Source organism: Periplaneta americana, chromosome 9 (assembly GCF_040183065.1).
Source record: "Periplaneta americana isolate PAMFEO1 chromosome 9, P.americana_PAMFEO1_priV1, whole genome shotgun sequence".
In the NCBI taxonomy this organism is placed as follows: Eukaryota; Metazoa; Arthropoda; class Insecta; order Blattodea; family Blattidae; genus Periplaneta; species Periplaneta americana.
In genome coordinates, this window is record NC_091125.1 from 103,574,075 (window position 1) to 103,718,253 (window position 144,179).

The 144,179-nt window shown below is 35.9% G+C and overlaps 1 protein-coding gene across 1 annotated transcript; it reads left to right on the forward strand.

Moving 5' to 3' along the window:
* The first annotated feature begins 19,307 nt into the window (after positions 1-19,307).
* On the forward strand, positions 19,308-120,218 carry LOC138705606 (uncharacterized). Its single transcript, XM_069834207.1, has 6 exons — positions 19,308-19,550; positions 83,145-83,387; positions 84,892-85,192; positions 88,749-88,964; positions 99,102-99,352; positions 117,088-120,218. Exons 1-5 carry the CDS (start codon positions 19,308-19,310, stop codon positions 99,347-99,349), a joined length of 1,251 nt encoding a protein of 416 aa, XP_069690308.1. The 3' UTR covers positions 99,350-99,352; positions 117,088-120,218.
* Positions 120,219-144,179: the final 23,961 nt, after the last annotated feature.

Genomic DNA, 144,179 nt, shown 5'->3' on the forward strand with positions numbered 1-144,179 from the left:
GGCTGGGAGCTGCATCCGTCCCGGTTGTGAAGACCGTTTCGGTATTGCAGCAACCATTGCCTTGTTTATGCACTCCGTCAGGTCGCTAACTGACCTATCTATCCCTGCCGGAGTGACTTCAGGGGGGAGTGGTGGAAGCGTAGCGGCTACCTGGTCTTGGAAGAACACCCAGTCTGCCGCCTTGTAGTTGAATTTCTCAGCGGTTGGGGAGAGTTCGACTGGGTGCATGATCTCCATTATCACCGGTAGGTGGTCGGACGGAAGATCATCCAGGGTTGTTAGTCTCGCTCTAGTTGTGAGACCTTTCACCAGAGCGATGTCTAATATGTCAGGCAGTTGATTTGCAGCATCCGGTACGTGTGTGGGTTCCCTAGGGGCCATCACAACGTATCCGTTTCCTGTAGAGTTAAGAAAAAGCCTATCGCCCTGCCGATTGGGGCGTTGACAGTTCCAGCTAGCGTGCTTCGCATTGAGGTCGCCGGCGACTACGAATCTATCGGATAGACTTGTCACTATATCTAAATCGCGGTCATGTAGTATGCCCGGAGGACTGTAGGCAGCCATAAGCAGAAAGGGGAGTCTGCCTATGTAGGCTCTAATAGCCACTGCCTCTAATGCCGCTAGCTGGGGAAGGAGATACTCACAGTGCGCGATCGTAGAACGAACGAACACCGCTACATCTCCGCCTCTTCTACCCGCTCTATCTTGTCTATAGACTTTAAACCCCGCGCATCTTAAATTTACTTGGGGTGTCAGGAACGTTTCTGTTATAAATGCTACGTCTATATTATTAGCGTCTAGGAAAGCCCTGAACTCATGTCTATCATGTCTAAGGCCCCTGGCGTTCCATATACACATCCTAGCAACTCCGTCACTTCGTCTGGCCATTGAGAGAAACGAGGGAGGTTAGGAGCTTAAATATCTCCGGGAGGGCAGACATAGGATTCTCCATAAGGAGAACTATCACTCTGGTTAATCCTTCTAGGATTGGGGCGAGCGGGAGGTTAGGGTTTGCTAATTGCAACGCCTCGGCAAAGTGCTGAACTTGGTCCAAGGTCGCGCCTTGACCGGTCGGGCCTTTCGAGGTGCTTGCAATAGCTTCCTGCTGGGCCGGTGGGACAGGGGCGGAGATGGACTCTACCGTGGTAGCCTTGGTGGCTTTTCTGCTGCCCCTGTTGCGCTTAGGGCGCTGAGAAAGGGGTCCTACATTATTGGCAGCAGTTTGGGGGGCTGTCGCTGCCACGGTGGACCACAGAGGCGCGGCAACGGGCACTTCCAAAAGCGAAGGGATGGTCGCCTGCTGCTGCTGCTGTTGGCGGACCGGCCCGAGTTCCGTGCGTCGCTCCGCACGGGGCCCCTGCACAGGGGCGCGAGCCTGTGGCTGCGGCTGCTGTTCTCGGAACAGCTGCTGCTGCCTCGCAGCTCGCTCCACACGCTGCTGCCGGAGCCACTCGTATTGGAGCGTCCGCTGTTCCTCGAGCTCTGCCCTCCTCCGTCGGGCAGCCCTGCTCGTTCCTTCCGTGGCATCTCTAACCTGTAATGCTACGGGACACCCTCCGTAATTGGCGGTGTGAGCGCCAGTACAGAGTGCGCATGTAGCGGGGACATCGTGCGGCTTGCGACAATCTTTAGTCTTATGGGGGCGTGCACAAGCTCGACACATAGGCTGCGCTTTGCAGCTAGCCTGCGTGTGGTAGTACCACTGGCAGTTGCTGCCCTGAGGCGGGCGCTTGCTGGGGACGTAGTCCTCAACTGTTACCCTCATCAGGCAGCACTGACGCAAGGCTCTCATTCTATCCCGGGTTTCGGGGGAATTTTCCACATCGACAATGACCATTGGGAGTTTGGCCTTTGTCCTTCATGAGTGCATCCTCGTCACTCGCCGGACGATTATGCTTTGGAATTCCAGGTCGCCCTGGATGTCCTCCTCATCTGTGTGAATATCTATTCCTCTTAGAACGAATCGCAGAGGCTTGTCGTTCTTGGGGCGCAGCAAGTTGTACGCTACTCCCCGTTCGGTCAGGAACCTGCAAAGATTTGCGTAGTCCCTTTCGCAAACAGTTTTGACGGCCGTCCCGCCGCGCGCCCTGTACGAGCATAAGCCCAACGGTTCGTATTCGGCCTTGAACTCTAAGTTCAGTCGGCCCAGCGAGCCAGTGAAGGCTGGCGTAATAATAACGGGTGGGATATCACCACGTCGCCTAGTGAGGGCAGTCTCAACATCATCTTCCTCGTCCTCACTCTCCGACACGTGAGTACGAGCTGGTGAAGGGGGCGGGGAACTGCCTCATCTACCTCAGGGGCAGCAGCCGTCTCCTGTGGGGCCTCAGGTTCGGCGGGGGGTGCTGCCTCCTCGGTCACGACTTGAAGAGTCGCCGCCTCCAATTGCTCCAAGGTAGAGAGAGCCGATCTCTCTTCCTTGGTGAGCTCACTAGCGGAAGGAATGCCGCCCTGCTCAGTCTTAGCTGAGCCCTTCTTCTTCTTCTTCTTTTTGGCCTTAATGACCTGAAGTGCGCCGGACCCAGATGGAATCGGCGGCACTTCATCAGCCAAGACCGTAACACCACGGCTATTCAGTCCGCTAGGACCGGGCAAGTCAATACGTGTCACCTCAGTGACCTTGGGAGCTACCTTGGGAGGGGTGGGCTTTCTCGGGAGTCCTGAAGGGACTGGGATGGTGGTAGGGGGACGAAGCTCAAGGATCTCCGCAACGGGGACCGGGACAGGCGGCGTCCGTACAGGACCAGCCGATCTCAGGTTCCGACGCCTGGGCGGAGGAGTAATCTGCGCGGGACGCGACACGCGCAAGTAGGAGGTGGTGGGCCCTGTCTGGCTAGTGCAAACTAGCAACCGCTTTACGCCACCTGCAGTATGATGGCTCGGTGCCTTGTTGCTCTTAACTGGAGCCATTCGAATTACAGATTCAATCCTGTCAGGGGGGGAGACCTAAGCGGCACTCTGTCCGCAGTGCAAGAACCTGCTAGGCCCCTTTCCCACTAAGGGTGGAAGCCCAGCAGTTACGCCCGACCGGTCGCCGAAGCCTAGCCCGGTTAGCCGATCGCAACAAGCGTTGCGGAGCCCGCCGGGGACCGTCGGTTTGGTTCGCTAATTTCGTTGGCCCTGATAAGGGCCTGACGAAAATTTGCGTAGCCCTCAGAAGGGCCGGGCAATAGTAGAAGAGTGGAGGGCGGAAAGCAAATTAGCCCGAAGGCTCTGCCTTTGGGCAGTCACTCCGGCACGAAGGCACAGAGTCTCTCCCTAGCAGGAAGCCTGCCTAGGGGCCGAGGACGGCTAGGGGTCTCCTCGAGAGAGGACCCAATCCCCGACCGGGATCCGCCTGGCCTAGGGAAGTTAGTGCGCACAGCCCTCCGTAGGCTGCGCGGCTTTCTTCGCGCTGAGCGCCGGTGCGGCAATGGAACCAATAGGCTGCTCTTTAAGAAGTGCCGATTACGTAGGTGTCCGCCGCCTGGCCGACAGTAGTACGATGCTCGGCGCCTCGAGCCTCCCTGGCCGAGAGCTGCTTGGCTGCTGCGCTCGCTTGCTGCTGTAGCACTGAGGAATCTGGTTGGTTGTCCGCTGTAGCTGCTTTCGCCGGTGCGCCAATCAGAAGGCCTCAGGACACGTCTTGCTCCTTTCACGTCCAAGAAAGAACTCCACATCAAACCCGCCCGCGTAGCACAATTAAACAACACAACCCCGGACGCGGAGCGCGTGGAAAACAGCAAACCCGCCCGCGAAGCACATTCGAGCGCGGACCGAGGCGACAACAGCAAGCCCCCCCCCTCCCGCACTATATATACAACGATGCAGCCAGCGGCCTTCACGTGCTTTGTCATCGAATAACAGATGACGGCGTCTTGCTATTCTAACGGCAAACACCAGCCAACTCCTCCTCGCCCCGTTCCGTGATCAATTGATCAAAGTCAGTCCCCCCCGCGTATGTGGTACCTAAGAGGTTACGTCCAATTTCGGCTTCCCCTTCAAAATTTTCTAGAGCTCCCTCAGGGGAGCAGCGTAACCCGGCGTGAGACTAGTGGCCAACAGGCTTGGAGCTCACATATTTAGTTTTGTACAGCCCCCAACCCATTGCAAGGACGCGTTTTGCGTACCTTTTAAATTTTCCTCCCAATTCTCCTTCGATTTTTCGAATTCGATTTTTCGAAAAAAAAAAAAAAAAAAAAAAAGCGCAGACGGCAATCGGCACACGCAGTAGAACCAGCCGCACCAGCAATAGACACCACTGAAGATGTTCACCGCAGCAGTGAACGAAACGTTTGGTCTCACAACCAACAGACCACGGCCTCATAGCCCGGAAAACTTTTCTACTAGTAACACTAGTAGTAGTAGTAGTAGTAGTAGTAGTAGTAGTAGTAGTAATAGGAGCAATACAAAAGTAGTAGTAGTAGTAGTAGTAGTAGGAGTAGCAGTAGCAATACAATACTAGTAGTAGTAGTAGCAACAGCAGCAGTAGTAGTAGTAGCAGCAGTAGTAGCAATAGTAGTAGTAATAGTAGTAGTAGAAGTAGTAGTACTAGTAGCAGTAGTAGTAGTAGTAGTAGTAGTAGTAGCAGCAGTAGTAGTAGTAGTACTTGTAGAAGTAGTAGTAGTAATAGTAGTAGTAACACTGGTAGAAGTAGTAGTAATAGTAGTAATAATAGCAATACAAAAGTAGTAGTAGTAGTAGTAGTAGTAGTAGTAGTAGTAGTAGTAGTAGGAGTAGCAATGCAATACTAGTAGTAGTAGTAGCAACAGTAGTAGCAGTAGCACTAGTAGTAGTAGTAGTAGTAGTAGTAGTAGTAGCAGTAGTAGTAGTTGTAGTAGCAGCAATAGTAGTTGCATTTTATTTAACAACGTTTTCAACTACAGAATTTATTCATCGCCTAAATTCAACTTCGTCCTGAAATGGTCATCATATTCGTATTATCCTGGACTGCAGTGTCAGGGACAGGGTTCTTTCACTTAACGTAAATCTGTGGCATGGGACCCACAGCTTTACTTCCCTTCCGGAGGATGTAATACTAATGATTTTATTGTCCTTCATATGGATTGCCAACGACATCGTGTGAACTCCCGAATCTTGTTTCCAACGGCTTGCAAAGTAACCACTAGACCACTGCAGACGCCCACTTCTTATAGCCAAGCCATGAATTTGAACTGAACTTCAAGGCAGCGTCAACATGGGACAGAAGTTCATCGTCAGGCAGACTTTCACTCACATCAAAACTCTGTCACTGTGTCCCAGGCATTGTCTGTAATACGATAAGGATAATGCATGCACCAGTCGAGAGAATGATCTGACACAGCTATCTGCACAGATTCTCACACTAGTCTCCATTACAATGCCATTGCATCCGTGAGGTTGTGTAGCGTCGTGATAATTAATGATAGTGAGATGATATATAAGAGAGATGGAGCTGAGAATTCGCTATGAGATTACTTATCTAACATTTTGAGAAAACCTCTAAAAATCGCCGGGTTTGAAGCTACAACTGAACCGCAAATTTAACATAAAACTCTATGCTGGCAATCTTTCTGCGAGTGTCGAAAATTTTAAGCTGCTTGAGATAGAGTAGGGCGAAAGAAAGAAAGAAAGAAAGAAAGAAAGAAAGAAAGAAAGAAAGAAAGAAAGAAAGAAAGAAAGGAAGGAGGAAAGAAAGAGTGAAAAAGGAAGAAAAGAGAAAGAGTGAAAAGGGAAGGAAGAAGAAAAGGAAGAAAGAGTGAACGAAAGAAAAGAAAAAAGTAAAAGGAAAAATAGGAAGAGAAAGAAAGCGTGAAAAAAGGAAGGAAGAAAAAAGAAAGAGTGAAAAAGAAGGAAGAAGAAAGGAAAGGAAGAGTGAAAGAAAGAAAAGAAAGAAAGAAAAAGGAAAGAAAGGAAGAGAAAGAAAGAGTGGAAAAAGGAAGAAAAAAGAAAGAGTGAAAGGAAGGAAGGGAAAAAGCAAGAAGAGTGAAAGAAAGAAAAGAAAGGACGAAAAAGGGAAGAAAGGAAGATAAAGAAAGAGTGAAAAAGAAGGAAGAAAAAAGAGTGAAAGGAAGGAAGAAGAAAGTAAGAAGAGTGAAAGAAAGAAAAGAAAGGACGAAAAAGGGAAGAAAGGAAGATAAACAAAAAGAGTGATAAAAGGAAGGAAGAAAGGAAGGAAAAAGAGTGAAAGGAATGAAGGAAGGAAAAAGTAAGAAGAGTGAAAGAAAGAAAAGAAAGGAAGAAAAAGGAAAGAAAGGAACAGAAAGAAAGAGTAAAAAAAGGAAGGAAGGAAGAAAGGAAAAAGAAAGAGTGAAAGGAAGGAAAAAATAAGAAGAGTGAAAGAAAAAAAAGAAAGGAAGGAAGAAAAAGGAGAGAAAGGCAGGGAGAAGTTAATTGCACCGTTTCCGGTAGTTTTCTTGCTTTCGTGCGGAGGTTAGTCTCTGCTTTGAGAAGCTGTAAGATAACATTTTATGAAATCTTGTTTGGAAATTAGGCGTTTTATCCCTTATCAAATTTTATTGCAAGAACAACGTCTATTCAATTGAGTTGATTTAGGATAAATTCCTTACGTTCTTATATTACGAAACATTACAGCAACTTCTCCTTTCCAGTTCCCAACGAAATTATTGAGATCAATTTTTGGTTTACGTACACTCAATGACAGAAGAGACACTTAGGCCTACTCGATGACATTCCTAAGAACGCTATTAAAAATAATATTGATTCTTCTTAAACATTTAAACTGATTCCACTTTATATCCTCACAGTTAGATCTGAAACGAATTTGTTATTTAATATCGTAATATCGCGAAATGTATTAGATATGAACATACCATTAATTAAAATTATTATTATGATGTACCGAAGTACATATGATATTTCCGTGCAGGAATTCTGCGTTACCGTATGATGAAGGATGGATAGAACAGAGAAAAATTCTATCCGGCACCGGGACTCTAATCAGGGTTTTCAGCTCTACGTACTGATGCTTTATCCACTAAGCCACACCGAATTCAGTCCCGATGCCGGATCGAATCCCCTCAGTTTAAGTTCTACCTCTCAATTTTACCTTTGGCGATATATTATGTATCTGACTGCTGGGATAAAATCTCCACTGAAACTGTAAAGACACGCTGGAATAAATTACTTACATATGAAGTCGAAAGGTCGACTTCTGAATAAAGAAATCTTATGTAAAATCCACCAGTCATACTGCAGGCACGATTCTTATCACAGTTGTTTGTAAAATACTATTAATTTTTCTTTAAGAGCAGTGCAAAACCACAGTCTAGTATATACAGTCACGAAGCTTGAGCTGTGAGGGTGCTAGGAACAATAGACTGTGCTGGCACTATTTCGCATTGTCTGTAATTAAGTGATATGAGCGATCCTAGTGGTTGGCAATTACCTATAGATACATATTTACTACGTATTGAGCTTCGTGACTGTATATACTAGACTGTGGTAAAACTATATGAATAAGTAAAATCTTTCAGTCCTAAAAATATTGCAGTTCATGAAAGAAAAAGAAAAGTTATATATTTGATATATGAATATATAATTTGTGATTAGCATTGAAGCAAATCGATGGTATTCAACAGCAACCACGTATATTCGTATAAAAAAATCAATTTTACAGGAGAGCGAAGAAACATTTTAATATCTTGCTGACGAACAAATGTCTGACATAAAAGGGTATTTAATTCTCTTCTTGTGAAGTTGGTACCCATGTCTTGACTTACGATGTGTTTACAGAAGTTTCGGGAAAATTTCTTTATTGGGAATCAAGTGAAATATTATTCTGTTCATTCTTCGACATTCGAGTTGCTGTTGAACACCATCGAAATGTTAGCCTATAACACTGCGTACTTACTTGTGGTACTATCATAATATGATAGTGCACCTGCATCGCAGCAACCCTGGTGAACCGAAAGAGATGGGCTCTTTCTGTGGATTTTATACAGAATTGGAGTTGTACTATATTAAGATCCTCTACTACACAGTGTCATAAAGAGCTATTAATTTTCGATGTCATCAGTTGGTACGCGTCATTAATTATTGGTTATAATTGGACATTACGGTAATCAAAGTTTTAGTCAAGACAAGACAATAGACAGCTAAAGGCAATAGGATCGCGCTTCCTCGTGGTGCACGGGCGTTGTTGAGAGTGACTTGTTTTCTTTCTTCCTTCCTTTCCTCCGCTGGCGCTACTTGACATGCAAGCTCATGGCAGCTCTAAATAACTGCACTTGCCAACCGATCAGTGTGGTGAATGTTTAATGACACCGCAAGAGCAGTGAAATGCAAATGTTTGTTTATATCACACATGAGAGTCGTTCCGCATGAACTTCCTTTTCTATATTCCAGCACATAATAGTGCTGCGGAATAAGTTATGTATCGTGTACAGGAGAAATTGATTTGTTTCCTTTCTTCGCATAATACACCAACCAAGACAGTTCTGAGTTTCCAAGTTTGTATTTATATTCTGAGATGCACTTAACCTTGTGACGTTGATGGACAAAGGATATTTTCTACGTCTTTCTCCTCGCAAGGTATGGGGAAGGTGACTATGGGACTGTCACATAAAAATCAACTTCCATTTTTCTTCCTGTATTCCCCTTACTCTCATTATCTTTCACTCGTTATTCTTGTATTCCCTTTGATTTTCTCTATTCTCCTTGCTCTCTTGTATTTCCTTTCTTCTCCTTGTATTTTCTTTGTATTCCCCTTGTTATCTTTGTATTACTCTTGTTTTCATTGTCTTCCACTTGTTCTCTTTGTATTCCCTTGTTCATTATGTAATATTTTTCTACATGTAGTTCCCTTCTATTCCTCTCTTTGTATTCCCCTTGTTCTCCTTGCATTCCAATCGTTCTCCTTATCTTCCTCCTGTTCCCCTTGTCTAACCCTTGTTCTCCTTGTATTCATCTCATTCTCCATGTATTTCCCTCGTTCTTCTTGTATTCTCCCTCAGTTCTCATTGTATTTCCCTAGATCTCCTTGTATTTCCCCAGTTCTCCTTGTATTTTCCTCTCATTCACCTCGTATTTCTCCTCATTCTCCTCGCATTTCCCCTCTTTCTCCTTGTAATTCACCTCGATGTCTTTGTATTTTTCTCGCTCTCCTAGTATTTCCCTCTTTCTTCTTGTATTTCCCTCGTCTTCCTTGTACTTCCCTCGTTCTCCTTGAATTTCCTTCCTTCTCCTTGTATTCTCCCTCAGTCTCTTTGTATTTCCTCAGTTTTCCTTAAATTTCCCCACTTCTCCTTGTATTTTCCCCTCATTCTCCGTGTAATTCCTATCATTCTCCTTGTATATCCCCCTCTTTCTCTTTGTATTTAATCTCTAAGGGAGCGGATTTTTATGTGCTAAAAAATTTAAATATATTTATTTTTATGTACTAAAAAGTACGAAAATATTTACCAAAATAAAAAAATATATATATTTTTTAATATGACAAAAATACCTTACTTAGCTTGGGAAAAAAATGTTACTAGGTACTCACCAACCACAGTTGAGTGCTAGTAGTTGGCCGAGAATTGCAGTGAACAACAAAGGTCATATCCAAATTCTCCATCACAAATGCATGCCGATTATCTCTGAACAACGACTTGTACTGTGAAAATTATCTTTCCACATAATAGGACGTCAGACGTGCATATTTAAAGAGAGGAATGTCACAAACACAAATACCGTCAATTTCACCTACAGACACACCCTCCAATACTTGAGCAACTTTACACATTTTTTTTATATCCACTGTTTTTCCCAAACACATTCTGGAATGTGTCCCTTAGTAATTGTGCTTCTGAACCTGGTAGCGAGTCTAGTTTAATTTCCACGGCACGTACCTCCCTGTTTCAGACAACAGGTTTTTGGATGTTACGAGTTTCTTTATGGTGTCACACAAAAAGCTTAGATTTGCTAATAGGAAAGCCAAATCGTTTTTTAAATAACCGTCTTTCAGTATATTTTGAAGGATATCGATTGACGCAGCCCGATAACAGGGAATCACAACAAGATATATTGCCTTACTTGATAGGCATGAGCGAGAGGCGAGAGATTTGTTTAAATTAAATAATATTCATACCCGAGCTCTTATCTGTTGTGTTTGACTAACAAAGCGTGGAATGAAATCATCTTCAGCACCAATTATGCGTTGCAAGATCTCTCCTCCTTGTCCATGTTAATTTATTCTCTGGTAATAACATTGATTTGCTGCCTAGCAGTACTCTGAACTTGAGGCGATATTATTACAGAAATGGATCACGGATACACCACACAGCGCTTAGAAACACGAAGCAACCAAGAATTCTTAAAAAAAAAGATAACGTACTTTTGAGTGATATAATTGATTTAGTTTTAAAATATTTAAAATTTCTTGTAAAAAATTATTTAAATAAGAAAACTCCAAGATTTATGTGTTAATAATAGATTTCCTGAAAATATGTATTTACATAATTTTTTTTGTGAAAATATGTGTTTTTACGTGAAATAAAATTCGGGTTTTAAACTTGAAGCTTCATGTTCGGAATTTTTAACTTTGTTAATTGTGTTTTATCCTTCACAAAAATAATATTTAATTACAAAAGAATCCGCTCCTTATTAATCTCGATCTCCTTGTATTTTCCTCATTCTCCTAGTATTTCCCTCTTTTTCCTTGTATTTCCCTCGTCTTCCTTGAATTTCCCTCGTCCTCCTTGCATTCTCCTTGTTCTCCTTTATTTCCCTCGTTTTCTCCATTCAACTCGTTTTTCTTGCATTCTTCTCGTTCTATTTGCATTACCCTTGTTATCTTGCATTCTCCTCTTTCTCTTTGCATTCCTCTCGTTCTCCTTGCATTCCCTTCGTCTTCCTTTAATTCCCTTGAAGAAAACTGAAGAGAAGACTTAGTCGTGCGTACTATATTACATGTTATTGTTGTTTGGGAATGGTGTAGATACAGTACATTGCTGCGAGTTTTCATATTTGTAATTTCATGTTATTGTTGTTTGAGAATGGTGTAGATACAGTACATAGCTGCGAGTTTTCATATTTGTAATTTCATGTTATCGTTGTTTGAGAATGGTATAGATACAGTACATTGCTGCGAGTTTTCATATTTGTAATTTCATGTTATGGTTATTTGGGAATGGTGTAGATACAGTACATTGCTGCGAGTTTTCATATTTGTAATTTCATGTTATTGTTGTTTGAGAATGGTGTAGATACAGTACATTGCTGCGAGTTTTCATATTTGTAATTTCATGTTATTGTTATTTGGGAATGGTGTAGATACAGTACATTGCTGCGAGTTTTCATATTTGTAATTTCATGTTATTGTTGTTTGAGAATGGTGTAGATACAGTACATTGCTGCGAGTTTTCATATTTGTAATTTCATGTTATTGTTATTTGGGAATGGTGTAGATACAGTACATTGCTGCGAGTTTTCATATTTGTAATTTCATGTTATTGTTGTTTGAGAATGGTGTAGATACAGTACATTGCTGCGAGTTTTCATATTTGTAATTTCATGTTATTGTTATTTGGGAATGGTGTAGATACAGTACATTGCTGCGAGTTTTCATATTTGTAATTTCATGTTATTGTTGTTTGAGAATGGTGTAGATACAGTACATTGCTGCGAGTTTTCATATTTGTAATTTCATGTTATGGTTATTTGGGAATGGTGTAGATACAGTACATTGCTGCGAGTTTTCATATTTGTAATTTCATGTTATTGTTGTTTGAGAATGGTGTAGATACAGTACATTGCTGCGAGTTTTCATATTTGTAATTTCATGTTATTGTTATTTGAGAATGGTGTAGATACAGTACATTGCCGCGAGTTTTCATATTTGTAATTTCATGTTATTGTTGTTTGAGAATGGTGTAGATACAGTACATTGCCGCGAGTTTTCATATTTGTAATTTCATGTTATTGTTGTTTGAGAATGGTGTAGATACAGTACATTGCCGCGAGTTTTCATATTTGTAATTTCATGTTATTGTTATTTGAGAATGGTGTAGATACAGTACATTGCTGCGAGTTTTCATATTTGTAATTTCATGTTATTGTTGTTTGAGAATGGTGTAGATACAGTACATTGCTGCGAGTTTTCATATTTGTAATTTCATATTATTGTTATTTGAGAATGGTGTAGATACAGTACATTGCTGCGAGTTTTCATATTTGTAATTTCATGTTATTGTTGTTTGAGAATGGTGTAGATACAGTACATTGCTGCGAGTTTTCATATTTGTAATTTCATGTTATTGTTGTTTGAGAATGGTGTAGATACAGTACATTGCTGCGAGTTTTCATATTTGTAATTTATTAAACAATAAGACACTAAAACCAATCCATCCCAACCTAATAAAATTCTGATTAAATTAGAACTAATAATTAAAAATATTATTGATATTACAAGTATAAGAACCAATAAAATAAAACGATTAATATCTTTTAAGGGTTTTAAGTTAATTTTAAATTAATATCCTTCAAAGGATAAAAAGTGGAACAAAATATCCCACAAGTCACTTCGAACATTAAGCAAGTAGAGATTGATCGAGTATTTTATAACACTCTTCGGAAATATAAAACATGTATTAAAGGAGGAGGAGAACACTTTGAACATGTCTTGCTTATGACACAGTTCAGACGCAATTATAAGAGTATTCAATGTTAAGTTAACTATAAACATTTCTCCGTTATACAAGTGTCAGAAATTGTGGTGAATGTGCGAGGTGTAACAGAAAATTCCTCTGAGCATGCGGTGTAAGGGAAGAATCTATTATAGGGAGGGCATAAATGTTTATCTGAAGACTGAAAAATATAAATAGGTATCTGATCTGAAAGAAAGAAAACTCCAGTGTTAAATGGAAGCGGACAAGAATATCTAATATTGGCAACAATATTAAACACCAAAAACGACTTGAATGTACTGCAACATCTCCTATATTGCTCTCGCTGTTGGACGGCTAGCGGATCAAAGATAACGCACAAATGAATGCAAGGTATTGCTTTCGAGTCATATCGGTTGTTGCCATCACAGTCACATTTTACTCCCAAGAAATACACGTCGTCGTTGTTGTTGTTACATCCCATCATACAGATAACTCTGCCTGGAGCAATAGACCAATTGTTTAAAAAGAAATCGCTTCATCTGTCTATGTCAGTGTCAATAGGGGAAATGGAGGAAAAACATTTAGAATGAACGCGAAAACGAGTCTTTGCAAGAGAGTTTGAGGCTGAGAAAACTGATTATGTAAGCTCCAAGCCTGTTGGCCACTTGTCTCATTCCAAGTTTCGACGTTCCGCTGAAGGAACTTTAAGGATTTTTGAAGGGGAAGCCGAAAATGGACGTAACCTAATAGCTACCGCAGTGTCATCTGATATGTAGAAGCACGCGAAAGACACAAAATCGCAATCGAATTGGAGTTCGTCTACAAAAATAACTTTGATGCATCTTCAGAACAAATTATCACTTCAGGTATATTTTCTCCTGAAATTTTCCCACTTTCAGAATTGTTCCGAAAGAATTCTTCAGTTATTTTAGTCACCATTTTCCTTTATTCATAGTTAGGTTACTTTGCCATTTATAAATAATATACGAGAGAGAGAGAGAGAGGGAGAGAGAGAGTAAAAAAGGAACCTTAATAATCGTTTTATTAATTGAATATTGAATATATAAAGCAATGGAATTAACGTAGTGAAAAATCGGCTTGATTTAATTTCTTGTCCTTAAATACTAATAAAACTACCTATATTCCATTTTCTTTAACAACGAAAGGTTTACCTCCACCTATGAATAATTATCACTTAATAATACATAATATTTCATGTAATGAATTAACAAATAATTATTGTAATTGCCCACATATAACACCTTCCACACAAGTTAAATATTTAGGAATTATTATAGATCAGCATTTATGTTGGGATAAACAAACTGATTTTATGTGTACAAATATAAGGAAGACAATTTATAAATTCGTAATACTTCGAAATTTTATCACTAAAAAGACATTGAGAATAATGTTCTTAGCTTTAGTACAATCATTAATACAATATGGTATAATAAATTGGGGTGGAGTAGCATCATCTGTACTTAATCCATTAATTTTATTACACAGAAGATTGATAAGAATTTGTCTAACCAAAAATATGGATTACCCAACAAATTTAATTTATACAGATTTAAAGTATTAACTATTTATAAATATAGTTTACGAACTTACTACCAAAGAAATCAAATAAAACGTAAATCTAATCGACATGAATATCATACTCGAAGACAAAAGTTTACTTTCCCATTATTTGAGTCTAAATGTTATACAAGTGCAGCTCTTAAACATGGTGCTAGTTTCGGCCCAAGACTTTATAATAAAATTACAAACCATTTTCCAAATTTGGAATATTTTAAAATTGGAGTTTTTAAAAAATAAATTTATAAAATTATTCATGATATATAATGTTAACAAATATGTGTATTTTTTTACCTTTTATTTCTGTCGACTATATTCATGTTTTTATTGAATATCACTGGCTTCTCTCTGATTGTCAATTTATATTAAATGTTTTTTCTCTTTCTTCTCTTTTTTTTTTGCTCTTGTGTGTTATTTATCGATTTTAATTAAGTTAATTACTGTATTTAGTAAACTGTCCTTGTAAATTTTATGTTGTATTATTGGCTAAGACCACACCGTACACGAGCCTGGCTCTTACGGTAGTGGCTAGAAACATTCTTGTGTTATAATTTTAATTTGTACTCTCCAGCTAGTTAAATAAATAAAATTAATTAAATTAATAAGACTACAAACATTTAATCACTTTCAACATAGTGTAACAGGAACACTCGTATTGAACGTAGTGGAACTATGTTGAAAAGTGATAAAGTGTTTGTAGTCTTATTGTACATATTCAATTAATAAAACAATTATTAACGTTACTTTTTGACTCTCTCTTGTATTACGAAACAGCTACAGTATATGTATGGCAAACTTGGCGACTGTCTGTTTGCAATTCAGACATCCTACATCTGTAACTCTTTCGAATAAAGCACTCTCACTTATGGTCTTAAATTAATTATCAAATTAAAATAGATGTTACATAATTCATTTAATTTCTCTATGAACATTCCCCTTTAAATTATTAAGTGACTACAGTTTCGTTACATAATTCATTTAATTTCTATATGAACATTCCCCTTTAAATTATTAAGTGACTACAGTTTCGTTTTTACCATTTCACGGATTGATTACTACGTTCTTGATATTCCTATTGATGGCAACATAAAATTAACCTTTAACATCTAATTAAGAGCGAGAGATATAAAAGTCTGGGCGTCAAATGATTATACGTACAGTGTACATGTATGGGAAGAGAAATTATACATTAGAACTTAAGTTACGTTATTGCTCGTAAGGGTGTTCAGTGACAGAACCTAGAACGATATCACAAACGCGGATTGGAATTTGAGATGCTATTTAATATGGTGGATGGTAACCTTTGCATTAAATGAAACAGGCAATACATCATGAGGAGGGATTTTAAAAATCTAAATAAGTTTTTAACTCTAACATTCACTGTATTAGAGGAAATCGTTATGTTTCTATGAAGCACTTGGCAACATCACGGCTACTCCAGAAAAAGGAGCATATTCTGCGGACCTCTGGAAAAAGAACTAAGGAAGTGCTTTGTGTGGAGTGTGGCATTCTTTAGGGAAGAAACAAGGAAATTACAACGAAGTGAAGAGAAGTGACTAAAAGCATATGTAAGTAGAAGAATGGAACGTGTGAAATGGACAGACAGAATAAGAAATGGAGCTGTGTTGGAAAGAGATGGAATGATGCCGAAACTGATCAGGAAGAGAAAGAGAGATTAATTCTACTCCAAGAAACAATTCGGTTTCTCGTCTTATTTTCATGTTCAGCGTTTTATATACATAAAAGAATTAACATCTTGTTGTGCATTTAATAATAATAATAATAATAATAATAATAATAATAATAATAATAATAATAATAATAATAATAATTTAATCTAAAATAATTACTGTTGTGACTATATTGCTAAGGACAATATCATGCTCTTGGAATGCCATTTGCAAGGACAATTTCTCTGTGATATTTATTTTTAATAAACAAACTGTTGATTATTCATATATCAAAATTCATCAGCAGAGAAACTGCATTACATTTAAACTTCTTTTTTTATTTCTCTAGAAAATAGGAAAATAATTATTTAATTTTGTACAAAACGGTCAACTTTACTTGATATTTTATGAAAATCTTCTTATAATACTTTTAACGACAAATATTTATTTAAGAAATTACCAAAAGCTGGAAGACAAGTATGTATTTCTTAATTATTTTATATGTGTCCCTAATTTTTAGTATGCAATATACCTATAGAAATTTATATTTACAAATTGTTTATGAATTAATAATTAACATCCGTCTGTAAGTACGTCTGTCAGTGAGTCCATTTGTCTGCTTGCGAGTCTAGTCTTCTATCTGTCCGCCTCTTCTCCTTCTGGCCAGTATCTGTTTCTCTCTTTCTACTTATCTAGTCACCATAGATAAAGGATGGACAACTTCTAAATTTTGAAGAGCTATTTTCCTAAATGTATTTCACTCTGGGAGTGCTAAGTAAAATGCCGATTTTTTAATTTGAATTTTCATCTCTTATCCATTTATGCATTTATTAGTGACAAGTTGAGAATAAGATATTTTAAATGTAATAAATAAAACACAAGCTATAATATCGCTATAATTATTCAGATTTAAGGAGAGACGTAGGCAAAAATGTAGTCAATCGCAAAATATGTTACCATTAATGCAGTTTTCATTGTAAACAGTTGCAAATTTGCATTCACATTATAAGTGGTGTGGCCTATATACAGAGTTTTTCAGGTCCCTTTTTCAACATAGGCCTATAGGGTACTTTTGGAGTTATTACATTTTTTTTAAATGTACTTCATAACTCAGTTATACATTTCTTCAAAAGTATTTGGGGTGCAGAAATGCTTCTCTGTCTTTTGTAAAAATTCCTCTCAGATACATATTTAAATGGTTGGATTTTTTTCATTCTGTGCACGTATATTAATATATATTACATATATAGCCATATACAGCCTATATTTAATTTTGACACAAAATGAATCTAGTTATCAAAATAACCTTATATCTTGGTTACATTAACTTGTGTGCGAAATTTCATGACTCTAGTCCAAGTAGTTTTGGAGAAAAATGTAGGCTACCTAAACGTGAAACATTTATCTGTTCGGTTAAATGAATTTAAAGTCTACTATATAATTATGTACCAAACCTTACTTGTATTCGTTGATATTTAAATTTTAAACAGCAATTCTAGGTGGATTTAAGATCTACATTTTCTACCAATAAGTTTCCCACTACATAAAACTCAAGATAAAATATCAATCAACTTTGTTTTGCATATTACTTTGTACAATTCAATGGATTAAGTTTAGATTTCGTCAATTTTTAAATATCTGATGATACCGTATAGGCGAAAACGTTCATACTTATTTAAGATGTAATAGCAAATAATAAAATTTGCAAATAGATAAATCATATTGATTGAGCATTTAAAATAAATTTATCATAGAAACATTTGTACTAGTTTTATGTAATCTACAATATGGAATATTAATTTGTTCACCATTTCCAATTTCATGATCATGTATATTGGCTATTAATGAGCAATTCTCTATATTTTGTCGAGTGTAAAGGGCTAGGTCGTGTATATATATATATATATATATATATATATATATATATATATATATATATATATAAATTTATGACAGTTAATATCTGTGATTGTTTGAAAAGTTGTCGACAATGTTCAAGATAGTTTGATTGACACAGAATTCTAATGGCTTTCTTTTGCCAAATCAAGACACTCCCAATTTTGCTACCATTTCCCCAGAAAATTAAAGCATACCGAATTATCGACTGAAAGAACGAAAAATAGGCACATCTTAAATAATTTTGAGAAACGTAAGTCACTAATTTCTTTAATAACTTTGTGCATATATATTCGATATGTTTTTACCATGTTAAACTGGAGTCTATAAAAAGTCCTAGAAATTTGGTATAGTTTTGTATGTTGTCCTTTTTTATTACATGATTTACGCTAAAAGTTATGTTAATAGTTTTTACTTGCTTAAGCAGAAAACCATTAGATTCAAACCATAAGGCCATCTGTGATAGAATATCATTGGTTAGAGCATGTAATTCATTCAGAGTAGAGCTAGAACATAAGAATTTAATGTCAGCAGCATACATAATTGTTATAGCTTTAATGAATTTAGGAAGGTCATTTATTGCTACTAAGAATAGTAGTGGACCAATTATTGAGCCTTGTGGAACACCATAATCTATACTGGAGAGACGTGACCAATTTTCCCCTATTGAGACTAATTGCCTTCTGCCATGAAGATAGGTTCTAAAAATATTTAGTGTATTCTCTCGAATACCATAAAATTCTAATTTTGATAACATTAAGTTGTGATCAACGAAATCGAAAGTTTTATGGAGATCACAAAACACAGCATTAACCTACTTTCAAAATTTCTTAAAATTTCGGTTATTGAACGCTCAATTGTATCATTTGTTGATTTCCTTTTTCTAAAGCCAACTTGGTTACTACTAAAGAGACTTGAATTTTCAAAGTAGTCATAAAGTTAATTGAAAATTACATATTCAAATATCTTAGATAGCACTGGAATGATAGAGATTGGTCTGTATTTGGACTTGATCTATTGCCTTTTTTATATATTGGGATTACTTTCGAAATTTTTAGTTGATCTGGAGATAGACCTTGTTTTAGACAAATATTGATCATATTGATCATAATTGTAAGAATAGTAGTGGACCAATTATTGAGCCTTGTGGAACACCATAATTTATACTGGAGAGACGTGACCAATTTTCACCTATTGAGACTAATTGCCTTCTGCCATGAAGATAGGTTCTAAAAATATTTAGTGTATTCTCTCGAATACCATAAAATTCTAATTTTGATAAAATTAAGTTGTGATCAACGCAATCGAACGCTTTGGAGATATCTTAGATAAATTGTATTTAGTGACTGTAGCCTGTATAATTTACATACGCTATTTTCAGATTGTCTTTATCATCAGTAAACATACTGTATCTGGTCATCTGCGAAGAGTAGTGTGTTCAGAGGGGGAAAGTTCTTATTCTTTGTAATTATTACATCTCTTCTCGCAACAATCGAAAGTGTTTTGGATTTTCCACTTCCGATAGCGGAAGTTACTGCCCTTTGCCTTGCAATTTTTTTAAGAGGTCACTATACTGGCTATGTATAATTATGTGATGTTTGGAAATCCCGTGTTCGAATCCCGGACCTGCGGAGTGGGGAGCGGCGTCGGGACTCATCTTGAAAGTGAATTAAGGCAGGGGGAGAGAGAGTGGGTGTGGGGAGGGGCACGGGTTGTATATAAGATTGGGGTCGCTGGGCGGCCCGCGGTAGTGAGAGTGAGTGCCAGTGCTCAGTTGCTTGTGAGGTGCTCGACTTGTGCAGCGGACGACGGAACATCTCGCAGCGGCGACATGAAGGTAGGGGTCACGCACCGACAAAACCATTTCTTACAAAAATTAAGTAGAATTAAAATAAATACTTTGTATAAATACAGAAATGCTCGGTGAATTTTTTATTATTATTATTATTATTATTATTATTATTATTATTATTATTATTATTATTATTATTATTATTATTTTAATAATAATAATACTCCATTCCAATTACAGTCAAAATCGGCCCAAAGGTTAATGGGAGGTTAAGACTCCCATCTGTATAGACAGACGGCACTCATAGCAGTAGGGATGTCAGTCTTATATGTCCGCCGCCTTTACCTCCAAGATAATACTCCTGGAATTAATTTCTGTTAGAGATTGAGTAAATCCCAGCGTCACAGTGCAATCAGAAGGGTTACATTGATTGAAAAAAATCCATGATAACACCGGGACTCGAACCCGTGTCCTTCCGAATTATTATTATTATTATTATTATTATTATTATTATTATTATTATTATTATTATTATTATTATTATTAAATCGGCCCAAAGGTTAATGGGAGGTTAAGACTCCCATCTGTATAGACAGACGGCACTCATAGCAGTAGGGATGTCAGTCTTATATGTCCGCCGCCTTTACCTCCAAGATAATACTCCTGGAATTAATTTCTGTTAGAGATTGAGTAAATCCCAGCGTCACAGTGCAATCAGAAGGGTTACATTGATTGAAAAAAATCCATGATAACACCGGGACTCGAACCCGTGTCCTTCCGAATTATTATTATTATTATTATTATTATTATTATTATTATTATTATTATTATTATTATTATTATTATTAGTGGTGGTGGTGGTGGTGGTGATAGTCCTAGCTACAAACCCAGCGAGCCTAGGTTTGATTCCAGGCAGGAAAATGGTGATTCATCTTCTTCACATGCCGTTAGGTAGGTTGTGCTCCTAGGCCTCTGTTTGCCCTGCGTGTGTTAAGCGGTAGTTTTGCATTATGCTACTTCTGAATGTGTGATGGGGATTCACAAGCCTCACGCGATCAGAAACAGGAAGGGCGAAAGATCTACTTCTTCAGGATATAACATTATTATTATTATTATTATTATTATTATTATTATTATTATTATTATTATTATTACCACTATACAACCATCAGTTTCTTGGCCCATTCAGTAGCTCTACTTCTTTGTCATGTTCTCAACATTATTCCAACTTTTTTTTTTTTGGTAGTAGGGCCTATAATTATACAAATAAAGTGATTCGAATTCGTTCTTGGTAAGAGAGTTAACATTTTCTTTTTCCCTCTATAAGAATTAGTTGTACGTGCCTTGTCCTGAATGATTCCTGTCTTGCCTTGGGTAGTAACTGCGTTATGCACACCTCAAGACAGACAGTTCCGCTACTTGTACAGTAGATGTATAATGTTGATTCACAATCTTCACAGAAGCGAGACGGAACGGGACAAATTTCGCAATTCTTGAAGGTAGTCCATTACTATTTTTTTTTTTAGTAGGTTATTTTACGACGCTTTATCAACAGCTTTGGTTATTTAGCGTCTGAATGAGATGAAGGTGATAATGCCGGTGAAATGAGTCCGGGGTCCAACACCATAAGTTACCCAGCATTTGCTCGTATTGGGTTGAGGGAAAACCCCGGAAAAAACCTCAACCAGGTAACTTGTCCCGATCGGGAATCAAACCCGGGCCACCTGGTTTCGCGGCTAGACGTGCTAACCGTTACTCCACAGGCGTGGACCCATTACTATTATTTTTTATGTAATCAACATCATCGTAACCATCACCATCATCATCTGCTTTCAAGAATTGAGAGCAATTGAAGGAGTGAGAATGAGATAGTCCAAAGCCACACTTTTAATAAAAATGTTTTTTTTTTTGTAGAGTTAATTTCTTACACATATGAGAAAGCTACTAGTAAATTATTAAACAAATTACTCAACAAATGACGTAAATATACGCCGAAGAAATTATGATACCGCACCTAATAACATTGAACTCTAAACCTTTAACACGCTCTCCTATGACATTTTGTCTGTGTGGTTTAGGGCTATATCATTCTCACCCCTTCAATTTTCAGTTTAATAGCGAGACTTCTTAGCTATGCTTTCGGTATGGTGAAAAATATTACTGTTATTATTAATCCGATGGTATTTAGGTAAAGGGAGATAGGTCATAAAAATTAACTTTGAGATAAATGAAAATTAAACTTCTAACTCTTACTGCAAATAATTTTCTATATAAATAAAGCATATCAAATGATAGTATTATTTTGTTGTTTGCACACCCACTTGTAGAATTTAATTTGTGTATTCACCTGAGTAACAAAACTTCTTTTGCACAAACAATGACAATTTCCTTTACCCGAACACCATCGACTTATTATCTGCAGCGTTATTAGCTAAAAGTCCAGTGAATTGAGTTTCATTCTATCAGCCTGGTTGGCGCAGTTGGTATAGCGCTGGCTTTCTGCCGGGTTCGATCCCGGGCCAGGTCGATGGCATTTAAGTGTGCTTAATGCGACAGGCTCATGTCAGTAGATTTGCTGGCATGTAAAATAACTCCTGCGGAACAAAATTCCAGCACACCGGCGACGTTGATATAACCTCGGAAGTTGTGAGCGTCGTTAAATAAAACATAACATTTAACATTTAGTTTCATTCTCAGTAAGAAAGTGCAATTTATCCCACACCCGTACTACTTTATTTATGTCAGTACTACTTACCTATGGCTTTTAAGGAACCCGGAGATTCGTTGCCGCCCTCACATAAGCCATCGGTCCCTATCCTGTGCAAGATTTTCTTTGCTGTGTTATACAAGTACTACTTGAGTAAGTAATATGTAACATAGCCTATAGTTTTTTTTATTCTATGAAAGAACTCTGTAACGAAAGTTATAGAGGGTGAAAAAATTAATATTTACATATTTTCAAAAGCAAAGCTCCTTGTCCATAAAGGATATCCCAAGGAGCGTTTTATAAATGACAATATTAACTTACTTTTCCAATTTTGAATTCTTCAGAATTATAAACATAAAAAATTGCATTTTCCCCCCATTTATTAACAATTATTTTGTCAATATTTGCTCAAATTAAAAATTTATGGTTCCAGTGAATTTGTATATAAACAGAGATACTTCAGTGTACCAATTTATAACTATGGAGAAGAAGAGGGCCATGAATTACATAATCATAGAAAATATCTTACCTAATTCTTGGCTCCCTCATTCTCAGTAGTGATATATTGATATGATACTGCCGTGCCCTATAATTTCTGTCACCTGCCTTCCTATGGCGGAGCTGCTTATACTGAGGAATGGAGAGTGTTGGGCCATAAAATTAAATCTCAAAGGGAGGCGGACCTCTATAGCCTCGGTTGCCAACCAAGGAACTTGGAAAGGAATTCCGATCCTTCAGAGTCAGGATTGCGCATCTGGCCCGTTCCTGATTCACGTAGAAAATACTTGTTCATAAGCTCCTTAATAATGTACCACGGTGTGATTTTACTACTGAAGAGGACAGACTTAAGAAGTTGGAATTCTGTACTGGCATTATAAATCCACAAGTAAAACTACCTGTTTTTGTGATTACCATGGCAAACGGCCGCCTCTTAAAGCAATACAAAAGAAACCCCCAAGACAAAGGGCACACAATCATTCATTTCATCTCTTTTAGTGTTCTACCCAAGGGCAGGTCTTTAACTGCAAACTCAGCTTTCTCCAACTTTTCCTATTTTCTGTCTTCCTCTTTGTCTCCTCATATTATCCATATATCTTAATGTCGTCTATCATCTGATATCTTCTTCTGCCCCGAACTCTAATTCCGTTCAACATTCCTACCAGTGCATCCTTCAGTAGGCAGTTTCTTCTCAGCCAGTGACCCAACCAATTCCATTTCCTTTTTCTGATCAATTTCAGCATCATTGTTTCTTAACCCACTCATTCTAGCACAGCTTCATTTCTTATTCTGTCTGTCCACTTCACACGTTCCATTCTTCCCCAAATCCACATTTAAAATGCTTCTATTCGCTTCCCTTCACTTCGTCGTAATGTCCACGTTTCTGCCCCATACAATCCCACACTCCATAAGACGACTTCACTAGTCTCTTCCTTAGTTATTTCTCCAGAGGTCCGCAGAAGATACTCTTTTTTCTATTGAAAGCTTTCTTTTCCATTGCTATTCTCCTTTTGACTTCCTGGCAGCAGCTCATGTTACTGCTTATAGTATACCCCAAGTATTTGAAGCTGTCGACTTGCTCTACTGCCTCATTTAGAATTCCTAAGTTTACCTTGTTTACTTTTCTTCCTATGACCATGGTCTTCGTCTTATTTGCATTTATCTTCCTCCCGTACTGCTCACAGCTGTCATTTAGCTCTTGTAGCATTTTCCTTAGTATCATCTCCTCTTCTGCTAACAAAGCCATATCATCAGCAAATCTTATACAATTTATTCTTCTTCCTCCTACTATCACTATTGAAAATAAATTTCCAGTCTTCCGATGGAATGCGAAAACAGATCCGCTGTGTTTGTAGCTAGATATGTAATCCTTTGAACCATATCTTATTGCTCGAAGAAGACAAATATTTTTCTCAATAATACCTTCTAGATTTCCATTTGAAGTTGTTTCTAATGGTATTCTCTCTCCTTTTTTAAAAATAAGTTTAATCCAATAGTTTTAAATAAAGTAATTTTATACTCCATTAATACGCCACTTGACTCCCACAGCGTTCTGTCATCTGTATCTCACTACTGTTTTTTCACTGCGGGACGTGATAAGACTTTCTACACACCCAACGCCTGGAAGGCCGGTTTCGTTTGACACACAAATATCGTCAACTCGGTGGACCGTGAAACCTTCAGACAAAGCAAGCGTGTAAAAGATGGGTGGAACCTTGACACTGCGGGAGGCGTGCTACTCAGATTGTGGCGTGAGGCACGCGTATTGAGGAACATTTCAACATGCTCTTTGCTGTGTTGTGGGACCCAGCCAGATGTCAGTATCATTCATAAAGTGCCCATTAATAACTCTAATTGTTAGCTACAATGGACGAAATTGTAAATTATGGCCTGCAGCTTCCTCAAAATATTATTTTAATAATAATAATAATAATAATAATAATAATAATAATAATAATAATAATAATAATAATAATAATAAATTCGTTCTTTCATTTGTGAATAATTTTTTTTTCAAAAGGTAGTAGGTGTTTCACTGCAAACGTAGCATTCTCCAAACATTCCTATTTTCTACCTTCCTCTTTGCCTCCGCATACGATCCACATATCTTAATGTTGTCTAGCACCTTATATCGTCTTCAGCCCCGAATTTTTCTCCCGTTCACAATTCCTTCCAGTGGGTCCTTCAGCAGGCAATTTCTTCTTAGCCAGTGACCCAACCAATTCCTTTTTCTCTTTTTGATCAGCTTCAGGATTATTTTTTCTTCAACCACTCTTTCTAGCACAGTTTCATTTCTTATTATGTCTGTCCATTTCACACACTCCATTCTTCTCCATATCCACATTAAAAAAATGTTGGATTTGAAGATTTGATTAAGTGCAAAGAAAGAAATTATGTCACTAACACCAATAAATTATGGAGAAAGTTACACAACAAGTTCTTCACCTGAGATAATTGGGAACATTAAATCCAGACGATTGAGATGAACAGAGCATGTAGCACGTATGGGCGAATCCAGAAATGCATATAGAGTGTTAGTTGGGAGACCGGAGAGAAAAATACCTTTGGGGAGGCCGAGACATAGATGGGAGGATAATATTGAAATGGATTTGAGGGAGGTGGGATACGATGATAGAGACTGGATTAATCTTGCACAGGATAGGGACCGTTGGCAGGCTTATGTGAGGGCGGCAATGAACTTGCGGGTTCCTTAATAGCCATTTGTAAGTAAGTAAGCACCAATAAATTAGTGACAGAAGGGAAAGGGACTGACGTAAATGAAAGGAAGATTGTACGAAGGAGCAACGAAATTATCGAGCAGCTATACAGCAAATGATGGAATTGAGAGAAGGGAGAAATTAAGTGGAAACGAAATAAACTAATAAGGAGGTGTCTGAATTTAAACATAAACTCGCTACTTTAATAATTATAACAATTGAACAATTTTAATCGATTGGAAAAGGATTTCTCAAGCTAATCAGCAATTGTAGGCCTAAACTATTATTGTACTCTTATAAGACCTGCTTATTTCTTTGTACTAAGACGTCCGGGTCCATATTTTCACATGTCTCAGTGTAACAGATCTGGGGCATTTCGTTGACTTTTAATTATACAACTGTAGCTATAGTAGTAGAGCTCGGAACATGACAAGAAGTAGTCCAACTTCGGACCAATGATACAGTACAGCAATGTAAAAAAATACATGGAGCGTCTTATTACATACGGTTGAACTTATTTTCATGTCAATTAAATACGCCATACGATACTCCCTAGGAACTTACAAACTTCAGAGTTCGGAGCAATGTTTGTTAAGTAGAAGCCCGTTACTTTAATATATGTGCCGTCATTTAGTCATCATGTTTCCAATATGCAGTCCACGACAAGTTCACTTACTCTGTTCACTGTAGCATTTACTGAAGTTCATATCTTCTCATTTTCTTAGACATCAACTAAGCTTACATATATAATGTTACGATGTCATAGTCATCATCACCAACTATACTCAGCATCTCTCCTCTTCTCTACTATCTGTATCTCATCTCATCATCATAATCATTATCAGCATCACTATAATCATTATATCGTCGTTGTTCCTGCAATAACTCCTATGTGAAATATTTATCGATTTTCAGATTTTTGCTCTATTATATAGCTTAAATAGTGATACAGCAAATAATCAAATCTCCTTATGTAATTATATTTCTTTGTTTCGAAAATGTAAGAATTCATAGGATGTCATAGGACATTTTCATGCCTGGCATCCAAAGTTTTTCGGAAAAATAGTAGTTTTCAGTGAAATGTGAATTTTCCTACATAATTTTCCTATTTTCCAAAACCCATCTGTTGTCAGTTTCCAGAACTAATTTTATTGAATCACGGCCGACTTGATTGAATTTCAGAACAAAACACACACTACAATAAACAATAGGCTATTACACGAAGGCCATGACCTGCAGGATTGCCGACATATTTAGAGCTCAATTCAATTTGTTATTAAAAACTGGTTCTGCAGTGTATAATTTTCTGAGTACAGCTGTGTATTGGATATTCAAATCTACGAAACTTGAGGTGGTTTGATGACATTATTACCATTAGAAATTAAATATTATTATAGTTAATATCATGATGCGTCTATTCTTCATTAATTGTACATAATATTGATGCTATATTGATGACATGAAACTGAAACGTTCTGAGGTTATGTAAGTAAATGTAGAGAATATCTCAATTTAGATCTTCATTTTTATAATTTACTGAGTGACTGCTATATATAACTACAAAACTTAAGTGATAATATTGTTATTAAAAATCAAATATTTTTATACTTATTAAACCAGTCGGGTTGGGTCTTTTTCATATACTTAATGGCGGTGTAGTGTAGATATTGATATGTGTCATTGTCTTCAGTATTGGCTCTAGAGAGCGCAAAAATTACAGTTCCTAAGGAAAGATAAAAAGGTATTACTTACTGATAAAATAAGAAGCCTAGAAAATTTTGTAGTCTCCAGATCATTTCAGCAAGATCTCTTAGTAGGATAAAATGATTTAACGCTCTACATTTCAAGTTCTACATACAGCAGCTATACGAAAATGCTATTGTTCGAAAGCTTAGCAAACGTAACATTTTTTTAACTTTTGCCTGCAATCCACAATGACCTGAAATAGCTACTGCTATCATCCTGACATTGATACTTGCGTTTTCGCGTTGAAACTCAAAAACTGAAGTTGGATAGGTTCAAGAAAAAGTATTTTGCCTAAAAAAATCCATTCAGAGGGAGTATGTTTCATTATTATGGAATCAAATAACTATCAAAAAGACAAGTATACTTCATAGAAAATAAATCTGAAAAAATTTTTATTTGAACGTCTAACGAACTTAGTTTGCAACAGCATTTGCTGCACAAACCACTAGTCAAAATTTAAAATTGTTAGAGATATTAAACTGATACTAGTGAGCCTTTCACAGTGAGATTCTCGCTACATTACTCGTCAAGCAAGCAACAGCACTATGAAAGTAAACCGTTCAATAGGAAACATATTTTACAGATATTCTCTAGCAAACACAAAAACAAATTTTATAATTGACTGCAAAAAGCAGATAATTTTTACAGATATTCTTCCGCGAACATAAAAATTGTTCATATAACTGTTCACTACACCCGAGGTTCACTAAATTCAAAGTGTGTCTCTTCTAACCTTAAATGACAGGAATGAATGAAATTGTGAATAAGAAAAAAAATACTATACAGTAATTAAAACATTTCATTTTTGTGGCATAGATTACATATATACTGTGTACTGTTACTCACAGTTCATTTACTTAAATTATGTTGTCGACCCACGTCCGCTTGCAAAAGACCACGTTCAATGTCACTTATAATATTCGCTTCATCTTCCAAAGAAAACACTTTACTCTTCGACATTATTATACAGTCCATTCACTGTTCGAACACTATAAACAGACTGATCAGGTAGAAATGACAAACGCTGTTATGTTGTGACTGCATATTTAGCCTCGGAATTTCGACTCACATTCTCTTGCGAAAGAACACGTTCAATATCACTTACAATATTCGCCTTATCTTAATTAATTATGGAGAAATAGTCGAATAGCAATGGAAACGGAAGTATTCGAAAAAAATTGCCTAAATTCCGTTACAAATTTTAAAGTTACATTAAATAATAAATTATAGAATACAACCTTCTGGAACATAGGTAACAGAAATAATAATAATAATAATAATAATAATAATAATAATAATAGTAATAATAATAATAATAATAACAATAATAGACTAATAATTTTATTTCACCAGTCAGAGCTAAGGCCTTCAGGCTTTCGCTTCCACTCAAGTCTACAATTAATATGAATACATAAGTAAAAATAATAATAATAATAATAATAATAATAATAATAATAATGATAATAATAATACTGAATACCTAGGATGTAATGTAAGCTTCTAACAGGGACAGAAAAAAAATTAAAATAGATGAAGCCCACTGGAAAAGAACATGTTAAGTTAATTATTTAAACAAGATTTAACGCATTATGTTGGCTGATTCTGAGCAATAAAGCCCTGAGATATAGAAGCAGAAATAGCTTACGTAAGATAGTGTGTATGGATCAGGATCATATGATAATATATTTGCCATCCTTCCTTACTCGAAAGTGTGCCCACGATGTCTGCGGCAAGCCTCAGACCATCCAGTCTGGCTTCGGGGTGCAAACCTCATCACATCGCGCCAAATGTTGTTACACTTAATGTGGGTTTCTAGTGCGAGAATTACAACCATTGTAGCTGCGGTTGTGTCGCTTCCTTAGGCGCGAAATTGTGGCGTGATGCTTCATTTCGTCTCTCCCAGGAATCTTGTACGCCAACATCATCACATTATGGTACAATGCAGAATTAATGTTCTGATGTATATATATATATATATATATATATATATATATATAAACAATGGTATTGAGACTGGAAAGATGCAATAGTGATGCCAATTTATAAATCAGAGTCTCACTCAGAGACAAAACATTACAGATCAGTCAGCATCACCTCTGCGGTTTGCAAACAGATGGAACACTTGATTTCACATATCTAAGGCAGAATTGGAATGATTCAAATTGGTTACATAATTGTCAGCATGGTTTTCGAGGGGGAGGTTACTCATTTGAGAGTCAATTAGTAACTGTATGTCAGGATATGATGTAGAAGGAGGTTGTGATGATTTAAATCGTCGTTGTTCCTGCAATAACTCCTATGTGCAAAATATAAAATTTCTTCAATAGGAAGAAAAAACACATTTATTCATCCTATGACATATATATATTTTCTTAACTAGCAAAATATTGTTACCAGCTGTTAAAATAGATATACTTACGCATAGTTATGTATATGTTTATATATAAACTAATTCAGCTATCTTACTTTCCTGTGTTAAAACAAAATACTTCCTGTGGACAACGAGGAAAAGAAAATTGATTTTGTTATGATTACAATGTATTTCGAATATTAGTTATGGATGGTATTCTAACATGTTAAAGAGTTGAATTGTTGCGGAACACGTAAAATTTATAACGAGAAAGTATGTATTAACTTCATGACAGCAATTTATTTAATTAAATTCCTAACTACTTTTCCTGAAAAGTTCTCATGTTTGTTTGTACAGATTTATAGCTTGGAAATCACCTCCTTTTAATGGAAGCTGAAATAAACTTTCTTTTACACTAGGTCAGTACCTTCAGCTGCAAAATATTTCAAGGTCTGGTTCTTGTATTTATTGTATATTAAAACACATTAAAACATATTACTTCTAGAGATTTCGGTTTAACACTACATTAGATTAAATCATATTCCCCAATAAAGTCATGTGCATATTCTTTTACTTTGTGGGACTGAGGCTGTTTATTTATACACATTTCAACATAATTATTTTGATAACAGAACGAATATTAAAATGGGTATAGTGTCCATAGCGAATGTATTTTTATCGTTTCATATCTGTTTATACGTTGCATATCTTAAAATGAACGCAGTTTCTCAACTAATCAATTTGCCTTTACCATAATTAGTTGCCTGAAAGAGTAAGATCGTTTCTGTTATAGTTTACGTATGAGTATTAATTAATGGATTACACGTTTTCCATATCTGTAATAAAGACTGTAGTAAAGAACCGTTAAATGTTTCAATATGATAAAAAATGGCATTTAATTTCTGGCTCAACAGTTGTAATTCTACTTAAAAATAAATCTTGTGGCAATTGTATGAGCCAAGGGATAAGTAACAGCAAGAAAACAACATGTATTATGTATTTAAAATATATAAATTATTTCCCTTTCATTTTATGACCGATGATAATTTTCTAGCCCAAAACAACAGAATAACTCTGATCAATGATCGAACAAAGATATAGGTACATATAGACCTGCATTATTAAAATGTTATCATAAAAATAGTTTGAAATATAAAGAAGAGCCACATATTCTTCAGCTGAACCTAAATGCCACATAACCACTCGAATAAATGATAGCCAGAATTACGGACCAAGATTATACAAATCTATATTTATAATAAATCCAGACCTAGGTTATTTATATTTTAATAAATTTTAGAAAAAAATAAATAAGCAAATATTATCTAAGATTCATGTCAATTTTCCCGTTTTTATTTTTTAAATTTATATTAATTTATTTATTTATTTACTTATTTATTTATTAATTAATTTATTTATTTATTTAACCTGGTAGAGATAAGACCATCAGGCCTTCTCTTCCCCCTCTACCAGAGGATTGCAACTACAATATTAAGAATACAATTACAATTATAATTACAATTAATATTAAATTTACAAATACAATAAAAATCAAAGTACTAAAAGATTAACAGACTATTAAAAGCTAGACAGTTCATTGTAAAAATTAAAAAGAGGGAAATTTTTTTTTATTAACTAAGTAAAAGTTAAACCTACTCTACGCAGTAAGAAAATGCTTAATAAGTTTGTTTTTGAACGCTACTAAATTCCGACAGTCTCTGATGTCACTGGGTAGGGTATTCCACAAGCGCGAAAGCGAGATTGTGTATAATGATGAATACGATGATGTCATGTGTTGGTATGGCTAGAATGCGGCTATTTTGCGTGCGTGTGAAGAGATTATGATATGATGACAGATAACTGAAACGAGAGGCAAGGTAGGTAGGTGTAGAGGTGTGAAGGACTTGGAAAAGGAGAACAAGAGAATGAAAATTTCTAAGTTTGTTAAGCCGTAGCCAGTTTAGAGTTTGGAAGGTTGGGGTTATGTGGTCAGCGCGACGGACATCGCAGACGAAGCGAACACAAGAATTATGAACACGTTGTAATTTTTGCGACTGGTTGACATTGAGGTCAGTCAGTAGAAAATCACAATAATCGAAGTGAGGCATTACTAGTGTTTCCACTAGTATTTTCTTGAATGATAGTGGGAGGAATTTTCGGATGCTGTTTAAGGAATGTAGTATTGAAAGCATTTTTTTGGTAATATGGGTTACTTGGTTATTCCAGTTTAAATGCGTATCAAAGTAAACTCCAAGGGCCGTATTCATAGACATTCTTAGCGCGGGCTTCCGGTGGATGATCAGAGTTTTTCGTATTCATAAACCAGTGTTAGCGATAGGATATGATTTGAATTCTGTACAAGTAACCAGTGGATAGCCGGGGCTAGTTTAGCACGCTCGTAGAGCGTGCTGCGAAGTGTCTATGAATAGCACCCCAAGGTTTTTTAACACAGGAAGCAAAAGGGATTATTGTATCGTTTAACTTGACTGAAAGAGCAGAAGTAATGTTGTATAATAGACGTTGATGTCCCACTAGGATTGCTTGTGATTTTCTTGCATTGAGAGTCAAACCAAACTTTCTGGCCAATGCAGATATAGATTCAAGGTCCTCGTTAAGATTGTGTATTGCATCATTGAGTGAGTCATGGGTTGTATGGATATATATTGTAAATCGTCTGCTCTTAGGTGATGATTACAGCGCTGTAGAGTCGAAGGGATGTCATTTAAGTAAATAGTGAATAGTAGTAGTTGTAGTTGTTGTAGTCAGTGGGAAAATCTGGTAGTCCGTGAGTGAATCAGGTAGTCCGTGTGTAAATTAAGTAGTCCGTTTATGAATCATGTAGTATTCCGTGGGTAAACCAGGGAGTTCGTGGAAAAATCAGGTAGTTCGCGAGTGAATCAGGTAGTTCTCGTATGTGAATCTGGTAGTCCGTTTGTCAATCATGTAATAGTCCGTGGGAAAATCAGTAGCCCATGGCGAATCAAGTAGTCTGTGGGTGAATCAGGTAATCCATGGGTGAATGAGGTAGTCCGTGGGTGAATGTGAGTAGACCGTGGGTGATTCAGTTAGTCCGTATATGAATCAGGTAAGCCTGTTCGTTTGTGATTCAGGTAGTTCGTGAGTGAATAGAGTAGTACGTGTGTGAACCAGTTTGTGTGTCAATCAGGTAGTTTTTGTGTAAACCAGGTAGTTCGTGGATGAAGCAAGTAGTATGTTTATGAATCAGGTAGTTCCGTGGGTGAATGGCACGATTCGTGAGTGAATCAAATAGTCCGTGGGCGAATCATAAATAATTCTCTGAGTAAATCGGGAGCTCATGTATGAATCAGGCATCTCGTGGGTGGAAACAATTGCTAAATCAAGGGAAAGTGATTGTGACCTAAAACCACTGACAGGCAAACATTTTGATTGGGGAAGATAAAAAAATATTTTTTTTTCTTTCATCATGTTAATAATGTCAAAAGAAGTGTTTATACAAATTTTGGCCACTCGACCGCAATTACGAGACCGCCCAGAAAGTTATTTTCCTTGGGACTGTTTACAGAGAAAAAGCACAATTATATGGAAATATTTATTTAAACAGATACAGCAATTGTTGCGCTATTTGTCAACATATCCCCCACTGGAAATGAGACATTTTTTGTCATACCATGGCACTAATTTTTGTATCCATGTGTCGTAGAAGTCAGCCGCCGGGGATCGGAACCAGCGTTTTACAGCCGTCTACACCTCTCTCTTTTCCCATGATATGACAAATGTCTCAATTCTCAATTAACTTTTTTATCCGTCCCCCATCAGAATGTCTTCTTGTGAGTAAATTATCGTATCAGAGTGAATTATGGGACAACAAATGACTGTGGCGCCACAAAGTGAACAATAGAGCCAGAGAGTGAATCAGAAATAGGCATTTAATGACGATCTGTTAAAAGCATTCTACTATAGTCATAATGTATATATAATATGCATCTATTTTGAGCATTGTTTTTCCACTTATTTGAGTTTGGAACACCCTAATCTCTAAGGTTAGAAGGAAAGAAATATCTACATTGATTCTTAAAAACAAGCCGAAGAGATAACAAAAAAGAATTGCAGTCAGTGACCGTGCACAAGCACACATCTGTAAGACTTCCTTCCGTTTCATGCGAGTTCCCCTTTCACTGCTGACGAAATTAAGACACAAAAATACCGCTCTATTGTGTTTCGCAAAGAATCGAAACTCTGAAAGGCGAATGTTTTAATACTCAGTCCTGCCAAGCTTCTGAAATGAAAGTTGAGATACCCTCAGGGAAAGTATTCGAACTTTTGTAGTCACTTCACATGAATGCCCCTTCGTATGTTTTTATTTTTCTTTCACTCCTCGTGGGGCATAGGATCCTCTTGGGAGCATGACGCTATGATCACAGCATATTAAAATTTCATAGTGGAGTGTGCCATTAAATAACTATTCTAATCCATTTTAAGGCATAAAGGCTAACGTCGAGTCCGTAATAAAATTGTAATTTGAATGGGTGATAACAGAAAACGTTTTCATTTTTAAGTCACACATATTCATATACACCTGAATTCGACGTACGGTAAGTAAGGATAGATTTTCTGGGTTTTCTTCTCTCGCATAGGGATAATGTTTTGAATCCATTATCCTATATTTATCATTATATGATTGTTTATAATGTGCCGAAAATATGACCAAGGATTGGTAAACCTAATTTTAAAGACTGAGGACATAGAGTTCCAAAGAACCTAATGCCAAAAATTAGCGGGCATGAGCTTCATGATGGTAGTGACGACGACGATGACGATAATGATTACAATAAAGAGGACTACGAAGATAATGATGATAACGATTACGGTTATGACGAACAATGGAGACGTCTATAAGTACGAATAAAGACAAGAACCATAACAACGATAAAGACGACCGCGAAAGTTATAAGACAGCATCTACGAGGACGTCAATGACAAAAAAGAACGACTACTAGAACGAGAATAAGACTAGGACGACAACAACGATTATGACGACGACTACAAGAATAAGAATAACGACGAGGAAGACGACTACAAACTACGATTATAACAACGAGAAAGACAACGGCTACGAGAACGAAAATAACGATGAGGAAGACGACGACTATGACAAGAATAACAACAACGAGGAAGAAAACAGCTACGAGAACGAGAATAACGACAAGGAAGATAACGACTATGACAACAAGAACAACGACGAGAAAGACAACGACTACGGACTACGACAACAAGAAGACAAGGAAGACAACGACTATGATAACGAGAATAATGAGAAGGAAAACAATGACTGCGAGAACGAGAAAAAACGACGAGGAAAACGACTACGATAACGAGAATAACGACAATGAAGATAACAACTACGAACTACAACGAAAATAACGATGAGCAAGACAACGACTACGAGGACGATAATAACGACAAGGAAGACTAAGATAACGAAAATAACAACGATGAAGACAACGACTACGATAACGAGAATAACGACGAAGACGATTACGATAACAAGAATAACGCGACGTAACGAATGAACAAGTATAATGACTAGGAAGGCAACGAATGAATGAGGATAATGACTAAGAAGGGAACGACTGCAATAACGAGAAAGATAACGATGACGAGAACGAGAAAAACGACGAGAAAAATAACGACTATGCCAACGAGAATAAGAACGAGGAACACTATTACGGTAACGAGAATAACAACGAATAAAGACGAGGACGAGAATAACGACGAAAAAAGACGATGACGACAAATAAAGATAACGACGAGAACGAGAATAACGATGAAGTGACAACGACTACGATAACAAGAATAACGAGGAAGACAGCGACTACGACAACGAGAATAACGATGAGAGCGACGACTACATGTACGACTACAATGACTAGAACAACGACGAAGAGAAAACGATGACTTCGAGAACGAGAATAACGACGAGGACGACTACGATAACGAGAATGACGAGTACGACGAATATAACACAAATACAGACGAGGAGGACAACGGCTACAAGAGCGAGAGTAACGACAAGATTACTGTACTACGATAACGAGAATAAAGACGAGGACAATACTAACTACGACAGCCAGAGTAACGACAAGGACGACTACGAGTACGATAACGAGAATAACAAGAAGGATGACTACGATAACGAGAATGAAGACGAAGAACATAACGACTACTGGTCCACCACTGTGTAGTAACGGTTATCACGCCTGATCTTAAAACGAGCGAGCCCGGTTCAAATCCTGCTTGGGACAAGTTATCTGGATGAGGTTTTTCCGGGGTTTTACCTCAACTCATTTAGAGAAAATGCTGGGTAACTTTCGGAGTTGAACCCTGGATTCATTTTACTGAATATATCACCTTCATCCCACTCAGACGCTAAATAACCATAGCAGTTAATAAAGCGTCATAAAATAGCCAATTAAAAAACGACTACGAGAGGGGGAATAACGACGTCAACAATGACTACGAAGACTAAGACTACGATAACGGCAATAACGACAAGGACGACTATGATAACGGGAATAACGACGAGGAAAACAATCATTACAAGAATGAGAATAACGACAAGGACTACGACGACTACGACAATTACTACTATGACGAGAATGACAAAGACAGTAACGAATACCAAAACGACGAGTATAATGTTGAAGAGAAACACAATGACAACGGAAATAACGATGAGGACGACGACAACAACGTCGAGATCAAGAATAACGAAGATAATAGTAGAGACTACGACAACGATAACACTATGACAACGAAAATAAAAATGAAAACGATAACAATCTCAGCGACGACGACTACAACGAATACAAGAATAAGAATAACTACGAGGACGACGGCTCCAAGGACAGTGATGACAATGACTACGAAGGCAATGATGACCACTATATTAATTATTTATTGAATCCGCCGGCGACACAAACGTCGACGTTTGTTCAAGCAGCTCGTTGACCACCTCAATATTTAGATTACTGGTGACAAGATCTACAGATTGCAAAAATGCGTTTAGAAAATAGTTTACCATACTCAATCATCATGACGCCAAATCAAATATGGAACGGATATCAATATCCACAGAGTGTTACGTGACAATCCTGGAGGAAATGGATTACATGCAGAGTGATCGTGATTACGGAAAATTAATCACATTAGTAGGCAGGATTACAGCCGCAACATCGCTCGACCTAGTTAGACCTGTGTGTAATAAATATGTAAAAATCAGAAAGCAATTCGCGTATATGATAAACATTACAATACCACCGAGAAATTGAAAGTATCAGAAGGCAAGAGCGTATTTACCTAACGCGGAAGAAAGCATTATGTTACTCACTATTGTGTAGCATTAGTTCTGCTCCGGCTCCCGACCCCACCCTAATGACGGGTTTGTTCCATCAGGAATCGTTGCGACAAGTGGGGACAGTGGCGGCTCGTGGTAGTTCGATGTCAAGTAATTTGAGGGTAATGAAACAATCTCTGAAGCGAGCTCAGTATAAATTTCATGCGATAAATTTTCCCTAAACTTTTATTACAAACTTGTAGCTTTATCCACTTTTCGTTCTTCTCTATTTTTCCCTTTTACACTATAATGTCATAATTATCGGATTGCGCGCGGTAACACTGCAAGCCGAAAGGTCCCGGGTTCTATTCTCGAAGAGGTCAAGGATTTTCTGCATTGATCTAATTCTTCCGGAGCCATTTCATTGGGGGTAATGGCGACAAGGTACGTAAACCTCTGATCCCTTCTGCTGTAATGCCAATTATCTAGAGAAGGTAGAAGTCTTCAGCTCTCGCTACCCTGTGAGCCTGCATGGCCTCTTATTCAGTTTGATTTATCTTTACCGTAATGAACGACAGAATGGAAAATTTTACACCTTTACGAAAATTTGATTGGATCCAATTTTCCTACTTTTAAAGTATAGAAATATTTGTACTAATGCCGTTATAACAGATTTTCTAATTATCCGAAAACAAAAATAGTCCTGATAAGATTTTATGCACACACGCAAGCACACGCACACGCAAGCACACACACACACACACACACAAAGGAATATGAACCATAAATAATGTCATTAATTTCAACGAGTTATTCTTTGAGATATTTCAAACAAAAAAGTTAAAACAATTTTGATCGTTTTTTATTCCTTTTCGAGATTGTATTGTATTGTATTGTATTTATTAACATTCCATGGTATTCATACATTGCTTACAGCTAGAATATAGAACAAGTCAAAAAACGTAATACTATTATAAAGTCTTAATTTATAGTCACAGTCTAGATGAAATATATACAGACGAGATTTACAATATAGTCTACTAGTACAACACAAAGTTTTAGTATCAATTTCATGAAGTGTTACTGAATGTCATGAATTCACCTACAGAATAGAAGGCGTGAGAAATTAGGTACTTCTTTAATTTGGCCCTAAATAATTTTATGTTTTGAGTTTCATTTTCTATATCGATAGGGAGGCTATTAAACATTTTTACTGCCATATAACGCACTTCTTTTTGATAGCACGATAGACTTGCCGATGGAGTATGAAAGTCATTTTTTGATGTGTATTTATGCTATGAACTGTTGAATTAGTTACAAAGTTTTCACGATTACATAAGAGGAAGATTATTAATGAAAAGATATACTGACAAGCCATGGGCATTATTTGTAGATTTTTGTAAATAGTCCTACACGATTGTTTTATATGAAATATTTCATACTCTGCAGAAGGAAAAGCTGCATTTGTTTGGATCAAATTTCTGCATATATAAAGGAAAAAAGAACTTAAATTCTTTCTGTCATTATTGTTCATTGCTGTTCCCTTCTAACTTTTGGAATAATAACTTAATCGAAAGTAACGTTCAATGAAAAAATTTAGTGCCAATAAAACTTGTAGAAAAAAAAATTATAACCCCATTGTTAAAAGTGCAGCCTTAGAATCTCAGTTGTCAGAGCGCCAATCACGTACCTAAGTTCAAATTCCGGCTATGGCAAAGTTCTATTTATGGCAGGCAAAGCCAAGGTCAGATTTTCCCTCGGTTTTCTCAACTTCATTTCACTAACAAGCTTCACAATTTCCCTTTCATTATAAATTGAGCCGTTCAGAGCAGAAGTGGTGTAAGTCAAAATTGGGTAATGAGGTTTAAAGTAAAAATTCTGTAAAATACAACGCAGAGTAGCAATTAATATGTTCTTCGAGCTATCCACTGACTACTAATAGTTTAAATAAATGGAATATTAATTGTTAATTTGCGCTGTATTTTACAGAATGTTTACTTTAACCCTCATTACCAATTTTTTGACTTGCACCACTTCTGCTCTGAACGGCTCAATTGTTTCCAAAAGAAAGGACACCATTTGTGTTTGTGCAACGTCGAATCGGCAGTCCATCGTTGTGGGTGTTTCTTACGGTAGATGGCAGTGGTAGTGTATTCTAGAGGACTCAAAACTTCAGAGCACCTGGCACCTGACGGGAACATGAAGACTGAGGTGGATCTATGAGTTACAACAGTCCACTATCAGTGGTCACCTCTGACTGAGATTCTGGTTGATATGTACATCTATTATCAGGCAGTACATCTTACTTAACGATGTGTGTCAGAGGAAAAGCAATCGTTTGTATACATCTGAAGTCTGATTAGTGTAACATGTAACTAGTCAGAGATTTATGCAATGGTAGGGGAAAGGAACTCGCCACCCTACCCCATTATCTCCTGGCCCAGTTGCCTCATGAGTGATACCTTGTTGGTGTCACTTGTAGGGTCCAGACCTGTCTTCAAACAGTTGACTAAACAACAACTATCAGTGATATATATTCGGACTTGTTGACTACAGAGTATGCGTAGTGAGGCTGATGGTGGAGTCGACTTAGCCGGATAGCACAATCGGTATGCCTACGCATCTCATTCCATCACAGATGCACAAAAAGATTACTTGAACTGAAGTGTTTAGGGATACTACATATTCCTCCCGACAATTGCCAATATCAATACCGATTTTTATATAACAGATATTTGGCAACTGGATAAGGTTTGGCAATGGAATAGAGGATTAGAGACGAGGTTATAATTATAAGGTAGAAAGTGGTGGTTAAAATAACATTTTAAATATAAACTTTTGACATTGGAAGAGAATATAGACTATGGGCTGAGATTATAAGACAGAAAATTCAAGTTACAAATAATGTTTATACATGGGAAATTTTGACAATAGAAGACAAGATTACATATAAGTTTACAAGGCAGGAAACTGAAGTTAAAAATAATATTTATAAATGGAAGCTTTTTGACAACAGAGGAGATGATAATGAATGAGATAAAAACAGAAATTTGAGGTTAAAAATTATATTTTCAATAGAAATTTTGGTAATAGAAGAGAAGATTAGGGATAAGATTATAATACAGAAAATGTAGGTCAGAATTGTATTTTTGAATAGAAACTTTTGCAATGGAAGACAAGATTAGATGCGAGATTTTAAGACAGAAGATCGAGGTTATAAATAATACCTATAAATACAAATTTTGGTAATAAAAAAATAACTGGAAAAATTCAAATATCTTGGAGCAACAGTAACAAATATAAATGACACTCGGGAGGAAATTAAACGCAGAATAAATATGGGAAATACCTGTTATTATTCGGTCGAGAAGCTTTTGTCATCTAGTCTACTGTCAAAAAATCTGAAAGTTAGAATTTATAAAACAGTTATATTACCGGTTGTTCTGTATGGTTGTGAAACTTGGACTCTCACTTTGAGAGAGGAAGAGAGATTAAGGGTGTTTGAGAATAAAGTTCTTAGGAAAATATTTGGGACTAAGAGGGATGAAGTTACAGGAGAATGGAGAAAGTTACACAACAGAGAATTGCACGCATTATATTCTTCACCTGACAATTAGGAACCTTAAATCCAGACGTTTGAGATGGGCAGGACATGTAGCACGTATGGGCGAATCCAGAAATGAATATAGAGTGGTAGTTGGGAGACCGGAGGGAAAAAGACTTTTGGGGAGGCCGAGACGTAGATGGGATGATAATATTAAAATAGATTTGAGGGAGGTGGGATATGATGGTAGAGAGTGGATTAAACTTGCACAGGATAGGGACAGATGGCGGGCTTATGTAATGGTGGCAATGAACCTGCGGGTTCCTTAAAAACCATTTGTAAGTAAGTAAAAGAAAATAACAGAGATGAGATTATTAGTCAAGAAACTGAGGTGAAAAATAATATTTATAAATAGAAGTTTTAAGCTAGTTTCTAGTCAGTTGCTGACAACTGAAGTAATTACATGATTGTAGTCTACGTGTAGACAAACGTTTATGTCATTTTTATAAAGTATCTGTAAAATAAAACTAAACGTTTTACGTTGACTTCGATTACAGAAATAACTTTATTTTGCAAATCACAATTATTATTTTGATATACGCACGTAATATAACAAATATTGTAACAGAATACAATAGTTGAGCTACTTCAAAGCACTAAGACTCGATTAACCTTTTTAAGTCACGGTTGTTTTAGTTATTATCTACGCCTGTTATCCTGTTATCTCAGGTAATTATTTCTGCTTTGCAGATACCGTCTCTAGGGAAGTTTCCACTTTACAGATCTAATAGAGTCCAACTCGTCTCCTTCGACAAAAGAATTTATTAATCTAATTAATCATAGATATTTCTAATTTCAATTTTGTGTTTCTTAAACCTTACTTAAATGTGTGTATATTTCAGATACATAGATGCGTCAATTAATTTGAATAACAGACCAGAAATATTTTAATTTTGTCTCAAGTAATGAATCATGCGACATTGCATGAAATAAAGAATGAAGGTAATAAAACGCGTATTTCCACATACTATTTACATACGGTACATGTAGTGAAAGTATGCAGAGATGTATATAATCTATTGACCCACTTGTAACAAATATTTACGTCTTATATCATCAATTTCTCCCGATAAACAAAATAATGGAAAGTAGACTACTCTTACCGTAGCAGTCAACCTTGAAACACACGAACGAGTCTTCAAGTACGACGTCTTATTCTATTGTGTCATAACGCATTTTAATTTGAATGAAATTGCGTTACCCCACGAGATACCGTCATACAATACTAGGCATCATACAATACTAGGCAGTGAAATAAATACAAACTCTTTCAGGTTATTTGATTGGCATGTGCAGTACTTCACTGAAAGAAATTATTAATTTACGGAAATATTCCTAAAAACGGAGCCAACAAGGGAATAACTTATTTTAAACTGGAGTGTAAATATTTAATAAACTTTTCGACATAAATTTAACGACGTCTTCTTACTCCTTCTCATGTTTCATCACCTTCTCCTCTTCAAGTAACTCAAATTTTATAATAGTTTTCTAAGAACAACCAATTGAGAAATAATATTCGATAGGAAGGTTAAAGAAAGCTTCAATAAGAAATGACAATCTGAAAAAAAAGTAATTAGAAGAAAGAAAACTTCAACATTCATCAGCAATAATAATAATAATAATAATAATAATAATAATAATAATAATAATAATAATAATTTTAATGAAAAGTAATCTTTTTTTTCTGAGATCAGAGACGATGCATAGTGGCAATTAAGTACATTCTCTAAGAAATATGTTAGTTCTATGGGGTTTTTACAGATCATCAAAATGCATTTTTTACATGTTTTCGAGATTAAAGTCATTTTTAACATATAAATGTAGTTTTACGTTATTTTCTTCACTTCACAGATTTTTATTGGTCTTTTTTTACGTTGTCTGTGGTTAAATTTTATATGTTTACGTATTCTTTTTTAGTTGTAGTAGTCATCAGTATTTTTTTAAGTCAGCATTTTCCTTACAGACCTTGTTTGTTAGTGAGAATATTCTGCTAGGGAAACTAAGCAATTCTAAATTACATGATTTCCTTGGCCGCCTCACCTGTCATACTATTTCAGACGAGTCAGCATTGCGTAAACACTACTTAATAAAATGCTATGAAGACACCATAATCCGACTAAAAGAAAGCGCGATGGCACTGAATATGTCGATAGAGTTAGTCAGGAACGCTGAAAATTGTATACAAAATGTAAAAGGTGAAACTGGGGGCACAGTGAGACAGAATTTTTTAAATATAAAAATAAAGGTCATAAGACAGTGTGACAAACAGCTAGTATTATGGCAGAAGAAGACTTCGAAATTTTTAAAAAGGATTTAACAGGTAGTGACATTGTGCTTTTCATATTTAATATGCTACCATTACATCTGTGGTAGTAGAAAGAATTTTCCCTAAGTACAAAACAGTATTGGCTTACAACCGCCGATCTTTCTCTTCTGATGACTTGAGGGTGACTATGATAGCGTATTGCAATGCTAAATGTGGTGCGTTCAGTTAAAAATATTTTTATATTATTTTAACAGAAGTGACCTAGTGATAATTATTATTTCAGTGAGTAATACAATAATCCCACTACAAAAGTTTGTTTTACAATAAAGTTACTTATGAAGTAAGTAATAATAAATTACACCATAAGCCAAAATTGACAATTTTCAGTAGGTAATTTTTTTACTATTTTAGGTCATTTTAGGAGAATTTTGTAGGCCTAGGTTATTTTTGAAAATTTTTAGGTTATAAACACCCGATCAATAATAATAATAATAATAATAATAATAATAATAATAATAATAATAATAATAATAATAATGGGAAAAATGTTTTTATTCTTTCAATTTTTTGCATTTTTCTTCGCTCTGTTTTCTTTTCTTTTCCTTTTCTCGTATTAGTCTTCTATTCTTATTTACCTTTCCGCTTTAATAACTTCCTCTTATAATTACCATTCTACTCATCCACAGTTTTTCCTTTTCACCTTCTTCTCCTCTTTAACTTCACTCTCTATCCTCCTCAGTTCTTTTGCTCTTCCTCTTCATTTTACTTTCTTTATCCTCCTCATCTCCCATTTGTTCTCTCCTCTTCTTCTTTACTTCATTATCTCCTTTTACATTCCTTATTTTTTCTGTACCCTCTTTATTCCTTTTTTTCTTACCGCCTCGTTTTAATATTGACCTTTCTCGCTCTTCTCCTACTTACCGTTATTCTGTTTTTCCTTTTATTTGTTTCTCTTCTCATCTCCACCCATTTCTGCTCATCACTGTCGCCCTTCTTCTCCTTCTATATATTTATTACTCTCTTACTGTCCTTGTTATCCACATGCTCTCTTTCTCTTTCTCTTTCTCTCCCCTTCCTCAAATCCTCATTTCTGCCTTTCTAATTTTCTACTATATCTTCCTACCGTACTTTCTCTCTCATCATCTTCATCTTCTCATGCTCCTTTCCTCCCGTCTCTTTTCTCTTTTTTCCACAGTTCTTACTCACCTACTCTTTCTCTCTCTTTTCCTAGTTATTTCTCTTTCCTTCTCCATCTTCACTTTTTCCCCTCCTAATGCGGCTTTTCAAGACTCACGGATTTTTAATAACTGCAGAAATTTCCATTTCAATTACACAAAGTATTATGCAGTAGGAATTTGTTAATTCGACATTGGATAATTAGAATATATTTTTACACCCCTTGAAATTATTCATATAAAAATAAATGTTAAGAATTTACATTTAATTCGAATTATCGAAGCGTTACATTTGAAAAATTGCGTTACAGAAGACAGAAATTACTTGAGGTGGTCAAAAGCAAAGGGGTTTAAGTGCACTTAAGTTGTTTTTTAGAAAATGAGGTTGAAAGTACTTAAGCTTTCGTAAATTCCGTGAAATTTTTAATTTCAATTTTAGTGTGTGATGGGCTTAAAAGAAGTATCCCTTTGCAACTAAAATTTTAGATGCTTTAGCTATCCCTCGACGCGCTTAACTCATGTTCTTAGAAATGTCACTTGTACCCATTTGTTTCTGACCCCTTCATTTGATTTCAGCTAAAATAATGTCCAATCTGGAATTCTATAGAGTTCGAAAGCGTTTCATGGAAACATCGGTTATAATGATTTCAAAAATTCAAATTCTATTCTTAAACTTCACAGTGATCGACAGGTGGTGAAAAATAAAAAGGTCTTTGCTATTTTTAATAGGTCTCGTACCATAATCCACCGAAGTTCTCGAGTTAGTTCCCAAGACGCCGGCCTGGATGGTTCAGCGGTAGGGGCACAGCATGTCTCTATCGCTTGGTCCGAAAGGTTGTGGGTTCGAGTCCCGCCATGGGCATGGCTGTTGTGTACGTACTAGTTTAAGAAAGCAGGAAACAGAAAAAGAGAAACGAAAAAAAAGTCGAAATAAAACGAACTTTCGGTGCTCGGGTTGGTTCCCGTTAATTTTGGATTTTGAATTTAATATTATTCGACTTAGTTTCCGTAAGTTTTGAGCCTTGAATTATAGAGCGAGTTCAAACTTATACTGTAATCGATCTATTGCGAAGTTTCCTAGATAGAAACACATCAACAAAATACAGTATTGCCATCTTATATTTCCCCATCTGCAAACAAGGATGAAATAATGCATGGAGTGAAGGGAAATTATTATCACAGTCACGAAGCTTGAGTTGTGGAGGATACTGGGAACAATAGACTGTGCCGGTACTATTTCGCATTGTCTGTTATGAGGCGATAGTAGCGATCCTAGTGGTTAGCAACTGTCTATGTATGCATATTCCCTACCTATTGAGCTTCGTGACTGTATATACTAGACTGTGGTTGTTACGTTCCTCTATTACTTTTTCTTATTACGAAACAAAATGACTGACTCTTATAAAAACGTATTAAATTCAATCAAACAATACATTAACCCTGATATTTTCTACAATATGGACTTTGAAAAGTGATTCATTAAGCAATATTTGAAATGTTACTTCAGATGAAAATATATACAAATCTATAAAACCAAGTACTGTCTAATTCTTTCAGAAAGTGTTAAATTCGTGTGTCTACACCAGTATCTATCATAGATTTCGAGGTTCGATGCAAAGAAAAGAAATTATAAAAATTTATTTTTCGCAAGCCCTAAGAATAATAACAAGTGTGCATAAAAGAAATATTTCTTTTAATTTAGAAGTACTGACCTTGTCTTGTGAGTACATTCTTTCCCTGATGATGGTTTATCTTAAACATAAAGATACATTTAGTACTAATCAGAACATTCACAATTTTAATACAAGCACAAATCAGATTTCCATCTACGATCTGCTAGTCTTAGCTGTTACAAAAGAACAGTATCTGCTACGGTCTTCAGTGTACTTCTTAATTATCTTGAAGCTTTGAAGAACCAAGAGAAATTCTTTAAAACAGAATTTACAAAATGTCTTCATATTCATTCCTTCTACTCAACTGAAGAGTTTATGTTTGTAAATTGAATTAATTCGTTTATGATGTATTATAGTTATTCTTTGTATACTTTTATTTCATTCGCAACTCAAAATCACAATGGTGATGGAAGGAATACGGTACAGTAGTTCATATTAAATCAATCGATAGAAAATTAAAACAAAATGAAATCGTTCACAAAAGTACCGAACCACCATAACCTCAGTGAACTTCCAAGTCATCTGTTCTAATTCACGTTTCATCATCGGTAGCCAAGTTTCACATGTTTATTAATTACACAATAAGTACCAATTTTCCCGATAAATTTTAATAGAATCTCAATGTTATAACATAACTACTGTAAGGTAAGTTTAAAAATGAAATTTGATCATACCTTGAGAATATGCTTGGAAGAACTAGATTGCAGTGCGGCATATATCGAACTAGTAACCTGAAACAAATAAAATATATTGTTTGTCAAACATTTTAAATTAAATATTTAAATAATTTTAAATGACCAATAATCTTTCTTATATTAGGGCAAACTTGGCTAATTTCGTGACACGATTAATTTCGTGATATTTTTATTTAAATTTATCATGGATTTATACCAGGGATAAATGCAATTCTGATGGAATAGTATAAATGGCAGAAGATGCATTGTAACATAGATTTTGTTTATTGCGCACTTTCAGTGACGTGAGCGAATTTTTTGGAAACTGCTCGACGAGTTGTGAGATTTATAGCTTTGAAATTGTGAGTGAACTCACCATCCGATTTTCTTTGTGTTTTGTCCAAATAGTTTTCATTGGTATGTACCGATATTGTATACTTCTTGGTGAAAAATATAAACTTATCAATGCACTGATTATGTAACACAGCCTCATCTTGGGAGGTTATTTTCTTAGCGTTTTTCTCATTCTACGAGGCCATTTTTTTCTCTTAAAATTTTTTCTATGGTATAACAACATTCTCTGGTGGAAGAAATACCAAATGCATGAAACGAAAAATATTTGTGTACGTATTCATAGCATCTTTGATATATTGTGCACGTCATGCAAGTTGCATACAGCAGATAATCGTAGGATCAAATGTAAAAAAAAAATGAAATATAAATGATACGAAAGAGGTAATTGATTGTGTCTAAAACAAAGGAAAGCTGCCTCAAAGAAACCTCGCCTTTTTCTTGGTAAGCTCGACGAGGACCAAAGCAGCAGTCAAGGAGAATGACATTTCCAGTCCCTCAAGTGAGTTAAAAGTGGTAGACAGCGAAACAGTATCATCTTAAGAAGCCAAAGAAGATCTGTGCTTAAAGAAAAGCCGAATGATAAGCTTAATGATTTTTGTGCCGATCAGTGCGTTAGTTGTGATCAACGGTTTCATGATACATATCAATACATTTCAAAAGACAGAACGAATTTTAATTGTTTGAGTTGTAGATACAAATCTGATTGAGAAATTTAAAATTTGACTTAATATGCATAAATATTTTGAAACTCAGGACTATTACTAAAATACCCTTAAAAAGGGAAAACCGTCTTTTAGACTTATCATAAGGTTAACAACGGGATGATTGATATTACCTTACAGCTATTAGTTTTGAGAAGTCTGAGCCAATTGTATAAACTCTAAGTCGTAACTCTAGCTTAATATTACGTTTACGTCTATGTTCTACAACAATGGTGAGCATTCAGACCTCAGCGAAGCATCAAACTTATCCCCTACCTTCCCCTTCCCCCACTCCATGAAAATACTGCGCGTGTTCGTGGCGGATTATACTCGACTGCTGTACTTCGGAGCTTCATTAGTGATACAATGTCTTTCGTAGAATCATATGAATCGAGAGGATATCACACTTACAAGAAAGGCGGTTCTTTCATTTCTCATGTTTAGGATTAGTTACAAATATTCAGGACGCGAACTTAAATATGTACATTCTTAAAATAGATCATCTGTTATACGAGTTCAAAGAACACAGATTCAGTGATTTCAATATTTTTGCCACTCCTTTTCATGTTTAAATTGAAAATGTTATCCCAGAATTGCAGTTAGAGGTACTGATTTGCAGAATGATGGCTTCTTGAAAGCAGAATGTGAAGGTCTACTGGGGGCTAAAATTTTTTAAAAAGATGTCCAGTACTACATATCCACTGCTTAGACAGTTTGCTTCAAAAATAATGAGTACCGTCATTTCCCATAAATATAGTCCTGGACCGTAACTATTGTAGACGATACAACTATTCAAATTTTGTACTCCATAGCGTAGTACCTCGTTTATTTATATTCTTGCTGTATTGTAGTTTGAATTGAAGTCAATGCAGCTATCTACGAACGGTCTATGTTACTTCTACAATGATCTTTGAATGGTTGTATCGTGGACCATAGTTGTGTTCCAGGACCATAGTTATGGGAAATGACAGTATGTATTCATCAACCTACCAACACGAATAGCTGTTTTCTAAAATTAAATTTATAAAGTCCAGCCACAGATCCCGCTTAAGCGATGCTCATCTCCTTGCGCAACTGAAAATAGCATGCACAGATATAAATCCCAGTTTCGAAGAAATTGCTTTGAAAAATGATTAATTAAATATCACGTGAATGGACTATTCTAATTACATATGGTAGGTAGGAGTGTAGTGGCGCAACTGTCTGTAAATCCGTCACTGCACTGTAGAGTGCAACCCTTCCCACAGTATGTAGTTGCCATTTAAATCATGTCTTGTAGATTGCGTTCATTTTGCCCACCAATGTTCTACAAGAAGGCAAGAACATAATATGTAGAGTTACACATGTGCGTTGATGTAAAGTACATTAATTGTTTTATTGTAATTTGGAAATATCGGGATGCATGGTCGTGCACGTGACCAATATCGCAACAGCTTGTTGTAGGAAACACGATATTTAAACTTAAAACTTACTATATTCTAACTTCTCGACTTTTCTTCTTTGACGGACGAATAATTTTTTTTTATCAAGAAGTGATTTTTCATCCAAATTGTTTTTCCATAGCAAAAAGAAAGATATCCCTTTAATTTGAATTTTTTAATTCACTATTAACTCTCAAACATTTATTAGTGCTTTCTGGTTGTGTTAATTACTGCAATGCCGTTACATGTCAACAATGTGACGTTGATTTGTGTATTCTGGTTTCAGCCCAGCGACAGTCCCGATAATATATTCCATTAGGACTGGGTATATTTTTAAAAGGGACTGGGTGATCGACGAACAGTCAAGTACCCGACATTAGTAAGAAACATATTTTTGAAGATTGGTTAATTAATAATCCGGCACACTCGCAATCACTCTCAGATTCATAATAGTTCCAGGACTCTATACCAGGGATACAGAACTGGCGAGAGAGGGGTGGAAAGCATGGGGAAAACGTTGGTTCCCCGCCCACAGTCCACCGGCGTTGAATGACGTATCTGTGGCCCGTACGCAATCACATAAGACAGACACTGAATACAAATCCCCTCCCGTACCAAGTCAATGACGCGGGGATGGAAGGAAGGGGTGAGTGAGGTATCGATGAGTGACGTAGCGCCACAATTTTCGCCCAGTTATTCAAGCCTGCTCTAGACACTCAAAAGGGAAGGGTTTTGGCTCGAACAGGAATTTTTGGTTAAAAATTTGTACAGACGCTTACCTCACAATGGTGATGAAAGCTGTAAAAGCGTTCATTTGTGCAACTCTCCGTTTTGTTGTTATTGGTCAATACACTTCTTTAAAAATGTAGCCTACATGAGGATTCTCTACTAAATGCATGAAACAGCATGGAGCAGAGCAATAAGCACAACACACAGAAGCAAAACCTGAACAATCTTCTGAACCACACTCCAGTGCTGAAAAATCAAATGCTACCTGTCATTTAGCTACAGTAGTATATCTCTAGTATCGTCTCCTCTTCTGCTAAGAACGCAGTGTCTTCAGCAAATCTTACGCACTTTATTCTTCCATCTCCTACTATTAACCCTCCCATGTTCTGAAAACAGTTCTTCACTAGAACCTCGAAGTATATGTTGAACAGGGTAGGTGGTAAAGGGCATCCTTAACATACTTCTCTCTTTATTCCATTTCCTTCTGACATTTCTTCTCCTAGTCTGACTTTGACACGTTGTTTCGTATAAAGGTTACATAATAGATTCCTCTCTTTCCAGGCCACAACTATTTTCTTCAGGATCTCATACGTTTATTTCAATGCATTCTGTCAAAAGCCTTTTCAAGTCATCAAATTAATTACAGCTTTGTTTTTAATCTATATTTCTTTCATTAAAATAAGGGTATGCCTCTCTTCCTCACGAATCTCTTTGTGAATCCTGAGAATGTGCCTGAGTTTATAAGCATAGTAAGTCGTATAAAGTTAAATAACCGAAACCACCTGAGGACGGAGGTGCATTACGTGACTGGAATTCCATTCCATTGAAGCGGCGCAGTCAGTGTGTGCGGCCAGTGGAAAGCAGTATTGTTAAATGTGTCATTAAATTTCACTCGTGTGCAGAGGGCTCGGGATCCTCCTGCAAGCAAATGAAGTCGGGTCCGCTACTACATGCATTTCATTCCCTCTGAGGAGCACAGAAGCTGCGCTCTACTTCACGCTCCTAAGATGACATTATAATTTGTCTACGAATTTAATTTCTTCAAGTTAAACAAGAAGGCTGAATGGTGTGTTAGAAATTAGTGTTTCATCACAGCTTTCTGCTGAAGATGATATTTAAGCAAATTTCTCACAATTCATATAAGCTTATAATTTCATATCAATTTTCTGAAAAAAAAAATAAATAAAAGTCAAATTTGCTTCTTATTCCATTCATTCCCATAAACAATCAGTGTCAGTATTTGCCACACTTTTTTCTGAATGGTACATAAATGTCAAAAGGTAATAGTGGACTGAATTATAATGATGGTAGCAGTAGCAGTAGCAGTAGCAGCAGCAGTAGTAGTAGTAGTAGTAGTAGTAGTAGTAGGAGTGGCAGTAGTAGTAGCAGCAGTGGCAGTAGTAGTATCAGTGGCAGTAGTTGTAGTAGTAGTAGTAGTTGTAAAAGTAGCAGTGGCAGTAGTAGTAGTAGTTGTTGTTGTAGTAGCAGCAGCAGTAGTAGTAGTAGTAGTAGTAGTAGTAGTAGTAGTAGTAGCAGTGGCAGTAGTTGTAGTAGTAGCAGTGGCAGTAGTAGTAGCAGTGGCAGTTGTAGTAGTAGCAGTGGCAGTAGTAGTAATAGTAGTAGTAGTAGTAGCAGTGGCAGTAGTAGTAGCAATGGCAGTAGTTGTAGTAGTGGCAGTAGTAGTATTAGTAGTAGTAGCAGTGGCAGTAGTTTTAGTAGTAGTAGTGGGAGTAGTTGTAGTAGTAGCAGTGGCAGTAGTTGTAGTAGTAGCAGTGGCAGTAGTTGTAGTAGTAGCAGTGGCAGTAGTTGTAGTAGTAGCAGTGGCAGTAGTAGTAATAGTAGTAGCAGCAGTGGCAGTAGTAGTAGTAGTAGCAGTGGCAGTAGTAGTAGCAGTGGCAGTTGTAGTAGTAGTAGTGGCAGTAGTAGTAGCAGTGGCAGTAGTTGTAGTAGTGGCAGTAGTAGTATTAGTAGTAGTAGTAGCAGTGGCAGTAGTAGTAGCAGTGGCAGTAGTTGTAGTAGTTGTTGTAGTAGTAGCAGTGGCAGTAGTTGTAGTAGTAGCAGTGGCAGTAGTTGTAGTAGTAGTAGTAGCAGTTGCAGTAGTAGTAGTAGTTGTAATAGTAGCAGTAACAGTAGTAGTAGTAGTTGTTGTTGTCGTAGTAGCAGTGGCAGTAGTAATAGCAGTGATAGTAGTAATAGTAGTAGTTGTTGTAGTAGTAGCAATGGCAGCAGTAGTAGTAGTAGTAGTAGTAGTAGTAGTAGTGTCAAAATAGACAATCAAATCGTCCTCCTCCTGCGTCAATATAATGTTAACATCTCCGAAGATTGTTCTGAAATACACGATCTGTTCCTTGAAAATACTCGAAATTGCTTGTCGGATATTTTCTTCCAATTTTTGTGTAACTTAAAACTACAAAAACTCGCTGCAATGTGCCACAAATTATTTTAAAACAAAAAATTAATGTTTTGGCCAGAACAAGGTTGTAACCAGCATGTGTATTTTTTTTTCCTTTGTAAATGAAGATTAATACTTTAGAAACCACTTATTTAATTATCATTACTTATTGAAATGTACACACTAGGGTAAAGTTAAGTGTAATAAAATCCCCTAGTTATAAAAAACTGATGCCAACATGTAGAGAACTTCACAAACAACATGGTTCCTTGCTTAACTCAGCACACCAAAATGTTATGGTAACAATCTTATTCTGGCTAGTGACACAATTAGAAAAATTTCCAGAGCAAAGCTGTGCTATGCTGTAAGCTTCTAAACATAAAACTATATCTGCAGCTGCATGGTAAACGGAAGACATGAGTATTGTGGTTTATATTTTAATTTTGTTTTCTTATCAATTGTCCTGCACCGTGGCGTCGTGATCTAAGACATCCTGCCTCGGATTCGCGTTACGGAATGTGCGCTGGTTCGAGTTTTCATGCGGAAAGAAATTTTCTCATGAATTTTCGGTCAATTTATGGGACCGGTGCCCACCCAGCATCGTGATGCACTTGAAAAGCTACGATAGGTGGCTTGAGATCATCGTGCTAATCACACGATACCAACATTCTGATTGGATGATCGTTCACCTCTGCTTCGGTATATGGACGTGAGACCAGCAACCGGCTGGGCGGTCTGGGCCCTTAAAGGCCGTAGCGTGACGGATTATTATTATTATTATTATTATTATTATTATTATTATTAGTTACAGTTTGTATAGGTTTAGATGGAATGAATTCTTAGACCGCGAGTAATGGACTATAAAAAGAGAAGTATGAAATATGGCATCTTAGTCCTCCCAAATGTATTATAGGACACGTCTATAAAAAAATTCAACCAGTGTGGTTGGTTCCTTGGATAATGCAAGTTGTAACCCAAACATATCTAATAAAGTTTAGAAATTGAAAGTTCTAATTAACCTTCAAGTCCTAGTTGAAATCGTCGATGAGTACGATACGCAGATAAATAGTATTATTTGATTCACTGCCAACTCTGTCTTTAAGTTACAGAGCGAATAATAGAAGTAATGAAATAGATTGTGTTCTCCATTTAATTTCCCTTTTGCAATAGAAACAAAACAACAATTACAAAAATCTGAGTTACAGAAACTTCTGAATGTCGGTGCGGAGAGAGTTTATATAATAATAATAATAATAATAATAATAATAATAATAATAATAATAATAATAATTTATTTTAGCTGGCAGAGTTAAGGCCGTAAGGCCTTCTCTTCCACTCAACCAGCAAAAAGTATACATACATATGCATCAACTTACAAAGAATTCAACAATTTTATTTAGAAAAGAGCTACATGTATACAAGAGTTATTTACGAATTAAACAACAAAATACTATGAACTATTAATTAAACACTGAAATACAAACTATGTAGCAGAATTAAGCTAAAATACATATGAGGCGCATCCAGAAAGTAAATTTCCCTATTTAAAAAAAAAAGAACACACACTTTCAGGTAAACATTTATTGGCAACAGATACAGCAATGTTTCAGCTATTTTTAAACATAGCCACCATCAGAATTGAGACACTTGTATCGTGGGATCAACTTTTGTATCCCTCTGTCGTAGAACTCTGCCGCCTGTGAATGGAACCAGCGTGTGACAGACGTCTTCAGCTCTTCGTCGTTGCCAAAACGCTCACCGGAGGACAGGAATTTCTTGAGGAGAGAGAGAGAGAGAGAGAGAGAGAGAGATGTTCGGCCCATTGACCTGACAGAGCTGCCGATGAATTTCAATTGGCGCAATGCTTTGTGCATTAAAGAATTTTATCACCGACCGAACCTTGCAGGCGGCGGGAGAAGGAATAAGAGCTTCCATTTCGGACCACTGCTGCCACGCTACTGGCACCAGGCGGGACCTGTCCGGCTGGCATATGACTGATACGTCATAGATCTGTTACGCATGCGCAATTGACACGGCTAATTACGTTTACTTTCAAGGGGAAAAAATCGGGAAACTTACTTTCTGGATGCGCCTCGTAGAATGTTAATATATTTCAAATAATGTTAGATAATAGAAAGAGATTATTATGAGACAATTTTGAAAATACAGCACTATCAGGATGCATGTCTAAAGGAAGGAGTAACAATGTAGACAGTGATAGTTTAAGTCAGTATGATTTGAGTGAAATGCTAAGAAGGTTATCTTTTAAGCTGTTTTTAAAAGTGTTTATTGTCTTGCAGCCCCTAATACTTTGTGACAGGGAATTCCATTGTCGCGAGGTGGATACTGTAAAAGATGATAAAGAACGAGATGTTCTATGAAAAGGTATACTTAACGCGCCACATATAAGTGATCTGGTATTTACGTCGTGGTTAGAGTATAGATAAGAGAAACGAGACGAAAGGTAATTTGGTGTTGAAGTGTGCAGAATTCGAAAAGCAATGACAAGGAGTGTAAATTTCTACGTTCTTTAAGTCGGAGCCACGAAAGACTTGCGAAGGACGGTGATATGTGATCGTATCGTCGGATGTTGCATACGTAACTGACGCACATATTCTGAACTCGCTGTAACTTGACTGACAGTTCAAAACTTAGGTCACTTAACAAAACGTCACAATAATCGAAATGCGGCATTACTAGGGTTTGTATACTCACTGTATCTTACATAACCTTGTGTCATATTAACTGTGTGTAATCATGATGTAACAGATAATTTTCTTGTCAAATTATATACACGTTGCAATGATTTTAACGCAGTTATATCAAACAGATCATGGAAAAAATGAAAAAAAATCTAAATTATCTACATGTAAAATAATGTTTCCGTTTAAACAGAGAAACAGTAGTTCCAACCTGGCACGGATTGGATTTCAAATGAAAGTGTGAAATATTATGAATGATTACAGTGCACCATTTCACCGATTCATCAAGTGCTTCTACACTTCTATTTAATTCAGAGAAATAATAAGTTAAGTTCTATTATAAATATTCGATTCTCAGACTAGTCTACTATTCATCCTTCCTTTGTACTTCTCTAACCTAACCATGAAAGCAGGGATAATATTATTTCCATGCAGGCCTGTTCTTAACAAAATCATGCTGACTTTATAACTTTGACAACAGATACAATGCAGTCACTGAATTAAACCGCTGTTTCATTTCTCAATCCCAACCACCAAGACATATTCTACGTTGCTGGGTAACTTTCGGTGCTGTACCCCGGACTCATTTCACCGGCATTATTATCTTCATTTCATTCAGACGCTAAATAACCTAGATGTTGATACAGCGTCGTAAAATAACCCAATAAAATAAATATTCTACGTTCATACGCCTGCTTCCGCGACGCAGGCTGCCACCGATTTTGTTTTATTTTATCAACACTGTTAAAGATTTCATTTTGATTTTTATTGTAATTGTAAATTTAATATTAATTGTAATTTTATTCTTCATATTCTAGTTGTAATCCACTGGCAGAGGGGCAGAGAAGGCCTGATGGCCTTATCTCTACCAGGTTAAGGGGTTAGGTACAGCTTACAACAGTACATTTTTTAGAAATATTCAACATTTTTTCCTCCATTACTGTATCCTGTACAATAATGAAAATTGGTATGTATAAAACACTGTTCTTCTGTCTTTCAACTACATTCCTTAATAAATATATATTTTTTTATTTTGTGTTAGAAGAAAATACTGATATTTGACAATTTTTTAAATGAATTTATTTTTTATCAGACAATCTATCAAAGGTAGAGAAGTGATCTTGCATTATATTTTAGATATGATATGCATAAATACACACAAAAAATTTCATCACAGAATGTTGGATAGTTTTTGAGTTATATGGGAAACGCTTCATCACTGCACAGCGAACTGAATTTTGAAAAAAAATGTAAATAGTGTTTTACATATACTAATTTTCATTATTGTACTAGAATAGAGTAATGGAGGAAAAAAAAGTTGAATATTTCCAAACTTTTACTGCTGTAAGCTGCACCTAACCCAATAAATAAATAAATACTACTAAATAAAGACCATTTTAACACAATAAAAGGTAAAGCTAAGAGAGATGACAAGGGCTCAAAATTCCAAGTTCACTGCTACGTCGAGGTTAGATATCTATAACAGAAAAATACTGAGCACACAGTAAAATTCTTCAGCATCCCTTTCACTGTCGAAGCTATTTCAACAGATTTTCTACATTAACCAACGTTCTTCACGCGACAATTATAATAATTTTATAGATAAAGAATAATCTGTTGGTGTTAGCTGAAGCTATATTTATAGCACAGTTACCAAGTATTTTTCGTTCTGTACAGTCATTATTTTATGAAGAAGCTCGATAACGATCCCTCTTACCAATTACAGCATCAGACATTATGCACGCATACATATCACATGCATCCATACTCAGAGAGACAATACGTAACAAATATACAATAAAGAACACACATTTAATTCGTATCCGGTAACATAAATCCTTAATCATTTTCTTTAATCATACCACGATATGTCACATTTTTGTAGCTTGAATTGCTGCCTCTTGGATGAAAGGAAAAACATTCGTTGAAGTCAAATTTTATTTCTCCTGAAAAAAAAACCTTCGTATTGTATGTAAGATCCTAAATGTGTTCTGTAGATCAGGCATCGAGTTCGCTGTTCACGAATTACTTTACTTTCATAAATGGTAGATTTCTAAATGCAGAACTCATGATGATCTATAAACCTTATTATTAAACATGGATATAAAAAGCTCATCCTTCATCGGCTGGTATTTAATATCTCTTTATGGCCACGTGAGAAGACACCATAAACGATGATAAAAACAATAATATACAACTACTTAGAATTAAAACGTCTGAAAAAAGCTAACTTTCTAATGGCTGAATTGAGCTACTTTTGACCGCATACGAGCAACATGCATTGCTCAACAACAGCCTTCAATGCACTGAATGCTTCCGAACCAAAGAACGCGTACTTGTTATAACTACTTCGTTTTGTTCACACTGCTGCTTACTGGAAATTGTCAATTTTAATTTCACATGGAGACGAACTGTGGTTATTTGTATGTACGTATGCTAAGGACGAGTGCGTTGAATGTATGCGCACTACTACCAATTCCTCAATTTGGGACATCTGGCCGATATGTAGACGGCTGACCACTAGGATCCAGAATATAAAGCAAAGGTTAACTTAAAACTAAAGTAAAATTTTATTTGCGAAGAGAATACAAAACAATGATAAACTTAAAATTAAAGTACAATTTGAATTTTTGAAGAAACGTGAGATAAAAGTACTTACTTATTTACTTATGGCTTTTAAGGAACCCGGAGGTTCATTGCCGCCCTTACATAAGCCCGCCATTGGTCCCTATCCTGAGCAAGAATAATCCAGTCTCTACACTCATATCCCCCCTCCATTAAATCTGTTTTAATATTATCCTCCCATCTATGTCTCGGCCTCCCCTAAGATAAAAGTATAATGAAGAATAATTGTAATAATATTATGTAGTGTTATACAAGTGACTGTGTAAAATGGACAATGAACCTCTCAATACCATTAGACAAATTCTGTTAATGTTCTCATTAGAAAATTTAAACGAAAGAAGAATGATTTTGGTTAACATAAATCAAGTTCACCTAGCGTCAAAAAAAGTATAAGGTATATTAATATATAATTGACGTGAACGTGTGTGCGAACATATGTACGCAAGTGTATGATAATTAGTCTGAACACGTGTGCGAATTAGTTTGTGACGTGTGTGTGGAAATACATATATACATATATTAATATGATAATTACTAGTGTGCATGTGTGTGCGAACGTGTGTGCGTCCCCAATTGTGAGTGTGTGAATGTTCTATGCTTATAATATGTGAACTAACGAGTGTAGGCCTACTGCTGTGTGTAAGCGTGTGTGCGAATATGCGTGCCAGCAAGTGGGAATGTACTAGTACAAATACAGTTTTGTGTGAGCGTGTTTACGGATATGTGAGTAAGAACATACAGTATATAATCCCGTACGCGAATGTTTGAATGTGGGAACATAATGTAATCCCGTATGCGAATATTTGAATTTGGGGACATAATGCAATCCCGTATGTGAATGTTTGAATTTGGGGACATAATGCAATCCCGTATGCGAATGTTTGAATTTGGGGACATAATGCAATCCCGTATGCGAATGTTTGAATTTGGGGACATAATGCAATCCCGTATGCGAATGTTTGAATTTGGGGACATAATGCAATCCCGTATGCGAATGTTTGAATTTGGGGACATAATGCAATCCCGTATGTGAATGTTCGAATTTGGGGACATAATGCAATCCCGTATGCGAATGTTTGAATTTGGGGACATAATGCAACCCCGTATGCGAATGTTTGAATTTGGGGACATAATGCAATCCCGTATGCGAATGTTTGAATTTGGGGACATAAATAACCCCGTATGCGAATGTTTGAATTTGGGGACATAATGCAACCCCGTATGCGAATGTTTGAATTTGGGGACATAATGCAACCCCATATGCGAATGTTTGAATTTGGGGACATAATGCAACCCCGTATGCGAATGTTTGAATTTGGGGACATAATGCAATCCCGTATGCGAATGTTTGAATTTGGGGACATAATGCAATCCCGCATGTGAATGTTTGAATTTGGGGACATAATGCAATCCCGTATGTGAATGTTTGAATTTGGGGACATAATGCAATCGCGTATGCGAATGTTTGAATTTGGGGACATAATGCAATCCCGTATGCGAATGTTTGAATTTGGGGACATAATGCAATCCCGTATGCGAATGTTTGAATTTGGGGACATAATGCAATCCCGTATGTGAATGTTTGAATTTGGGGACATAATGTAATCCCGTATGTGAATTTTTTGAATTTGGGAACATAATGTAATCCCGTATGTGAATGTTTGAATTTGGGAACATAATGTAATCCCGTATGCGAATGTTTGAATTTGGGGACATAATGCAATCCCGTATGTGAATGTTTGAATTTGGGGACATAATGCAATCCCGTATGCGAATGTTTGAATTTGGGGACATAATGCAATCCCGTATGCGAATGTTTGAATTTGGGGACATAATGCAATCCCGTATGCGAATGTTTGAATTTGGGGACATAATGCAATCCCGTATGTGAATGTTTGAATTTGGGGACATAATGTAATCCCGTATGTGAATTTTTTGAATTTGGGAACATAATGTAATCCCGTATGTGAATGTTTGAATTTGGGAACATAATGTAATCCCGTATGCGAATGTTTGAATATTAGAACATAATGTAATCCCGTATGCGAATGTTTGAATGTGAGAACATGTGTAATTCTGTATGCAGATAGTATGTGAACATAATGTAAGTCTGTGTTTGAATATAATAATGTGGGAACATATACCGTATAAGCTTGTATGTGAATATGTAAATGGGGAACATATGAAGAGGTTTGTGTTACGGCTTAGCCTGAAGAAATAAATATGTTACATCTCACGTTTTGCATACCTATTAAAAGTCCTGACAGTAAATATAATAGATCTACATTTCTTTATTTATTAAGATTTTAAAATTGCAGATAAATCAATAATAAGGCAAAAATTTAGCACAGAAAATTATACCCAAACGTTACATGCAACGAAATTAAATGAAATTTGATTTCATTAACTTATACGTTCGCAGGGAATCCCTTATTAAAACATTTTAACAAGTGAGATACCGAATAGTTTGTTGTTTAGTCGACTGTTCGAAGACAGGTTTGAACCTCATAAGTGACACCAATAAACATCACTCATGAGGCAAGCAAGTCAGGAGATAATGGGGTAAGATGGCCAGTTCATTTCCCTCTCTATCGCATACATCGCTGTCTAGTTACATATTACACTAATCACACTTAAGATGTATACAAACAATAATAAATTGTTCTTCCTGTGACACATCGTCAGTACATCGTGAGATGTACTGCTTGATAATAGACGTACATATCAGCAGAATCTCAGTCAGAGGTAAATGCGGAATAAGGTTGACTCGATAACTTTCTCTCTTTGAAGGCATTCTTCCCATCTCATCGGTTTCATGTGTTCATGCCCCGATGACGTCTTACTTTCAACATTTCCTGAATGACAACTCCATAACTTGAATGTGGTCGTTAGAATATCGTGCTATTTAAATTATTAATAATAGGCTATCGTTAAATATCTACATATTAGCTCCAGAATTTTATGTAACGGTACATGAAATTGACATTAATAGGAACGTGAAATTAAATAGTAAAATATGTTTAAGATAGTATCACAGCAGGAGGCTAGGAAGAAAACTGCAACACAAATAGGCTTATATAAGAAATGGAGAATCAAAATAAATTATGTGGGAGGTAAATATTTAGCCACAGTTAGTAAAATATTGTTATCAACAGTAATCTCACTAGAGGTTTTGATTTATCTAGAGAAAATCAAAACTCGAGTAGGATTTAATTGACTATTACAAGATTAGAAGTAAGTATATAAATATTAGAAGTAATGAAATACTCCAATACAATAAAATATTAATTGACTTACGAACATACAACTGTCTTCAAATACATTATTGTACCATTACAAATATTACGCTAGATGGCAGTAGTGTGTTATGATTAGCTGTTTTATTGTTATCAGCTGTGCCAACTATGGAATCTTCATTGAACTCTGTGGACGATTACTGGTGAAGAAGGCTTTGTTGATTCAGTTTCATTTGTATTAAAACAGTTGCATTCCACTTCAATTATCCGGATCCCAGTAATCAACGTAACTTGACAGATGATTTTCAATAAATCTTAGTATTAAACAATCTCTGATACGTGACTATTCATAATATCACATAGCAGAAGCTATAACATAACCTAAATAATATAAACAAGTGTTAGAAAAGTTTTAATTGGGGGTGATGGACAAACAAGAAACGTTTTAATTAAGGAAGATAAAATAAAAAATAAACATGAATAATTTTAAAAGGAACAGTTATTGAAAGTACAATTTTTAAATTTGAATGTTTGAGTGGTTAGTGGTTCAGTTGTTATATTGGACGTGTGCGTAAAAGAAGTGGAACTCGTTGATGTACTTATTCAGGATTTCCGAGCTGTGCTCTTCAATTATTCGTAAATAGGATTTCAGGGAAGATGCATAGCTATGACCAGTGATCTTTATTAATTCTTGTTCTTGAATGCCAATGCGAGTCATATTTGAAACTGCTATGCATCGACTGGAGTGGTTTGTAATTTTCTGTTTTTTTTTTTTTTTTTTTTTTTTTTTTTGACGTTCAGATTAGTGCAGTTTGAAATGTTGGCAAACAAAGAAACAAATGCTAAGGTAGTGTTAAAAATAAACAAATGCTAGGGAAGCGATAAAATTAAACAAATGCTAGGGACGCGATAAAATTGTGCGATAAGCAGCTATGATTGGTTGAAAGACGTCCTTTCGTACCGTTTTATTGGTGAAAAGTAGTATGACGTAGTAAAAGTGTAATAGTCAGCATAATTATTTTTTCTCATGGAAATACACCAAGTATTCTTCCACATAAAGTAAGGACTTTTGGTCATGGCGTCAGGGCTCAAACTTGTATTCCCAGCGTGTTAAATCAGGCAAGTTAATCCTATTCCACAAAGCAGTTCTGTATCGCGGTTGTATGAACTTTAAGTAGTTTCTTCAGGAAAATAATATTCTTCGAACCGTGGAATGACTTTAAATGCATTATGTTTATCGGACTCTCACCTGAATACGCTTAAAAATACCTCAGGTCTTAAGAGAGTGATCAGTAGGGGGCGTATGTTGATGACCTAAAAATCTACTTAAAATGATCATTGAAATGCCCTTAACTTAATGGAAAAATGACATAAAATTAAAAGAAAATGACATTTAAATATTACTGTACTCGGACCACAACTTCTTAAAAAATTAGTCACCTTGTATCAATGACTCCCGTGCAAATCTCGGAGAGAAGAGGCAACTTCCTAGAATTTGACTAAGATAAAGAAAAAGAGCATGCAACAAAATGAAGGTTTTAAGGGAAAACTATAGATTTTAATGAGAGTTTACAATGTGTTTCAATCAGGAGTGATCCATGTCAGTGCCTTCATTCTCCGTCTCCTCCTCCTTCCGCTGTTCACTTTTGTTACTAGATCTTCCAGATGAGGGAGTGTGAATGGCAAAAATTGCGGGCGTAGCGTGCATTCTTGCAATCTTTGTGTTAAAAATACTGTCTACAACATTGTAGACATCCCTTCCGAACCATGTTGGGGACACAACGTCCTGTCCAGAACATGGTGAAAGTGTCCCCCCTTCCAAACATAAATTCTAAAGATACCCTCGTACCGACAAAAGAAAATAGCGGTCAAAGCCCTTACTTAAACGAAGCTGTTGTCAAGCATTTTATATTACTTTCGTTGTGTGAAGTGAAGCCTTTAGTGGAATGAGGGATGGACTTTAGAGTCTGTTCCAAACTATAAAACTCACACTTAACTCTTATTCACTTTATTCAGTAGGTAATTACCACTGACCTATTTGCTTAGAAAACGATTTAACAGATCTATCGGTAAAGAAGAAAGTAAAATGCATTACAAATGATCTAAAAGTTCTTAAAAATATAAAAAATGACCAAAAATGTCGAAAAAATATAAAAATGACCTATTAGTTTAAAAACATAAAAAAATCCAATATAAGAAATTAATTTTTTACGTTTAGGCGCCGTCCTAATGTGAAAAACAAGACGATGACTTTTCATCAATATCCGCCCCTTAGTGATCAGTTATAGCTATTTTGGAGTAACTCAACGCACACTCAGAATAATTTAAAATTTATTAAAAAAAAGCATTACTCTAATAAGATTATTAAATATTTCTGACCTCATTACTGTAATAAAGTTATATTCGGTACAGAAATTATAAATAGTCATTGAAACAGTAAGATTGGCACGGCCAATTCAGTTTTATTCTATTATGAAGTTGAAACATGTTCGCTAAACAAAAATGTAGAAATAAATTATTATTAGCTATACAGATAGTTTTTTAAGACACTATGCAATGACTTCACGGTAGGATAAGAAAATAAACAAGAAAAAAAAGTGTGTTTATAAAGATGCTTTATTGGAATTAGAAACAAATTAAGAAGTTACACTTACGCCATGCAGAAGCTGAACAATTATTGTTAAGTTAAAAAATACAACTCACAACTGAAAAAGAAGTGACATCACACAGATAGAAACCTAAAAATTATGACGAACAGAAACTTAAAAGGGGCGAAACTATTAAAAGTTTACAAAGTTCTAGCTGTACCTCTTCTAACTTGCGGATGTAAAAATTTGACGTCAAATCGCTCAAATGTGAAACAGACACAAGTGAAATGGAATTTCTACGTGGTACTTCAGGCTACAGCCCCTTAAATCATCAGAGAGGTGGAGGTATAGGAAAATAATTAGAAATATTTAACTTAAATGACAGAATTAGTACGAAATTGTTATAAGGAATGAATTACAATAGTTACTCAAAAGAGCTGCTACAAAATAATCCCACAGAAAAAAGAAATGTTCGAAATCTCAAGTCACGATTGATGAAAGATACTATTCCTTGAATTCGGACCAATGCTAACCCATGGAGCTGAAGAAGAAGAAGAAGAAGAAGAAGAAGAAGAAGAAGAAGAAGAAGAAATAATTTAAAGAATGAAAAGTGTAGGGATTGAGACAAATGGACAAACAGAGAAAAGTCTTTGGGATAAGAAAATCCCTGTTAACACAATCTCTGCTTAAGGTTCTGACTGATATGTACACCTACGTTCAAAGGTATTCGACCTATGATTTTATGATCGTGTAAGCGAACTTTCCAACCACGGGATAAGTCAAAACCAAAGATATAAAAATTGACAAATTTTTAAAGAGTTCTGCTAGATCTCAATAGGTGACACCAATATTGGAAGCCGTTAAAAAGTGTCAGGGAAAGTGATTATATAGATTAAGCATAACTTATTCTTCTAACAGACAATATGAGCGGCTTCCAGCCAAACTCAGTGTTGTTTTACAATCAGTAGAGTGGGATGAAAAATTGAATTCTATAACACGGGTATATTTATCTATGATTGGTAATAGTGACTATTATCTTCGCCATCTATTCATAGAAGTAATAACTAAAGAATTCACACTTATACCAACAAATTATCGATCACAATCGATTAGTAGAATCAGATATCTTTGAATGTCAGTGTACCCTCATGCTCAAAAATGGTCGGAAAATGTAAACAGATCACTTGCGCTCCAAACCTGCCGTTTGGGACAATACGAGCGCGGTTACGCTGATAAAGTAAATACGATAGTCCCAGTGGCGGACTGTAGGAAAGGAGCTAGTCTTTTCGTATTACCTCTTCTTTACGACAATACAATTAAACCAAGACTAGTTCCTATCCTACAGCCCGGCACTGGATCTGTCGTGTTTACTTATCAGAATAACCTTGTACGGGTTCTGTCCCAAACGGTATGTTTGGAGCGCAAGTGATCTGTTTACATTTTCTGACCATTTCTGAGCATAAGGGTATGTAGGCCTATGTCAGGCAGTACATCTCACTTGACGATATGTGTCAGAGGAAGAACAATATTTTTTGTACACATTTGAAGTCTGATTAGTGAAATATGTTACTAGTCAGTGATTAATACAATGGAGGGAGAAAAGAACTGGCCACCTTACTCCATTATCTCCTGGCTTAGTTGTCTCATGAATGTTACATTATTGGTGTCACTTATGAGGTTGAAACTGTCTTCGGACAGTTGACTAAACAACAACATAATCTTTACCAGGTTTAATGAACTAACTTCAGAATGAAGCAGTAGACATTATTACAAGAATTGTAATACAACACAGTGCAACGTGAAGAAGGCCTATGTCATTATATGTCAGTATTCATAAGATAATTTACAGTCTAAAATATTTATTCCGAATAATGCTTTGAAACTTTCCGGTATAATAGGCCTATATATCTTCATAAAATACAAACAAAAGATATATCTTTGTGGAACAACAATCTATGTGAAGAAGAATAATAATTGTAAAAATGAATTCCAATTATTACGTGTCAAATGTTTTATCAATTGGAATGCTAGTTATCACATGAAGTTAAGAAAATATACTAAGTTAAATAGTTGAACTTAAGTACATTTGTGGAGGTGGAATTATATTTTGAAGCTTAATGAGGTTAAAAAACGTAAAACAAATTTTACAACACATTAGCAATTGCTACAGTATGGTAGCAAAAATTTGCATCCTTCGGAAACTTGTAGACCTACAGAGCATTGGCCAGGAAATAGGTTCCGCTTAGATTAATGCCGTCGGTATTTTACTGTTATAGGTCGAACGCGACTGCCGAGGAAATAGGTTGTCTATTTCCCCTGGAATAATTTGTATGGACAGATAACACAAGCTGAAGGGATGTCATGGTTAGAGCATTAGTATACCGTTGATTTTCATTGAATAAAGTTCAGTTTAATTCGTTGCAATTCAATACACATTAGAAAAGCGAATATTCATTTATGATACGTATATTAGGAAGAAATCGTACAAAAAGTGTCGTGCTATATTTTCAGCAGTCAATAGTTCCAGCACGTATTATGAGGTAAGCCAGTAAATTACATCTATAATGTAAGGCATAAGTCGCAAGTGTACTGCATTGTCAAGAACTAAACTGAACTCCAATGAATGGAAGTCAGCTGTATACCAATTTTCTAATCTTGATATCCCTTCAGCCTGAATTATCTCTCTCAACACAAAACCTTCCCATGCTCGTTCCAGTGGAAATGTACACTCTATCTTCCCTATCGGTCGTATTCGATATATAACACAGAATGGGTAATGGCATTTACCTGAACGAGACCTGTGTCCTGGCGAACGTTCTGTACTTCCTTGTTGGCAGAGATACAACAGATATTACAGACAGGCAAAGAGAATTGTGATTTTATTTATTAAATTATGTAATGAAAATCATTGGATCGGTAATGTAAGAAAAGGAAATTCCACGACTATTAACATTCTGACAAAGAAGAAAAATTTAACTATAGTCACAGTTGTTTCTCAAGGCTTGGGTGTGCATGATACTCAGACGTCTATCAGATTACGTAATAAATAAGAGCATACTTTCAGTGTTTCTAATAAAATGCATTACGATTAAGAAATTTTTGTGGAAAAGCATCCTTGGACGGGCTGAACTTTTATCACTACAGAATGTTCATACTACTCTGTCAGTGTGTCAAGAGATTCTGTTTGCCCCTTGGCTTCCCTTCACTTCTGAGTGCGACCGTCTTCCAGCAAGAATTAATTAATAATCACAAGGCATTTCTTATGTTGTTGCAAGTAAAAGTGGGTGTTGATCATTATCAACTTTCAAGTTGTAACGCCTTATTGAAAGAAGGGGAGAAATAACAAACTAAATTAATCTCTATGCTAGACAAACAAGAATAAATGTGCACTTCAGATAAAATGACGACAATGGAGATAAAATGACAAAGGAAATAAAATGATAACACTGGAGATAAAATGACGATAATGGAGATAAAATGGTGACAATGGAGACAAAATAATGACAATGGAGATAAAATGGTGACAATGGAGATAAAATAATGACAATGGAGAAAAAATAATGACAATGGAGATAAAATGATAATGAAGATAAAAAACAATACAGATAAAATGACGACAATGGAGCTAAAAGGACAATGTAGATAAAATTACGGAAATGAGGATGAAATGAGACGATAACAAATATAAATGGCAACAGTAAGGAGAAAAGAATAATTCTAATAAAATGACAACAATGGGGAAAATTAAAACAATGGAAATAGAATCATGTTAGAGATAGAATTACAATGAAAATAGAATGACGACAATTAATATAAAATTACAACAATGGGGATGAAATGGCAATAACAAAGATAAAATGACAACAGTAAAAATATAACGACGAAGGATATAAAATGACGATGGAAAAAATGACAATGAAAATAGAATGACGACGTTAGAGATAAAAAATGACAATGGAAATAAAATAACAATAATAGGAATAATTTGACGGTAATAGGGATGGAATGACAATAATGGGGATAAAATGACGATAAAAAAGACACAAAGGCAAAAGTAAAATTAAAACGACGACGAAGATAAAATTACAAATGATAAACAACAATGTAGAAAATGACGACAATGTAAATAGAATGACCACATTAAAGATAAAATTGCGACAATAAAGAAAATATGACATTGAAGATAAAACAACAAGAGTGAAGATTAAGTGACAACAGTGGACATAAAGCGACAACAATGGAGATGAAATGGCAATATTGGAGATAACATAAAAGTGGTGACAATATTAGTGACGTCCACGGACTGCATCATCGCAACGTAGACAATTCGAGGAATTTATTAAACGATCCGTTACATATAGATTTGAAAAGTAGACAGATTCAGCAATCAGAGTCTGCAAACCAAGAGAAATCGCAAATATGATTGCAAGTTTTCTGGAACTTAACCACTGACTTCCGACAGGTAAGCAAGGCATGGCAATTAAACTCTGAGGCATGCGTGCAGACTTCCTCATTCGGCCTCCATTTTGACATTTTCTCTTCTATTACCAGCTATCTTCTACGGTAAATTTGAGGAGGAACAGCGTTAGTTATATAAACATGTACGCGAATTTTGTGAACAGTGTATAAAATATAATTTAGTAATCAACTCATTAGATAGCCCTAATTTCTTGTACAGTCGCTTGTAGCATCTTCAGATTAACTTACTGTAAACGAAACTATGTGATATAATTTGAACATAAGTCATATTTTGACGACGGAGTGGTACTAATATTGTCACGAATTAAACTGCGCAGAGAGCCAATAAAAATTTAGAAATCATGTATCAAAACTGAATAGCCTATAATAATGTTGTATTAATAAGTAAGTTTATTATCAACAATTTTTATTGCACTTATAATTCAAAAAAATTTGCTGAAAATATCTTAGTAAATTATTTGATATTCGTAGCATTGGTGTATATCACCTGAAAATGGGTAGGTAATCATTAAAATTTACAGATTTATTTTCACGAAGATAATAGGTTACAAGAGAGATATTAGTAACTCTAATTTAATAGAACAATAGCAGCAATGTACTTGTAAGTTACATGTAACAGTACAATTTTATAATTACCAGACATTTCGGCAACAGTGCTGCCAGATTGTAACTAGGAAATAACAAAAAATATTACAAAAGTAACAAACATGTTTAGGCCTATATATTTTTATTTTATTTATTTTCAAAATTTAAATATTCATGGTATAAACAATTCATTTATGTTTTCTAAATCTTAAGATCGACATTTTATTTTACAACAATGTACAATACATTGTCTTGAAAGTGAAGGATAAAAGCAATATGTCATGCGGAGATGCTGGTGTAATAATCAAAACTGAAGATAATCTGCAAAGAGTGTTGCATATACTTCACAAAAATATGTATGTAGTACAATATATGATATACCTCTGATTGAGTTTCTGGCTAATATGTAGGCCTACATCTATTATCAGGAAGTAAGTCTACATTTCATTTGACGATATGTATCAGAGGATGAAAAATTGTTTGTACACATCTGAAGTCTGGTTAGTGTAATATATTACTAATCAGCGATGTATGCAAAGAAGGGGGAAAGGAACTGGCCACACTATCCCATTATCTCCTGGCTTAGTTGCCTTATGAGTAATTATTTATTGCTATAATTTTAAGTTTCAAACCCGCCTTCGGACAGTTGACTAAACAACAACAAATATATGACAATATTCGTACAGAAAACAAAGTGATTTTTTTTACGTAAGTGGGGCCCGAAGGCAAGCACCGCAGTCTAGAATGGGCATATCCCTTTGAGTCCGGATGGTCTCTTTCTTCTAGATATCGACTCAGCTACATGATGTCAGCCGAAGGTCCAGTGAACTCCCTTTAGAGAACCCTTTCACCCCAGAGAGTATTACGCCTCCTTAAACTGATACCATCTATATGACAGTCACAGTACTACATCTAGTTGCACCATTTTTGGTAAATATTATTGAAATGATGATAGTGAAGACGAAGAAGAACAAGAAGAAGATTAAAATGAAGAGTGACAGTGAAGTGATGAAGGTAAATTGGAGAAACCCGAGATAAACCCGTCCACCATAAATATGATTCCACGTTCTCAGGGATTTGAACCCGGACCGCAGTCATCGTAAACCAGCGCTCTGCTAACCGCGCTACCAAAGAGGCAAACGAAATAAAAATATCTGAAGAATCCCCTCTGGTAACCGAGCTATCAAGTTGACAAACGAAATGAAAATATCTGAAGAACCTATTCGATGTAAACTTCTAATAAACAACACAATATAACAAGTAATGCACTGTAATTGCTGTTACTAAACGGACAGTGTTTATCATCCCTTTCGGAATGATGTGTTTCAAGATATTTGAATTGAAAAGTGGGGATGGACAGGGTGAAGGGGTGGGACAGAAAATTTAATCAGCAGTAGTTTTGAACTTCCCCCCTCGAAAGGTAAATCGACGTGTTTTCCCTCAAAATCGTGTTCACTGCACATACATAATAATTCAAGTTGGGAAGTTTTGAAGTGAACACGATATAAATATAGCGTATGATAAGTTGCATTAAAAATAGAAGATGGATGTGGTTTAAACGTGTAAACAGGATGCATAACATCAGAGTGGCTACGATAGCTATGGTAGGTAAACCAGAAGGACGTCGAATGCCAGGATGATCTTACGAAAGATGAGAAAAATTAAACTCCATAATCGAGAATGCTGGATAATACAAATATTTTAATCGGTTATTTAACAACACTGTATCAACTATCTACTGGGTTATTTATCGTCGATAGAATTTATGACAGTGAGATGGTATTTGGAGAGATGAGACCGAAGATTCGCCTAGAATTGCCTGACAATCGTCTTATAGTTGCAGAAAACCTCGGAAAAAGCCAACCAGACAATAAGTCCAAGCAGGAATCGAACCCACGCCCGATCGCAGCTCAGGATCTGCAGGCAAACACTCTACCGTTTGAGCTAAGTCGGTCGCCCAAATATTACTTATAAATTAAAAATGTGAAGGGTCATCAGAACCGAAGATGGTGAGAAATATATGATATGATATGATATGATATGATATGATATGATATGATATGATATGATATGATATGATATGATATGATATGATATGATATGATATATGATATATGATGTTTTTTTTTTTGGTAGGTTATTTTACGACGCTTTACCACTTAGCGTCTGAATGAGATGAAGGTGATAATGCCGGTGAAATGAGTCCAGGGTCCAACATCGAAAGTTACCCAGCATTTGCTCATATTGGGTTGAGGGAAAACCCCGGAAAAAACCTCAACCAGGTAACTCGCCCCAACCGGGAATCGAACCCGGGCCACCTGGTTTCGCGGCCAGACGCTCTAGCCGTTACTCCACAAGTGTGGACGATACGATGTTATATTTGATATATGATATGATATGATGTAAGGTATATTTATTCATGCATCACATATCTGTAAGGCAGACCTGTTACAATTCTACATTACCCCAGATCTGCCTTACTTTACAATTTTAATCATCTATGCCAAGTCTCACAACTAATAAAAAATAAACAAAAAAACAATAACAACACACACACATACACACACTACAAGATCAATTTAATACACCATTCATTTTAACTTTTTCTTCCCATTTCATCTTCACTATCATTAAAAATTTGCCCAATTTATTTGGCTCTCTTATATTAGTTATATTACATATTTTTATATGCTACATATCTATCTATTCATTCTCAAAAATTTGTTATTTATTCACTTTTTCCCTGTATTATCTGTTTCTTAACATTCTAATAATATATGGAACGAGTCTTCTCCCATGCCGCAAAGGGGGCAGATATCCTTCTCTATGGTACCCCTCCTGTTTTTCAATTTCCATATTCCTAGTAGAAATATATATCATCTAAATTGGTGGTCATCAACTGATTTGCACTGTGCATCTTCCTAGCCTTTGAATTTCCCATAACCTAATGAAAACCGAGGTGTGGATTCGAATAAACTTACACAGTGGTAATCATTAATACAATATAGTGAAGAAGTGCCACCGACAGTGAACATTGAATTTATGATGCGATTTTCCAACATATAGCAACAGGAGATTTGTTCTAATGCATCACTGGGAATATTGTAGAATAAAAGTAGATTCAGAATTTTCTTTGACTAGATATTATAAGATTTCCTTTTGTTAATTGGATATTTTTATGTTCCTGAAAGCTTTTATTAAGTAAATTGCAGTATCATAAAAACAGGATTACCCAAAATTAGGTGAAATAATAACAATAATAATAATAATAATAATAATAATAATAATAATAATAATAATTAGTAAGTAAAAGAACAACGTTAACATATAGTCTATTTCACACCGAATAAATATTGGAAAACGATTTCGAATTTTGAGCTCTTTTGGGCCTCGTATTTCAGATTTATAGCCGTACTGTTATTGTTTCCACAGTGCTATGTAAGTATATGTTTAACTTCACTCTTGAGGCAAAATCATTTCTCTACGTTCCTCGTGAATTTGTGTAACATTCTATTTAATGATCGTTTTAGGCCCCGTTCACACGGTACGGAAATTTCTCGAAACGGGCATTTATTCGAATTCACTTCGTGCGGACAGCAGTGTACACACGGTTCAATTTTTTCCCATATATATATGACTAACTTAAATTTCATTATGCACGGGGAAAAAAATCGAACCGTGTGTACACTGCTGTCCGCAAGAAATCCATTCGAGCAAATGCCCGTTTCGAAAAATTCCCGTACCGTGTGGACGAGCATAACAACATACCAAAAGATGATGAAATTATGAGAAAAAGAAATGAACCCCTGATGCAGTGACAGCGATAGTGTAAAAATCCCTCTTAATAAACTCGCTGTACAGCCATTTTATCCACCACACATCCTCCTTTGAGGATCGAATGACTGCTTCTTTGGCCAGAGGCCGTCAGCTGTGTTGGAAACGGCTGGCTCACTTCCTTATATATATTGTCACTGTCGCAATGGAAGTTGCAGGCCACTTTTCTTTTGTGACATTGTCGGCTTGGAAGATGAGCATTAAATTAGGCACAACATCTAATTTTGAAATCCAGTTCAGCGACTGCTGCTATCTTCTCGTCAGTATACGAGAGGGCGGTGACAATGTTACACAGTTTGACCAAGTGTAAAGTAACTTCTGGAGAACAAGGTGGTAAATTCAGAGGACGCGACATTGTCATAATGAGACCAATTACAGTACGTACCTCTAATACACTCTTTTCATTGCAGGACTCTTACAGTAAGTTCAATACTGATTTTATTGTTCCATTAATTTTTCTTAATTCTTCTTCTCTTCTTACGTACCATTTTTTTTCTTTCTTTAATTACTCTGTCCATTTCACACGCTCCATATCCATATCTACATTTCAAATGCTTCTATTCGCTTCTCTTCACTTCGTCATAATGTCCATGTTTCTGCCCTTACAATGCTACACTCCAGACAAAGCACTTCACTAGTATCTTCCTTAGTTCTTTCTCCAGAGGTCCTTTTTCTATTAAAAGCTTCCTTTGCCATTGCTATTCTCCTTTCAACTTCTTGACAGCAGCTCATGTTACTGCTTATAGTATACCCCAAGTATTTGAATAATAATAATAATAATAATAATAATAATAATAATAATAATAATAATAAAACTGTTATTTTATTGGGTTAAGAAGTGCTTATAATACAGACTTAAGATTATGTGCAGCACACGTTTACCGTTATTAAATGATAAGAAGCGCTTATAATACAAATTCAAGTTATTTGCAGCACACGTTTTCCGTTATTAATTGTTAAGGAGCGCTTATAATACAAAATTAAGATTATGTGCAGCACACTCTTTCCGTTATTAAAAATGTTGAGAAGGCTTATACTACAAATTTAGGATTATGTACAGCACACTTTTTCCGTCATTAACTTCACACTATAATCAAACAAGAACCTAAGATACATACATAATGCCTTTGTTGTTTTGCTGATAGTTAAATTTTGTGTACTTCAATTCAGCGCAGAAAATGCACGTGTTTTAACGGTGCAAAATCTTAGCCTTAACTGTACCACCCCTACTTGCCTGTTAAGTTTTCCAGCGGAGATGTTAGGCAAGAGAGCGGAAGACTATTTCATCAATTTAATTGTTACCCCGTTATTCGTAAATTAAATATATGTTAATTTTAGAAGTGTAACACAATTTTAGCACACGAAATGGATCTAGTTCTCAATGAAATTATGTTCTATGAATTAAATGAAACTAATTAATTCCCAGTTCTCAAGAAAAATACTTATAAATAGTTTGTTGGAACAGCCTCCATATGTTCAATGCCATTTTCTTAAAGTGGAATCCTCTATAGCCATACCAAGACATAAAACATCAACATATTCATCATCATTTACTATCTCGCTATCGCGCTTCTGGAATACCCTACCCAGCGATATCTGAGAGTGTCGGAATTTAACAGTATTAAAAAACAAACTTAGTAAGCACTTTCTTACTGAATAGAGTACAATGTAGTAAACTTAATATTTTAACTTTATTGTAAATGCTTCGAAATTGTTACTATTTTGATTATTTTGAAATTCGTACAATCAGTTTCTGACTTTCAGCTGTTCAGTTATTTCCTTTAATCACTAAATTTATTAGGCAATTCATATATTATTTTATTACTACTTTTTAGTATCTTCTGCGATTTTATTTCTGTACTTGTATTTTTTTTTTTTTGCTCACCTCTTTTTGCATCTGCGCTTTTTTGTATTTGTATTTGTACTTTTATTTCTTTTTTTATTTACTTATCTCTGCATCTCTATTTCTGTATTTGTATTTCTGATGGTGTGGTAGAAAAGGCCTGATGACCTCCAACAGATTACATAAATAAATAAATAAATAAATAAATAAATAAATAAATAAATAAATAAATAAATAAATAAATAAATAAATAATAAATTTGATATAGCCTACTACCACAAGCAATATTGGACCGAATTTCGTTATCTTTTTTTTTTTACCGGGAGGGCACCTTCAAGTGCAAGATTCGAGTACAGCGACCTTTGACACGACGATCGATGCAACGCGGTGTGCGGACGAGAAAGCACAGTGCAAGGTTGAGGTCGCTCCGCGACCCACTTCCGCGAGCTCGACCTAGACCTTCATCCTGTACTTCACACTTTCCTGCCGTGAAAGGATTGAGCTCGCCGACCGGCTCAAGACGCAGCAGCAAGTCCATTCTTTCTCACAAAACTTACTAGGGTTGCTTCAAACAGTATAAACTGGAACGTAAAACAGGAGTGGAAGTTGTCTGAAAGTGAATTGTGCATTGACGTATCTTACATCCATGTTTCTATAACATTAGGATTATCTAATAAGATCTCAGAAACTTCATCTCTCTCCTTTTCTTTATTTATTTATTAATGTTCTATCTCCTCCTTCCATACCAACTTCATGACGTAGGGGAGAATTTATACCTATACCTTATAACTCTCAAGCTTACATTGGGGGTCTCTCTAGTCATGTGGTCAGCACGCCACAGGGCCATCACTAAAACTATATAGTTTATTTATTTAATCTAACAGGATTAAGGCCATAAGGTCTTCTTTTTCATTCTACCAGATAGCACATACAAATACAAAAAATACAAAGACTGAGACAAATAATATCTGTAAACTAAATGAAAGCCCAATAGATGGTCAATAGGATGAAAGAACACTGTAGAGAACTTATTAAGCTAATTCAAAAAATTAGTTAAAATTACAGTAATAGCAACGATGATGATGATTATTATTATTATTATTATTATTATTATTATTATTATTATTATTATTATACTCATGGTTTTTAGAGAACCCGGAGGTTCATTGCCACCCTCACATAAGCACGCCATCGGTCCCTATCCTGAGCAAGATTAATAGTCTCTATCATCATATTCCATCTCCCTCAAATCTATTTTAATATTAGGCTATCCTCCCATCTATGTCTCGGCCTCCCAAAGTAGTAGTAGTAGTAGTAATAATAATAATAATAATAATAATAATAATAATAATAATAATAAATATATAAATATATTACATAATGAGGGTAAAATTGACAACAGCATAGTTACAATATTTATTATACTATATATAATGTTATGGGTTAAGCCGAAGTTGCGCAACCTGACAGGTGTTTTAGAAGCAATTCCATGAACTAGAACGTGATTCTTTAATTCAAAATTGAATTTTGATATTGTCCGACAGTCTCTGACATGGTCAGGGAGAGAATTCCTGAGGCGTGGAATAGATATGCTGAAAGATGATGAGTAGAAGAATGTTCTGTGGAGAGGAATAGAGAGAAGGTACATGTTCCAGGCTCGAGGTAGTGAAAGGTAAACAAAGCGAGATGCTAGGTAAGAGGGGGTGGAGGTGTGGATGATATAGAACAAATTGATTCGGGTCAAATTGATGGGCTATCCACGAAGACAAGGCGGCAGAAAACTCGCCAAGGTGACACGCGGAAACAAGGGTTTAGGTTTATGAAAGCTAAAATTTGGAAAATGCCGAAATTAATGTGCGAGAATTGTAGGTTCGTGATCCATTTCTTTCAGGGCTCTCACCGACATTTGTCTTAGCGTTTTAGGAAAGCCACAGACAAGATTTAGAAGAATATGCATTGTGGATTTTTATTATTTTCTAAAAGAAAAGTGAAAGCAAATAGAATAAAAATGAAATATATTCATTCTTCTAAAATATAAACAACACAGTATAATTATTACTAAATAAAGGTAGGAATTCATACCACAACATGAGGATATTAGATTAGTTGTGCTTAGACTGTCGTTACGTCATGAACGACGTGAAGTCTGAGATATGGCCAGGTTACAACTGAAATGTGTTATATATCGCAGCAACTGAATGGGGATTAGCAATGCGCTCAGGCAATTTGTTTGTTTATATTGCACTGCGATTCGTTGATTGGTTAACCACATAAAGCTACAATCTCACCCTGCTTATACTACGGCAGAGTTTCCTAACATGTACCTGCGTTGATGGCTACGCTCACTTTCTCTTTCAAAAACGAACACTATGCATACCTAACCTTGTAGTCTCTGTGGGTAAATTCCTATCTTTATTAATAAAACAAAATGAAAAATAATTCTAATCATAAACTGACCTTCCTAGCCATAATTATCGAATTCATAAGTTAAAGACACTGTTATCAAACTTCCATATTACAATTCTTATATGAGATAAATACTGAAGATTACGAAAGTGAGCATTTAGATCAGTTTCCAGTATACAAAATAAACTCACCTAAACTCTTCATCATATGCATGGAGAAGAAATTTTAAACCGTATCATTCGCCATATTAATATTATAGTTAGACCTTAAAGCTTCTCTCTTCTTACTAAGAATAACCTTGATGAATCTCTTATTGTTACCAGACACTGCTTATATCTTCACATAAGGCAATAGTATGCATAGCTAACTCTTCGATCAAACAAAGCAAAAATTTTTTATCCTACCCTTCGGAGGGATGTAGGCGCTGCCGCCTCGTACCAACTTTTCTTTCCCGCGCATCAATCTTTGTTACTAAGTTAATTTCTGAAGACAATATGAAGATAAAGGCTCTAATTTAGTAATAATAATAATAATAATAATAATAATAATAATAATAATAATAATAATAATAATAATGACAGTGATAATTACTTGGATGATGATTATTATGTTGGAAACTACTTCACAAGATGGTGATGATGGCGATGGTTGCTCTTCTGAAACATTGTCACTGGCAAGTAGTAATTTCTGATTCACAAAATCTTAAAAATATATCTAAGAAATAAATTCAACGTAAGAAATTATAGGACCGTAGGCATTACTCTTTCTTTACATTCACGACTTTACTAACGTTTCTTGTATACTTCGGTGAAGTAAAGTACACAGACACACCATTTGGGAAATGAGATGTTTGACAAGGTGGAGTAAAAAGATTTCAAGTTCCTCGAAGTTTTCACTTCCCAGCCACCATTCTGTTGTTTGCCCCTCAACTCTCACTTTCTGTCATTTATATGTGCATTGTAATGCTGCTTTGAGTCCGGTCTTGTTCCGACCTAAACGTCTGTTCTGTAGTAAACACATCAGGTTCAACAACAAATTATACTATGTTACTTTTCTTTTGTAATTCAGATTTCGTGTCTGGCCTTAGAGTATTTCGTCGTCGCGCTCGTAAGAAAGGGAAATTGAACACCAATTACTAAGTAGTTTCGGAACTTACCAGACATCTGTTAAAAACAAGAGAGACTACGTACAGCCTGTTGTGTAAGAGAATAAATGTCACCAAGAGTTTAAAATATTTAACTAATTAAAAATAAAATCATAAAAAAGAATTGTACTCAAAGTTGTCTAAAATTTCAGAATGATATAGTTAACAAAATCATAAATAAATTATTAAGTAATTAACTATACAGAGGAGTCAAAAAATGTATTTTAATTATGAAACAGATGCGAGTGTAGAATCACAAATAGATTAGGTATAATTGAAGTTTAAAAAAACATGGTTCAAAAAATGCAAATTTGATATATTAAGCATGTAGTGAGCGTACTGTAGCGGTCATCTACTGAGTTGGTTGTTAGTGGAGAAAATACCATGGTCCTACTCGTATGTTATAGGAGTGGAAATTTTCATTGGTTTTCATAAAACCATAGCCCAAAGACTTTTCTTATGAAACCAGCCATTGTCTGGGACGATGGTAGTACTTACTATTGGTGACTCAGGAGAAGACGAGAGCGGACTGACGAGGAAGGGATGTGAACAGATAACGTACGACAGCAAGTGCAATATTTGTACTGCAGTAAGCGGAAACATTAGGTCTCCTTCTGTTCAACTTAGCTTTAATTTCCATACGCACTGTAACTCATGTTTCCTGCACGAGTAATAACCTGGCTACTGGGATGCTTATCTGAGCAATGTTTATAATAATCAACAGCCATAGTCAAGAAGGTCACATTCTTTCCGCTCGTCTTCTCTTGAGTAACGGACAGTACAAATGTCCCATTCATATCATCTTGAAACATTTATCCATACAATTTTAAACTGCAGTAGATTGGCAGTACTGCTGCTTATGAACGCGAAAAAAGCCGCCTCAGAGAAAGATACTTTAAAACGTGAATTGTTGTATTAGTTATGGAATCACCTTTAGGTGCAGAAGTAAAACTCAATGGAAGAAACGTAAGAAACGAAAGGAGACGAAACATGATATAATAAAGAAAAAGAAAGATTAAAGGAAAAGCACAGTTCAGCCACAACAGAGTATTTTCTCTTAAAACAACCTTCGTTCATAGTTACCTGCATTTACACATGTATTTCTATGAGGCAATTTAAGTTATAAATAGAGCCCGGAATTTTAGGTGCTAAAAGTTAACAATGACACTGAATGTAGATGAATAGATGTGGTGCCCGCGAGGAGAGTTTTAAGCCTAGTTCACAGGAGTCCGATCTGCAATAATGGACTGCAGAGTCACAAGGACTGGGTAATAAATCTTGTAAACCGTGCTCTAATTTGTAAGTGGTAGTTAAGAGGATTAAAGATCTTTAACGGTACCAAAAGAAAAATACTGAATGACAAGAATGACATGTCAAGGAAGTGGTGACATGACTTCTATTTTATAAACTATACCGAGGAACAATATTAACTTTTAGAACCTAAAATTCCGAGCTCTAGTTATAAATGTACTTCAATTTTCTCAAGTTCCTACAACACCTTAAGAAACAGCATGATGAATTTTATACTTGAAGTGTCAACAACATCCATGCCAGATAGTTTTTTTGTTTCTCCTGAAAATTTGTGTTTTTGGACTATGATTGTTTTTCCAAAAAAAAAAAAAAATCCATCAATTCTTCTATCATATCAATCAAGTTTGAGAACTTTCATTGATGATGATGGTGACGATTAGGAAGAGAAACAGAAAAAGAGTATCAGGTGGAGAAGAAAGATGAGTTTCAAGAAGAGGAGAGCAGAGTTAAGATAAGAAAGATTAGGAAGAAGGAAGAGTAAGGACAGGGATCATTACAAGAGGAGAAGAGTCAGGAAAAGAACGATTTGGAAGAGAAGAATCAGAAGTAGCAGTATCTGAAAGAGAAGGAGAGTTAGAAGAAGAAAGATCAGGAAGAGATGAGTCAGAAGAAGGATAATTAGGAAGACGATTAGAGTCAGAAGAGGGTCATTAGAAAGAGAAGAGCCAGAGAAAGAGGGATCAGGAAGATGATTCAGGAGAAAGAGAATAAAATTAAGAAGAGGAGAAGAGGCAGAATAAAAAAAGATCAGGAGAGTCAGGAAAGGAAGGGTCAAAAGGGGAAAGTCAGAAGGAGAAGGATCAGAAAGACGAGGAGAATTAGGAGAGGGTAAATTAGGAAAATAAGCGTCAGTAGAAAGATAATTCGGGATAGGAAAAGAAGAAGAAAGAGGGGACGGAGAATAAGGATCAGGAACAGGAAAGTCAGGAGAGAAGGATCAGTAGGAGTTAGGAGAAAAATCTTTACTGTAGAAGAGTCAGGAGAAGAATGATCTGGTCCACACCTGTGGAGTAACGGTCAGCGCGTCTGGCCGCGAAACCAGGTGGCCCGGGTTCGAATCCCGGTCGGGGCAAGTTACCTGGTTGAGGTTTTTCCGGGGTTTTCCCTCAACCCAATACGAGCAAATGCTGAGTAACTTTCGGTGCTGGACCCCGGACTCATTTCACCGACATTATCACCTTCATTTCATTCAGACGCTAAATAACCTAGATGTTGATACAGCGTCGTAAAATAACCCAATAAAAAAAAGAATGATCTGGAAACGGAGAATCAGAAGATCAGGATTAAAAGGAAAGTTATGACAAAAGGGAGAATAAGGAGAAAAGGATAAAGAGAGTGAAATGGTGGAGAAATCAGGGATGGAGAAAGGGAACTCAGAATAAAAGGAAGACGAAGAAAGGTGGCAGGGACAGGATAGGGGAAAGAATATATGAAAATAAGAAATAGGAGAATGAAGTGGAAAAAGAAAACAAAGACAAATAAATACGTCAATGCTTAAGAAATACTGAATAAAAGTTAGAAAACTAGAAGGAGCCGTAGATGAAATAAGAAGAGCTTTGAGATTACGGGTGCAGTTCTATGAGCTCCAAATAAGGATGAAGTAGATAACGACAGAAAAATCAATTAGAAGACCTACTCTTGAGTGAGTCTATTAGTAACATTTTCTCCCGTTCTAAAAAGCGGAAATCTTAAACACAACACAATGATTCATTTCCAGTCTCTCAGCTAGATCGCGCGAATAAGATAAAGTGAGAAAAAGAACTTGTGTTCCCACAAACTACAATATTCCTCGACATATACGTACAACTGTGGATTTTCCTGAAGCTATGACAGGTTCTGAGGTGAAATTGTTTGTTATCCTCGAGAAAGTGTGTTACTCAAGATATTTCAAAGGATACAGCCGTTTAAATAATTACATTTAATGGACAAATTGTCTCCATGAGTTATGCAAATACAAGTTTCGGTATTCATGAAGTGTCCTTTTACAATTTCCACAATAAGAAGTGCACAAATTTCGTTAGGAGACAGACTGTCGTCGTATCAGTCTTCCCAGTTCCCTTGTTTATTTTGTCACTTGGTAAAACAAAAGAGCAACACCAACACTTCCACATCTGAAACAATCGTGTTAGAAAACAAGTGAAGCTTTATTGTGCATTTATTCGCAATTGTATACTGTCACAATTCACACTGTAGGCCTATACGGATCCTCTTCAGTGCGTGAAAATGAAATGCAAGCTTCCAGCTAATTTCCCTTTTATAGAGATTGTGCGCTCCACATAGCAGTCTTTACAGCTAATAGTTCATCTTAATTGTCACGTGAATTCAACAGTGAATGAAGAAATGTGTAGGTCACATTTGAACATTAAATTATCATAACAATGTCGGAAGAAGTTCAACTTTTATTTTAGCCATATATTGTCCGTAATTAACGTTTTATTGAGTAATTATATATAAAGACTAGTCTCTCACGTAATACTTCACAGTGGGTCACACCTTGATTTGCATATATTGCTTGGATACTAGAGACATCTCCTGTTGTGTACAGGTTCGTGAAATGATACCAATAATTTAGGGAGTCCGGTTCAAAACCTGCTTAATGCAGTTTTTTTATTAAACTGAGTTATACACCAAATCAGGTATTCTGGGACATACTCTGCTGAATGTAGTAACTATATGGGTATCAAAATCTACATTATTTCCATATAAGAAATCGTATAAAAATAAGGCTTCGCTGCAAAACCTGCTTAACGCATGAAGGTAGATGTGATACTCAGTATTAGAATCTACCTAATACAACTTCAAACAAGAATGCATGTTTTAAGGCAGATACTGACACACGTGTTTTCTCTTAGTAATGTAATAATGTTTGCAGACTTCAGCCAGTTTTTCTGCAGTGTTCGTAATCCATGAAGAAAACATATTTTTCTCTAACTGAAGCAAGTATACGAGGGTCACTCTAAAAGTAATGCACAACATTTTTTCATTAATTTTTTTATTTTACACCTTCGCAATTTCTGGAGGTCATAGATACATCCTTCCCGCTTGTATTCAAATTTAATTCAAGGCGTTCCCGTGAGTGGCGCCATGATAGCACTCCTTCAAGAAAGCTGCTGTACTTGACATTCTTCAGAAGCAACGAGCTGTTATCGAGTTCCTGTGCTGCGAGAACGAGACAGTGGGAAACATTCACAAGATGTTGAAAAAGGTGTATGGAGATGTAGCTATCGATCGCAGTACGGTTATTCGGTGGGCAAGCAGATTATCTGGTGAAAGAGGGCACGCCAATATTCGGGATACTCCTCGCAGCGGCAGACCCTGCACTGCACGAAGTTCTGACAATGTGCAGCGCTGACAAACGCATAACAGTGAAAAAATTGTCACTCTAAGTTAGAATAGTAGGAGAAGTGTGTGCAGAATATTGAAACAGTTGGGTTAAAAAAGGTTTGAGGTTGTTGACAGAAACCTACAAAGAAACCGAAAAACAGAGTGCAGCGAACTTTTGAACCGGTATGAGAATGATGAAGATGACTTCCTTGCAAGAATTGTGACAGGAAATGAAACATGTCTCCATCATTTTGAACCGGAGACAAAGAAGCAGACAATGGAGTGACATTATGCAAATTCACCAAAGAAAAAGGAATTCAAAACTGCGCCTTCGGCAGGAAAACTTATGGCTACTGTGTTTTTCGATTCAAAAATAATATTACTTGTGGACATCATGCCACACAGAACCACCATTAATTCCGACGCGTATGTGGCAACTCTCAAGAACATTCAAGCTCGACTGAGTCGTGTTCGACTACATCGGGAGAAGCAGGATGTTCTGTTATTACACGACAATGCACGACGACATGTCAGTCACAAGACCACGGGCCAGATCAGAAAACTTGGATGAACAACACTGAAACACCCGCCTTAAAGCCCTGATCTGGCATCATGCGATTGCCATCTCTTTGTAAACTGAAAGAATCCCTTCGCGGAACGAGGTTTGAAGATGACGACTCCCTTGTGCACGCTGCTAAAGAGTGGTGCTCAAACATGTTGGTCTAGACTTTTACCGTACAGGTATGCAGGCCCTCGTTCTAAGGTGACGTAAGGCAGTTTAAAGGGAAGGGGATTATGTGGAAAAATGGCATTTTCTTTCTAAGGGATATATCTACATTCTATGAAAATAGCAAAGCTGTAGGATAAAAATGTAATTTTTAAATAAATGTTGTGGATTACATTTGAAGTAACCCTCGTCAATTTAATTAAAAACTGCGAAAGTATAAATCATTCCTTATCAGCTTCTCTAATGATCAGAGTAAAATTCAGAATTGTACAGATAGTATTTATCGAGTAAAAGAGTGTTAACATTTAGGGGAAAGTTATTTTTTTTTTCTGAGAAAAATATTCATTTGGAACTAATGTGCTATTAAATTTTTTGTCGTAACACAGTAAAGGTCTATTACGTCCTCTCTGTATAGGCCTATTTAATGTAATTTTAGTTTGTACGTGGTACTTTTCAATTTCTAAGTTGGATATCTGTGATGTTAAGCCACTTGTTTCGCTGGTCTTCTTACAGTGGTGTGTGGTGCTGGTGTGTTTAATGGCAGTTCTAGCGACGTCACAGAGCGCTGCCGTTCCCGAAGAGAAGAAAGCACAAGAAAGAACGACACCACAAGAAGGCGGTGAGCGACTAAAGAGGTCCGGAGACTTACTCGGCTACATCGGTAGCAAGATTTCTTCTAAGATATCAGCTTTCGCTTCCGCCTCAGCAGGATTATCTTCCCTCTCGCAGTCCTCAAAACATGAGTACGGACCTCCGGTAAGTGCATACAGAAGAGCAACTAACTGCCAAATTTTAGATAGGGCCTACAACCGACGTCCTGCAACAACACCTTTTAAGAGGATTGGGTAGTGATGCCTGTGTGATTAAAAAATTTCAGTACAAATGTTTCGTTCAATATTTCTAGGCTTTTAGTGCTCAGAGTGGAATAAAAATTTCCATGCTTATACAATCAATCATTCTGTATTTAGTAGTATAAAATACAACTAATTAGTTTCATATCCAAGTGAAAAATGATAATAATTTTTCCCACTTTACTAAGTGTACCTCATTCTTCAGGTGCACATTACTTGCTACAATCTTCACTCATATACTTCGTATTTTGTAGTTATCTAGTAATGTATATTGTAAATTCTAAAGCAAAATTTAGTTAAATAGTTTATCCCTAGTGAAAAAAAAGAACTTTAACATTTTTTGCAATTTTTTTTCAATGCATATATATATTTTTTTCTTTCGTGTTATGGGTGTGATATTCTTAAACCCGTAGGTCTACTATGTAGAACACAAGCTGCAGAAAACACTGTAAACATGTCATGTAAATTGATTCAGTAGTTTCAGAGAAAAATGCACCGCCAAATTTAAAGAGACCATTTAAAGGACTTATCTGCAGAAATACCCCCTAAATATTTATATTGTTTTAAAGAGCAAGTTTTGTACTTTTTTCAAAACACAAAATAAAAAATCGGATTTTTTACCCCTAAACACTACCTGGTTCCCTTAAAAGAGTTTCAAAATTAATGTAACAATTCAAATTATGCAGTTATAACTACTAAATAAGATTCCTGAACAATGCAACGTAAGTTCAAATTATAAGGATGAAAATTATCCTTTAACTTAGGGCAGTTTTTCTAATTCCAGCAGCTTCTTCTATTAATGTGAAGTGAATGACTACATTATTTATACTCGAATTAATTTCTGGAAATTACTGCTTGGTCGTTACACGGCTTTGCACAGTAAATAAACTACTTTTGTAAAAAAAAATTACAGCCATGTTTATCGGAAGTGGGTCCTTCTCATGTTGAACCTATCTATATTTTATTTATACTGCAGTATAGACTGCGTTATCTCGTGACACCTTTCTGTGCGTAAGGGAAAGAAGAAAGTGGACTAAGAATCTTCCCTCCCTCCCTACGTTCCTACTTGTTGCCAGCGAGCTCGTTTACCCCCACCATAAGGTTCTTACTACTGTATATGCTACGGCGCACACAAGCATTTGGTTTCATGAGATAAGGAATGCCCTATAAAGAATTTAGATGCATTTTATTTACTGTGAAAATGCTGACTGCTAAACCTAAAAATGAACCTAATCTGAAAAAGAAATTTATTTTATGTTGACTCAGATCATTTCAGAAAGAACCGCATTCAATATTCACCACTACTCTAAATTCAAATGATACTGGGTTTATGGCTTTCATTCACAGAAACAATAGCAACTTCCCAAGATGAATCCTGCAATAGTATCATTTCAATGTGATTTTTGCAGACAGAGCAAGCGAAGTCATTTGACTTCTGGACGTTCAAGAAGGCGCTGCTCAACACTTTGCTGTCCGCCGTGAAGGCAATAAAGGGCGGACTCATAGCAATTAAGGGCCAAATTATCAAAGCCAAGGGCCATATTCTGACAACGAAAGGACGAATAATATCGGCGAAGGGTGAAGCAATTTCTAACTTCGGAAAGCACGTGGCCAGTACAGCTCTCAACTTGGACAAACCCAAACATCCGCCTGCGCCCACGCATCCCACGGCCCCATCTGCAGGCTATTCTTCCGGCCCCTCCAGCTCAGGTATAGTATAAAGTAAATGTTACGTAACTTGACTACAGGCACATACTTTTATTTATATTATTTGCACTTTGTCACTACACTTTGTAATGTGATGTATCTAGAGATTTCGGCAAATATAAAAGTTTTCGGCATTCCCAATATAAAAAAGTGATTTCGGTTACGTCGGCTGTCTGTCCGTGTGTAAGAATTTCCTCTCAATCACGCTTGATTGCTCTTTTCACATTCAATATGAGGAAATTTATTCGAAAGTGATTAATATGAACTGTAATACATTTCACTAAAAATTAATAGACCTTTATTTGAAATAAAAAGTAGCAATTAATCCAAAATCGTCCATAAAAAATGTTTTTGTTGTTTCTTGCATATGATGAAAAGATGAATGAAATTAGTTGCTCAGTGTCTCCTAAAATCGTTATGTTTTTGATAATTACGAGTATATGCAAATTTACTTGTACTTTTCTTTGCAAATTTTTGGAAAATTCAATAATTCCAGACCAAGCCAGGTTTTTCACTGCTCTAAGTGAAGAGCATGTCATTATTATATTACAATGCATGGACAGCTATTCTATTGAAATATTTTAAAAATTAAATAGTACATGTATCTACTTAAACTGTAGGGTATACAAATTATAAATTAAGTCAAAAGTGTTCATTTTGATCTTACAGAGAGTGTCTTAAATATATAATACAGATAATAAATGTTCATTTTTTGACCTGAATACGTCTTTGATAGAATCTAATATTTTTGGCGTAACACGAAATTAGACAAGTCTCTGAAAGATTCTAAACATGCCAAAGTGTACGCATACTGGCATTGATCGATTGTTGCATAATCTACTTGCAAGTAAATATCAGTTATCATCAAATAAGAAACTACCATTACCTGCATATAACAGATACTCCAAAGAAAGTTACGACGTCACTTTGGAGGAAGATGCTACCGATGTCTGGTACTGCAACACTGTGCAGAAATACGAAAGGAGTCCATTCAATAACATAAGAAATATTTGACAGATTTTGCAGCTTTTTACACTAATATTAAAATACAGGAATAAAATAGAAAATTATTAAACAAAGATGTATTGGAACAATTATCGAGATTCTCTGAATTCTCTCTTATTTTCTATTTGGACACATAGTGAATGCTTTATTTAAAAGTATCCTTTGAATAATGGTTTAAAAAAATAACTATAAAAGTTAATATAATTTGCAACGCGTGAAATGCATAATAGAAAGTAACTCTCAAAATCGCAGCACTCAAATTGTATTAAATTGTTGTTTTTTTTTTCTTCTTTAATTTTTTTTTAATTTCATACAAATATTTCATTTTGTGTTTTGTTTTATATCTTATTTTATTTTTATTTTGTTTTGTGACACTTCAGTCAAAGTTATCCAGTATCGTACTCCTCAATAGAACTGATACTTTTTCCATCACCCGAATGGTGAACCGCGATCGAATTTCGATTAGTGATTGGATGCAGTAAGGGAAAGTAAAACGAGAAAAGCCACTCTCATTTCTAATGTCTCTAATCAAATCCTGGACGACCTATACATGTTTATCTTTATTTAATTTTTAACAGTAGATTCACATTACAGCTGATTCTCATAGATAACAAAATAATTGTATCTTGACAATCAAGGAATAGTGCAATAAAAGTGGTGGTAAAATTCAAAGTGCTTGATGAAGTTCTAGGTTTTAACTGCGTTACTCTGGAAAAATGTCACTATTGATTCATAGGTTAACTGGGTTTGTACTTCAGCTGATGTAGTGCATATTTAATTTACTGTAAGTTGAAGTTGTTTTCACAATGAGTTACAGACACAATTTCTTCAAGCCTCTTAATATACGACGTAATATTCAACTAGCAGTGTGAGTTTAAAACTCTTTATTCTTTCTTTGAATGTTTAAGAAATATATCTCTTCTCTTCGCCTTTTGCCGATTTCTATGGACGTATAGAGCATGAAACTGTACCGTCTATCTGTTCACTAAGACTTCTACAAGCATGCTAATTTGGTGCAACAGCTATAAAAATATAGGCCTATATTGTTTTGACAATATTTTCATTGCGTCTATCTCTGCCATCATGAACTCCTTAAACTTAACATTTATTGGATCAGGACTAACTTGGTTACTGCTAGATGTTTGTCCAGTAAACTTCAGTTAAACAAAAATAATTGAATTGAAAGTTTTTTCGGCATTAAAGAGAACAGGTTTGCAAATAATTGTTTTAAAACCTAGTTTATTTGTAGATACACAACAATTGCAACTTCTACCTCCTCTGCTCCTGATACTTCTTCCTCCTCTGTGCTCCTATTCCTTCTTCCTCCTCTGCTCCTGATCCTTCTTCCTCCTCTGTGCTCCTATTCCTTCTTCCTTCTCTGCTCCTGATCCTTCTTCCTCCTCTGCTCCTGATCCTTCTTCCTCCTCTGTGCTCCTATTCCTTCTTCCTCCTCTGCTCCTGATCCTTCTTCCTCCTCTGTGCTCCTATTCCTTCTTCCTCCTCTGCTCCTGATCCTTCTTCCTCCTCTGTGCTCCTATTCCTTCTTCCTTCTCTGCTCCTGATTCTTCTTCCTCCTCTGCTTCTGGTCCTTCTTCCTCCTCTGCTACAGATTCTTCTTCCTCCTCTGCTACAGATCTTTCTTCCTCTTCTGTTCCTGGTCATCGTTCCTCCTCTGCTCCTGATCCTTCTTCCTCCTCTGTGCTCCTATTCCTTCTTCCTTCTCTGCTCCTGATCCTTCTTCCTCCTCTGTGCTCCTATTCCTTTTTCCTTCTCTGCTCCTAATCCTTCTTCCTCCTCTGCTTCTGGTCCTTCTTCCTCCTCTGCTACAGATTCTTCTTCCTCCTCTGCTACAGATTCTTCTTCCTCCTCTGCTACAGATTCTTCTTCCTCCTCTGCTACAGATTCTTCCTCCTCTGCTCCTGATCCTTCTGCCTCCCCTGTTCCTGGTCATCGTTCCTCCTCTGCTCCTCGTCCTTCTTCTTTTGCTCCTGATCCTTCTTCCTCGTCTGATCGTGATCCTTCTGCCTCCCCTGCTCCTGGTCCTCCTTCCTCTTCTGCTCCTGATCCTTCTTCCTCCTCTGCACCTGATCCTTCTTCCTCCGCTCCTGATCCTTATTCCTCCCCTGCTCCTGGTTTTCCTTCCCCCCTGCTTCAGGTCCTTCGCTTTTCCCTCAGGTCCTGATCTTTTTTCTTCTTCTGCACCTCATCCTTTTTCTTCTTCTTCTCATTCATCTATTTTCTCCTCCTCTGACCATTTTTCTTCTTTCACTCCTTATTCGCCTTTTCCGTTTAGAGATAATGATTAAAATTATCAGCAAGACTTAATAATGTCTACAGATATCAATATTATCTCATATCAGAACCGTACAGCTAATAAGCACTGTGTCTTAAGCAGAACTTTGCAACTATAATCTATTTTCCGCTTGATTTCTCTTGGCTATACTCAGATCTTGGGTCTTTCATATGCACGCTACCTTGGCACTCTGTGGGCACTTCCTCTGGTTACCAGGGCGCGGGTGCAGCTCCGATTGTAACAGTTCGCTCTGGTTGCCAGGGTTCGGAACCACTGGATCCAGCTTTCCCAGTAGTTCAGGATACGGCGGGCGCCCCCCACACCCAAGCTACGGACCGCCACCACCACCGCCTCCACCTCCACCGCCGCCATCCAGCTACGGCCCACCCAGTGGTCCTGGAGCACTGTACGGCGCACCTTTCAAGCTGACGGCGCGGGGATCTTCCGAAGTGGTGTCCAGCACCAAGAGCCCGTCACGTAAGTAACTACAGTCCATGAGGATTTACTTGTCTAGTCCCTTTTAGAAAGAGAAAGAATACTCACCATCTCTCTCTACCCTCATTTATGGTGACGGCGGTATGGTCGACACTCCTTCCAGCGACCAGGAGTTAGCAGCGGCGGCACTCTCTTCCTCTTCAAATTCTGACTCCTCTCCGCCAGAAAGTTCCTCGTCCGTGTCCGTGTCATCCAAATTTATTACGAATCGATCGCTAATTTCGTCTACTAGTCCGTCCTTCTCCCAATAAAATTGTTCGACTTTTTCCACGTGTTCACAGGCCTTTCTCCAATTATCTTCCGTCACTTTTGCAAGAGCGCTCTCAAACAACAATTTCACATCTTTACTTTTGAACGAAATATTACGCTTCGCAACGTCATTTTTAACCTGCCCCCATATTAATTCGATCGCGTTTAAATCGCAATGGTATGGTGGCTGTCTCACTACAGTATGGGAGTGCATTGTCGCAATTTGGTCGATTTCGTATGTTTTGAAATTATCTTTTTTAGTTTTTACAAGTTCATATAATACAGGTTTCGTGGATCGTAAATCAAATTCAATGTTATTGTTACGAAGCCAGGACTGCATTTCAGATTTCGGTGTTGATGAAATTGGTGCCTTATTGAGTTCTGTTGAATGATAGGGGGCATTGTCCATTACAATGATGCTATTGAGAGGAATGTTTGGTAATAATTGATTAATGAACCAGTTCTTAAATACAGTGCTGTCCATCTCCTCGTGGTAGTCTTTAGTTGATTTAGATTTGAAAGTTAGAAGAGCGTTTGGAATGAAACCTGTCGAACATCCGGCGTGTAAAATAATAAACCGTTGACCTTTTCCTATTGGGGTTTGAAGTGGGAAGTCAATTTCGTGATCATCGCTTTTCCAAACTTTGCTTTTCGTATGGTTCACATTAACCCAAGTTTCGTCTAGATAAACAACGGCGCGTCCAGTGGCGCGTAATTCTTTCATTTTTCTTAAGAATTTAAATCTCTTTAAAATAACATCTGACCTTTCCATTAAAAATTTTCTGCCTTGAGTATTTTTAACATACCTAAATTTAATTTTTTTAAGAATTTCTCTCAAACTCCATATGCTTCCAGTGAATAAGCTTTCCTTAATTAATGCGTCATTTATATCCTTCAAACTAGGCAAAAAATCAGTCCGATACAAAGAATAAATTACTCGTCTTATAGCGGCGGCAGAAAATGAGTCAATTGCAGTTTTCTGAGGGGTCCTGTTTGGGCGTTTCTTTCCTGGAGTTCGCAGAACACTTCCACTTTCTAGTGCCTCCCTTTGTTTTTTTAAAATCCTGCTAACACTACGAGACGATATACCTGTCGCTGCAGCAGTTCTTTCGATAACACTCGACACAGATATTGTTTGCTTTCCGCGTTTCAGTGCCTCATATTCTTCAGTAAAGAATTTGTGTACATTAATAACCATGTTCATACTGTCCGACTTCAAGGCTTTCCCGCGTTTTCCCATATTGCCTACCATGATTATTAAAAACAAGAGCACAACACACATTACAATGTTTAAGATAACAGGGAAACCATGCAATTCCGAAAACATTTTGTTTAAATTGTGAATTATTGTATATTATATTATATTATATTATATTATATTATATTATATTATATTATATTATATTATATTATATTATATTATATTATATTATATTATATTATATTATATTAAATTGACACAACGAGACACACACTTACTTCACTATTCACTAAACACTACTGAATAAATGAACTCGAACAACGCCAAGCCGCCACTGAGAGACCCACTAATTGGATTTGCAAAAGTGTGTTCTAGAAGGGCCAAGGGAGAAGGAGGGAAGGGAATTCCAAGAATTCTACAAAAGAAAACCTTTCCCCCCTTACATCTGTTGACAGTCGATAGACAAGGACCGCAGACAAGGATAGTAGAAATCACGCCAACTTAACCCTCATGCACTGTAGAAAGGGTAAATTCTACTTCTCATTGTGCTGCCAAAGCGTGAAAATTCTCGTGGAACAGTGAGAATGAGATATTTATGGAGGAATAGTGGAGTGGATTGCGGGGAAAATGTAAAAATTCAGAAATCCAAATTTGCAGCCCCTAATTTAGAAGTTCTTAACTCAGATTTCCAACATATGGAAACAGAATAGTAAAGAAGCATCTTAACAATTTGGATTCTTTATACACCAGTAAATTTAATTTTTATGACATAGAGTAAAATACAAAATTCTTATAAATCTCTCATTTTCCTTTCACATAATTCTAAGAATGTAATAACTCTTGCGTTTTAGACTGTATTCGCTTTAAGATCACCTTGCTAATTCAGGTCTCTTCGTCCAGAAATCTGTATTTGATGTTAATGTTATGTTTTATTTAACGACGCTCGCAACTGCAGAGGTTATATCAGCGTCGCCGGATGTGCCGGAATTTTGTCCCGCAGGAGTTCTTTTACATGCCAGTAAATCTACTGACATGAGCCTGTCGCATTTAAGCACACTTAAATGCCATCGACCTAGCCCGGGATCGAACCCGCAACCTTGGGCGTAGAAGGCCAGCGCTATACCAACTCGCCAACCAGGTCGACTCTGTATTTGAAATTGATTTACATATTAGCGTATTTCATGTTTTATGTATTGCACTCACCATTCGTATCTATATTGCGTTATTTTTTTAATTTATGTAAATTTTCTTAATTTCTTGCTTTTAATTTTCATATGAACTGACTTATGTTGTTGTTTTGTACTTCGGGGATTGAACAAGTGCCCTCTTTCCACTTAGACTTATTTATTTCGTTTGAGAAGTATATATTTTATTACCCCTTTCTTCACTCAACCATTCCATGGATTCCTTTTATTTTCCTTTATATTTAAGAATTTAAGTGAGAAAAATACCCTATATTTTCTGTTCTCACCTCATTCACTTTAATCGATCGCACAAAAATTTGAAACTTTTCTTAAAATTCTACATTTCTGAAGTTTCTACTCAAGACAGGCTTTCGCAAATTCCCATGATTTGAAGTGATGTTAAGAAATAAAAGGATTACTCGTATTCAATAAAATTAAATTTCCATATATTCTCCAACTTTTATTTTAATTCTTCCTATTAAATGTGGTTTTAAAAGCTCTATTCCTTTCACGCACATATATTAGGATGTTCTTAGTTATTTCTTTAAAATCTTCTTTTGTTTGCCGTCCTGTATTATGAACATAAGCTTAAGCTTAGAAATTTATATTAATTTAACAGTTATAAAAGTGTTGTTTATTTTAAGGAAAAACACATTCGAAAACAAAATATGTAACTGTAGAGGGAAGAATATTGACGCAGAATTACTGTTCCTTTTGTTATATCATTTCACAGACGAAGATTAGGCCTAATATCTAATATTTAAAATGAAATTAGTAAATGTAGACAAATACGAGTAACTATAACAAAACAGATCCTCAGGTATACGCATAGATTAAATATTAAAATAGTTCTTTTGTCTGTGACCTTCAAAATCTTACAATAAAGCTATCTTTCTAAAATGGTATAGTGAATCGCTTCATAATTTAAAATTTTCGCAATTAATTAATTGTGCGGGTAAAAAAATATTGTATATCCTTGTTTTGATGCCTTTGAGTTCCACCTGGTATGGACGGCCATACCGCTTTCCTTGGGAGCGGTTCCCTTGCACCTTTCATCACTTTCTCGAGCATAGACTGTGCCACTAACACGCGCCTTGATTAGGGATGCAACCTGGGAAGCATCATGTTGAAGCATTCCCTCTCACTGATCAGCGTCTTTCACTTTCGTTCTTAATAAATGGTTCTCTTCGAGTTTTATATACTTTATTAACCCTTCCTGTGTGATTAAAGATTAATTAGAAGAAAGTAGTAACGTTACATGTGAAGTAAATTAATAAAGCTCATATTTTCAGCCCAGGCATCGGTCATTGTTCTGTTTTCTCCGTCAAGTCTTGAAGTCTTAAGGGATATAATACGTAATTATTTTCCTCTGTTTACATGATAAGGATATTTGAATATAAGTATATACTATGGAAGACAGTATTCTAGCCGAGAAATAATTCGTTTTTATTTTCGAGTTATAAGAAGTTTAAAGAGATGCACACAGTTAAAAGATTATGGATCTTTATTTAAAATACAAACCACAAAATGTTTATGCCCCATCCTGTGATACCATGCAAGAGTTTTCGTCATTGTTCCCTATTCAATGGCAAATTTCTACAGTTCTTAATAATTAACAGACTTGTTATGTATCGTCCAAAACAAAATTTCCATCTCAGCTTTAGTTTTCCAGCTTTCCTAGTCCCTTCTGTAGTTGTACTGAATACCTTATTAATCATTCTCTTGTCACTATTTATCCGATAAATATAAACACAAGTCAACATATTATCACTACAACTACAAAAAGCAATCTCACTATTATTCCCATCATAAGAAAAATTAATCACGCATCTGAACTTAAATCGTGAAACTTATGAAGTCACATGCAATTAACAAATTAATTATGAAATGCATTCCGTGCGAATCGCGGAAAACGCAACTCTTTCTTCTCATTTGTGTGGACAGCAAAGAATTACTATGTATTTTAATGATTATTTCGTTTATATGACATCATTCTATTTTCGACCAATGAAGTGTAATGAAATTTTGAATTCCAACCAATCACAGTCACACTTTGCGATAAATTTTGCAGCTAGATTTATCGCTATAAATTTATCGCATGGTCGTTCTTTTGTTTAGTCGTTGTCGCTAACTGTTTCCCCGTAAATTGATGATCATGAATATATTAAGATGCAACTACACGGTTAAACTTTTCTTTCAACTTTAAAGCAATGAATGCAAGATTGATATTTAATATTAATATATTTACGCAGTGAAGACGACGTTCAAAACGGCGCACCATGTAGACACAAAATCTACATGTACATACGTACCTTTTAAACTTGATTCTTTCAATATTCTTCCCAGATTGCACGCATACGCGATTGGAGTATTGAACTGTGTACATGCAGCTTTAGTTCCGTTACACACTACAGCGAGAATACGTTTGTCGAGCTATAAAAAATGCTTTCGTTTAGCACTGATTGTAAGTAACGGTCGAAATAAGACACAGGTGACATTGGTCCTGCTCCCACAGGTAACTTAACCTATAATTGTAGCCTATAAAATTTCTATTTTGTGAAAGAAATGAAACAATTAATAGAAAGTCAGATGTTCAAATTCATGTAACATCATCGCATATCAAACCCTAAGACTTTGCATAGTAATAATAAGGCCTTTGATCAAACTGCCTTCAGTATGGCGTAATAAAATTCGTGTTTTAATTAGGCTTATCTATACAGAGATGGCTTCACTGTGTAGCAACATGTCTCGCTGTGAATACATAAGCATTGGTATATAGCTGTCCCCACTGTTACTGTTAAATTAAATTATGATTTCAGCAGATAATGAAAATGTATTTATGTTACAATAATATGAGAAAAGTGCAGTACACGTAATTAACATTGTTAAACCTGTATTTCGCTTTTCGCAATTGGCATTACTGCATAATAACATCGAATCTCTTTATTGCAGTAATCGATATTCATCTACAAGTATTTCAACTTCACAATGTCTGAATAGGTTAAGTATTCGTTAATATACAATTAACATTTTGTGATCGAATTTTAGGGATATATTATTTACATTTTTATTTTATTCACGAAATAGTCCTAATAAATGTCATTCGCGGTCTGAGATTTCCCTTCTCATGACATTACTACAGATAATCCAAGAGGATAAAGTGTAAACACCATCATTGGTGATATGAAACAAATTGTTACAAACGCGTAAAAAATATAATTATAAAATATTTCACAATTTCATGAGAATGATTTTTGTGTTTAGAAACAGAATTTTACAACTAATTATTTAATAATGATCGAGGTATACATGCAATAGTGGTAAGGATTAATGAAACGGAAACCGAAGTACGGAGAAAATTTGTACATAAAGAACTCGCAAGAACTGTTCGGGATGGAAACCACATTTCGTTAGGTTACAAGAAAACATTCTGATGGGGGCAGATAAAAAAAGTGATTTTCTTTTCGTTCACCATGTTAATAATGTCAAAAGAAGTGCTTATACAAATTTTGGCCAGTCGACCGCAATTACGAGGACCGTAAAAATTATGTTCGCCAGGGGCCGTTAACAGAAAGAAAACAAAATTCCATTGGAAAAATTTATTGGGACAGACACAGCAATTGTTTAGCTATCTTTCAACATATTCCCCACCGGAATTGAGAAATTTGTCATATCATGGGATCGACAGAGAGGTGCAGACGGCTGTCAAACTCTGGTTCCGATTTCAGGCGGCTCACATTTACGACACAAGGATAGAAAAATTGATCCCATGGTATGACGAATGTCTCAATTCCAGTGGGGGATATGTTGACAAATAGCGCAGCAATTGCTGTATCTGTTTCAATAAATCTTTCCATGCAATTGTGTTTTTTCTGTAAACGGTCCCAGGGAAAATCACTTTTTGGACGGCCTCGTAATTGCGGTCGAGTGGCCAAAATTTGTATAAGCACTTTTTTGACATTATTAACATGGTGGAAGAAAAAAAAAACTTTTTTTGTCTGCCCCCATCAGAATGTTTGCTTGTTAGAAGTCGCTTCTTGCTAAGTGATCTATGGTTAGTATCTTAAGTAAATCACTAATACGTCAGTATAATTAATGTAAACTATTCAACAATGTACGTCTTATTCTCTTCGCTAAATATGGTTCACCAATTTATGAAATACTTCCAGTAGCTACGAAGATGACTGCAGTAAGTTGGTATGAAATGATACACGTAACACTGGCGCAATTGAAAATTGTTGCACCACTCGGAACCTGTCAAAGATGTGGACATCGTCCTACGGTACAATCTATTCCATTAATAGCGTCAAGCTTTGAATCTATTCCATTAATGCCGTCAAGCTTTGAAATTTTGTTTACATTCAGTATTTCATCCCCCCTCTCACTGCTATGTTAGTATATATACAAGACACAATGATAGCCATTCCCATCAGTGACGGGCCGCGTCATCTCTGAAATGTTGACATATATTGCAAACGAGTTCTAATTCGTGATGGCGACGCAACTGCTACCCTAGCATGAACACCACTGAAAACCGGAATATACAATAAGGGCGAGTGAAACCGGTAGGGGTAGGGGTAGAAGACGTAGTTTCGTTGTGAATACGACTAAAGAACGTGACGGCATTAATGTAATCCAGTGCATATGTGGCTGTTATAAATTCCCAATGAAGGCAGAGAATTTGGCAATATAAAAATAATTCATTTTTATTTATCGCCCTTATTAAGTAACAGTAACTTCATATTAAAATGGTAGGAGACTCCAAAGTACCTGGAAGAGAATTGTCTCTCAAAATGCAGAGAAACAGCTAGATATCGAAATCTGATTCCAGATAAAAAGTTGTACTAAGATAATGTTCAAACAACATTTACTTGAGTCTCTCTCTCTCTCTCTCTCTCTCTCTCTCTCTCTCTCTCTCTCTCTCTTCTCCATGAACTGAAATCATTTCGGAACACTCTTCGTTATATAAACGATTTCGTCTATTGAAACTTGCAACATTTGTTAAACGCAAACAATAGCGAGTTGCGTAAGTATATACAGCTACAGAACAAATTGAGTCAACATTGTGCTATTTCTAGTGTAAATAATGTTACTACACGCAGCTTGCAACCTAACACAAATGCAGTTCACCGTATCACATCAGTTGATATGCTGCAAGTGAAACTGTACACAGCTTCTCAGTTATTCAAACGGATCCTGCAAGGTCACTTTCTCTACCTTCCAGCAACACAAATTCTGAACCATAAACAGATACATAGACGATTGGAGCATATAGATGTGGACCACTAAGAGAACACTACAGACTCAAATGTATCAGCTGTGACATGTGAGGCACAGAATTCAAATTCCTAGCACAGAAAAAAATATCTTATATTTTTAAATTTATAATTGATATTTAATTTATTCTGTTCCATGGATCTTACACCAATATTACAGCTTTACGATGTAGTGCAAGAAAAAAATTATACAAAAATATAATTATAATAGTACAGAGAAAATAGATTAATTTAGTCTACAATTCATCAGTTGAGTAGAAGATATGAAAATGGAGAAATTTTGTTAATTCTGTTCTAAGCTACTTTTCTTGGCACTGAAACCTTCAAGATAATTTGGCAGTGCATTGAAGACCGTAATACATAGATAGTGAACTTTTTTTATACCAGCGAGACGGTTACTCGCATATTTTTTAGATAAAATAGTGAATGTTCCACGTGAGAATCCCAATTTAACCTCGGAATTAACTGAAGAAATACAAAAATATATGTATAACATCAATTTTTACTGTTAATAACATTTCAATAATTAAAAATATATATTTAAAATGACTATTTCGTTTATATGACGTCATTCCATTTTCGACCAATGAAGTGTAATGAAATTTTAAATTCCAACCAATCATAGACTTTGCGATAGTTTTTGCAGCTAGATTTATCGCTATCAATTTATCGCATGGTCGTTCTTTTGTTTAGTCGTTGTCGCTAACTGTTTCCCCGTAAATTGATGATCATGAATACATTAAGATGCAACTACACGGTTAAACTTTTCTTTCAACTTTAAAGCAATGAATGCAAGATTGATATTTAATATTAATATATTTACGCAGTGAAGACGACGTTCAAAACGGCGCACCATGTAGACACAAAATCTACATGTACATACGTACCTTTTAAACTTGATTCTTTCAATATTCTTCCCAGATTGCACGCATACGCGATTGAAATATTGAACTGTGTACATGCAGCTTTAGTTCCGTTACACACTACAGTGAGAATGCGTTTGTCGAGCTATAAAAAATGCTTTCGTGTAGCACTGATTGTAAGTAACGGTCGAAATAAGGCACTGGTGACATTGGTCCTGCTCCCACAGGTAACAACCTATAATTGTAGCCTATAAAATTTCTATTTTGTGAAAGAAATGAAACTATTAATAGAAAGTCAGATGTCCAAATTTATGTAACATCATCGCATATCAAACCCAAAGACTTTGCATAGTAATAATAAGGCCTTTGATCAAACTGCCTTCCGTATGGCGTAAAAAAATTCGTGTTTTAATTAGGCTTATCTATACAAAGATGGCTTCACCGTGTAGCAACATGTCTCGCTGTGAATACATAAGCATTGGTATATAGCTGTCCCCACTGTTACTGTTAAATTAAATTATCATTTCAGCAGATAATGAACATGTATTTATGTTATAATAACGAGAGAAAAGTGCAGTACATGTAATTAACATTGTTAAACCTGTATTTCGCTTTTCGCAATTGGCATTACTGAATAATAACATCAAATTTCGTAATCGATATTCATCTACGAGTATTTCAACTTCACAATGTCTGAATAGGTTAAGTATTCGTTAATAAACAATTATTAACATTTTGTGATCGAATTTTAGGGATATACTATTTACATTTTTTATTTTATTCACGAAATAGTCCTAATAAATGCCACTCGAGGTCTGAGATTTCCCAGATAAATCCACTCGCTTCGCATATGGATTTATCGGCAAATCTCAGACCTCTCGTGACATTATTACATATAAATTCATTATGTTTCGAATACATTCTCGACCTAAAAAGTGTCACAGTTCATGATACGTAACAACATTAGAATTTACTTATCTGTTTCTTCAAAATGAATTGTAAGGGCTCATTATGCTTGAGGGGTTCACTGGCGATGCTTCTGGCAATCTTGGCAGATGGTGGGCTCGCTTGTTGTTGGGTACCAGTGTTTGTGTTTTGAGGTCCTCTAAAATTATGTATTTGAAAATAGGAAGACGCAATTTGAAATTCAAAAGTGAGTGTGGGGAGGGTGAAGGGGTGGAACAAAAAATTCAATCAGCAATGATTTTGAACTTCCCCTTCGAAAACTAAATCGTGTTTTTCTCAAAATCGTATCCTGTGTACAAATCTAAAATTATTCAAGATGTGAAGTTTTAAATGAACACACGGTATAATCTCACTTGATAATCATATACCGGATGTTGCAGTGCCCGGAGGAGCGCATGCAGGCCTGCTGGTGCTGAAGCCGATCCCTACGGGCTCGAACGGAGGTGCGCGGGCGTCCTTCGGAACAGCGAATCTGCACGACTTTTTCGGGGCGCAGTCGCATCCCGTGGCTGCGATCGTCACAGCGCCTTCCTCTTTTACGTCTAACAGGAGATCGGATCACAGTTCCTTCATAGCGCCGCAGGATGACTACAGCATCATGCCAGCGTTTGGCTCGTATGGCCTGTAGCAGGTGAGTTCCCACCCCAGACTAATACTGTCACAAGTGTTCTGTCTTTAATAAGACTCGTAATAATAACAATAATAATAATAATAATAATAATAATAATAATAATAATAATAATAATAATAATAATAATAATAATATTAGAGTTGGAATAAAATGGATTGGACTTGACAGCAATGGCGTGGGTAGAGAATAACATCCATTTCGATATCTTCATGGAAATCACATTTTCAACATGTCTGAAATGGGGAAAAGGGGTTTTTGACGTTCCTTGTATTATAAGGAAAAATATCATCTAACGTCGATCGAAGTTATTGGATTACTGACTGGGGCTAGAGGAACCATCACAAAAAGATTCGCGCATTTTTGTAAGCAGTTTGGTCTAGGACAAACTCTTGTCACTGAAGTATCTATGTCTGCAGTGAAGGGATCTATAAAAATCCTAAGAAACCATCTGTACAGTTATATAGATTGATCTCTTTGCTATGGCCATCTGCTCACTTAAGTTGGGTCTTGCAACTAGTGCTAATTAGACGACTGTGATCACCCAATAGCTAATAGATACTAGGAAATTTTATGTTTCTTCTGGAATTAATGATGTTTTGTTCAGTCTTTTCCAATTATTTCTAATTGTGCTATTTCTTATTCTTTTTCTTCTCCATTGTTTTATTTTTTTCATTATAACAACAATTTTATGGTAAACTTTGTCTTCTAGGCAGCCTTCACTTGGAGGAAGCTGAATAAAATTTATTCGAAATAAAAAATAACTATGACAAGATAATGTTCATAATCAGCATCTGCGAGTCAAGTGAACCAGTGATAACATACATGAAATGTAATAATTTTTACAATAAAAAGTATTTATTCGAAAAGATAAAACAAATATTTATTCCTACACAAGATGATATTAAAAGTAATATGGTGCTGACTGGAGGCAGGGTTTAAGCCACCGTCGCATTTGTCGCATTTTGCTACTCGACTTCTAAAATGCAACAAACTTTGAAGGGAAATGTGCAAAAATGCAACAACCACATCGGACTTTACAAACGAAGATGGTAATGGAGGAAATGAAATCAGAGATGTGTTTGAATTAATTTGAATTTAAATGAAATGCTAATGGCATTGGCAATGTTCAAAAAGGTATTCAGCAATAGATGTTCAGGAATTGATTACAAAGAGTTGGTGCGATTCATGTAAGTTAAGTGAACAATTTTTTCTAATTGATTTATATAATTTCATTGAGTACTATAAATTGTGAGCGAGGATTTACTTGAATGAATCTTGTAAAAACTGGAATTAGAAACCACCTTTCAGTAAAAGAATTAGCACTCTGCCAACAATAAATCTTGAAGGGCCAACTAATAAAAAATTTCAATGTTTAGAGTGCCCATACAACAACGTATTTTAATGTGATGTAAATTGAGCAGTATGATTCTAAACATACCTACGTCTAATGATTTACTCACAGAAGTATATCTAGAGTGTGATAAGATGGATTGAAAGTAATAAAACTTCAAGAAACAAATTACATAACTGTTTGTTTGTGCACACCTTATTAATTTTATCTTTCTACACAATTATTATTTATAACACTACACAAGTATTTCGCAATTTGCACAAATATAATTTTTCATTTGTGCATTTTGCGACAATTTATTTTCTAGCTCAAACCCTGACTGGAGGTAAATGTAATAAAGAAGATACACATTTATATAATCCTGCATTATGTAATACATTTTTTAAAATTAAAAGAAAAACTGCTGCATTTTGTCTTGTCTCCTAAAAGTGTAGAAGAGATAACATTCTATGAGTAGGAGAGATTATTACACTTGAACAGTTTGCTTTCATAGTAGCCTACTATTGATTGCTTGGTTTAGTATAAGTAGTTGCCATGTTCTTCGTTAATTCGGGATTCACGTTTCAGGCCTGAAAGAGCGATGGAATCTTATGGGAATACGAAAATTATTAGCATGTATTCTTCTGAAAGGAAAATAAAGCAAAGGGTTCCATGTTGTCGATTTACGACATATAAAAGGACCTTGTCTGTGGGAAAATTTTGACCAGCTGTTTATCACTCTGTAATTTCCTTATTAAGTGTACAGATGTTTTTGTAGAGCAACGTCATTGTTGATAATGCGGCGTATCTGCATCCGAACGTTTTCAGGGAACTCAAGGGTCCCTCGCAGATACAGTAGGAAACCGAAAATAGAAAGTTGAACGAAATGGGTCTTGAAAAAGCTCTTTAGGTATTGAAGAACGTCAAAGATCACCAATAAGAATTAGACAAGTTTAGATTTAGAAATGTAAATAATCTATATGGAAGTGAAAATAAATATTTTCGACTTGAATTTGAGTTCGACGACCTGGACAGTGAGGCGTAGAAAGAACTAATAGGCAAAACGTGGTCAGCAAGTTGTGACATGGAAGATCCCTGATACACATGAAGGTTATGTGAGAGTAAATATAATAGAAACTGAATTCTGTACCCAGTGAAACGTCGATAAACTCTAGTCCCGATGTGGGTCAGCCCCGGCACCGTAACTTTCGCTGCCTGAGTTCTTGCCTTGCTTCTCGGCGGTTCTGGATGACAACGCTAAGGTCGACTCACCGGAACATGCGACACCGCACTAAATATACCTAACTTAATTCTCGTAAGTTACATCTCCAGTAGATTCTACGCAATTCAGCACTCAACGGCGACAACCTCATATTGTTATTATTAATTTAATACCACAATCTAGTATGTACAGTCACGAAGCACAATGCGTAGAAAATATGCATCCATGGATAGTTGCTAACCACTAGGATTCATTACAGACAATGCGAAATAGTACCTGTACAGTCTATTCTTCCTAACACCCTCACAACTCAAGCTTCGTGATTGTATATACTGATAATCAGGGAACGGATTTATATGGACTAAAAATATATGAAATATGTAAATATATATGTAGTTATTTTTACCAAAATATGGAATTAAATATGGATTTTTACCAAAATATGGAATTAAATATGGACTTAAAATTATAAAAAAATGACTATGTACGTTAAATATTGGTACATTTTAATCAAACTAAACAAAAAATATAATGGACGTACCTTATCTTCCAATGTAGTTTCAACAAAACACAATTTTTATTGTCTGTTACCATAACAATAGGTTACAAACATTTCTTTCAAGTGCTGAAAAGTGAATCTTCTTCTATTGTCTCTGAGGATAGATTTATACTGACTAAAAGAGCGTTCGACGTCACAAGAAGTAACTGGTACATAATTCAATTTCACAATGTCTGCTGGGGATAAGTCCAAGTTAATCTTCACTGTTGATTCACCACTCATCACAGCAACAACCTTTTGTAGTTCTTCATATCCAGGGTTTTTTGAAAGTACAGTGTCCACCTTAGCTCTTACTGCATCTGCAACTTTACCTCTACCACGATTCAGTTGTTCCACAGTACTATTTATAATTTCAAAACTTTCAGATAGTGAAAGGTGCCTATTTTGGAGACTTTTGAGCGTTTTTATGATGCATGAAAATGTATGCTGAATGTGAGCTAAGTCATTCTTCACACTTATGTCACAGGTAACTGTTTTCGCAGTATCAATTGAGACTGCATCTTCAGAGTCCAATGCAAGGAGAACATTGTTAATAGAGTCTATATGTTCGGCATAATATTCAACTGCTTCTAGCCATGTACCCCATCTAGTTAAAATTGGCTTTGGTGGCAATGGAATTTCAGGGTACATTTCTTTCAACACGTTAACTCTACTGGGAGCTTTGAGAAATACTTTTTTCACTGATGAAATCAACAAATCTACTTTAGGGAAATTGTCTCTGACCACTTCTGCCACACGATGAAATGCATGCGCCACACAAGTAAAATGAGTCAATTTAGGATATACAACAGATAATGCTTGTCCAGCTTTGACCATATAAGGGGCAGCATCGCTAATAAAGAATAACACATTATCGTACATAATACCCTTTGGCCACAGGATACCCATAGCTTCGTTGAACAGTTTAACTATAGTTTTGTTATTGCACTTTTCTAGAACATCACAATGTAAAAGAATTCGTTCAGAATATTGTTCACTTAACAAACCGATAACTACATTACCAACAAGTCTACCTTCTTTGTCGGGAGTCTCATCAATGGAAACCCAAATTGAACTATCTTTAATTTCATCTCTTATCTTCTGTATTGTCTCATCGTAGATGGATGGAGCATACGTCTTCCTAAGTGTTGACTCATCCGGGATTGTATGTTGAGTATATTTTTCAAGGAATTCCCTGAAGACCTTATTCTTTAGTTTGTAGAGAGGAATATCAGCAGAGATGAGAGAACGGCACAGGTCGATGTTAAACTCAGATCTTACATTCGATGTTGTTGGTTGTGTTAAAAACAATTGTCTCTGCTTGGAATTTAGTTGTTTGTTGGCCTGATGTTTACTAGTTGTAATGTGTTGTTGCACCAGGAACTTTTGTGTAGATGATACTGCACACTGACACAAATTACAAAATAATATTTTATTGTCAGTTGATAAACCATCTTCTTTAAATTCTGAAATGTAACTTGTTAGTTTTGATTTTAAATTGACTGAATGACGTACTTTTGGCATATTTACCGTCTTTATAGTATGATTTACAAAACTGAACCTATGTGTACTCTGACTGGCATTTAACTGTTGAGCTGCACAACTGAAGTCTGTTAAAAATTTTAAATTAAATTAATACAGTTTTGTAACTTACTTTCCCATTGTTGATAGGACTGCTAATTTCCAAATAACTCTGATGTTAAAGGGATTACTGAACATGTGTTTAAATCTCTATTGTTGAAATGTATTTTTAAAAGTTAATGGAATTTTGTTTTGTTTTATTGTTAAACCTAATATAATATGGACTGTTTTATATGAAATATGGAAAAATATATGGAAATTAACGAAAATATGTACTAAACTCTAAAATATGGAAAAATATGGAAAATAAAAGTAGGATTTTTCAACCCTACACATTGTGAAACATAAAGATAATGCAAAATATAAATTATATTAGCTTTATAAGTAAATATGTATTTACATATAAATCCTTTCCCTGCTGATAATACTCAAAACAAATTTCGTCACCCTTATCACTATCACAGGCATCGTCATACCATTGTAATTCTACGTTCGCTTTCATTCCGTTATCACCATGCGTCTTCATACCATCACTTAATACTGTTGTCAAGTCACCAAGTATCATCACACCGTCACTTTATTCTGTTGTCATAATATATCATAACATCATCGTTTGCATACCGTTATCATCATTCACCACTATAAAATATGTCATCATGTCAGCACACCAACGACACCATTATGTTATGACCATGTTTCCCCACTGTTTCGTCACTATAACGTTGCCCGTTTCTAACGTCGTCATTGTGTCGCGTTGATTTCATTTCCTTGCCAACATCTTCCATCACTTCATACCGTTGTAACATTGAGTCACCGTACCATCACTTCATTCCGTTGTCATAATTATATCATCATAACATCATCGCCTTCATACCGTTATCATCATTCAGTACTATAAAATCTATTATCATGTCAAAATATCAACGTCACCATTATGTTATCACCATGATTCCTACCGTTTCGTCACTATAACATTGCCCGTGGCTAACGTTGTCATCGTGCCGCATTGATTTCATTTCCTTGCCAACATCTATAGTCACTCCATCACTTCATACCGTTGTAACAATGAGTCAACGTACCATCACTTCATATCGTTGTAACCATGAGTCACCATCACTTCATACCGTTGTAACGATGAGTCACCGTACCATCACTTCATACCGTTGTAACAATGATTCACCGTACCATCACTTCATACCGCTGTAACAATGAATCACCGTACCATCTCTTCATACCGTTGTAACAATGAGTCACCGTACATCACTTCATACCGTTGTAACAATGAGTCACCGTACCATCACTTCATATCGTTGTAACAATGAGTCACCGTACCATCACTTCATACCGTTGTAACAATGAGTCACCGTACCATCACTTCATACCGTTGTAACAATGAGTCACCGTACATCACTTCATACGTCATCACTTTATACCGTTGTAACAATGAGTCACCGTACCATCACTTCATACCGTTGTAACAATGAGTCACCGTACATCACTTCATACCGTTGTAACAATGAGTCACCGTACCATCACTTCATACCGCTGTAACAATGAGTCACCGTACCATTACTTCATACCGTTGTAACAATGAGTCACCGTACCATCACTTCAAACCGTTGTAACAATGAGTCACCGTACCATCACTTCATACCGTTGTAACAATGAGTCACCGTACCATTACTTCATACCGTTGTAACAATGAGTCACCGTACCATCACTTTAAACCGTTGTGACAATGAGTCACCGTACATCACTTCATACGTCATCACTTTATACCGTTGTAACAATGAGTCACCGTACCATCACTTCATATCGTTGTAACAATGAGTCACCGTACTTCATACCGTTGTAACAATGAGTTACTGTTCCATCGCTTTCATAGCGTTGTCATTATGCAGCGTCAATGGTCATACTGTCTACACCATGCGACCATCTTGCAACATTGTAGTCAGAAAGTGAGATGGGCGGTAGTTCAGTAAGGCAGACAGACCTGAGTTCGTTGATCTCTTACATCTCTATTACGAGAAGAAAGAGCAGTGTGTTGACGGCGATGTTGCCAGACTGCTGAAACTTCCAACTCAATTTTACTAATTAACCGTGCATTTAATCACAAATAGTAATATAGGTTTTCTGTACATTTAAGTGTACGCTGTTCTCTCTTTTAATCTGCAGGATTATTTCACTCCCACTCTCTATAGGCCTATTTCTTCTTTAAAATTATGAACAATCGTGTATGTTTTTTCTTTGCAATATAAAAAATTTCCTAAAATAGTGTTTTGCAGATGAATACACTAATTTCTTCCACGAGCTAACTTCACAAGTTTATACATGCCCAGTATCAGTAGGAGTCCTTGCTGTATCGTTTGTTGTTCAAAACGGTGGAGAGCATAGATATGTGTTTACCCCTGCGGTGGCTGAGTGATCAGTCCTCCAGCCTGTTACGCAAGCGACCTGGGTTCGAGTCTCGGTGAGGTCTGGGATTTTTCATTGATAAAGACAAACACGCTTGTGGCGGACAAGGTCGCAGTTATGTCTTTCTGGGGGTTTCCCGTTTTACCCTATATTAGGCAGCTACATCATTCCGTCGCCATTTATCCATTTCGTCATCATTCCATAGCATTCCTCGGAGGTTGCTGGCCTAGTGACGAGAAGGATTGCCTGCTTGAAACCTGGATATGCAGCGAACCTTAGTGTAGTCAGCCGGTGTGGATTGGGAATGCGTCTAGCTTGAAAGTTAACGTAGTAGATCGTAATAGGCCGCAGTGCTGGGCCATGATAATTTCATTCCATTGGTACTGTGTGTTCACTAAACTTGTAGTTCAATGTGACCAAACACTGGGCTCTAATTATTGTGTATTTTAAACCAATGTTACTTAAGACAGAAAGTAAGCTATCATCTAAATTTAATGTGTCATCGCATGTGGTATTGGAGACACGCAGAAGTCTCGTCCCCCTCTGGCTTGTGTCGTGGCGGTCGGCAAAGAACTTTTACGTCCGTTATAACACGCTGACCTCCACACTGCTGTGCTGCCCTTGTTGAAGGAGAAAGAAAGCCGCCCAAGCAGAGCTTTTACTTTCGTTACGTTACACTCTAGTCTAGCAGCTACCTAAGGGGGCGATTTGTGACAGTTGTATTCCTCTTCTACTCCGTGTCAGTTAAAAGTACAAAACTAAACGCAGAGATTTAAAAATGACCGAGAATACAGGTGTTCCAATTGCTTCAGCAACACTCACTTAGAAATATTCGTGCATTCTATAGTTCAGAATTTTAAAAATCCATTTTTGACCGCAAACCTGTGATTTCTTCTTCTTCACTACCCGGAGTAGGCACAATGGCCTATTCCGGCTTCACAGTTGGTCCATCCACCATCCCTTTCGATTTTCCTATATCTCAATTTATTTTTATTAAGTTATTTTACGTCGCTGTATCAACATCTCAGGTTATTTAGCGTCTGAATGAGATGAAGGTGATAATGACGGTGAAATGAGTCCGGGGTCCAGCACCGAGAGTTACCCAACATTTGCTCGTATTGAGTTGAGGGAAAACCCCAGAAAAACCTAAACCAGGTAACTTGCCCCGACCGGGATTCGAACCCGGGCCACCTGGTTTCGCGGCCAGACGCGCTGACCGTTACTCCACAGGTGCGGACTCCTGTATCTCATGTCCCCTCTGCTTTATAAGTGTTGAAAAATTATTTTCGGTGATCTCGTATTTCCCATTCTATTTAAGTGCTGAAATCAATTGTCACGATATTAATTTACTTTGTCATTCAAATTCAAAATCTACAATTGTTTTCTAATATCTTCGTTCCTCATTCGATTCTATCTTGTACATCCATTTCTTCTTCTTAGAAAAACCATTTCAGCATTCTGTATTTTATTCTGAATTTTCTTGGAGTGTACCCATGATTTTGAGCCATAAGGGAAAGAGTAGTTATAGCCATTGTTTTATAAAACTTCTTTCTGGTGTCCTTTCTTGTTTTATGTTTCAAAGTTTTATGCATGGTGCCACAATCATTTGAAATTTTGATACAGTATTTTTTTATTTACATCGTCTTCAGTTTCTTTTTGTTTATTTATATGACAACCTAGATCAGCCCTGGGCACAACGGGGAAGAGAAACGTAACTCAGCAACCCCCGTCCATGTCATTTTCGCTTACACTGCCTTATAAACAAACACACAGTAGGCACTATACATCAGTGTTGGAATTCAGGCGACCAGCGGAAGCCGAAAGTTCGTAAAAGCCTTCTACTATCAGCCACTGAGCCATGCTTAATTTCCTGTGTACACGTCTAAGCCGGAAAGGTGGAGTGGGGAATTAAGGGGAAATCTGTAGTCCTCAATTGAGCTATTAGTGCCCAAGTCTGACCTAGATAATTACAATTGTTTAATTTATTGGCAATATTCACCCTTTAATATGAATCTCATATTATTAATCAGCGATGTATGCAGTGAAGGGAATGCTGCTACTATTACTATAGGCATCCAACAAGGAAAACTTGGTGCGCAGAAACCAGCGAGCATGACTGTCTCACGTAGATGACGTATGCTCCCGTTTCCAGCATGCTCTCAAGCCTGCTGCAGGGGAGTAAGAGGGTATAGTATACGCGCCGCGAGGAGTCCGAGCTGAGTCTAGTTTGTAGGATACCTATAGTACTGTTACTGCTACTATTAGATTATATTATTATTATTATTATTATTATTATTATTATTATTATTATCATCATCATCATTAAATACTTATTTTATTGAAATTCGTGAGAATCAATTAATTTATGTCACTTCCAATTCATAAAACGACAAAAATTTGAAGAACGTGATAACAGATTGACCACGAAGTTCAACTAGAGAGACTAATAAAAACAACAAGGAACTTCGGTTAGAATTATCTGATCGTACATCAAAACTCAGACTTTTTTAATCTAAATTGGTACTGTACTTCAAGATTTTCTGTTGTTTATTTTTAATAATTTTAAACAACAATGTATCAATTTCGAGGTGAAATTGATGATAGATGCCGAGGGTTCACTATGGAATTATTTGACATTCTCCTTACAGTTGGGAAAAACCTCGGAAATAATGTCAACCAGGTAATCAACTCAAGCGGGACTCGAACCCACGCAATCTCGCATCGGCAAACTCTTGTTTTTTAATGGAATAATTCAGCAGTAATGTTCGAGTCCCTTCAATCGCAACACACATTCCCAGCTGTCGAAATAATAGGCATTCCTTATAGAGTCTGTGTACGAGATTAAAATATAGCCTACATATATCTCACTTAAGAAGAACATCTGATTGTACTTGAACCACAACTACTGTACTTCATCAAAACAGATATGAGTGGCCACCAAATGATTCTGACCACTGCCTGAATCGAAATCAACGCGGTAGTCAAGAAACAGAAACTTGTTTTCTAACGCAACAGCATCTGCAAAAGTATTAACCTGCTCAAACATATTCCGTAAAAAGAAGTAACACTGGTTTTCTAATCCTACTAATGGTAAAAGTCACGACATAAACATCTGAGACACGCATGAAATAATGTGCACTTATAAAAGTTGCATAGAAACGAGTTCAGTCCTGAATTTATAATCTAGTTTTCGAAATATAGGCTACACCATTGAGGCAAATATCTCCACTTCTTGTCAGCAATAAACTAAATATAGGCCTACAAGTTTCACACATTACTTGAGTAATAATTATGATCAGACATTAGCAGAGCTACTTATCAAAACTTACGTCTTACCATGTGATACTCCAAACAACTGGTCCAGACATAAAGGGCTCAACAGAGTAGGTAACCCTTTATACAGGCTGATTCACGAGGATTTACCATACTTTACGGAGCTTATTTCCGAAGACATTCTGAGCAAAAAATGTCATATAAACATGGGCCCTATTCTCAGTATTTACAGAGTTACGTTCCGTTATTGGAACGCATTGCTGTGAACGCGTGATCTTTGTCAGCGTGCAGTCAGCAGCCAGCGCCAGCGCTACGGAAATCAAAGATAGCCGTGTGCAGTTACGTAGCGCGACGAGTGCCGTTCACAAGTGTACTCAAGCGACGGCAACATTTTTTAAAATGTGTTGCAACCTCTCCAAGATTGTCAATTAAGATGCAAAGTTGAACTGCAAATAATTAAGTCGGTGGAGTGGTGTGATTTTTAATAATTGTAGTGACAAGTGCGTAAGAATAATGTAATTTTCTAGTTAAAAATAGAAAAGATGTCTGTACGAAGCAACTAAGGAGTTCGCAACATATTTTTAGCTTCATAATGCTTGCCAATTAAAGAAATGATACTTCTAAATGGTTCATTCTCTATTTGTATTATTCTTTTACCTTCAAACTAAAGAAAAACGTATTTTACAAACAACTTTAAAAACTCAACTTTAAATTAGTGTAAAGGCTGGTTCACAATAAACCGGAAACGAGTATCGGAACGGAAACGAAAACGGTAAAATTGTTAAAATGTGTACATTTAAATGTGAGCATTCACAATTAACGAAAAGCTTGCCGGAGCCGGGGATCGGGAACGGAGAGTTGGCCAAGTTTCAACTTTGGCGTTCACGTATCCGATCACAGTCCACTAGATTCATTCTATTGCCATCTAAAAGCTATTTTGTCGTCGTATATTTTGTAGCAAGAAGACCGTGACATAACCTATGCATTATTTTGTTCTGTGCTGTGCATCATGGAGCAAGTTTTATTTGATGAGATTCTAATATTGAGTGTTGAGGAAAATCCTCACGTTTACGATAAGCGGTGCGCCTCATATAAATATGAGAAAATGAAGGAGAATACGTGGCTTTCAATAGCTGCATCTTGGAACACCGATCGTAAGTGAATCATATGTTATTATTGTATTGGTTGTATTACACACTACATATTCATGATTCAATTCAATAACTACTGTTGTGTTCATTTTTGTTCTATTACAAATGTTTCTTCTCTAATTATTTTACGTTATGGTAGACTTAAAATAGGTTGTGATAATAAAGATGCATGGGCATTTTTATAGTACCGTACCTAATGAAATGTTTCAGTTGAAATTTCGAAGTTGGTTAACCTGTGTTTATGATGGCTGCCTTGTACTCATGAGAGAACGCCATTGATCAATTATACACAAATAACATCAGAATGCGTAATATCGACTTTACATATCGTTATAGACATGCATATCGATATGCATAGTCGTCTACATTCTCGGGTTATTGTGAATCAAAAATTTTCATATTCACGTCCTCTGCTTCTCGTTTTCATTCTGGTTCTCGTTTCCGATTTATTGTGAACAAGCCTGAACTCTGAAAATATTGAGAATATGAACTATGTTTATATGACCTTTTTTTGCTCAAAATATCTTCAGAAATAAGCTCCGTAAAGACAGCAAATCCTCGTGAATCACCTGTATAGTTTAGATCAGACATCAGCGCGAGCATTTCTAGCCTTAAAGCGAGGTGCATCAGTTTTGTAAAATCTCAGATTCGCATGTAGGCAGACGCTTAAAAGAAATTCTACATCATTGTTACACCTCGTTTAAAGGATAGAAATGCCCGCGTTGAACATACCCGGTTTAGATTTAGATCATACTAATTGTCCCTGATGATGAAATTTTTATACAGTTCCTAAACGTTGAAGATGTTAAGTTCCAGCAAATTGTGGAATACCCAAAAGTCTAAATCAGAAAAATATAGATAGATCCTATACTTACAAAACGACGAAGATAGCGACGGTGACTTTCTGAAAACATTACAGCTGTAAAAATGCACAGAATTTCTCCTCTGACTGCATGATCGACTAACATTTTCTCGAAAAGAAGCTGAAGGAACATTCCGAAGCTTAGATTTTCAATTTTTACTTTTCTAGTCACATTAAATTACATTCCGCTTCTGAAATCTGTGAATCAAGTCTAGGCATTTGGTTGAAGCCGATGACAAAGCGAATGGGCGGAGCCTATCAGTGACGGAGTGTGTAGCGTGCTGCATCGTCTCACGGCTGCTAAGGGGTTAGATGCACGTGGCTGAAGGTGATAGTTAGGGCGGCATTTTAGACGCTCGTCTTCAAGCAATGCTTTCCCTCCAGAGAGGTCATTGGACTGGCCCTCTCCACTCATCACTTGCGCAAAAGACTTGTTTCTTCTACTTTACAGATTTCTGAAACGGAACTCTATACATAGCCTCAAAAATCAATATGTAACTTACAAAGAAATGAATGGCCCAGAATTCAAACGGCAAGTAGCTATGAGCCTAGATCATATATACCCAGATTGCTCGGCCTTATAGGCTTTGACGGTAACAACTTTTGTCAGGTTTACTATGCTGCCATCTAGTTGTTACATAAGGAGTCACGTCATAACTCCCATTTGCATTGCATTAGCTACTGTACTGCCATCTTGTGTTCATTTACGGCGAACGGGTGGCGATCCTGGCGGTTGTTCTCTTCAAAGTGCTACCGATTTTAACATAGGGATGATCAATCTGTTATATATGTGATCTGGACTATGAGTAGGTACAAAAGAAGAACGAGATACGCGAAATTGGTGTGAATTGTGTTGGAAAGAATAGCAAAATCTACGAGAAATTAAATATAATAAAAACTCGTTAAAGTTGACATATTCAATTTGTCCGAAATCGTACATGGAAAATAAACGGAGAACTAAACAAAATTTTGGAAGATGAAGACTAACCTTGACACGGTAATTTTATGAGTAAAGATTGTTTGTGTACAAAGTTTTGTAAGAACCAGAACATGAAAACAGAATGTGGAATAGAATTTTACTAGTGTCTAATTCAATTAACGTAGTACGTCATACCCGATAGGTTTATTGTATATTATTGTTTTAAATCAAAGAAACCCCATTAATTAAACAGGTCTGAAGCCGTAAAAGCAAGTTCGGAAGATTAAAAGTCATTTTTTTTTTTACTCTAGACTTACGCACATACGAAAAAATTTATATCTTATAATGCTTAATAAAAAATTACGTTCAGAGGTACGCAAGTTATATCTTCTAATCCAAACTATAAAATCTACACTTCTGATTTTCATCAGAGTTAATGTCTGTGTCTATGTTTTCTAAGGGTACAGCGTGCAGTCAATAAATGTATCTCAATCTTCTCCGGGAGCAAGACTATTTTTACATCCTTAGAGAAATTCTTAGATATGGCTGAAATAATTATTCAGTGCCAAGTTCTATCCCAGATCACATATAGATTGCTCATTCATATGTTAAAATCGGTTGCACTTTGAAGAGAACAACCGCCAGGATCGCCACCCGTCCGCCGTAAACGAACACGAGATGGCAGTACAGTCGTTAATGCAATTCAAATGTAAATTATGACGTGACTCCTTATGTACCAACTAGATGGCAGTATAGTAAACCTGACAAAAGTTGTTACCGTCAAAGCCTATAACGCCGAGCAATCTCGGTATATATGATCTAGGGTTCTATCCTTTCAGATATCTTGTTGTTATTCAATTTAATAGAGAACTCAGGTCCACACCTGTGAGAAACGGTCAGCGCGTCTGACCGCGAAACCAGGTGCCCCAGGTTCGAATCTCGGTCGAAACAAGTTACCTGGTTGAGGTTTTTCGGAGTTTTCCCTCAATCCAATAGGAGCAAATGCTGGGTAGCTTTCGGTGCTGGACCCCGGATTCATTTCACCGGCTTATCACCTTGATTTCACTCAGACTCTAAATAACCTGATATGCTGCTATAGCGTCGTAAAATAACCCAATAAAATAAAAAAGATAAAGAACTCAACTTTTATATATTACAATAGGAAGCTAAAAGAGAGCATTTCTTATCCTTCTCCACTTGCTTGCCAACATGTCTATGTAAATTTGTCTGTGTTTTCTACACTCCCATAACAACATTCCGATGTCTACATCAGAAATTGATAGTATAGAGACCCGGAAATCAGAACTAGTTTAGTGCAAGACTAGTGAGAGTAGTCATAGCTATTGCAATAGAAAAATGATTCAACACATGTGAGCGATAAGCTTATTGCTAGAACTGTTACATAACACACTTCGTTACGGAAGTCTGCATTTTAATTAATTCCAACATAAGAATACCTACTACTTGTTACATTTAAAATTATAATGTTAATAAATTACATCTCTTACATATGATGACTATCTTAAATAGCAGATCTACTTACGAGTCGGTGGTTTAGGCCTGTCACCACCACCACTACCACCACCACCACCAGTACTTATTTTAACGATTTATTTTCAATTTTAATTTTATCAACCTTTGTAATTAAATTAATTTTTGTTTGCTAGAGCAGCTATTTTTGCACTTCTCTCTCAGAGTTGCATAGTATGTACTTCTCAAAAACATTAATATTGCAATTCAGTAAAACTTCGTTATTATAAATTTCGTAGCATCACTGGTGCAAGAAATGTTTTCAGTACTAGTGATAGAACAGCAGTACCTTCTTTTCTTCGCCCATAAAATTGAAGTTCTTGGCACTAGGACTTACCGCGCTCGACTTGTGCTCCAAGGCTTCGACGAAGCATGCGTTCGAATCCCGTTTGAACTAATTACATGCCTAGAGTTTAAGATGTTTTTTTTTTCGACCTGTAAGTGAATATAGGATAATCCGATGGTTAATATTCGGACTTCTAGTATGATACAATTTTATTAATCTGTACTCAATCCTGCCGACTCTGAATAACCATGTTGTTGGTATAGCGACGACAATGCTGCTAGTGCGCTCTGATTTCATATAAACAAAACTGAATGTATTTAAACACCTGCGACAATGAAGTCACTTGACACATGTGATATCGAGAGATCGTTTTCGGCATTTAAGCTAATTTTGACAGACAAGGGAAGAAGTTTCACAGTAGAGAACCTGGAAAAATCGTCGATTGTTTACTGCCATAATAATTATGTGAAAGGCAAAGAAGTTTAAAAAGTTGGAAGTTAGAAAGTTAAAACTGTACCATTTAAAATATGTATGTAAAATTAATTAACACATTTATAGAAAAAGAAAGGTTCAATAAGAATGATGGTTACTTTAAATTATTTCTATTTACATCATAGTGTATTATTATAGTAAATAAACCTCTAAAGTGTATTTTTCACTGCATATATTTAAATTTTTAGCGCATATTTCAGCTGTTTTTACTGCATACTTGCATGAAAATTTACATGTGATATAATATGTTTTATAATTAAATAAATTTGAGGAGATCAGAAGCAAAGGGATGACATTTCTAAAAATATGAGTTAAATGCATCCAGGATAGGCTAAAGCATAAAAAATTTTGTTGGAAAAAGGATACATATCTTAACGACATCACATATTAAAATTTAAAATCGAAACTTCACGAAATTTACGAAAGTTTAATCATTTTCAATCACATTTTCTCTGAAGTAACTGAAGTGCACTTATACCCCTTTGCTTCTGACCACCTCATTTATGTACGATAAGTAGAGCCCGGAATTTTAGGTGGTAAAAGTTAAGAATGACACTGAGTTTAGATGAATAGAAATGGTGCCCGTGAGGAGAGTATTAAGCTTAGTTCACAGAGTCCGATATGTAATAATAGACAACAGAGTCAGAAGGACTGAGCAATGGATCTTGTAAACCGTGCGCTAATTTGTAAGTGGGGTTAATAGGATTAGAGACCTTTAACGATACCAAAGGGAAAATACTGAATGACAAGAAATGGCATTTCAAAGAAGTGGAGGTATGGCAATGATCTTGTAAATCGTGTGCTAGTTTGTAAGTAGTGGTTAAGAGGATTAGAGACCTTTAGCGGTACCGAAGGGAAAATACTGAATGACATCTCAAAGAAGTGGGAGCATGGTTATTATATTTATAAACTATAACAAGGAACAATATTAACTTTTAGCACATAAAATTCCGGGCTCTAATGATAAGTTACAGACGGTTTTCAAATAAAGCTTACTGATGTTATCGTCTAGGCAGCTTAGCGAAAATGCAATGACTGGAAATTCAACGTGTTGTTTTAAACAAACTGCACAATCGTATCTTAGAAATTTCTTGACTGCGGTATGTGCCAAAACAAACAGTACTGAAATTATCACTCGGTTACTGCGCATGTTTTCCTAACAAAGATGTACTTACTTAGCTGCCAGAATATTTTGACATGTTTTAGATTCAGTGCTTGGCTTATGGTTTTCACAACAGAGGAAATAGTCTTTATTTTTCAGTATTATTTACGTTCATAGGGACTAAGACGTGCAAATGGTCCAAGTATAAAGCACGCTTCAGACGAATTTCGTGTAATGTTTCACGACCCGTCACCGAGTAACACTGTTATATTACAAGTTGTTGGCATTTTGGGGAACGCATAATCTCCCATGGAACACATTTGCCTTATCCATCGCATTCACCTGACCCTACACCACCCGATCTTACTATGAGGTACGTTAAAGGAGTTTATCTTTATGAAGAATTCACCAACAACACTAGAAAATTATGTAAAATGATAGTGATTTCCTTTCACAAAGTGCAGCAACATCTGTTTGAAAACATGTTTGAGAATCTACTCGGGCATTATTAACGTTGTATAGAAAATAATGGAAAAATTTTGAAGAGCATTGGGGAAAAACGATGAATGTCACATTTCTGTTAAGGATTAGATAATGGTCTAATTGAGTATATAACTGCAAGATGTATTGCTGTTTCTATAGACAATAAAGGAAAGGATTACTGTATTCATGGTGGTAATTCTCCTTTTTATCAGTTTTCATAAGAACAACACTAAATTTCGTAGTGATCCTTTGAATTAGATAATGACATCAACCTTGACAGAATTGTGACATTCGTCTTTCCTGATCACCCTTCATATGTTTTATATTAAAAAAGGCGTCAGTAAACATGGAATTTTTTTTACAAAAAATGCCCATCTTACAGTTAATTAAATCGCTTTATTTAATTAAAGTGAATAGATTATTCGTTACTTAAAAGTACATTATTAATTTTCAGGTTTTTTTGTGCATACGATATATTTTGTGACTCACCAATATTATGAAAACTTCATATAATCTGTGATTAAACTAACAAAATATTTTGTATATTTTAGGTGTTTGGACCAGCCGGTTATCTGCGGTTTCCAGTACCTAGAAAATAGTCATCGTTCACATCAAACACAAAACAAGATTCTACATTGGTTGCTGCATAGAAATATCAAGACATCCTCTAGTGTGCTCACTTAGAGAGAATTCTGCAACATCCTGCTAACTTCAAAATGTTTCATGTTTTGTGTAAGGTGTACAAGATGAACTTGTCAGTGGACTCAAAACTGGTTCCAGATGAGAAAAGACGTTCAGAGAACTTTGTGGAGGGTTTGTTAGTTGTTCCTAAAGTCCATTAGCAGCAAGCAATACTTTCTCGAGTGCCAGTACTTCTCTCAACGGAGATCTCTGAACCCATCTCTACCATCAGAACCTGCCATCCAAGTCACAGGAATTTTCGAGACGCAAGAACAAAATTAGAATGCTAAGAGCAAGATAAGTGAAAGCAAGGAACATGTTCAGAAAGCACTATTTTGTGGAAATGATTTTGGTTCAACTGCTGCCTAAAAGTGAATTGTAAATTATAAAAAGTACATTGAGAATATCTTAACTTTCTAGCTGTAGAGAAATTTTAACTACATAATTATGATGGTTAATTAGTTTTGTTACCAATATTTCCAGATAATGGTAATTAAGACCTCAGCGGACTCTTGTTGATCTGGAAGTGTTGAGCGGTATAAGGAATGTTATCATCATCCCTAGTTTCAGTTATCAGAGATCGGGAACACAATATTAATCGTGTCGGTCACATATGCATAGGACCGCCTTCAACTTTATTTTCCTCCCATAGCAAATCTTCCTTAGAAGTCTATCGTTTTCGACCAGATTTGAACTTAAGGTGTTTGGATCTAGAAGCAGACACATTTACCATTAGACAGTGAGTCTAAATGCAACTTCAAATGCTTGCATGGTAAAACAAAGTACTCAAGTAAATTAAAAGCAAAATTTGAGTACATTTTTTAATTGTATTCATTTCCCTTCCGTTCAATAACATTGCAATAAAAGCAAAATTATCTTAAAATTATCTGAAGTAATAACTTTACCACTGTGATACTTTTATCTTGCACAAATTAATGTAAATAATAAGTATTAATTTATTTAATATGTATATATAAAATATGTTCCATTCTTAATTTATTAACACATCAGTAAGGTTCGGATAAAATAACTGTATCAGGATAGGCATCCTTGGTCCGTGCGTTTTGTTTACAAACATTAACTAGTTGTCCCGTGTCCCCCAGCAGACAGTAGTAACGACTTACACTCAGTTCCTATTGGCTGTACTGTCCATTCACTGATGTTTTTGCTAGGGGTGGGAAGCTATCTTCCCAGAAGGTAGAGTTATAGCTAGTGGAAGGGGATAGTGTTTACTTACTTTGAAGCAAGTCAAAGGCCTATCTTTTACAGCTATACAGCCTATGCTGATACAGCTACTTTATCCAAATCTTACACATTAGTAATAAACCATCATACCATTTAATCCAATATTACTAATTTCTACATGAAAATATATGTTAATTAGGGAAGTTTTTACTAAATTATTATGTCTATATTAACAATTTAATAAAATTTACAAATTATTTTAAGCAGCAGTAGAACAAACAATTCCAGCCTTTAAATTGTGTCAACATTACTGACAAAAGTGTCACCTATCGTCAATGTAAGAAAATCCTGCGTGAAAAGAAATTCTAATATAGTAAGAGTATGTTACAATCAAAATCTTTCTTCAGTCTGCTCAATATTTAGTATAAACCAATAATTATATTTAAATAAATCAAATGTTCTCACAATAGATGAGTGCCAAGATTTCATCGGAGTTTGATATTTAAATTGGCGATTTAAAGTTTGATATTTAAATTGGCAATTTAAAGTTTGATATTAAGTTGACAATTTAAAGTTTGATATTTAAGTTTGCAAAATTTCATTATTTACAATCTAAATTTCACCAAGTACAATAATTTTCACATAAAAGTTTAAAAAAAACCTATTTTATAAACGTTAAACGATAAAAAAAGTTTTCATCATGAATAGTAGTTGTTATCAAATAAAAGTTCAGATATATCGCTACGTGTAAGGTTAACCTTTAAAGTGATTATTAATATAAAATGTTACATTGAGAATATAAATGGGCGCTATAGATTAAAATTAGTAATGAATTATAAAAGTGATATTTGAATTAGAATTCAACGTCTTTCTTGTTGATGAGGCAAGGTCCAATTTGTAATGAAGAGAATTTTTTAAATCTGGTTTGGAAGGAATAGAACTGATTGTATTTTATGAGAATCAAATCTTTTATTGAAGTTGTATTTTGTAACAATATTTATATAGGCCTAACTCCATCTGTAGGTCATTATTTATAAGACTCAATATTTTTGTTGAGTTATGCTCATGCATTTTCGAAACATTCTGTGATAATAAATCTAAAATATACACTAATGAATGCATAATAAATATTTTGTTTCGTTACAACTGTCTTCTACTTATTTAAACAGAAAGTTAGTTAATATAAATTTGAATTTCAAACAAGTTTCTCATAGAACACTAATCACAATGGCCAGATTTGTAATAGATAATTTTAGGCAAATCAATTGGTAAAGGAAACTTTTGAGGGATGAACTTACTTCGTCAGGTGCCCCGTTAATTCTCGGACAGTGAAATATTTACACGTATTTTTCCTGATAAGAAAAGTGCTACTTTGTTTAGCGGTGTGTGAAAGTGAATTAAAAAGCTATTCCCGTCATTACTTCGAACATAATCAAAGCGGTTATTTTAACATTTTTAAACATTTTTAATTCGTTCTATGCCACATTAATTATCTTCTAATATTTTGACAAAAACGAAAGCTACTGTATATAACATACAGGTTTTGTTTTTGTACGTGATATAGCCTTTAAAAAAGCTACTATACTCATAGCAAAGCCACACTTTAAGTTAATTCCTAATAATGACCAAAAGTTTGATAACACCACTATAAGTGTAAATAATTTTGAACTAGCATTACTTTATGGTATGTGACATGAGCATTGCACTGAGAATTTAGCAAACATCAAAATCACTCATTTGTTTTTCACAAGTGACCATACAGAAGCTGTATTATAACTTTTATATAATTTTGAAAATAAAAATATTTTATATTTTATTGTCTTCTTAATGGCATTCATCCTTTTAACGTAAGTATAATTATTTTGAAGCAGTGACGGTTTCTGGCCTGTTTGCAGGCTTACGCAATCTTCATTCTTCTCTCAATAACATTTCCATTAATTTTTTTTTCTCAGTAGCGATTCGATTAACAACATTCGTTTCTATTCAGTTTTGCGAGATGTATCGATTGCTCTGCCACCAGCTGACGATCAAAATGCATTACTCTTTGTTGTACGAGTGCATCTAGCATAGCAATTTCACAAACGGAGCCATTTAGCTGTACATTACGAATAGCGGTGGCGGCCTATGTGCAACCTAATAACAGCTTACACGTACATAGTTATGTTTAAGTCGTAATTCCATAGTAAAAAGGGAACCCCCTTCCTCATATTTCGTTACTTATGTCTTTCAGTCGAGGTTAAGTCTATGTTCCATGGTTTGAAAGCCGTTTTCAGAATAAAAAATGTATAGATATAATTTAACTCCTCCAACTACTTTTAAATTATAACAAGGATCGTCACGCTTTGGAGTAAACAAAAGTGAACCTGTTCCTAAATATTTTTCCTCTACCTCTTTATGAACTTTCTACTGCTTTCCTGAGGTGTCGACCTGATTGGCGCAGTTGGTATAGGCTGGCCTTCAATACGACAGGCTCATATCAGTAGATTTACTAGCACGTAAAAGAACTTATGCGGGACAAAATTCCGACACACCGGCGACGCTGATATAACCTCGACAGTTGCGATCGTCGTTAAATAAAACATAACATTTAACATTTTCCTGAGGTTTTTCACAAATTCTTTTAACTCGTCCTTTAAATTACTACTTCTTTCCATAAATGTTTGGAAAGAAAATCTCTCACAGTAATTGTGAGGTCAATGTTTTCATAGAAAATCTCTCAAACTAACAATTGTTAGACCAGTTTTTAAGAAAATATCCTAAAACAACAATTATATAATTAAGATTTTCACAGAAAATCTCTCAAAGTAAAAAATTGTAAGATCAGTGTTTTCAAAAGAAAATGTCTCAAATTAACAATAAATGTTTCCACCAATGTTTTAAAAAAAAATCTCAAAATAACAATTGTAAGATTAATGTTTTAAAGAACACAGCTATCTCAAAGTAACACTTGTTATATCAATATTAAAAAATTATCTCAAATTAACACTAAATTGTAAGGCCATTGTTTCACATAAATCTATGAAAATAACAATATCTTCAACTAAATCTCTCAAAATAACAATATCATTTCACTGAAACTCAGGATTTCATTGAAACTGATTTCTGCAATGAATAATACTGATACGTAACGTACTGAATACTGAATATAGTCTATATTACAGATATGTACGTAGTTACGAATGAGATTAATTTCAACTAGATGAAATAGGAGAAAGAGAATTTGCCGAAATAGTTGAGCGATAAATTGTAAGGCCATTGTTTCCACATAAATATAAGAAAATAACAATATCTTCAACGAAATCTCTCAAAATAACAATATGATTTCATTGAAACTCAGGATTTCATTGAAACTGATTTCTGCAATGAATAATACTGGTACGTAACGTACTGAATATAGTCTATATTACAGATATGTACGTAGTTTCGAATGAGGTTAATTTCAACTAGATGAAATAGGAGAAAGAGAATTTGCCGAAATAGTTGAGCGATAAATTGTATGGCCATTGTTTCCACATAAATATAAGAAAATAACAATATCTTCAACGAAATCTCTCAAAATAACAATATGATTTCATTGAAACTCAGGATTTCATTGAAACTGATTTCTGCAATGAATAATACTGGTACGTAACGTACTGAATACTGAATATAGTCTATATTACAGATATGTACGTAGTTTCGAATGAGGTTAATTTCAACTAGATGAAATAGGAGAAAGAGAATTTCACGAAATAGTTGAGCGAAACAGCACCTTTAGTCCCCCTTATTTTACTGATCTCGTCACGTTTCCCCTCATTTTTCCTATGACTTTTTTTTTCTAAAAATTCTAAGTCTGATGATAATTTTATATTAGTAATATTTAACAACATTTTCCGTTGCAGAGTTGTTCAGCGTCCAGATTTAGCGCAAGAGAAAAATGGTAGACGAATTTTACTGGGAGTTTCCTATCATGGACATAATTCTTCCACATGTCGACGCAGAACCCGCAGCTTTACTTTCCTCCCAAAGAAAGCCATGCTAATTATTTTATCGTCCTGCGTGTGTGTGTATCCACTATCTACCCACGTCACGTGATTCGGATTCCGCATATTCCGGACAGATGTCAGGACTGTGACATATTTTCAAGTTCACACTACTTTGGCGTGCCACGTGATGTGTATTTGTGTAGTGTTATGTCGTGTACTAAAGTGAGTGTATGTATAAATGTTCGTGTAGGTGTAGTGTAGAGAATGGATGATGATAACGAAGATGAGTAAGGGAGAAGGGTCAGCACGTAGCCTACTCCTGACGAACAGCACCAAAGCAGCCGCCAGGCTTAACGTCCCCCGTCCGACGGACGAATCACCAACAGTGACATATGCCTTCCATTCATATGCACTGAGGATAGATTTGGGATTAAACCCAGGCATATTGGTGCACAATCTAGTGATTAGAAGTTGTACACCACCACCACCTCTCCTACAGTATTTCCGAGGTACAAATGTAACTTTGACAAATTCCCTTATAAAACAAAAAATTTACATTTGTTCGGATTAAATTTCTGCACATTTAAAGGCCAAAATTAAATTATTTCAATAATTTACCATTATAATACATTGCTCTCTCAAAATGACTGAGCATATTGGGAATTAAATCACTGGCTTTCCCAAAACACGCTATGAAATGTTTCATATAAAACAATTTTTAACTCGAAAAGGAAAATAAAACGAGCAAAATTGTATTAAACTTTTTTTTGTTTGAAATATCTGAAAGAATAACCCCCTGAATTAATGACATTACTTACATTTTAGTTGCTGTTCATTTCATTGTCTCATCAAAGACCAATTTTAAGCAATTAAACAAGAGAAAATGTTTTAAATTTATTTTTTTCTCTATTCAATTTCTATATCAACAACATCGCTTTAAATAGAGACCACAGTATAGCGTTTTACATTTTTACTCTAAAAGAAATTAGGTCGTCTTTCTGAACACGCACAGAAGTCTCTCAACTTTCATCGCTTGCATATTTTTTTCTGTTAATTTCGATACATATCGACATGAAGTATACAAATAAAAGCTATTTCTAATCGTTTATCCCATTCTACCATCGATAATCATCGTACTTTCGTTTGTTTCGGATGTATTGGCAGAACGTTGCTTATAAATACTTAATGATGGGGTGTGGAAAGCTTTGGACACGCCCATCGTCTTGAAAACAAACAAATAATAGCTCCTCAGTGACTGACCTCTTAAGCATGACTCGAGGCTTTTCTAGTTCACTCCTACCTTCACTAGAAGCTTTGTCAAGGCTGAGGAAAGTGCTGTCTCCAATCAGCTGTTACAGTTCCACGTCTCTCGTTCGTGCGTTATATTCAAGTCAGCTCCAAGAGTTATTATGCGACCTAATTTCATTCATCGAACACCGTAACTAATCGAAATGTTTTCTTCTTTATTCATTCAGTTCACATCAGAAAAAGAAAAGGAGACTGTCATGATGTACATAACATCCGAGGCTTTAGGGTACAGCGGCTTTAAGGATAGTGCGGTATGTTTTACTAGTGTGCGCAGTTTCGAAAGATCAGCTGATCAGTAGATGGGTTCACACACAGCTTCAATATAGGAGAGCATATGCTGTGCGTCGAATTATGGCAATCTCGGATTTACAACACACAGAATGAATACAGATGTTGCATTATATCTCTGCCAGTGGCGTATACTGGTTTAAGGGCCTGGGCTACCACTGACCCTATTATTACACAAAATATATTTTAAAGTCCCTATAATAAAATTCCTTACCTATTTATATATGAATTCCAGACGTCTTGATTGGGACGAAAATACTTTGATGACTTCGTCATTGAAATTACAGTTGGGCCGCTTGCGAAGTTTCTGTAGAAATGACTTTTCAATGGACATCAGTGCCAAGCCGGATAAACGTTCTTGTGTATGAGTTGATCTACAGTAGGATTTTATTCTCTTCAACGCAGAAAATGTTCTTTCTACCGATGCTGACGTAGCTGGTATTGTCACAATTAATGTTGCCAATTTAAGGACTTCAGGAATAACTTGGTTCAGCTGGTTTTCATATATGGCAGATAATATTTCATGGATAGGTTTGTTCGAAAAATCAAAGACTTCTGCTGAATATATTACACTTAATTCATTTTTCAAACGTACTTGATCAAAGTGACTATTATAGGACTGAAATAATTTGTTTAGTGCCTCATTCGGGAAGTTTTCTCTATAAGCAGAAAATTTTTGAGAATCTAGAAGATATGTGAACTGAAGCTTTCCATAATCAGAAAATCTGTCAGTAATTTCCATGTGCATACGATCTAGTATGCTGTAGTACAGCTGCCTGTATTTCAATTCATCATCTCCTTTTCTTCGCTTTAATGGTGGTTCCATTGTATTGGCTGAAGAACTTTCATTTTCCATATTACTCCATATGGACGGAAATCCACTACGTCTGAACTCGAATATAGTATTTTTTAACTTTGATACCTCTTGCAAGCAGTATGCTATGTCTAGACTTTTTGTCTGAAGAATATTGTAGAGCACATCTGTATGTGCGAACACTCTAGCATTGACTTCAAGAAGAAATATATTCTGAAACTGTGTGAAAAAAATACAAATATCCTTGAGCCTGCACAATTACATCATCAACCCAGTTTTCTTCAGAGTCATTACAAATGATATTTTCAAAGAAAGCAGTTAGTTGTTCTCTGTATTACTTTACTGTATTTACAAGCCGAGATGTAAAATTGCATCTAGTTGGTGCTACTTTTGGGAGTTTCTTTTTCATAAATTCTTGAGTTTTTCTGATCTTTTAGGAGATGATGAGAAAAATGCAGCTAAACCCGACAGTGTTTTGAAAAAAAAAATGCGGCATTCTGGAATGGATGAAGTAGTTTGTTGCAAAACTAAATTGAGAACATGGCTGTAACAATGGACAAATAGTGCTTGAGGATACTTTCCTTCAACTTTTGTTTTTAAGCCATTAATATTTCCCGCCATAACTGAAGCAATTAACTTATTGCCGACATTGTATTCTGCTATAACACCTTCCACATGCTGAAACCAAGCAGCAGCAGTTTTGCCCGAACTGACATTTGTGAATCCTATAAACCGTTCTTGAACATTGGCAGTACTATCGACGTATCTTAAAACAGTGGACAATTGACTCTGATTAGAGCAGTCACTTGTTTCATCAACAAAAATGGCCGCAAAAGGTGCTTCTTCTATTTCAGATTTTATGTTGTTTATCATAACCCCACTTAAAGCAAATATTAAGTCATTATGAATTCCGGGAGAAGTACCACGAAATACTGTTGAACTCTCAAGATGATTGGCCAGTAAATGGTCAAATTCACTTAAGGAACTTAAATATTCAATATAATTTCCTCTATTGTCTGATTCCACACTCTCATTATGATCCCGAAAAGCCAATTCTTGTTTTCCTAGAAAGCAGACTGCGTTAATAAGATGCAGTAAAATCTCCCGATTTTTTTTTTCCACAGGAGCATTGTGTTGGTTGATATGTAGAGCTTTTTGCTTATCCAGCTGTAAATCAATTCTTGTCTTCCCAAAGTTTGCAAAGTTCATGCTACTACAAATATGAGCTTTTGATTTGTCGTGTTTTAGGACTGCCGTTCGAAGGGAGTTGATATTAGAAAACCCTCTTTTGACCACACATTAGTTTCGCGGCTAAATAACAAACATGACCAGCAAAATAGTTTAGACAGTTTAGAACTACCACACAACCAATTCCACTTACCATATGATGTTGAAGTGAAATGGCGTGTGTACTCACGCTGTTTTCCTTTTACGACCATGGACAAATTTAACTCAGGAGTTGGTCTTTCCATTTTCACAATTTCAACTTCCTCGTTGTATGTACGACGGTTAAAAGGCACTTTTAATAAACCTTCTATTACACAGTCATTTTCAACACAAACCTCTCCAGAAACTTGTTCTGCCATATTTTTCACAATATCACTTAATTTGGAAATTAAAAACTTAATAATTCACAATTAATATAACTCTTAGACACTCGAACAAATCACAAATTTAAAATACTGCACTGCAAGAACCGTGCTAAGAGTATTGTTGCTTCGCGCCTGCGAAGAAACCGATCACGAAAGCGGCAACTCACCCGGCCTTACACTGCACGATGGAAACAGAAGAGAGCGGGGGGATGGGCAGTTGTGCGACCGGACAGCGTGAGCGGTACGGTCACAGGCTACCTCACGTAGCAAGCGGTTTCTCCAGTGATGCCGCCTTGACAACTTGTTTCTTTTCGAGAGCAGAGAGCGCATATAAATCTAACAATTACTTTAATTTTAATTACTGTGGTAAAACTAATAATACAAAATTATTACATTATGTTATATTATAAACTTTTTCTTTTGTAATTTCCTTGGGCTACCGCCGGTAGCCCCGGTAGTCCGCAAAATACGCCCCTGATGTCTGCTGGTGACTGACCTTGAGTTTCAAGTGGCTTATCTTGATTGTGGGCGTCAGAGTACTAAAAAGAAAAATGGAAGATATCTGGTTGTCTTCATTCCAGCAGTTTCGTCACTGCTTGTCTGAGTGTAAACAGAGGGTTTAAACGTACTTCTTCTTACAGATTAGTACAATCTTTTGCTATCTCTCTCCTCTCTCGGCGTAAACTGTGACGTTGTACAGAGGCAGAATTATAATACAAGATCAATACCTGTATTTCCGTTCTTCATTTCATTTAGCAGGCCTCGATTCTGGGTATCAAAACGCATGATTTACTAACCCAAGGACGGCTGTAAAGGATAAAGGGAGATAGAAGAGAGTGCAGTTACTCTTTGCCTCAATGTGCAAACATTCAGTCACAGTAGGGCACAAAATAAATGCTCACATTTACAGATATATAATATAATTATACAGTACATTTCTAGTACAGAAAATAATTGCCTAACATTACATGTTTCATACATCTTGATTACACAACTTTTAACACTGTATCACTTCGGAATATGTATTATATGACTTTCTTGTGTTAAATTCTCTCGTACCTGGTTGACATGTTTCGACCCATCCTCAGAACTGGTCGTTGTTGATCTTGGCGCCTCTTGTTTTGTTTCCTGTGAGGGTGTGTTTGTGTGCTGTAATGTGGAGTCAAAGAGTGTGTGTGTTCTGAAATTGAGTTGTGTGTTGAGAATTTCATTTGGGTGTGTTTTTGTGTGAAATATACAGACACACAAAAAACACGCCCCAATTAAATGTCTGGCCCCTTATTAGTAGGTGTCTTAGTGGATCTACAGCATGTGTGTTACAAGAAAAATAGAGAAATGTGTTTGAAAAAAATAGTCGTTTTCACACTGTGTGTAAGATTTCGTGTATCTTGGACGGCCAGTAAGAAAATGATATTAATATGAGTGTGAGTTACATACCCTATTATAAATTTGCCTGGCTGACTTCTTGTGACGCGGTGCGCTCTTTTCCCCAGTACAAGACAGTGTTCCGTGATAATCGTGAGTTATTTGTGATGGATAATTTGAAGATGAATCTCATTGTGTACTGTAATTCTTCAGCAGTTGGCGAGACAGCATAATTTATACTGGTGAGTACTTTGTATTATTTATATTCACATAAAATAATTCAAATATAATTAAATATTTTTCCTTTTTTCGTCACATATTTTTCCCGATTTTTAGCACATAAAAAAATAAATATTTTCCCCGATTTTTAGCACCTAAAAATCCGACCCTACTCATTACATATCAAATAAATTCATTCATTCATTTATTTTATTCCATAGATCTTACATGAGCAATGAAGCTTTAAGATGTGGAACATGTCAACATTTTACAATATTACAATTACAATTTTTACAAATTTTTATAGTTTTACAATTTAGTAATTTTCTACAATTTTTACAATTTTGTACAATTTTTTTACATTTTTTTTTTACATTTTGGCGAGATGTAGTAAGATGAGATGAGATCCGAGGATTCGCCAAAATATTACCCGGCAGAATACGGAAAAAAATACTGAACACAAAATATAAAACAAAACAATTGCACTTTCATACAAGTCACATATTCTAAAGTTACAGAAATTATGATTGCAATTACAAAAATTATTTAGTAGTAAAAGTTACAAACTTAGGTCATACAATATCTGGCATTAAAATACAATTTACAAATATTACTCTATCTATGGGAGACTCCGTTCAAACTTGAGAACATAGGAGGTGGTCCGAATTCATAATACCGGCTTTGCTAATAGCGTAATCGTTTTCGGAAGTATTCTGATCCTATTTAAGTGTTAAGGTAAGCAATTATGGTAAGAAATAAATAAATAGAAAATACCTCCACTATAGTTTCTGTGTGATCTGAGACATCCTGCCTAGGACTCGTGTTACGGAATAGCGCTTGCTTGAGTCCTCCATGGGGAAAGAAATTTTCTCATGGAATTTCGGCCAATGTATGGGACTGATGCCCACCCAGAATCGTAATGCATTTCAGCTTATTCCGAATCTCACCGGACCGGTGGACAACAATGACGTCACGCTGCAGCGAAATAGGAACAAAACTGCTGGAAGGTTCGATGGCTATCATGGCGGCTGTACAAGTTGTTGTCTGTGCTACGCTATCAATATTTTGCGAAATTTACGTACTGTCATCTTGTTCAAAGAAAAGAGAGCATAAACAATTTATTTCTTGAATCAGTAGTAATAACTGGTTCGTTGACATCTTCTCTCATAAGCCATTAACATATTGTTTTTACGTTGTGCTCATTACAAACAACACAGCAGAACCAAAGCAGAACACACCACCATGACACAACAGTGCACAATGCCATTCGTCTGCTAATTCCCGCCCTATACAACAACCAGTCAGATTCACTGATGGAGACTGCCACCACCTCTGCAAGCTGATGGAGCCAGTGCGACACCGTGACGTCATCGTTGAAATTCGGAACACCGTGATGTTATCGGATTGCTCAGCGCTAAGATTCGGAATACGCTCTTTGCAGAGCTACGATAGATAATAAAATTCGGCTACGGAAGCAAGCTATAAAGGCTGGCAGGATCATAGTGCTAACCATACGTTACCTCCGTTCTGATTGGATGATCGTTCATCTCTGCGAAAGCATGTGGACATGAGGCCAGCAGTCGGCTGGTCAGCTCTGGCTCTAAATGTGCTCTTGCACGGCGGTTTTATTTTGTTTTATTAGTTTCAGTATAAATGCAGCCTGCTAGTTACAAATCCCTCGAAGATAGGCAACCCAACCAACAGAAGTGGCGAAAGGTTGTACTTATGCAGGATGGCAACACCGGCATTTTATTCGCCTTAATTCATTAACGATTAAACGGTATGTTTTCGGACTTATATTTTAGGAGATTCAGATGACGAACTAGAGCCGACTGTATGGAAGAATAAATTGATACAGACGCGGAAATCTAACCAAATCGTGAGACATGCGAGGGACGTGGCAGGGACCTGAACTTGAGAAGTGATAAAGACGTAACAATAATACATTTATACTGCCTCTATTATAGTGAGAGAACCACCTGCCATTTTTGTACGCGTAACTTATAAAAAAAAAGTCCCAGCGTCATGGAAGCAATTTCATAAAGTATAGAAGACCCCATTCGGTATATTTAACGTAGTACTTGCACTGAAACTTCATTAAAATAACGTTAACCTAAAGAAATACAATGTGCTCGATTTGAATTTCGGGTAAAAATGCGACTTAAAGGATGAATTTATATCCTGATTTTTGCATGTTTTGAGCTTCTCTATCTCTTCTTGGTCAGTATTTTGTGTGTATACGGCAAGATAAATCGCATAGTCCTGGAGAGAAGACAATGTTGTGGTCCTGATTACGAGTTTGTACAATATTTGCGATATTCACACTATACCATCGAGTTATGCTCACAAAGTCATGACCGTACAAATACAGTGCTGCTTTCTAGTGATAGCTTAAGAAATGTGAAAGTTCCAGAACTGCGCTGTTCGGTACGCTACTAACGGCTGATGTTGAAAGCTTCTAACTACTAGCAGCAACCGACTTCAGTGCACATTCAATCTTTCTTACTGCATCAAAGGAACTGGCTACTGACATTTAAGTACAAAAGTTTAGTTAAGTTTGTCTAGGCTTTTAAAGCTCAGAATGGAATAAAATTTGCCATGGTTATACATTCTCAATTTAGCGGTATAAAATTCAACTAATTAGTATTTTATCCAAGTGAAAGAAAAAGTCCTGACAATCTTTTTTCTCACTTTGCTAAATACACCTCAATTTTTAAGTGCACATTACTTACTGCAATCTTCATTCATATACCTTGTGTTTTATAAGTTATCAAGTAATGTATACTGTAAATTTTAAAGTGATATTTAATTAAATATTTCACCTTTAATGAAACAGAAAAAAATTACACTTCAACAATTTTTGCCATTTTTCAATGCGTACATATATTTTTCTTAGGCCTATGTTATGTGTGTGATATTCATAAACCTGTAGGGTAGGTCTACTTTGTAGAACACAGGCTGCAGAAAATACTGTAAAAAACTTCATGTAAATAGATTCAGTAGTTTCGGAGAGAAATGCACGAAGTTTGAAAAATCTTAACTTACGAAAAACTGAATTTAAAAAATAATAAATTAAATGCACCGTCATATTTATTAAAGAAAGAGCTTATATGCAGAGATATCTCACACAATACCAGCAGCTATATATTGTTTTAACCCTATGCAGCACAAATTAATTGTTTATGTTTTTCATATCATGGCCCATAACAAAGCTTCGATCAATTCTTTTCAACGTTTTAACTCTGCACACAATTTCAAAACACAGACGGCACCTCTATGTATACTCAAGAGGTGGTTCCTTGGTGGAATATCCGTGCCATAAAATTTAGAAAGAAAGAAACCAGTGGTTCTTCTGAATAACCACTATGCTGCAAAGAGTTAAAGAGCAAGTTTTGTAGTTTTTAAACACGAACTAAAAATCGGGGTTTTCACCCCATATCACTCTCAATTCCCTTAACAAGCAAGACGTAGTTTGATAGTATCTGAATCACTTATTTAATGCAGTGGCTAAAATTCGGAGTAAGAATATAACGGTCAGCACGTAAAACAATTTATCTTGACTTTAGCTCCAGGTAATCTTCGCTGATCTAAATGTTATCCTAGATTGATTTTACAATCGTATTAATCCGGTAAGGTAATGTTTAGGAGAAAAATTCCAAGTCTACGTATTTTCGGTGAAACCTCGATTCCGCTGCGCATCACGAACAGAAGAAAAAAACGTACTTAACCCTTGACACTTACCTGGGGTCTTTTCTGACCCCACATCATATTTTATTATTAATATCTACATACACATACTTTCGAAACGTTCCAGTAACCTAGATATGCTAACCTTGCTTATTTTAGTTTGGACAAATCCTTGGCAATCAACAAAGCACTCTATTAAGTGCATTGTATTGTAAAATATTGCAGAAAATTGTAAACAATTGTAGGGAATTACTAAATTGTAAAACTGTAAAAATTGTAAAATATTGTAAAAATTTGTAAAAATTATAATTGTAATATTGTAAAATTTTGACTTGTTCCACATCTTAAAGCTTCATTGCTCAGGTAAGATCTATGGAATATAATAAATGAATGAATGACTCTGTGAAAATTTACAATATTGGCATGTTATGATGGATGAAAGTTGCCGTTAAAAGAACAGTTATTCAAAACAAGAAGCCACATTATTATCTGCTCCGCATGTGCATAACATTTTGCCACTATAACGCTGCAATACGATTTGAGCAGAAGTTACAGAAAGTGTTGATAGGTTTTTTTGCATTCGCTAAACTCGAATTTCGCCACCTGTCAAAAAGAATATAGGTACGACAATGGAATTTTCTGTTTTTTTGTTTTATAATGGTTTAATAATAATAATGGTTTATTTTAACTGGCAGAGTTAAGGCCATTCGGCCTTCTCTTCCACTCAACCAGTGCGATACGAAAATACAAAATTACTATATTGCTATGGAGCAAAACATAATTAATACAATACAATACAATATAATACAATACAATACATAACAATACATAACAATTCTTTTACCTTCCAACACTCCAATGAAATTATTGTGTACTAATAATAACATTAATAATAATAATCATACCTAAATATAATTAAATCATTAAACTCGATTATGATTATAATTACAACTTCAATTTGTCTGCGTCAGTAAGAAATTGTTTAGCTTTGTCTTGAAAGTAGTTATTGTCCAATGTGGCAAATCAAAATATTTCATTTTATTATAGTGACAGGTCTTAGAAACTGTGACAGTGTTTAGAGTGCATTGTATTTTAGTACAGCTTAGTTACAGGAAAAGTATTCATTTTGAATTAGTTTTATAGCATATATATAATTAGTAGTATATGAATATATATATATATATATATATATATATATATATATATTTCATATATAACCTGGTAGAGATAAGGACATCAGGTCTTCTCTTCTCCTCTACCAGGGAATTACAGCTATAATATTAAGAATACAATTACAATTATATTTACAATTAATATTAAATTTAATAATAATAATAATAATAATAATAATAATAATAATAATAATAATAATTCTTTATTTATACTGGCAGAGTTAAGGCCATAGGGCCATCTCTTAAACTCTACTAGGTCACAAAGTATACAATCAGTGAAAAATGTAACAAAAAGTTAAAGAACAGAAAAGTTAAATTTACAAATACAATAAAAATCAAAGTACTAAAAGATTAACTGATTAATAAAAGCCAGACAGTTTATTATAGAAGTTAAAAAAAGAAAGATTTTTTTGGTAAAGTAAAAAGAAAACCTAGAATAAAATTATATAGTTATGAAATTACCGGATATTGAAATATTTTGTGCTAGGATAAGAGAACTATTTACAAGAAGCCATGTCTGAACGAGTCTCAATTACTGACCAAGTGCCTAGTAAGTTTGTGTTCGAATTCAATTTTATTTCGACAGTCCCCGATGCTAGAAGGTAGCGATTTGCAGAGTCTTGGCAGGACTATTGTGAAAGAGGACGAGTATGAGGAAGTGCAATGGGATGTATGTATGTATTTATTCACACTGCAATGGGTATATACCCGGTGGCAGTGGTAACTAATTACACTCAATAATGACAATAATAAACTTGTTAATTAAAAATACACTTAATAATAATACCAATAATTAATACAAATAATTAACACTAACAATAATTTATAATAATAATAATAATAATAATAATAATAATAATAATAATAATAATAATAATAATAATAATAATAATAGGAAATATCCTAAATTAAATGAAGCACGATCACTTAAACTAACATTTAAAATAAATCTAATTTGTATCTTAAACCTAAGTTCGAACTAAAACCCACGAGTATGATATATTCATATCTGCACAAGTACCTTTCCACATTACACTCATTTCGCTGTCAACTCACTCACTGCACTGGAACTACGACACATTTCACTGATTCTATCCTGATTTCCCCAACACTTCAAAAACATTTCACTGTTCAAATACTTTGCACTGCCACTATAAACTATAAAGCTTCCCTGACAGGAACACGTTTCACTGACACAACACACTTCACTGACACAACACACTTCACTATTATTAGTATTGTTTCATGGCGAGATCGTGTGTTCAGATTATGGTGGGAAGAAAAAAGATGTGCTAGAAGAGTACTGCTTAAGCATTGGATTGAAGGACACGCAACGTTAACAACTGATAGTGTTTCAATATTCTTATGTATAACAGAAAACTATCAATATTAGTAAATTGCTAATTCTTTTCTTTTTTCAATTTTAAGAGTGCGTATTTTGTTATTTTAGTGCACATATCGTGGTTTTTAAGTGCATACGTGCATGCATGTTTTCCCGTTTTCAAAGCGTATGAATCCGCTCCCTAGCCATCACTGTTTTAATGAATAACTTATGATGCTAGGAGGTGGCAGCCATTGTCAAACTCCGAATTTTCAGCCTACATTAGTTACACAGTACAACTATCGATATACAAACTGTGTTTCGTAGAATCACTACTACAAAAAAAAAAATATAAAATCTCGTCACTCAATGAATTTATAAATATGTTTCTCATCTTGCCTTATGTAGAAACTGTCCAAGTATGGTAACAATGAAAATTATGACTCTAGTGCGCATGCGCAGGGTATGACAACACATAGAGTTAAAATGGTGGGATTCACAGTACAGCAGAAAGTGAACTGTTGTTATTTATTAGCCCAATTGAAGTTCCCAATTGCAGTGCAAAGACGATTTAGCCAGGAATATAGTGCAAATGCTCCAGAGCGTCATACCATTGTGAAATAGCTCTGTGTTAAGAAAGAAAGGGAGCCGCAAAAAAGCAGTGTCCGCAGCTAAAGTTGAAGATGTTAGGCAAGCATTTCAGCGCAGCCCAAGGAAATCAATTCGACTGGCCAGTTCAGAGCTGGGTATTTCGAAGTCGACTGTTCACAAAACTTAAAAGTTATGGTTTAACGACGCTCGCAACTGCCGAGGTTATAGCAGCGTCGCCGGTGTGCAGGAATTTTGTTCCGCATAAGTTCTTTTACATGCTAGTGAATCTACTGACATGAGCCTGTCGCATTTAAGGACACTTAAATGCCATTGACCTGGGCCGGCATCGAACCCGCAACCTCTAGCACAGAAGGCCAACGCTATACCGACGCGCTACCCAGGGCGACGACTGTTCACAACATTGTCCATAAAAGATTGCGACTTTGAGCATACAAAATCCAACTTGTGCAAAAACTGCAGCGAAATGATAAATGTAATGCTGCGGAACACACGGAGGGAGATAAAATACCATCTTCATATTGTTCGGGCCACCAGAGGCGCATGTGTGGAGATCTACTGAAACTTGGTGAGTTTTCTTAACATAAAATCTAAAATCTGTAACTATTAGTTTAGAAGATATTCAGGTTTCTTTGTGGTAGTGATTCTACGGGACACACTGTATAATGTTGTAGTACAAAATAATGAAGTCGTTTCAAAGTGTTGCGTATTTTGTGAAGAACATGTTTAATCTAAAAGAAAAAGGTCAAGATTATCATTTCAACTGTGGCATTTCATTCCATAACACTTAGATTTGTATAATATAGGCTATTAATTTCTACTTTATTTTACGACTAACTCATGCATGACATAATTTAAACCAAAGTCAGCAATAATAAACATTACTGCACTAAAAAACTTCATTCAATAAAATCTCTCTTCGTATATATTACGAACCTTTCATCTTTCAAGCAGAACGAAGAACTCGTTTTTAAGAAAAGAATGTTTGCATCTGTGCCTATTTTTTGTAACTCTATTGCGTGATTAAAATTTAAAATAGTCTTGCCAGACGGAGTTTGTAGACTGGCCAGCAAGTCAACTGAACACATAAATCAAGTTTTCAAACAAGAAAGTGGCTCAGCATCTCAGGATCAAGGTCTTGCCGGCATTTGAGGAAAACGAGATTGTCTCAAGTTCCAAGTTTATATTATCCTTATTTAAATAATAATTCCACAAAAGTGCTTATTACACAAAACTTGTCTTAGTTATATCACATTATTTCATTCCGTGTTTTTGCGAAGGCTTTCCCTATTACTGCAGTAATTGGAGTGTGGGAGAACGTCAGTTTCATTATGCATTGCTGTTATTTAACACCTCTCTTAAACAATGGAGCAATGGTTTAATCCCAATGGCAAGAAAAATTAATGCAAATGAAGGAAACTTACTTCATGGGAGCTTTATCCACAAATACGAAATGTGGGTATTTACAAACTAGACTTCACTTCTTAAAAATAATTAAAATCTATAGTCCGGATCAGCTTACTTAATACCCTAGGGGTGAAACCTAACCACTTTTCCCCTATTACTACATATGCTAGTGGATTATTGTGATTTTCTAGCTCTCAGGTTGAATTTTCTTTTACCAACTTCGTTTCGAATTTCGAGCACTGACAAATACTATAACTGACAGTTATTTTCTGACTTATGTTGGCAGCAATAATTTCGGTTTGCAGTAGAGGAAACTGATGAATATGCAAGTACCTAAGTTTGTGAATTAGTAATTAATTAGTAATACTGGTACTAATATTAATATCAATACACAATTCAGTTCTGTTACGTTGTGATTCCAACTCAACTCTATATTCAGGTAAGTGTAATTAAATAAGAAATAGTTTATAGACCTACTTGGTATGAAACATGCATGTCACTAATAGGCAAAAATATATTTCACTTTTCAATTAATTTCTTTCGTGTTTGGATTTTTTATTAAAATATCCAAGAGAGGAAATAGTATGGTAGCGACTTCTCCAAGAAAGAAAGTGCTTGCAAGTATTTTAAATAGGGTATATATTTCAAAGTGGTATTCTGTTTTCGGAATTCGTACTAATCACATCACGTGATCAAACTAATAGTACATTTTTAGGTTAGGTTTCATGAATCGTAAATTGTTTAGTCAAAGCAATGAATTTCATGTTGCCAGACAAAATAAATTGTAATATTAGATCACACTAATCCTAATTACCAACATAATATGCGAGAAGTTCAGGAGGAAAATACACTATTTCATAAATTATTGAACCATTTAGGAAAAACCTCGCGACATAAAGTTCAGATATGGTAAATAAGCAATAAGCAAATATTTCCGGACATGGGTTCCCAATCAAAACTTTATCTACTTAGTCCCCTCTACAACCCCTAGAAGTTTGTAATAAGAATTATGAAACACTCTGTATAGTGAGACTAACGCCATTTGTCGAATCCGCAATACATTAAGTTTGATAACTGTATAAATATACTCACATAATATTCACCTATATATGTAGCCTATGTGACACCTATACGATGCACTGGAACAGCCTCGTCGTTCAAACGCAGCGAACATTATTTAATGGGTGAAAATGCTTGAAGATACACGAGTCCCAACAGCCTGAAGCTGCGCAATTACTTTAAGAACCTATAATTAAGTTTACAAGTTTATGAAACTCGAGCACCTGACTCAACGCTGAAGCGACCTGAAATCATTAGGATTCAGCAACTTCATAGTAAGTGAACGGCGAAATGTTATTTAGCTCATATCACCAACGTTTAGGAAATCCTTGGAGATACAGAATATGGCATTCATGATAGATACGATTAAATCTTTCGAGAAAACAGAAAGGAAAGGAGAAACTTGCAGAAAATATAAAAGTAGAATAAGAGAAACAAAGTGATAAAGGCATTATCTAAAAGAAAGACGAGCAGAATGACAAAAAAGACGAAGACAAAGAGGAGAAAGGATAAGAGAAAGACATATGGATGAAGAGAAGAGAAGAGAAGAGAAGAGAAGAGAAGAGAAGAGAAGAGAAGAGAAGAGAAGAGAAGAGAAGAGAAGAGAAGAGAAGAGAAGAGAAGAGAAGAGAAGAGAAGAGAAGAGAAGAGAAGAGAAGAGGGGAGGGGAGAGGAGGGGAGAGAAGAGAAGGACTGCCTCATTGGACAAAGCATAACTAACACACAGAGTGAAAACAAAACATATCACAAAAGAGAAATGTAGGGAATGAACAAAAAAGGGAAATTAAGGACAGGAAAGATAATAGCATACATAATAGGCCTAAACATAGTAAACAAACAGATTAGACGTTCAAACAAAAGTTCTTCCTTTTTAGGAAACAAAGTACAGGTGGTATTTAAAAACAGCAAATGATCCTCTGATAGCAGTAAGGGAAACATCACGAAGGAAGTCGTTGTTCAGCTGGAACTTCTTGCAGAATGTGACAAAGAGGCGAGGTATTGTGCACCTAGCCCCAACCATTAGTCCAACTACTTCAATGGAGGAGAGGTGATATTTCTCCAAATACAATGGAACTGTGAGAGGAAAAGATGTATAGGACAAAGAGGAACAAGAAGATTAATTGGAAGGTGAACAGGAAGAAGAAGAACAAGAATATATATAGAGGGAGAAAGGACAAAGTAAAAGGAAAAGAGGGATAAGAGGTACACGAAAACAGTGAGGTAATCAATAACAAAGGCAAATATAAAAATGGTGACTAAAAGAAGACGAAATTTAAGAGGAAAACGGACGACAAAGGAAATAAGTAAAATTAACTGAGGGTAAGGAGGAAGAGAGAGGCAATAACAATGTGGAAGAGGAAGAGGGAAATGAAAGCGAAGCAGAAATGAGCACAGAAGGAAAAAAAGTAGAGGGCAGCGAAGGCGAAAACGTAAAAATTACGAAAAATGCGATAGCGAAGAAAGAGATGAAGAAGGAAGAAAATAATGAAGGCAAAGATAAGGGGGAGCTGAAAGTAGGCTAATAATGAGAATTATGGCAATAAAAACTGGAAAATACGAAGATTGTTGTTTAGTCAACTGTCTGAAGACAGGTTAGAACCTCTTAAGTAACACCAATAAGGCATCACTCATGAGACAACTATGCTAGAAGATAATGGGGTAGGGTGGCTAGTTCCTTTCCCCCTCCCATGCAGACATCGCCGATTAGCTACTATATATTCCACTAATCAGACTTCAGATGCATACAAACAATTGTTCTTCCTCTGACAATAGATATACATATCAGCCAGAACCTTAATCTGAGGTAAGACGAAGATTTTAAAAATGAATAAACAGAAATGTAAAAAAGAACTATAACGACGATGATGATGATGATGATGACGACGACGACGACGATGACGGAGTTTGTGGTGACAACAAAGGCGATGATGGAAAAGAAGGCCTCAATTTATAATTACAAGCATGATCTTCCAAACGAAAAGTTTTTGGATGACGATTTCAGAAATAGTCCATGGGTTTGAGATTATTTGGGAAGGACTACATCCACTCTCAGTTCATAAACTACATCAAGAATCTCCCTGCTCGGGGCATTGCCGCATACCTATGAAGTCGTCTACGTGCGTACGTGAACCTGGGCTGAAATGAAAGTTGCTAACAGCACTCCACTCGAATGGATACAGATTGGAAGGTGGGCTGGGGAACAACAGAGCCTACTTTAATGAAGCTGTGTAACGGAATATCAGCGTGGTGCATGAATATGTTTATCAACGAATCTTTCGATTCACGAGTCATTAACCTCTAGTCTTGTTTAAATCAAACCTAGTTAATCGAAGGGAGAGGACGAAAATAACAGTTGTTTTTTTTTTCTAATTGCAGACCTAATAACCTTAATGCGAAACTTCTACGAGTACATACGTTAGGCCTATCATTCATTCCCAAACGTTCCCTGAAGTCACAGCTCAACATTCTACTTTCCACGATCGTCAGTGTACCTGTAAGTTATTCCTAATTTCACTCAATTGTTATTTGTTCTATTTAGTTAATTTTTAATTTACATTTCGTAACGTGTAATTTAATTTCGTATTGTTCCATTTACATTTTGTGAGGTATCATTAACATTTCTGGTCATGACATCTACGTTTCACATCATTTTATTTATACCATGTTCTTACATGTATGTATGTCACATTTTTGCTTTTATGCTAGTGTAGTATTTATACCCATGTATTGTGGGTCCCTATCACCACGGCATGGCGCGTCATCAGGTTGTGGATCGAGGAGACGGCCTCCAGATATGGAGGGTAGCTGCGAATATATTGAATAAGCAGTCGCGGACAGCCGATGAGGGGTGGTCCTCCAGCTTGGGGATTGGGCGAAGGGCTAACAACCCATCAACGTAAAAAAACAGCTTGTTACGAATCCTTCGAATAAGCCTCGGTTGTGAAACTTGGACTCTCACTTTGAGAGAGGAACATAGGTTAAGGGTGTTTGAGAATAAGGCGCTTAGGAAAATATTTGGGGCTAAGAGGGATGAAGTTAAAGGAGAATGGAGAAAGTTACACAACACAGAACTGCACGCATTGTATTCTTTACCTGACATAATTAGCAACTTTAAATCCAGACGTTTGAGATGGGCAGGGCATGTAGCACGTATGGGCGAATCCAGAAATGCATATAGAGTGTTAGTTGGGAGACCGGAGGGAAAAAGACCTATAGGGAGGCCGAGACGTAGATGGGAAGATAATATTAAAATGGATTTGAGGGAGGTGGGATATAATGATAGAGAATGGATTGATCTTACTGAGGATAGGGACCAATGGCGGGCTTATGTGAGGGTGGCAATGAACCTTGGGGTTCCTTAAAAGCCAATAAATAAGTATTTATACGTCAGAAATGTCAGTAGGAGTGACAGGACAAGGGTGCCCTTTATTACATACTCTGTTCAACATCTACTTGGAGGATTTAGTAAAGAAATCTTTCCAGAGCATGAGAGAGATAATAGTAGGGCGAAGAAGAATAAAATATTGACGCAAGACTTGCTGATGATATGGCGTTATTAGCAGAAGAGGAGACAATACTAAGGGATATGCTAGTGAGGCTAAATGACAGCTGTGAGGAGTATGGGATGAAGATAAATGCAAACAAGACGAAGACCGTGGTTATCAAAAATAAAATAAAGAAGGTGAACGTACGAATTCTAAATGAGGCAGTAGAGCAAGTGGACTGCTTCCAGTAACATGAGCTGCTGCCAGAAAGTCAAAAGAGGATAGCGATGGCAAAGGAAGCTGTTAATAAAAAAGGAGCATCTTCCGCGGACCTCTGGAAAAAATAACTAAGGAAGAGACTAGTGAAGTGTTTTGTGTGGAGTGCGACACTGTTTGACGCAGGAACATGGGCATTAAGACGAAGTGAAGAGAAACAACCAGAAGCATTTGAAATGTGGATATGGAGAAGAATGGAGCGTGTGAAATGGACAAACAGAATAAAAATAAAATAAAGCTGTGTTGGAAAGAGTGGGTGAAGAAAGAATGATGCTGAAACTGTTCTGGAAGAGAAAGAGGAAGTGGCTGGGTTACTGCCTGAGAAGAAACTGTCTACTGAAGGATGCACTAGATGGAATGGTGAACGGGAGAAAAATTCTTGGGAGAAGAAGATATTAGATGATATAGCTATGGATCATATGCAGAGACTAAGAGGAAGGAAGAAAATAGGGAGGATTGGAGAATGCTGGGTTTGCAGTGAAAGATCTGCTCTTGGATGGAACATTGTGAATGAATAAAACTGGTGGGTAATATGTCGATATGTCGATAATCCATAAGAATTTGGAATAGAATATTTATCGATGAATTTAAAAAGACGGGAAATTCTCAGCGTTTAATTAAATCTATTTCACAATATTCTGGGTTTTGATATCTATATCTCGCATATTATCAAGTAAGTTTTCCGCTACTTAAAAATTATTCAATTGCTATGGACTCAGTATAATATGTTTCATAATACGGCTATAAATGTACATTTAGTTGAAAGAAACACATCTTTAAAATGCACGTTACGAAATTGATATTACTGTATTTATGAACATGATTATACATCATAACAGTGAAGAAAATCGACTTCTGGTACTTAATGGATACCTAGAAATAGAGCGAGTTAATGAGGCGCCAGTAGATTTCACTGTGTTTCCGGTTCCGGCCTGACCAGTTCCAAAATAACAAAACATTGCGCAACTGGATTCTGTGACTGGCAATGTATTTATCGTTCACACATGATGCGATAACGTGGTTCATATTATTTAATTTGAATAAAAGTAATCTATAGGCAATGTTGACGGATGTGAGGCCAGATTCCCTTAAAATCAGAATTGTAATCAGGGCAGGGTTGGCCGCGTAAATTATGTAATACATATTTTACGTAAACTACACGAAATTTATGCCGTGTAGAACAACTAATATTTTACACGATTTTCTACGCGGTGTTATACATTATTTTCACGGAAGTAAATTAATAAGTTACATAATTTTAGAGTATGTGTATAAAGACGCTGTTTTGTTGTGTTTTTAATTACCCAGCAACAAATATACATTCTGCTCAGGTTTTGTTTTCAAATTTTGTTGGAATAAACTTAAGCTATTCACTCTCTCACTTTACTCTTCAATATTCTTCAAACCCCTAACTCTAGCTACCTAGCTTCTCGTTTTCAACATATGTCCTCATATCACGAAATAGTTACTCGCTCACAACACCATATCACACTCTCCATTCCTAAACACAGAACATCCTTCTACTCTTCATCTTTCACCGTCTCTGCAGCTCATCTCTGGAACTCTCTACCACAAAATGTCAGAGACTGTCGGACATTGTCTAGTTTCAAAAATAAATTAAGATTGCACTTTTTGAATTAGATTCCTTTCAGTTATAAGCCCTTTTCTCTGCCATAGTTTTGTAAAAATATAGGCTATATATTTCTTTTTCCTTCCTTTTCCCTTTTTGTTCCCTTTATCAGCCGATGAATTTATTATCATAGCCTTTTTATCGTGAATTTTATTTAATTTTCGTATTTCTTTTCTTTTTTATTATTATTTTATCACATTCCATTTTCATATACTCTTCCTTACGGTTTTTCCATATTAACCATTTGTACTAAATGAGTTGCTTTCACTATATTTCATTGTATTTTACTTTCTTTTTTTCTATTATGGTATTATTTTCATGTTGTTTAGTGTCGATTTTATTATGCTATTATTATTATTATTATTATTATTTTTTTTTTTTTTGTAATATGTTAGTATTCTGTTCTTTAACTTTTTGTTAAATTTTAACTGCTTGTATACTTTGTGACCTGGTAGAGTGTAAGAGAAGGGCCTATGGCCTTAACTCTGCCAGTATAAATAAAGAATTATTAAGTTCGCTATACTTGTTACGTAAAGGTCTTTCTGCGTACTACATGTTGTCTTCAACTTTTATTTTTAATACAGAATCTTAATAAATTCAAAATCATTGGTTATAAATAGGGCTCGGATTTTTAGGTGCTAAAAATAGGGAAAACATTTACTTTTTAGTGCTAAGATCGGGAAAATATGTGACAAAAAGGAAAATTATTGAATTATTTTAAATTATTTTATGTGAATATAAATAGGCCTACTATGCAGTATTCACCAGTATAAATTATGCTGTCTCGCCAACTGCTGAAGAATTACAGTAGGCCTACACAATGAAATTCACCCTCAAGTGACCCATCATAAATGACTGACGATTATAATTATCACGGAACACTGCCTTGTACTGAGAAAAAGAGCGCTCCACGTCACAAAAGGTCAGCCTGACAAATTTATAATAGGGCATGCCACTCACACTCACATCAATATCCTTTTCTTGAATCAGCGTTATGATAACGTACAAGGCACTCCTAAATGACAAATGCTTATGTGTGTTACTTAATTTTTAATACATTACATTTTTTTTATTGGTGACAGCTCTTATCGCTTGTGGTAAGAGAGCATACCGCAGTTCTATAGGTCCACAGACAGACAATTCCGAGAAACAGTTGCCAGCTGTCACGTCTAAGCAACTGCACTGATCATTCGGGTGATGATTAATCTAAAATGGGGCTTTTGTCGAAAATTATTTAATGAAAACTTAATTTTTATCTGGCATCGTTTCAAAGGATAGTTAAAATGAAGACTTAATATGAGGAACTCGAATGAATTAAGGCAAGTAATACTTGTAGTAATTTGGGAACGCGAGTAAGAATTTAACACTTCCTTCATTTATTGCATTACCGAAAGTATTGAATTTATTACATAAATTACGGATTGTTGTGCGTATTTTACGCATCGTGTAGAAATTAAGTAATATGCGTAAGTCCCGAACCCTGATTGAAGCGAAGGAAAGAGGCATATGTCTCCCCTTAACCAAAAACACAGTTTTTTTCTTTCCTATCAAGAGATTGCTACAACTTCTTCAAAGAGAAC

Bases quoted from the DNA above. Each gene is read 5' to 3' on its own strand.
- LOC138705606 (XM_069834207.1), top strand. From the start codon at position 19,308: ATGTTTGGAAATCCCGTGTTCGAATCCCGGACCTGCGGAGTGGGGAGC. The intron at 19,551-83,144 runs GTAGGGGTCACG...GTCTTCTTACAG, and splicing joins CTCGCAGCGGCGACATGAAG to TGGTGTGTGGTGCTGGTGTG. The intron at 88,965-99,101 runs GTAAGTAACTAC...CGGATGTTGCAG, and splicing joins CAGCACCAAGAGCCCGTCAC to TGCCCGGAGGAGCGCATGCA.